Raw genomic sequence first — 144,179 nt, forward strand, 5'->3', positions numbered from 1 at the left:
TGCCCCATAGCCGAGGCTCTCTAGGTGGTTTACATAGGATAAAAACATTTAAAAACAATAAACACAGATGTTAAATTACAAAAACATACAATTTAAAACCACAAAAACATACAAAAACAAACTCAGGCTAATTACATATTGCTAAATGCCTGGAAGAAGAGGAAAGTCTTGACCTGGAACCAAAAAGATAATGTCGGTGCCAGGCGGGCCTCATCAGGGAGATTGTTCCACAATTGGGGGGCCATCACAAAAAAGGCCATCTCTCTTGTTGCTGTCCTCCAATCTTCCCTTGGAGTAGGTATCTGGAGGAGGACTTTGGATGTGGAGCGCAGTGTACGGGTAGGTTCATGTTGGGAGAGGTGTTCCATCAGGTATTGTGGTCCCAAGCCGTGTAGGGCTTTATAGGTTAAAACCAGCACCTACAAGCAAAACCCATCTGTTGATTCTGCGCTATGGGACAATGACGGACTAACATCCGCTGAATGAGATACATTTCAAGATGGTCAAGCTATTAAATGAATACTGTCATGTTTCCTGTTAGCAAGCATGTGCATTCAATGGTGGCTCATTCTAAGGCAGGTGGGGACAATGTTCAACCCGTTTCATTGGCATTTATCATTTATTTTGTACGCGGGGAGCAGAGGAGAATGAATTAAACGTTGTGTTTCAAGCTTGACAGTAAAATGCTCTTGAACCTGTTTTACCCCTCCCTGTTTCTACTTGCCACTCCCTGAGAGAACCACACACACGAATGGCAAGTTGCAAATCAAGTAAAACCACATGGGATGATTTCTCATGCAAAATGTTGTGGGTATTTAAATACACACCCAAGTCAGTCATGTCATTTAAGTTGCACTGCAGTTCACTGGCTGAGAATTTTCTCATCATCCGGTCTAAACGCTGGCTATCATTCCAGTTAGATTCAGAAGCTTGGGATTCCAAGAACAATGTGAAGGTTGAGTATCTTTTTCACTCAGCCAGAATGTTCTTCAGACACTCTTCCAAGTTAGGGCTCATCTACACCAAGCAAGATATTCCACTATATAAGTGGGATGAAAGCAGTATATAAAAGGTAGGAGCCACACTACTGCTTGATTTGATGCAATGAGATATGAGCACCTTTGTATCAATACGCAATGTGCATTCATTGCAGTAGGAGCTTGTCCAAGACAACGTGGTCATGGTCCTGCCCACACAAAACATGCCTCTTAAAGACAATTCTGCTTCCCTAAGCTCTCCAACACAGGCAGCCATCTTGTGCTTTCTTCTTGGCACAAAGGTACTAGAGTTGCTTGGGAAGATCGTTGGCTTAAAGACTGTTGAGAGCTAGTGTGGTATAGTGGTTGGACTGTCAAACTAATCCTAGGTGTTGTTGTTGATTTTTTAAAAAAACAACCATTCAGTCTTAAAGTCACTGGATGGCCTTAGACCAGTTACTATACCTCAGTCTAATTTGTCTCACAGGATTGTTGTGAGGATAAAATGTGACAAGGACCATGCCTATTGCCTTGAACTCTTTGGAGGAAAGGTGGAATATAAATGGAACAACTATATTAAATCGAGCATTGGGATCTGTCAGATGTTATTTAAAAAGCACCATGTACATAGATGACACTTAGCTCGTCCACTTATGAATTGCACACACCCCTCAAAACAACAAAAACAAAAACAGGACATGCATCATCAAAAAAAGAAAACAAAAGGGAAATAAATTTGCATAAAACCTGTATATGCTGATTTATATGGATAGATGCAAAATTAGACATAGTTATTATAATTTAGATAGAAATACAACACATCTCATCATAGTGTGGAAGACTACAACCAGCTAACCTGTGTGCCTGCCTGTTCACCCTGCTGTCCAGGTGCTGTAGAAGGACAGCTTGAAGGCCCAGGCCTTCCTTCCGATCATAGTTCTTTCTCTTTATGCTGGACTTTGACTGAGCAGCAGCCCTTCAAACAGAAGACTGTCCTCTGTAAAAGAGGGCAGATGGCCAGCCTAAAATTTGCACCATCAATACAAAGAAATAGCTTGACTTGCTTTCCACAGGTTTTATTCCTTTTCGTAAGGGAGCACATTCATTCATTCACTGCATTTTTATACCACCCAATAGCCGAAGCTCTCTGGGCAGTTTACAAAAATTAAAACTACAACAATATTTAGCAATATCCTAATCAAGAACATCACAATAATATTCAAAAATATACTAAATATGAGTGTACAGCAAAACAAACCAGATAAGGGGAAGGGGAAAAAAAGCTTGGTTAGAACAGCATTTCACTTCCAGAAGCAACACCTCCCAACCTTCAGCTCCAGCCTTGCTTTTAAAGTCTCCAGGTGGCGGGGTGGGTGGGGAGCAGGTGGAATAGCTCACCTTTGATGGTATAGCATTTCACCCCCTGAAGCAGCACCTCCCAACCTTCAGCGCCAGCTTTGCTTTTAAAGTCTCCAGGTGGTGGGGAGCAGGTGGAATAGCTCACTCTTGATGTTATAGCATTTCACCCCCAGAAGCAGCACCTCCCAACCTTCAGCTCCAGCCTTGCTTTTAAAGTCTCCAGGTGGCGGGGAGCAGGTGGAATAGCTCACTCTTGATGTTATAGCATTTCACCCCCTGAAGCAGCACCTCCCAACCTTCAGCTCCAGCCTTGCTTTTAAAGTCTCCAGGTGGCGGGGAGCAGGTGGAATAGCTCACCCTTGATGGTATAGCATTTCACCCCCTGAAGCAGCACCTCCCAACCTTCAGCGCCAGCCTTGCTTTTAAAGTCTCCAGGTGGCGGGGAGCAGGTGGAATAGCTCACTCTTGATGTTATAGCATTTCACCCCCTGAAGCAGCACGCATAGCCTCAGCTTTTCTCCAGATTATTGCCTCGGCCTCTTCCTATGATTTCGGTTGTCTTTCCTTTCCCGATTGCTGCCCTTTAACCAGAAGGAGGCTCCTTTCTCACACCTAGAAAAGAAATCCCATTCTCTACTGAAGAAGATAAGTAGATACCATAGCGTGGAGGGTAGACGATCCCATCTCATCAATCATTACAAGATGCCACTTAAATGCAGCCAAATATGGTGTGTTTGGAGTGTCATGCAGGGGTCGACAACTCGTAGCCCATCAGATGTTTTGGCCTACAATTCCCATCAGCCAGAATAGCCAATAGGGGGATGATGGGAGTTGTAGACCAAAAATCTAGAGGGGTCACAAGTGCCTACTCCTGGTTTAATGAAAGAAAATGTGACTAGAGGGCCTGCTCCACCCATAAGTTATGGGGAGAGGAAGCTAGGATGTTATTAATATTAATTGTCTGTGTTCTAAGAAAGTAGCAATCAAGGTGACACCAGCTGGTTGTCATTGTGTATGCACTTTGGCATATCCTGTTAATCTAAGCTACTAATTGTCTGTGGCAATAGTGAACACTATAAAATATTTAAACACATGTTTGGGAAAGTACAATCACCCTTACTCACTTAACGTTTATGTTCTCCAGTAAAGACACAAATGTCACCAAATACGTAATCATCTGGTTTGTCCTTTATTTATTTATTTTAAACTCTTTGAAATGCTGAGGTGATGGTTGGCATTTTGAGGCACTAACTTTGCTAATGAACCCATTGGGGACAGACCCTTCGAATTAACGTAAGCTGCACCTGCATATGGATCCAAAGATCCCTGCTGCCTTTCACCAAATATGCCCCACAGAGTTTTGAAACATCCGCTGCTCTATAACTTCTCTGAATAGGCCGATGTTTGAGGTGCGGTTGGCTTTCACAGCATCTCCAGCAGCAAACCTAATTAGCTCTCCTTCTGCCCTTGGTATGTGAACTTTGCTAAAACTTGTGGGAATAAAATGTATTGCCAAAAGCCTTTTCATTGACACTGAAGGCTCTCTCGGCATCTAAAGTATGTGTTTGCCAACCCGTGACCACTCTTGCAGTGTTCTCGCTTGTATGTATTAAGGTGTGGCTGAGATCAGTCTTTTGCTGCGTACCTGAAACTTAAAAGGCTAGCATAACTCTCTCAAGAAATGAAAGATGTGGATTCCTGGAGCTAAGCACAAAGCCCTGGAACAAGCTACACACACTCTAATTCACTCTTGCCTTTTGCAATTCTATTAATAGTCTGCAGCCTCTTAAAATTGCATAGCCATTCCAAGAATAGGTTCAGAGAGTATATATTAATCATGTCTGTATCCTACCATTCCTTCAAAGAATTCAGCGAACACACAATGGCTGAGATTCAGGCTACCAGTGAACAGAACTCTGCTCATAGGACGTACCCACTAGAGGAAGGGAAAAAGGCAGGGTTTGCCAATACCTCCCTCCTATAGCCCTCCCCCCCCCCATGTGTCCTGCCAAAGCTGCCTTGGAAGGTCCAGGATCTTCTGGAACCATGTGGAAGATGTTACTCAGGAGGGGGGCTGCAGAGGGAAGGGAGAATTGGTGAAAATTGCCTCCCCACTTCCCCCATAGGGAGCCTCTGCTTGATCTCAGTTCCTTCCTTGAACAGAAAGACCCTTCTGTGGCACAAGGCCATGTCTGCATCCAACTCATTGCCCCTCCCAATTTTACCTCATAACCATCCTGTGAAGCAGATTTGGCCAAGTATGTGATTTGACCACCATCACCTGATGAGTTTCATGGCTGAACAATCATCTCCCTGATCCAAGTCCATCAGCCTACCACAGTGGCTCTCATATGGGAACCCTTGACTTGTCCTGCCTCTGGATAACATCTGTAGTTCTATGGCAATGGACAAGCCCTGACCTTGCCACACCCAGCTGATGCCCCTGAAAAAAAGTTAAAAGGAGAGAAACACACAAAGCTGAAGAAACCACTTATAAAATATATACCTCCTCCCCCCCTCCCCACAAAAGTAAATGTTCCATGGCAAAGGACTCTGTCAGAAATATTATGTATAGTTGTTGACCAAACATGACAGCAACAGAGATGAAAAGACTTCCACATCTTTAAGGAAAATGATAAATGAAATATCTTCTGGTTTATCTTCCTAAGATAAAAAAAGATAAAGGAAGTCCCCATTGTCTATATTAATAACTCATCTTATTCTCTTGCCCTTGCCTTTGACCCCATGCCATTTTGCCTTTGACCCCACCCACCTGAGAGCTTCCCCCAAAACTGAATTCGGTCCTCAGACTCAAAGAGGTTCAACACTTTTGAGGAATTTGAACATGATTCCTGGAATGCTGAAAGGAACCAACTATTCTATGAGTCAATCAGATGACTGAATATTGGCACCACAACCAACACCTCTGAAGAACCTCCCAAGAATTTCTGCCTGAAGGAGCTGCCTGCTGACTGTTTTTTCGCCCAAGTCATTGTAGTCCAGTATCTAAATACATTGGATTTATGAGTAACTATCCAAACACAAAACATGTTGGGTTTTGTATTTTGTGAATACTTCGATTTATTCCTCATTCTTCCTGTACTAGTGTGAAGCCCGTGTCACCATGGGCGCTAGTATTCTGAAAATGATTGGATGAAAATATGTTTGGCCATTTTCCTTGCAACTGGTACAACTTTGCACTGCATCCACTGATATAGCTTTTTTAAAAAAAAACAAATCTACTGTAATACTGGAAAGGTACTGTTAGGGGTTAATGTGAAGCCTTGGTGTTCGGTATCAATAACTTGAATCTTGGTGTCAGACAGGTGAAAAACTCTCGAGAAAGCAACATTTATTTATTTATTTATTTATTGCATTTCTATACCGCCCAATAGCCAAAGCTCTCTGGGCGATTTACAAAATTAAGACAATTCAAGTATAAAACAACAGTATAAAACCATAATATAAAATACAATATAAAAGCTCAACCAGATAAAAACAGCAGCAATGCAAAAATACAAATTTATAACACCAAGTTAAAATTAATTTATAGACTGTTAAAATACTGAGAAAATAAAAAGGTCTTCACCTGGGGTCTAAAAGAAAATAGTGTAGGTGCCAAGCAAACCTCCTTAGGGAGCTCATTCCACAGCCGGGGTGCCCCAGCAGAGAAGGCCCTCCTCCTGGTAGCCACCTGCCTCACTTCCTTTGGCAGGGGCTCTCGGAGAAGGACCCCTGAGGATGACCTTAGGGTCCGGGCAGGTACATATGGGAGGAGGCGTTCCTTCAGATAGCCTGGCCCCAAGCTGTTTAGGGCTTTAAATGTTAATACCAGCACTTTGAATCGGGCCCGGACCTGGACTGGCAGCCAATGAAGCTGGAAAAGGACTGGCGTGATGTGATCTCGTTGGCCAGTCCTTGTTAGTAACCGTGCATGGTCCATGACTGAAAACAGGAGCTGATAGGTAAAGGCCAATTCCTTTTTCAAAGGTGAAAACAAAAGAAAAATGATCAAAATCTGTCTGGTATAGTAATAAACTGGCAAGGTTGAAAAAAAGGTGTTATTTTAAAAAAGATCATTTAGCATTTCTTTAAGTCTCAGGTGGAAAACACATGATGTCAGGTATATTTGCAGAGCAAATATACCAGCACTGAACCGTAGAGCAGGAGAAGACTGGTACAGAGTAAAAAAACATACTGTTTTGCTATTAAAGCTCAAGCTTCAGTTTAAAAAAGTGAGCAGAAATGGTCTGGTAGATCTCTAGAAATACATATCACACTAACATATTCTTATGCTCCACGGAGTATGGTCTCCTTACAGCATATTTGGTGGATTCTCTCCTCTTTGATCCTTATGACAATGCTGTAAAGTAAGTTATGTGTGTAAGAGAGAGACCAGTGAATAGGGTGGCCCTTGCGCACTACACAAAAAAGGACAAAAGATATACATATGCTTATTTGGAGAGGGAGGGAGAGAAAGATTTTGATATGCTTAGTATAATACAAATAGAAATACAACGTATCTCACCATAGTGGAGAAGACTGAGACCAGGTGACCTGCATGCCTGACTACTCAATCTGCTGTCCAGATGTTAACATCTGTTGATGGGCAATTTCAAGGCCCCTGCTTTCCCTTTTTAGGGTTCTTTATATTTAAACTGGACAGACCCTCAAGTAGAAGATGCCTTCAAAATTGACTATCCTCTGACATTTCTGAAAATAGAGGACAGGCCTCTGTAAAGTAGGACATGTGGCCAGCCAACCCGTGAGCTTAATGGGTGAGCAGCAGGCACAAAATTAGACATTTCTCGTTGCATTTCGACTTGTTCTCCAACATCTTCATTTACTTTCCACAGTGTTGGTTTTGACTCTCAGCCTGTGAAGTCCTGGGCCTAAGATACTGAAGAGAGAACTTCTTCCCTTTATTGTATTAGCCAAGTCTGGCTTTGTTCCTAGAAAATAAAGCCCAATTTAGATGATACTTTTTTGCACATATGAGAGCTGCATCTGAACAAATGGGAAACCTATTGAACATACTGGCAATGTAGGGGTTACATTTAGTTCTGGGTCTGTTTTGACTTTAGGAGTTGTTTCCCCATTTGTAGGCATAACAGCAACATTTACGAAAAGATAATGTCTGAAACTGATGTAAGAGATGCAAAATGTGCAATCTGATTTCTTTAAAACTTAGTGGCACAGTCCCCGTCTATATTCTATTGTGCTTGAGGTGGTGAACCTAATAAAAGCCTATTTCTCCCCCACTTCTCCTGCCTGTGTCTGCCGCAAACTATATCTGCATTACAGGAAAGAATAGAGCAGATACTGGAGTCCCAAAAATGCAAGTGGATTTCAACTGAATTGGTATGTGTACAAGGTGAACTCCCTTTTCCACACCTCCTTTCTCCTCCCCAAGTGACTCAGCCTCTGGTGGAGAAGCTTTGGAGCTGTTAAGTCTCTCAGATGGAGGACGATACTGCTCTTCTCTAAACTGCACTGCACAACAGTATTCGCCAGGTTCTTGATCTTCTCATTCATGGTATAAAGAAGAGGTAAGCATTAGTTTTAATATATGTTGCAAAGCTTTACAGGCTGAAGTGTTCAAAAGTGAGTTCTGACTGCCAGCAACCAGCTTGAGATACTGCTTGAGGGGTCTGGGCCTGGGGGGATTTTATTTTCATTCTCTCCCCACCCCATATTTCTATTTCATCTGCCGCTCTGTATTTTGACGGAATCTAAAAAAGAGTACACAAAAACTGGATTTTCAAAATTCCTTCAGAGTTTAGAAAACATGCTTGCACGAATGAATTTTTAGACTAATTCTCTATTTTGTTGTTGGTTACTTACAGTAAATGATAGTGTGCATTCAGCCTAGAAGGAGAGCTTCTTAATAATCTTTTTGTCTAATGTCATATGTGGAGAAAGATGGTAGAAGTAAACTTTTATTCAACTGTATCTGACGGGGCACGATACTACTGCTTACCTTTTACGGGTGGCGTATTAAACCGAGCAATCATATTTTTAAAGGCAGAGTATTAAATAAAGGAAGCAAAATCATTTGGGGGTGGAGGGCGGGGGTTAAGTGCCCTGCTTTCATACAAGAACAGAACACACTTTTTAGGCAAGAAGATGTTTTTGTTTTGTTCAAAACAATAAAGAAGTAGGTTTAAAATTGTACAAAAATGGTACCATATAGAAACAATTAACAAGCGGAATGTTTATTGGAAAATAAAGTTCATACAAATAAGCATTCTGACATTGTAAGTAGCTGATTCTGTATGACTTAAAATTTAAAGGATCCATTCTTTCAAGATAGAGTCTTCTCCACCCAATTCCTGAAAAACCAGTTCCTGCAGCTTGCTTTGCTATGAACAGACAAGTGATTTCAGCCTTACACTTTTGTACTCAGTCATCAAACCTTCCCTTTTGTATTTCTAATATTCTCCCATGATTGAGATAATGTTTCTTATTGTGTCTAACCAAGCAGTTCCTAAAAACAAGCTATGCCAATCTATGATGTGAAATTTATAATAGAAGACTGAAGCCTGAGGATCTGTTTTGGCTCTAAAATGTGCACATGATAACATTGATATTGCTTTGGCCAATGGCCATTTTTAAAACTCCGCAGCATTTGCATCGCCGTAGGGCCAAAAGTGACAGTGACAGATCACCCAGATACAAAATGGGAGGGGGCTGTGACATTACAACATGTGATATAACAATATGTTTAGGCCTGAGTCCCGACTGAACACAAATTATGGAGCTAAACTCCATAGCTAAACTCCACAAATTATGGAGCTAAACTGAGGAATAACAATAATAATAATAATAATAATAATAATAATAATAATAATAATAATAATAATATATTTATTTATTTCTTACCCACCTCTCCCTTTGGATCGAGGCAGGGAACAAGGAATCAACGCATTTTAAATATTCTTGATTTTATATTTAAAAATGTATCTGCCTGATACCTCAGACTGCTATCAGATGAGCATTTTGTTACACACTCATTACTGGGCACTCACGGATTTTCACGGGTCCCTCCCATGATGTTGGCTGCCTCCCACCTCTTCGCGTGACCCACTAGGTCCGACTTATTTTTAAAGATGGAAGCTGCCACTATCTCCTGCTGTGTGCCGGAGAAGCAGCGCGATCAAAACAGCCCACTGAATGGGCCACGTGCACGTTGTTTACTTCCTCTTTCAAAAGCGTGGGTGGAGAAGCGACGGTAAGCAAACACGATTACACACACACACCCCGGTGTGATGATGCTCTCAGATGCAGCGCCTGTTCAGACATAACTTGCTATTGAAAAGAAGGTGAGAAAGAGAGGGAGGCTAAGACTTGTGTGCTCCCTGCTCTTCTCTCCTCACTATGGAGAGAAGGTAACAAGCACACCAGGAGATTCCCAGGAGTATTCAAATATCATTTTTTTCTGAATCTGCTAGGAAAAAAATACTACTTTTCTTCTGCATTGAGAGGAGTGCAGTATGGTCAACGGAGAGTATACACAAGCCAGACTTCTCCTAATGTCATCCCATGTAGAATCTTGGAGGCAATGTATTTTTTTATTTATTTTATTTATTTAAGCATTTTTATCTCGCCACTCAGCCAAAAAAGGCTCTCACGGCGGCTTACAAAAATATTCCTTGACAGTCCCTGCCCACAGGCTTACAATCTAAAAGACATGACGCAAAAGGAAAGGGGATTGGCCCAAGGGTCTTCACAGAGCAGAATCCAGTTGTGAGCACCTTCTGACTGCAGGGTTGGAAAGCTCCATCCAAAGTCAGAGCACCCCTTGCATGACGATGTAATAGCTGAACTGGCCCAAACATTCAAATATTACTGACGAAACTGCATTAGAAGTAGTTATTGTGTTTGGTCACTTGGATACTAGCAGCATAGCAGTTACGTATTTCCATAATAATAGTTGAATAACCTGTTTGAAACCATTAAATAATTAGAGAAACATTTTTAATACGACAGATCTGTGTTGCAAGACAATTTCTCCTTTTTATTTATTTATTTAGTTATTACATTTTTATACCGCCCAGTAGCTGAAGCTCTCTGGGCGGTTCACAAAACCGCGGTTTCTATGATTCTTGCATCTGCAGCAAACTATGAAAATGTAATGGATAAACCAGGCGTACATATTTCCCACAGATTTGGCACCAGTGCCTCGCTGTTTTTCTTAAAAAATAAGGGCCGAGTACATGATTGCTGCAGGAAACACCAATGCCACTATGCGGGATAGTGTTTCCCCACAACAAATACACATGTAGGCATCGTGTGAGTGTGCACCTTCACCTTCAAGCATCCATGAACACACTTCTGTGAATTCTGGCCCAAAACAGTTTTCCAGATGTGTATACACCTGCATGTCACATATCATTTGCTGCAGGAATCATTAACACAATACGTTTTCCCTCAACAACCATAAGTGTGGAGATGCTTATATTAAAACATTAGTAAATATAAAGGAGGTTATTATTATGAGTTCCTCTATCCAAAAGGATGCTTGCTTAGGTGTTCCTGCCAATGACTTCTAAAGTCTGTTTTAAATCCATTTGGCAACTTTTACAGAAGCCTTGAAATTCATTATACTTTATTACTATCATTTGAATGCGATATTGTCATACATATAGATAACTTTAGAACATTCAAATGTTTTTTTTTTAGATTCATTTAGTAATTTCCAAAGCAGCGGTGCAAAGAGTGCTGCCTGTGAGGTGTAAGCAACGCCCCAAACCCTGTCTGTAGGTGAGGGGGGGGGAGCAGGAAAAAGGAAACATGTTCTAGGTATGAGTTCTATGATTCCTGCTGTAGGAGCTTCGTTCCTAGAGCAACTCTAGAGCATCCTAGAAAGCAGTCCTGGAGGGCTTCGGCCTGCTTCCTATGATGCTGTAGCAATGGGGCTTCTGTGGTAGGAAACACAGGGCCTGTTTCTAGACTATCTTTCCTTTTTTCCCTCTTTGAAAAAGTTCCAGGTAACAGACTGGGCGATGTCCCAGGGATCGTCCCTGTGCATCTACATGATGCACAGGTCAACCCGGGAGCAGGGAGGGATGATCCCTCCATTTCCCTGGGATACCCTTTTTTCTCGTTCTTTCCCGCAGTCCCGAGGACCATTGGTGGTGAGGCCAGCTGTCCCTGCTTCTTCCCCATGAGTAGGAAGAGGTCATCTGAGGGAAGGAGCCAGGATGGGAAGAGTCCAGGGCCATCAGGGTTGGGAGTGGGGTCGGGCCTTTTTTCCCCTACTTACTTTTTTGCTGGAGCGCAGGTGCACTCCAGCTCCTGTATTGTTAAAAAAAAATGGCAGGTGCGATGTCCTCCTTCCTCTCTGGACATCGCGTGCCATGTGTGAACGCAGGGGGAGGTTCTTGTGATCAGCATATCGTGAGATTCTCCCCCCTCCCTCCCAGATTTCTGGGAGATGTAGACATGCCCAGATGAGGTGTAGACCATCAAGATGCTTGATCCAGAGAGTGATTTAGAAGAGGGAGAAGGGCTACAAGCCAGATTTTCTGGATGGCTAGGTGGTTTGAGGTTTCTGGGAGGAGTGTTGATTTTATCTGATCAAAGCAGGTGCCAGGCCTCTAAAACGCTCTTGGGCAGGAGTTAGATGAGGAGTAAGTGAGTTAGGGTGTGTGTGGGTGTGTGAGAGAGAGTAACGTGGGTATCTCTGTGTGTGAATGAGTGAAATGAGTATGTGCATGTGTGAGAGTTGAGGGGGGGAATACCTGTATAAGTGAGTGAGTGGGATATTTTTCTGTGTGTGCATGAATGGTGTGTGTGTGTGTGTGTGAATGAGTGGAGGAGAGTGAGTGAGTGGAGGAGTATGTGAGTTGTATGTGAATACGCATATGAATATATGTGTATATGTTTGCACACACATATATACAGCCTCTACCATCCAAAAAGGCAATCAGTGTGGCCCTGGGGTTGTGTACCCTTGCTCTAAAGCAACCAGATGTGGTAGATCAGTATTATGATTCCCACTTTGCAGGCAGGGCTGAGGGCATAGTTGCTTGCCAAAGGTCTTCCACTCACTTCATGGCATAGGTGAGATTTGAACAGGAGAACTCCCAGCTTACAATTTGATGCCTAGCCACTATACTTCACCATTTCTCGGAGATATACATAATTGGGATGGTACATTTTCCAGGAATAGAAACCCCAGGCTCAGACTCTAAGGATAGAACTAAACTTTACATAACTCTGCCACCGTTTCATATCCATATTTCCTTTTTTTCTTATAAATCTAGTTTAATACAACACATGGCATGATGTCAGCATGCATGCATGGTTAAGGGAATGCATTAACCTTAATGCATCCCCTTAACCATTTTGTGGTTAAGCAGCATGGTTTAGAGTGTTGTCTGAACCAGGCCAATGAATAGTAAGATGTTGTAATAGAGTTCCCAACAGGCTCTGAAGTTTACTTCTCTAGGAGAGCTCTAAGAATCATTAGCAGAATAAAACTTTTCAGGGCTTAACTTAAACCAAGTCTCCATAGGGTGTCATGATTCGAAGCCCTCCTGCCGAGATGTGAGACGATAGAGGTCCACTGAAAGAAGTTAAGCATCCCTTCCCTGACCACTGAGGCGACAATAAAATTTGCAATCTTTGAGAAGTAGGCTCAAAGATTGCAAATTTTATTGTAGCCTCAGTGCTCGGGGAAGGGGTACTCCACCTCTCTCTGTGGGCACTTTTTGTGATCAACATTGCCCCCACAAGCTGGTTTGCTCTCTGCATTTGTATTCTGAGCAAGTGCAACTGAGGCAGCTGGAAACTCACACCCCGATATGGTTCAATCACATGCTGAGCCCTTGGAATGCTCCTGCCAAAGTAGAGATTGGCCCTTATTTCAGCTATATGTGGTTCCCCCCCACCCCACCAACACACACCCTTGTAATGCAGTGCCGATTTTAAAAAGCCAGGGTTGCTCTCCTCATATGTGCAGTAACTTTTATGTCCCTCGTTTATGTCAAGCTTACATTCCCCCCAAAGCCAGCATTCCTTTACTAATTGCCACACCCTATTACCACTCCTTTGTCCAAACAGGCTGGGGTTATAAAAACTAAAAGTAAGCACAGGAGGATTAAAACAACCTAAAATAGGAACACATGGTGACTCCCACTGCACTTCTGCACTTCCTTGCCATACTCAGTCTTGAAGGTTCGGCCATGTCATTCTTAGGTCTTATTCACATCACGATACGAAGATGTGAAGACAGCCAAAGCATTTGCCATTTGGGCTGATGTTGTTTTTCAGGCCAGATGCAAGACTGCCTGTGGTGGGGCTGTTATTTGAGTAGCTTGGTGTGTGCTGAAACAATGGGGCTGTTCATTCAACATGCTAAGCCACACTCAGTGGCTGAGTGTGGTTTGTTGCTGTTGAACTATGGGTTGTTTTTTGAACCGTGGGTTGTTTTTTGAACCATGGGTTAGCATGTTGTCTGAACCCAGGGCATTTTCTGCTGGGTGGCTTATTAGCCATGGAGTGTGGTTTGTTAACCACCTTGAGTAACCCAACAATAAACCACAGGTTCTCATGGTGGCTTGTTCAAGAAAAATAAGCCACACTGCATGATTCACAATCCACCCTGGGGGGAAATGTCCTGTGTTCAGACATGGTTCAACAAACAACCCACAGTTTAACAACAACCCACACTCAGCCACTGAGTCTGGGTTAGCATGTTGTGTGAACAGCCCCTATGACTCAGAACCCACAGCTTCCCCCACCCCACCTCCGAAAGGAATTCTAAAGAGCATAGAATGTAGAGGCTGTTCTCCCTGTGGCATAGAACATTCAGTCAAGACCCTGTTCAGTCATTACATTTGCGGAGGACCTCGATCTGGGATGAAGAGAAATTGATGAAATGAATTTGGGAGCTTCAGTGTTAACTTCAGTCTAAAGAGGAGTGTAGCATCTCATGCATAAAAGGTTTTCATAAGACAAATCAATGTCTATTCTGGCCAAATCAAAGCCATTCTTAAGCGATCCAGACAACTGGTATCCATATCATACAGATGTGTCAGTTTCTATAGTAATTATAGTATAGAGTAATTTAGCCACCAGATAGAAATTACTTTTCTGGCTTCATACATTAAGAGAGTTAAAAACTTTACTTTAGGGGCAAACTATACAGTACATATACACTTGTGTAAGAAGACTTTGTGAGGAGGGGGGATGCTTAACCCTTTCCATATGAACCATGTGAATACTCCAATTTGTGTTCCAAGATTCTTTTTGTGGGACTAAGGTGCATGTTTAACCTCACAAAACATCTGGAACTAGTGGCAGGAAGGCAGGCGAGGGGCAATTTGGAGTCGGAAACATGGTTAATGGGATAAATATTAAGCACTTTCTCCCCTTGCCACTTCTAGAGCCTAAATTAATTCAAATCACTGTGAAATCCAGCCTTTCTCCTCCATTGCATTTTGATACCTGATATAACAACTGCACCCTTAACTGGACAGAGAAAGCCTAGCTACAGTTATCCATGCTCTGATAACCTCTTGTCTGGATTACTGCAATGCATTATATCATGTGGAGCTGCCTTTGAAAATGATCTGGAAACTTCAACTGGTACAAAACAGGGCGGTAAGACTGTTAACAGGGACTGGCCAATGAGACCACATTATGCCAGTCGTTTTCCAGCTTCACTGACTGCCAGTCCAGGTCTGGGCCCAATTCAAAGTGCTGGTACTAGCATTCAAAGCCCTAAACAGCTTGGGATCAAGTTATCTGAAGGAATGCCTCCTCCCATATGTACCTGCCCAGACCTTAAGCTCATCTTCAGGTGTCCTTCTCTGTGAGCCCCTGCCAAAGGAAGTGAGGCAGGTGGCTACCAGGAGGAGGGCCTTCTCCACTGTGGCAACGGGGCTGTGGAATGAGCTCCCTAAAGAGGTTCACCTGGCAACTTCTTTATACTCTTTTCGACGCCAGGTGAAAACCTTTTTATTTTCCCAGTAGTTTAACAGTTTATCATCTTAGTCTTTTAACTCTGCATTGCTGCTCAGTTTTATTCTGGTTGTGCTTTTATAGTGTACTTTTATATTGTGTTTGTCTACTGTTGTTTGTTTTATACTTTGAATTGTATATGATGGTTTTTAATTTTTATACTGTATTTTGTATTTGTGCTTTTAACGTGTTGGTTGTTTTATTATGTTTTTAATTTTTGTGAACCGCCCAGAGAGCTTCGGCTATTGGGCGGTATAAAAATGTAATAAATAAATAAATAATTTTTTGTGAACTGCCCAAAGAGCTTCAGCTATTGGGTGGTATAGAAATGCAATAAATAAATAAATAAATAGAAATAAAATGTCTACACCTTTCTTTGATTCAGAGACTGAATAAAATAAAGAGCAGTAGAGATGACTATGCAATACCCTATTTGTTTTTTAAGTATCAAGCACATTTTGCTATTATTGCCTTGTTTTTGAAATGATGGTGGTTGCTGAGACAACATACATCAGAAGCCAAGATGTTTATCTGATAGTTTAAAAAGTTTTCAAAGAGTGAGTTCCTAAGAATTACTCCATGTTGGAAGAATGCCCATTAGGCATTTTGTAAAGTCGTACAAAATTCACTGTAGCCTTGAGCAAATTTTTGTGAGTATAAACCAAAGCTTGTAAGTCATAAATTCTGCCTATTATGATATGCCAATGAATAACTTTGTACCAAGAGATAAATCAAAAGGACACAAGTGACAGTACTATTTTCATGATCAACAAACTGGATTCTAAATCTTAGATAGACACATATTGAATTGGTATAGAGATCATGAATTTGAATGTAATAGTATTGCAATCACTGTTTCCAAGTGGTTTTTAACGATTAAGTTATATCCAGAGTTGCTTTTCCTCCTGTTTTTTATCACTAGCTGTTCCATGCCACAATCATGTATTGTAGCTAGAAATTTGGTCTCTTTGTCTTTACCCAAATGTACATTTACCCAGCCTGTTTGAACATAGTTGAAAACACCTATTACTATGTATTACTTCATCTGTCTCCCTGATCTCTTTTTGTATTTTAGTTTTAGTTGGGTAGTCCATAGGACAACAAGATTTCATGAGTCCATTATTGTCCACAAGTCAATGTTGAACCATCTCTTACAGCAGCTCTGTATTGGTGAAATGGAGTCTCCACTTTTAGCATTCCAAGAATTAGAGAACTCCCATCCATCCATGTGTGGAATGTTTGGACTTGACAGCTCGACTGGCTACTGGAAATAGATAATGGTTACATGCAATCTCCATGTGCCACTCAATACCAGCTGCTGGAAACAATAACATGAGGGCTCTATTGCCTTCATATCCTGCTTGCAGGCTTCCCAGAGTCATCTAGTTGGACTAGATAGACCTTTGGTCTAATCCAATTGAACTGTTCTTATGGGTTCCTTTCTTCATATCAAAGCTGGCACATGGAGAGTGAGAAACAGATGAATTCTCATTATTTTGCCCTGTTGTTTTTTGTTGTTGTTGATAGATTGGATTTCTTCCCACCTTAGACAAACACTTAACCTCCTTATTTTTACTTCCTTTCAGTGCATAATAAAGGATACATCGCTGAAGAAAATGACAACATTCACTGTAGGAAAATCATCCCCTAACAAAAGTGGTAATGCATTGCCCGTTCTGTTTTGCTTCTGTTGTGTTAATCAAAGGGGAATAATGTAGCTTTCAGTCATACTTTTTTATTTTAAATATGAAACATATGAATTGACTTGAATGACTTCTAGCTCTTTATATTTTTTTGATAAATAGGATTTCAAATTCAGCTACATGCTGATTAAACTTGTTTATTGATTAAGCCCCAAGGGTCTATTTTGGAGAGAAATGGACAGCAGCACTGATCTGAGGCCAGATCTACACCTTGTGTCAAATCACTACAAATGTGGAATAAAAAGCAGGAAATAACACTATGAAAGCGGTATATGGAATGTGAATTGTGCCCTAAAAGTGATCAGTGCACTTCAGTGCTACTGTAAAGCAATAGTGTAGATCTAGCCTAAGTTTAACTAGCAGCAGCTTCACCTTAAGGTCCAGTTGAGATGGCTGCCATTGCATCTCTGTGTGCACAAGTGAATCCAAGTAATAGGGACTGAAGTCCCAGTAAACATATTTAGAGTTACTTTGAGTAAACAAACGTGTACTTTCGCTGGCCACTTCTATTTTGAAGGGCCTCCTTGATCCAAATCAGAATGGTTTCCTGCTGAACTTATAGAGTCATAGAATAGTAGAGTTGGAAGGGGCCTATAAGGCCATCGAGTTCAACCCACTGCTCAATGCAGGGATCCACCTTAAAGCATCCCTGACAGATGGTTGTCCAGCTGCCTCTTGAATGCCTCTAGTGTGGGAGAGCTAGAGCTTGTTATATTTCCCTGAAGGTACCCTGTTTGGAGTACACAGTCCTCCTCTCACAGAACTGGGCACATTCAGAAATATTATACAGAGGCTAAAACAGAGAAAAGCTAGAGCCATTGCCCTTGATCTCTAATTTTCTGTGCATGGCTACTTTTTGTGTGAGCAGGAGCATTCCACCATCATAGCTTCCACCTGTAACCTGAAGTGCTGCAGCCCAGACACAGGTTTGCGACTTCAGTGCATATTTGGTGGGAAACTTATTACCCTTCAGAGGTTTTGGCATACAGCTCTCATCATCCCACACCATTGGCTATGCTGGCTAGCGTTGATGGGAGTTATAGGCTAAAATATCCAGAGGGCCACAATTTGAAGGGTGCTCATCAAATATGTCTGGCAAACAAATATTTTGTTATATTTCATTGACTGCCTTGAGGAAACATTTATGGTCCTAAATCCCAGGTGTCAATTACAAAAAACTTGATTGGGTGTTTTGGTCTTCCCAAGTTCTTACTCCATGATCATGGATCACTGAATTGTTCTATTACAGCATGTTTGACGAACATACTGTAACATCTGAGAAAATAAAAAGGGTTATGGTGTTGCAGAGACCAACTGGTCTATTGTGGCATGAGATTCAACAGGCAACAGTCTTGGGCTGCAATCGGGTACACACTTATTTGGGAGTAAGTCTCATCATATTCAGTGGGGCTTATTTTTAAGTAGACATGTATAGTGTTTCACTGTAAGTGGAAGTATTTCCAGCTAAATAAATAGTTATCATGTAGGCCATGTCTACCACGCCAATTTCATTTTTGAGGTTTACTTGAGGAGATAAATTAATAGCTTTCCCAATTCTACACTCCTCCTCGCTGCATGCGTGCACATGCCTGGTCCAAATATAATTGTACCTGATCAAAGGGAACACTTAATTGCTATTTTTGACTGCATTTTTATTATAAAAAATAGCACAAAGGGAGCTGAAAAGTGCATAATGCTGTAGCTCTTTGATCCTTAGCCTTTTCCAGTTAAAGAAACTGACCACAGGACATTGCTAAGATAAGCCTTTAGCTGAGATCCTGGAGCAGAGGTGGGCAACTTGTGGCCCTTGGTCTAATTTCAAAAGCCCTCTGCATGGGATAAGGTTAGGCCCTTGGCAAGAGCCATCTGACCATTCTCTGGAAGCCTATTGGGGAGTAAGAGGGAGAGAAAGCAAAGGGGACAGCAGAAAAAGAAAAGAGGCAACCCACCCAGGGCTCATCTACACCAAGCAGGATATTCCACTATGAAAGTGGTATTTAAAAGGCAGGAGACACACTACTGCTTTACAGTGATATTGAAGTGCACTGCAGGATCTACACTACTACTTTATAATGGTACTGTAGTGCACTGACAACTGTTGGGGCCCATTGACATATACCATATACCGCTTTCATAGTGCTATATCCTGCTTGGAGTAGATGTGTCATGGGCCCCAACAGTTGTCAGTGCACTTCAGTACCACTATAAAGCAATAATGACGATCCTGCAGTGCACTTCAATACCGCTATAAAGCAGTAGTGTGGCTCCTGCCTTTTATATACCTCTGTCATAATGGAATATCCTGCTTGGTGTAGATGAACTCCCAGTTTTGATTCTGGCCCTGCCCACTCCTGGCTTTGGCCTTGCCCACTGCTGACATACCACCCCAAAAGATTACTTGTGACAGAATGCAGCTCTCAGCAGAATGCTGCCCATCTATGCTGCCACGCATAAGGTTTGACTGTGCTAGGCTAGAAAGATCATTGTTCAAATTCCTCTGTTGTTTTCCATCGCAATATAGCATTGTTCACTCTCTCTTTTCATGCACTGATGACTCTTTTCAAGGTGGAAGTGGATGCCAGCTTGTAGTTAACCTATGCTGTGGTCACTCTCAAAAGATATGTGGCACTGGCTTTCTCTGAGGCCAATTTAAACATGATACCTGGTATACAAGAAAAGCATATGGCATCCCATACTGCTAATTGTATTAGCAGACAAGCTCCAAACCAAAAATCCCTTGCCTGCTAATGATGCGTGAGTAGTTGTGGGGATGGTTCAAATAAGATGCCAACTGGATGGAAATGACAAAGAAAATTTTTTCTTAGATGCCTGGTGTCATGTTTATGTTGGACCTTAGCTACAAAACTTTAGTATATATCATAAAACATATTGTGGAAGGTAACAGACATAGGTTACCCGAATCAGGACATGCATGTCTAACATTTGATGTCCGTTCACTTGATCACTTGCAGTTAAGTGTGTGGATCTGTGCCTAAAGAACAGAGGTGAGGTGAAAGTTCTAACTGTGGCGCTTAATTTGTGATGGATCATTCATACCAGCAAGCCATCACTTGATGTATCAGTCATCAAGTGGTGTCCTTGCACGTGTATGGGTGTGAACTCAACTGACTCTTTGCTGGCTCTTCCTCGAAGTGATTGGAGAGGATTTTGCAAATGTCTGAAGGCAACAAAAATAGGTCCAGCTTGTGAGTGGATCAGTTGATTCAAGGCTAGCCTTTAGAAATCTCCAAATATTCATTAAGGGAGCAATCCTATGCATGTTTAGTCTGGCTTGGGAATGCTGGGAATTGTAGTACTTTTTTTTCTGTCTAAACATGCATAGGATGTTCATTCGTTTGTTGGTTTTAAATGCATTCATGTCCCACCTTTCTGCCTCACTTAGAAGCATCCAATGTGGCTTACATCAGCAATCAATATAAAGAGCCAAACCAAAAAAAAAAGAGAGGGCAAATAATAGAATAACAACAAGGAGTCCAAACTAAACATAGAATAGTCTTTAAGGCCAGAAATGTCCTCAGCTCCGAGTGAAAAATCATGATGGGGAGAGGCAGACAGATCTCCTGAGGCAGCTACACAGTGTCTGCCCAGCAACTGAAAAGGCGTGATCACCAAGCTTCAAAAGGTCAGAGCGCTTCGTTATGTAATTTTTAAAATATCTCTGTCTGTGCACTAATAGATCAGAAGAATGCTTCGCTCGCAATGAAGAGCAGACAACAAGTTATTAATGAGGTCAACAAACGAAGGACCCTATTGCAAGATAACAGCTGGATAAAGAAAAAACCTGAGGAGGAAAAGTAAGGAAAGAACCCATTTTGGCTTAGGACAAAGAAGGCCATACATTCAATATTATTTTCTTGGTATTACTATACACGTCTGTGTGGGGTGTATTACAAAATTGCATGGATGAATCTATCAATGACCATTAGCCATGATAATTAAATTGAACCATCCTGTTCAAGGAAACAATGTTGTCTTCATGCTCTCCTTGAGGGTTTCCTGGTAGCATCTGGCCGACCGTGTTTGGAAAAGGCAACCTGACTGGCTCAACCTTCCTTTGATCTAGCATAGGGTGACCACATGAAAAGGAGGACAGGGCTCCTGTATCTTTAACAGTTGTATTGAAAAGGTGTCATTTGTATATATGGGGAACATGGTGAAATTCCCTCTTCATCACAACAGTTAAAGCTGCCCTCTTTTAAATCTGGTCACTGTAGTATAGCTCCTGCACCTTTAACTGTTGTGATGAAGAGGGAATTTCACCAGGTTCTCCATATATACAAATGACACCTGCTGGAATTCCCTTTTCTATGCAACTGTTAAAGATACAGGAGCCCTGTCCTCCTTTTCGTATGGTCACCCTAATCTAGCACAACTCTTATTTATTTATTTATTGGATTTTTTTATACCGCCCAATAGCCGAAGCTCCCTGGGCGGTTCACAAAAATTAAAACCATTCAAAGTATAAAACAAACAGTATAAACACATGTTATAAAATACAATATAAAAGCACAACCAGGATAAAATCAGCAGCAGTGCAGAAACACAGATTTAAAATACAAATTTAAAATACAAATTTAAAACCGCAAAGTTAAAATTGAATTTATAGACTGTTAAAATGCTGAGAGAATAAACTCTTCCTATAGTCTTCAACTTTTTAAAGCAGTTGTGGGGAACCTCTAGCCCATGGGCTGAAAACCTTCCTCGCGATCCTTACCCCACTGATCAGCTGATGCTAAAAATCATCTGAGGAGTGGGAAAAGGGGGATTTAGCTCCCTTTCCTCCTGCTGCTCAGCCATTTTCCCGGTGTGTGGCAGAATTACTTTGGCCATGCCCACTTTTGCCTCATTCTCCGGTCGCCCCAGGATTGTTTCCCGCGAGAGCTTCCTCACAGGGGAATATGATACTCGGGCTCAAACAGGCTCTCCATTCTCTATGGGTTTCAAACTCTTGATCCAAAGTGAGAATTGTGCCCTTAGACTAGGGGTGGGCAACTTGTGGCTCTCCCGATGTTTTGGTTTACAGATCACATCATCTATCACCACTGGCTATCCTGAGTAGGGCTGATGGGAGTTATAGGCCAAAACATCTGTGGGACCACAAGTTGCCCATCCTTGTGCTAGACAAACAAGGGCCTTAGCTAGACTGGGCGAAATCCCAGGGTGAACCCTGGGATCATCCCTGTGCGTCCACATGACGCACAGGGGATCCCGGGATCAGGGAGGAATGATCTCTCCCTTGCCCCGGGATCTCGCTCTCACCCTCCCCTTTGGGCCCGCTTTTTCCGTCGTCCTGGGCTGAGCCTGAGACCGTGGAATGTGGGGCCCGTTGCTGTGGTTTGACCTGGCTCCGCGCGAGGAGCTGCACACGGAGTGCAGTGCTCCTCAGGAGTGCTGCGCCCATCGGGGGTAGGGTGAGGGGGAGCAGGGAAATTAAGTTAATTTTTTTTTAAAAAAAAACCTCTACCTTTAGCACACGAGCATTCGTGCGCTCCGTCTTTTTTAAAAATTAAAAATAAATGGCAGGCGCGACGCCTCTCTTCCTGAGGTCGTCGCGCCTCATGTGTAAACAGAGGAAGGATCTCACGTTAATCACAACGTGAGATCTTCCCTCCTCCATCGCGGACTATGAGGTAAGTCTAGCTAAGTCCAAGGTCTCACAGCAAAGTGTTAGCTACTACTGCAGTTGGAGAGCCTTTTTACTTCTTCTGAGGGACTTGCCTCTAGTTGCGTCATTATTTATTTATTTATTGCATTTGTTTTTGTGAACCGCCCAGAGAGCTCCAGCTATTGGGCGGTATAGAAATGTAATAAATAAATAAATAAATAAATTGTGTGCTGCCCCATAGCTGAAGCTCTCTGGGCAGTTCACATTTTGGCTCAGCCACCAGGTTCAAACAGAAGAGGGATGAGAGGCATGTCACAGAGGTGTGTGTTTGTGTGTGTGGTTTTGTGTGTAATTTTAACAAAACTTCTCCCAACGGAAGGCACTGCAGATCAAAGGAAAATATCAGAGTCCCACAGAAGAGGTTTAAATCAAACACAGATGGAATGTTTAACATTGCTTCAGAGAACGCTTGCAATGTGTCGCGTCTTGCAAGGCATGTAAACTTCACAGGGTTTCACTTCAGACGGTAGGGTAGTTATATGAACAAATTAAAGAAGAAGCGATCTGGAATGCATCTGTTCGGTCTCCCTCAGCCTTACAGCATCTGTTACAACCAATCTGTTTTGCCCAATGGTTAGTTTAACTTGGTGGTTTTTCAAACTGTGTTCCAGGGAACCCTGGGGTGCCTTAATGAATATGCGCCTTATAACAATTCTCAGTTCTGCAAAAAACAGCGGTTCCATGGTAGACATCCAGGTCTCCCTCAACTAGCAAGTTCCCTGAAGGGGGAAAGCTTGAAAATGACTAGTTTAGCTTGTATAACTGAGAATGTGATCAAGTTTATAATAGCCAGAGGGAGAGAGGTTAAGGACTCAAATGGTATCATTTATAGGTTATCTGTAGATGAAGGGAAAACTTCAACAGACAAAGGGCTCATCTACACCAAGCAGGATATTCCACTATGAAAGTGGTATATAAAAGGCAGGAGCCACACTACTGCTTTATACCAGTATTGAAGTGCAATGACAACTGTTGGGGCCCTTTGACACATACCATATACCGCTTTCATACTACTTTCATAGTGGAATATCCTGCTTGGTGTAGATGTGTCCTGGGCCCCATCAGTTGTCAGTGCACTTCAGTATCACTATAAAATAGTAGTGTAGATCCTGCAGTGCACTTCAATAGTGCTATAAAGCAGTCGTGTGGCTCCTGCCTTTTTTATACCACTTTCATAGTGGAATATCCTGCTTGGTGTAGATGACCCCAAAGACTTATGGCTGAAGTATGTGAGTTTGACTATACAAGGTGGTATTGAGAGCTTCCTTATTTTGTTTCAGGGGTTGGCCACCGGTGGCCTTCTAGATATTGTTGAATTCCAACTCCCATCAGCCCCAACCAGCATGGCCAATTATCAGGGATTATCAATTGGATAATGATATCTTTATCTTAACTCCATTATCAGAATAAACCTCTTCTGCTCTGACATCCATGTATCTGTATTACATTAATAACTAAAAACTCAACAAAGTTTCATGTATTGTACATTATAGCTGCAGAGTTCTAACTCCAAGGAATCCAAATTGTCAGCTACATCTGTTGTCGGTTCAGAATATGTATATGTGCATGTGTCAAATCATTTACAGCAGGGGCACAGAATTTTTTTACAGCTGAGGTACCAGATTACCCCTCACTAGACCCCCCCATGGGCCGGATGGTCACACCCATTGATGTCATCTGCACCACACCCGTATCCATTTTAGTTTTCCTCTATCCTGAAACAGGCACGAAGAAAGAGCCTGCTGAGCTAGGAAAAGCGCAGACTCCCGGGCTTCGTGTGACGCCCGGTGTCCCTGTGGGCACAGTGGTAGAGGCACTAGTAAACCACAGGACTGGATTACTGCAGCACACTCTGTGAGGCTGCCCTTAAGGTTGTTCCAAAAGCAGCTTGTGTGTTGTCGAGGACTGCTCCTTTTCAGCATGTAACACCTTGTTGAGGGAAATACACAGGCTGCCTGTTTGCTATTGGGCCAGGTTTAAGGTTTTATTAAGATGGGACCAGGATACTTGAGAGCACCTTTCTCCCTTATCAACCTGCCCAGTCACTGAGGTCTTTGGATGAGGTTCTCCTGATGGTTCCACATGGGGCTGAGCTCTGTTTAGTTTAGAATCCATTCAGAGAAGATCTAAAAAGACTGATCTCTTCTGGCAGGCCTACCCAGTTGAATTTTAAGAAGCCTTTTAATAATGTGCTGCTTTTAATAATGTATTAGTTTTAAATGTTTTAATTATATGTATTTTATGGCATTTGCATTTATTTTGTACCCCGCCTTGATCCGGAGGGAGAGGCGGGTAACAAATAAATAAATTATTATTATTATTATTATTATTATTATTATTATTATTATTATCTTTTACTGCACTAGCTCCCACTCTGTGGAGTTTCCTGCCACCTGATGTCAGACAGACATCAATGTTGTTCCATTTTTAGTGTCTGCTGAAGACATTTATTTAAACAATCCTTTCCCGAGTAAACGAACAGCCACAGATTTATTGTTATAATTTGATTTTAAAGAATTTTATTCTTTTGTATTTCATTATGGTTTTTTTTTTCCAATTGTTTGGGTATGTATGTAGATAAAAAGGAAATAACAATATATATGAAACACTTGGTTTGTTGCAGCACTGATGAGAACTATGGCAGAGTGGTTCTTAATCAATACAAATCACAAGACGGCTTACACAGGTACAGTAACTTGTTCATCAGTGTATTTCCCACCCCAGTTATTTGAAAATGTGGTAAGACATGCAGTAGAGATGTAAAATTTCTGGAAATTTTGAAGCCATGGGGAAAAAACGGGGTGGGTGGGTTCTGAGGGGTTTTGGGGGAAAATGGGTTTATTTTATTTATTTTTGAAAAATTGAAATAATGCAATATTAGTACTTTTATAGATTGAAAGTCACTTTGTAACTTTAAGAACATAAAATGTAATTAAGTCCAAGTTGGTTTGGCATAAAATTATTACATTTGGTATATTAAAAGTACAGTGTATTCAAACAATTATTACAAATTGAATTTACTTTTTTATTTTTATTTTTGTAACAAATGGAGCTACAAGCTCCTGAACTGTTAGGAACACCTGAACGCTAAAGAACCTCTTTGGTTTTGCCAGTTTATGAGGAGCAGGCAAAAAACAATTTAAAAACAACAACAACAGAAGAAACCATCAACGTTAGTAACAAAGAAAATTATTTATGTCTCCGCCAGTCCTCCACAGTGTCAAGCAGACATAAAGCCCCCATTCCCATAAAAAGAACTGAGAAAAAGGGGGGGACCAAGGTTCAATGAATATGCATGGAATTTAATCAGACTCATTTTCTGAGCTACAGCTCTCACTATCAGTTTCAGCATCTGCTTCAATGGCAGTGCTGCCCCCTTGAGGCAGAAATGCATCTTGCGCTTGCATTTCAGAGTTGTAGTCTCAGTTTGCAATCTAGGACTTGCTTGTCCTTGGGGCACAGAAATTCTAATAATCTGATACTGTATATAGTTTTTAGAAATCATTTGGAGAAGTAAACATTTTGAACACCTTGTCTTAAACATTTTATTCATCATGCTAAAATAAAACATCCCATAATCCATTTTTTCTTCATTTTTTTTTCATTTTTTTTTTGGAAAAAACCAAAAAAGCCTTCAGGGGACACACCCTGTTTTTTTCTGAATTTTTCTGGGTTTTTTCAGGTCCTTCACATGTATATATGCAGGAAACAATTATTTGCTTTGGTTTTTAATTTGTAACAAGAGCCTACTTTATTGTGGCAACGAAAGTCAGAACTTTGGTTTAACTCAGATTTCAGTTGTTGTTGATGATGATGATTATAATGCAACTCTATTCAAGTCTCCTTTATTGTTTATAGCCAAAGGCCATTACAATATCATATGAACCATTAAAACATTAATCTGATTAATACAGTTAGACAGTTAAAACAAGTTAAAACCTTAAAACTAGACAAGACCACAGATAGTTAATGCAACTCTAATGATTCGCTCAAAGTGTGAAGGTAATTTCTCAACAATTGTTTATGCAATTCAGCCAAAGGAAAGATCTTATTTATAAATATCTTTAACTGATTCCCTTATCTGATATATTACAGTATTTTAATTTATTTCTTAATTAAAAAAACACTTATGAAATGACAGAGATTAATCAGTTGGCAGGTCTCATTTGGAGACTTTGGCGGTTGAGATTCTTCTTTAAAATCTTTTAAATCCTCAGTTAATATAATTAATTTTCCTTAATGACAGGAGCGCAGATGAAAATGATGATCAAAAAACTTTGCTTAGCCGATACAGATCTGATACTACTTTAGACAGGTAATTTTTTATATAGATTGCTTTGTTAGTTTACATGTGCTGTCTCCAGTATTTGAGGCAGTAAGTCCGTGTGCACCAGTTGCTGGGGAACATGGATGGGAGGGTGCTGTTGCACCATGTCCTGCTTGTTCATCCCTGGATGATAGCTGGTTTGTCACTGTGTGAACAGAGTACTGAACTGGGTGGACCCTTGGTCTGATCCAGCAGGGCTCTTCTTATGTTCTTATGTTCTTATATAAAGTTTGGATGAGGTTATACTTTTTGGATGGCTAAAAAAAAAACCTGGTAGGCTTATGATTTCACTCAGATTTGATGACTTGGGTGTGTGGAGATATCGGTGCCATGAAGCAAATAGTGTTACATTTAGACTGGTGAGGCCTAGGTACAAGCCTCCCCATTCGGTAAAGAAGTACACGTGCAATGCAACACCCCATGGGTCCCAGTTCAGAAGTAAGGCCCACTGATATCAATGGAACTCACTCCCAGGTAAATGTGTATAGGAGGGGGGTACAGAACCTCAAGCCTGGGGGCAACATCCAGCCCTCTTGAAGTCCCACTCTCACTTCTCCTGGGCCCATCTGATTATTTGGTGTTTTCCTAGCTTTTGTACAGCTTTCCCCACATTCTAAAATGTCAAAATGGCTCCCGTAAGGCTTGGTTCCTGCCAGTAAAACTTTTATGCTACAATATGCTGGCATTTTGGCCCCACCCCTTTGCCTCCAGCCCCACCCATCACTGGAATGCAGCCCCTGAAAGCTTCTTTGAAATGGAATTGGGCTTTTGTGGTGAAAGAGGGTGTGCACCCCGATGTATATTTATTTATTTATTTTATTTATTTATTTATTGCATTTTTATACCGCCCAATAGCCAAAGCTCTCTATAGAAATGCAGCCTTGAACAAGTTGCTATTACTCAGCCTTGGCCCTCTCACAATTCTGTTTTGAAGATCAAATGGAGTGACACTGGCTCAGTTTGGGTGACACGTTAGTTAGGGTGACCATGTGAAAAGGAGGACAGGGCTCCTGTATCTTTAACAGTTGCATAGAAAAGGGAATTTCAGCAGGTGTCATATGGAGAACCTGGTGAAATTCCCTCTTCACCACAACAGTTAAAGGTGCAGGAGCTATACTAGAGTGACCAGATTTAAAAGAGGGCAGGGCACCTGCAGCTTTAATTGTTGTGATGAAGAGGAAATTTCACCAGGTTCTCCATATATACAAATCAAACATGCAGAAATTCCCTTTTCAATACAAAGATACAGGAGCCCTGTCCTCCTTTTCATATGGTCACCCTACGTTAGTCAATGGTGGACTATTTAATCAAACAGTGTTTAAATAGTCCCCCGTTGACTAACATGCCATCTGTTGGGCAAAAACCATGTCACAGTTGGTTATTTCCAACAACAACAACAAAAAATAACCAACGGAGATAACCAATGGTGTGCAGAGTTGTTTTTCTGCACAACCGTTGGTTATCGTGTTGTGTCACAGGCTCTGATGATTATTTCCTCTGCCGATAGAGTTGCAAGGTAAGAGCAGCAGAGACCCTGGCCACTCTAGCCCATTGGGGCTCCATTGGCAGTGGAAATAATCCTGTGCCGGCAAGCTTTTGGGGAGCCCCGATTGTGACGTCCCTTGGTGGGGTGGAGTGATCCTTGGCTCCCCACATGCTCCCGGCACAAGCACATGCCATCCCTGGGTGGAGTGCTGCCAGTTGTGGCGCCCCACATCCCTTGCCACCATACCCCCACCATCCCGATCCATCTGGAGATAGCCTCAATGGGATAGAAGGAGCCCCTTCCATTCCCTCAGGCTGATCCCTAAGCACAGGAGAAACTCGTCCACCGATATCAGGGTGGGGCACGTGCAAGAATCCTACATGTTGCTGTGGCGAACAGCACAGATTCTTCCACGTCACATCCCGTCCCCATTCACAATAACAGAAGGGCAATCCTTTGCTGAGACAGGCGGATGCTTAAGCATCCAATTCCCCTGCATCCCGCCTCCCTGACCAAAGGATTGCCCTTCTGTCACAACAGCAGCTCAGATACTTGCATACCCCTCATTTCCATAGCAACGGGGCAGTGGGCGGCATTGTTACAGCCGCCCCCGTTGGTATGGGGACAAGGGCGAAGGACGGGTCGGCGAAGAGAGAAATTCTCCGCTGAGAGGGCATCATTTGTTTATCGGTTTATTGTACTTTATTTATTTATTTTAGAATATTTATATACTGCTTCCCATTTTAAAAATCCCAAAGCGGTTTACAGGAAATGATAAAACAATAATATGATGTTAGCTGCTTTCCGATTCCTTTTGGAGAGAAAAGCGAGATACAAATAAATTGTAGCAGAGCAATTGTTGTGTGAGCTGTAACCTGCCCCAAGTTTGCTGCAATGTCTATTTACAATGCAGTCCTTAGCATGTGTATTCAGAAGTACTATGCATATTATTGCATTTGCTTCCGTAAATAATTGCTTTAGCCCTGTTAGCTAGAACCTGACAATGGCACCTTTTCACTGACATGTCAGGAAAACGTTTTTCAGCAGAAACTATAAAATCCATAAAGGCCAGGAAAGGGCGTGTGCTTTTTCTGTAATGTAAATCTAATGGCTGCATGAAATCAATGTTAAGCACAGCTACCATAGCCTCTTCGGGTTGAGGTAATGGCTGTAAATCTCCCAACTGTGTTCCACCAGGAATTGTATACGATGGACATCTTCAAATTGTATTGATCTCCCAAAAACACTGTGTGTGGTGATGGTGATGGTGGGGGAACATTATATTCCATATGGAGTGGTAAGGGATTGCTTTCATTGCAGAACCATTTTAGGTCTTCATTAAAGGGCTTGTCAGAGTACTTGATGTTTTCCACTGCCATGCAAGACTCGTTTAAAAAAGAATGTACAATAATCTTGGGACATTTAATAATTCATTGCTTTTTAAAAACTTAATTAAAATAGCTCTTTCTGCAAGCTCAAAACTTTTTTCAAACAAATAAGCAATAGCATTTTAATTGAGTCAGCTAGTATACTATTCTATTCTCATTATCATTGTAAAATTGTGTGCAGCAGCTACGGCAAACTTTTTCTGCTTTGCTAGGAAATATTAGATGTTGTCATTTTAATTCAGGCACTCTTCCTTTTTAACAAAAGCTAGTTTCTACTCTTAGTGAAAACTCACTTTGCTACTTATCTTTATTTAGGATTTCTGGCAGCAGTGATGCTGACAAAGCAAATACGCTTCCTGCCTTAGATAGCAGGCCAAGTAAGAGGTACGTGTGAGCAATTCTTTAGAGTTATCCATTTAGGGGGCACAGCAAGATTGGGAGAAATCAACTGGGTACTTTATGTGTAGCCATCTCTCCTTCCTGGGAACCAGTAATGATAACATGGGAATTAACACAGGATATAGCTCACCTGCGGGATTCAGAACTTCAGAAATTGTTGATGTCGCAAGGGAACCGGTTATGGTGGAAGACCAATCATGCTGTAAACCAAAGCTTATGGGTAGGGTGACCATATGAAAAGGAGGGCAGGGCTCCTGTATCTTTAACAGTTACATAGAAAAGGGAATTTCAGCAGGTGTCATTTGTATATATGGAGAACCTGGTGAAATGCCCTCTTCATCACAACAGTTAAAGCTGCAGGAGCCGTGCCCTCTTTTAAATATGGTCACAGTATAGCTGCAGTATAGCTCCTGCAGCTTTAACTGTTGTGATGAAGAGGGCATTTCACCAGGTGCGACATGCATACAAATGACACCTGCTGAAATTCCCTTTTCTATGCAACTGTTAAAGATACAGGAGCCCTGTCCTCCTTTTCATATGGTCACCCTACTTATGGGGAAATACCAAGTCAGAGCCATGCTTCGTTAAAAACAAACAAACAATATCTTGATTCTGGCATGATCTGTCAGGGTTTTTTCACATGAGCCACAATGGCCTCATTCAGATGTAAAAATAAATTATGGTTTATCATTAAAAGTATGAACCTAGGCACTGGTGGCTCCAGTGTCAGTAGAGCTGTGAATCTGCTCTTGGTTTAAGTTGGAGCCGGTCAGAACTCTTGAAGGAACTATCCAAGGTATCCTTCCTTAGTACATTCATTCCGCATGGCTTGTCCATTTGTACTTTTTAAAAGTGCTTAGCTATTTTATTCCATGATCAATCTTTATGTGGGCATGCAGGAGGATTTGTAAAGTACTGAGCCCTTTCCCTGCAACAATCCACAGGCATGGACAGCCACCAAGGCACAATAAGTCATTACCAGAAATGGGAGGCCCACGATACCTCCTTTATCCCAATCTAGTTCTTCCTGCCTGGCATCAAGATCCTTCAGCAATTTGCATCCAGGCAAGAAGGGGGGGGTTGCTGGAGATATGGGAGGTGTACATGAGGTTCCAGTTTCGAGTAATGACCTGGCATGCTGTGGCAGAACAGAGATGCAAAAATTGCCTCCAGCGCCCATCCCATCCTGCAGGGAGAAACCCGGCAGGGCATTAGATCCGCAGAAGCCTCAAAGTTCTCAGTCAGCACAACCTCCCTCAGTCTCCGCATAACTTCCTTACGCAGAATTCCCAATGCCTTTGATGGTTTCACGATTCAGACGCATCAACTTTGATGTCAGTTTGCTGCTGCTGTTTATCGATGTTGCCCAAACCGTGTCCCTGGGTTGAGTGTTGCCCATCTGGAACAAAATCTTTAGAGGCAATGAAATGTAATTCTTAAAATGGCTGATTATTATTATTATTATTATTATTATTATTATTATTATTATTATCATCATCATTATTATTATTATTGATAATCATCACCTTGAGGCACCATCAATATGTGGAAGAAAGTGAAATTCAATCTTTTTAAGTTTCAGATTGGTACATAATGAAGATCCTTTAAAAGGAACTACGGTATTAGAAAACCCCAAGTATAGGCATTGCTAGTTTTGTATCTCCACTTCTTGTTTGAACAATTTAGTTAGCTATGATGTCATCAGATGAGGCAGATCATTAATTCCCCAAAAAACAAAGGGACAATCTGATAGTAGATATCATGTTTGAATACTTATTGACCTATGAACTTAAGTTATGTCTGAAAACACTAAATTGTGGTGTGTTTGTGTTTACAGCAAGGAGCTTGATATATCTGTCAAAACAGGCAATGTCACATCACCTGTGAAGAAGAAAAGGTATCTGTCCTGTTTATTTTTATTGCCTTGGAATGTAATCCATGTATCGGTAAATGTTTTAGTGAAAGCTACCTTCCTAATGCAGAAATTGATTCTATAATTATCCTCACCAAGTCCTTTGAAAAAGATTTTTACATGTCAGAAGGGTGAAGTATTCAATTAACTCAAAAGATAGATTTGCAAACTTACACCAAGATAAACCTGGTAGACACAAGTAGAAGTAGTCTGGAGTAATGGTTCCCTGTGCAGACTTGGCAAAGTCCTTGAGGAGCTTAAAAAACCTATGGAATAATTTTTTTTTATAAATGCTAAGAATACTACTAGGCTGATTTAGGCTAGCAGCACAGCATAACGTTCAAGCACAGGATGGTTACTTACATAATGCATTTTACTTACTAAAAGGATAGTTGCCTTTTAAGTAGGGTGACCATATGCCGTCCACTTGCCGTCTTGTTCAGTAGGTTGAACACAAATGTAAGATTTTTCTTTGCCAGAAAAAAAGGCTACTTCCTCCTTTCCCCACCCGGTTTAACCTAATAAGGTTTTAAAAACAGGTTTATTTCTAACCCTCACTGTGACATAGGGTGACCATATGAAAAGGAGGACAGGGCTCCTGTATCTTTAACAGTTGTATAGAAAAGGGAATTTCAGCAGGTGTCATTTGTATATATAGAGAACCTGGTGAAATTCCCTCTTCATCACAACAGTTAAAGCTGCAAGAGCCGTGCCCTCTTTGTATCTGGTCACTCTGGTATAGCTAAGCCCTTGGGAGTTTTTAGGGTGCTTCCTTGTGTCAGGCATGATCAGAAGGCACTCAGGGCCACACAGACTAGGTTTAAGTAATTCCTACCATTTGGGGCATAATGTAACGTTGTACTGTCCTAGTCTTGCAACCTGGAATTCTTTAACTGGTCAAAGATTATGCATCCAAAATATAGAAAAGGCATTCTGATTCTAGAAATATATGTAGACATGAACACGTGAAAGCCATTGGGTTCCCCCCACTTTTAGGGGAAATGGCAGCTTTATTCCTGGAATAGGAAATGCTAGAGATTCTGAAAAGAAATGTATTCTCAGAAATTCTCAGTAGGGAGACAAAAGCAGAGATGTATATTTTGAAAGGTTTGCTTTGTATTGATGAAAATCACAACAGGCAGGATCCAATTAAGTTCTTCCAGATCCCCATTCATTTTAATTGGGACTTAAAACAATGTGACATAAATTGGCCCATAGACAGCATGATTTGTCTTTAGGTTTTATTGGTGTTCAGATACAAGACTCTGTAAAATAAGCTGTAATATAAATTGTTCATTCATTAACATTGAATAGACAGTCATGGATGCCTCCCCCAGTCTCAAACCAGAAGACCACCACAGACAATGTGGAACAACACAAAAGGTAAGAACTAGAATTTTAGCAAAGTTTGTGTCCAACTCCCAAATCTTAGGGCTCCGTCCGACAAGTGTTTTTTGCATGCTCGTTACTGGGCACTCACGGATTTTTTGCAGGTCCTTCACATGACGTCACCTGTCTCCCATGTGCCTTCCGCCCCTTCTGGCCTTCCTTGCGCCACAAGAAAAACCACAGAAAGTCTGAAATATTTTTAAAACCGGAAGTTGCTGCTCTCTCCTGCTGTGTGCAGGAGAAGCAGCGTGATTAGAACGCCCAACTGAATGGGCCTTGTGCTCATTGTTTACTTCCTGTTTTGAAACAGGAAGTAACTGAGCAACGAAACCAGGAGTGGAAAAGTGACGGTAGGGAGCGTGCTTTCCCACGTGTGATGGAGCCCTTAGGAAAGGCTTTAGAAGAATTTGTGTGTTTCTTTGGTTTTTTACTCTAAAGTAAGTGTAGGAGCTAGAATCTGTTTTGGACTGCTGTGGTCCTAATCTGGATCGGGGTGGGGGGGACCTGCAATTTAAATTGCCAGGAATAGATACATTTAATCAAATAGGATACTTTTTGGCAATGTAAATTGTACGTATGAATCCCCCCGTCTGGATTGGGACCACACCAGAGGGTGAAGAATTATATTTAAAAAAAAACTACCTCCTATACTAGTGTCCTGATACAGATTGTATCTCCTGTGTTTACTTTAGAGTAAAAAAAAGGGTAGAAAGAGCTAGCTCCTAGTTATGTCTAAAATAATATGTGGTTTGGCCTTGAGATTCTCTGAATATAGATCTAAAAGTGTGTTAACATGCTTGTTTGAAATGTACATGTCTTTCTCTTTGTTTAAAGCAGGGATGAGTAAGATGTGGCCCATGGGCCATATTTACGGTCACCATATGGAAAAGAAGACCAGGCTCCTGTATCTTTAACAGTTGTATAGAAAAGGGACTTTCAGCAGGTGTCATTTGTATGCATGCAGCACCTGGTGAAAATTCCTCTTCATCACAACACTTAAATCTGCAGGAGCCCTGCCATCTTTTGTATCTGGTCACTCCAGTACAGCCAGAGCAGCTTTAACTGTTGGGATGAAGAGGGAATTTCACCAAGTGCTGCATGCATAACAATAACTGCCAAAATTCCAATTTTATACACAACTTTTAAAGATACAGAAGCCCTGTCCTCCTTTTCATATGGTCAGTCTATTCAAGCTAAAATATGTTGGTATTTTGTGGGTGTTTTTTGCCCCACCTATTTTGCATTCAGACCTACTCAACACTGGAATTTGCCCCTAAGAACTTCTCCAAAATGGAATTTGGCTCCCAGACAGAAAGAGGTTCTGCTACCCCTGACTTAGAAGATTTTAATGATCGTATTTCTAACTACAGAGTAATGATTCCTTCTCTGCTGACTGCTTAAAGGATTAACTTTTAACCATCTCGTGCAAACATTCTGCTGCCAAGTTGTGAACGAGAAAGCCTCCAGTTCAAATCTTGCCTCTGAGCTGATGAACTCACTATGCGACTTTAGTTAAACCACTGTCTTTCAGCCTCTACCCCTCCCCTCTGCAATATGGATGGAAATATTAATACTGAACTACTTAAAGAGTTGTTTTAAGGATTACTGAAATAATACACACCAAGTGCTTCTAGCCCTCCTAAATGTTACAAAAATGGCTCAGTTTCGCACACATTCACATCCACACATTTCATAACCTTCTACACTTCTTGTGAAGTATTTAATATGCTCAGCATGCAAATGAATTCAGTGTTTCTTTTCCTTTGTACAGGCATTCCTGGAACCCACCAAATACAGCTGCAGCAGTAACCATCAACAATAAACCGTAAGGATGAATGCAGTGCTTATTTGCATGATTCTTCTTTAGAATAACGTTTATGGCTACCTATGTTTTCAGGTGTACACTTGTTTTTAAGTGTACATCTAAAAATGTAACAGATTAAGGCAACAAACCTGGGTTTGCAGATACATACATCATAGAAGCAAGATTCAGTAGGTCGCATTTCCTCATCAAGTGTATATTTGGTGACAAAGTTGTGTTTGCTGCCATGTCATGTGTGAAATGGCTGGTGGACTTTGAATGGCTTTGAACATTGACAGTATATGCCAATTCAGAAGGTTTGAGTGAATCAAGAGGATAGTCATCACATCAAAGGGATATTCTGTTGTGTTTCTCAGAACACACCTGCTTTTGATGGGAGGCAAATGATGAGGCTTGCTAAGTAATCCACAAAACTTTTATTAAGCAACAAATGTCTCTTCTACCTGAATAGCGTCTAACCTCTTGGAAACGTCTCCCTAGGCAAATCTATGCAAACTAAGCGAGACAATTATCTGTTCAAGAAGAATAGGAAGCTACTTCTCAAATGCCTGTAACTTCAGAGCACCTGGTGCGGAGGCAGGTTCTGGCATAATCGAACTGACTTTCTCACACCTTCCTTCCACGCCGTGTGTTTGAGCTTTCGGCGAACCCTAGCATCAGCTAGCTTGTCGGGACACTCGCCTCTAGAAAAAGGTTCACTTCCCACCGAGTGTGTAGGATTTGGCCTTGAGGAGATAAGCTCTGGAGAGGGCTGACTCCCAGCTGGGGAATCGCCCATGAGATATTCCTCTCCCACTGGTACAGGTTGGCTGGTGTCTGATGCTGCGTCTTCTAGTTCTGAATCTGATTCTGATTGATTACCTGAAACACCTTCTCCCAAAACAGGGGCAGTAGGGTTAGACATGACATATTCACCTGTTCAAAGGACAGAGGTGTAGGTCCCCATCTGCAAGCCAAGTGATTCTGTGATTCTTTGTGCCTAGAACTGCCTCTGCTGCTGATTACTGTTTCCATCTCTGATCTCCCCCTTTGTAATTTGGAAATAGATTTTCATAAATATTCTCTACAGGGCTGGGAAATTTGTGGTCCTTCAGGCAATGTGAGACTTTTACTATCAGGCCCAGTCAGCATTGCCAGTGGTCATGGATGATGGGAGGTATAGTCCAGTAATCTGGTGGGCCACAGGTTTCCCACTCCTATTCTAGGATTCCTGCGCTCTCTAACTCTGGACAGGTTTGCCCTGAACTCCTCCTCCACCGGTGGAGTGGGAGAAAAGTAACAGTTACCCAGTGATAGCACCGAAATATTATGTAAATGTACTCTCCCCCCATCACCTCCATGGGAGTGTTAAAAACGTATAACGCTTGGATTTTATTTCTGATTATCTCCATTTTGTGTTAGTTATGATTTCGTTATTTCACAGGTGATCCACAGGGGCAGACAGTAGAGGTGGAATTAAAACACACTCCTGAGATGTCAGAACTATGCCTCATAATTACTGTGCGTTGCAAGTATCTGGCTACCAGTTAGTACCCTGGATTGGAAAACATAGGACTGCCCTCACTTGAATTTCCTGTGTCATGTCTGTCGATTGACAGCATAGCTGTTAGCAGTGTACCACTCAGAGAGCTTCAGCTATTGGGTGGTATAGAAATGAAATAAATAAATAGCAAGGCCAAGTCAGAATTGCCACGGCTGCTCAATTCAGCTCCAGACTTACTTCACGTTGTGATTATCCAGAGCTGATTTTGGACATTTGGCAATATCCAGAACATAATTAAAATCCAGTATTAATCATTTCTAACTGTAGCATATATATTTTTTCTTTCTGCAGAGTTCCTACCACTTCAGACAAAGCAGGAGGACCAAAGATGTATGTATTTTATTTCACAGTATTTAGACGGAATCTTACAAATTTTGTACAGCCCTGCATCTGCCATTTATGTAGTTTATTTCATAGCTAGTTATCATAGGAAAAAATATACAATTGAAGAGAAACCTTTTCTTTCAAGGGAATGACAATAACATTCTACAGCAGGAGTGAGCAACACATGGGCCACAGGAAGTCCCTGTCACCTCCAAATTATGATGTCCCTAGTTTTCAAGGTCATATTGACCCTTTGAGCTGTTATGAATGCATTAATTAATTAATTAATTACATTTCTATACCACCCAATAGCTAAGTCTCCCTAGGCAGTTTACAAAGATTAAAAATCTTAAAAAATAAATATTGTACCTAATATAAAAAACCATTCACATAAAAACATATAAACAGACATCAAACACACACACTCCTAAACAATTTTAACAATGAACAATAAGAAGTCCAGGACCCAAATAAAAAACCTTATCATGTGCTGCCAAATGCCTGAGAGAAAAGGAAGGTCTTAACCTGCCACTGAGCAGGTAACATGGGTGGCGCCAGGCTGGCCTCACTGGGGAGATTTCCAAGCCTCCTTCAGAGGAGGCATCTGGAGCAGGGCCTTAGATGTTGAGAGTAGTATGTGGGTAGGTTCATGCCAGGAGAGGCACTCTGTCAGATATTGTGGTCCTGAGCTGTGTAAAGCTTTATAGGTCAAAACGAACAACTTGAACCAGGCTTGGAAAAATACAGGCAGCCAGTGCAAGCAGTCCAAAATTGGTGTTATATGTTTGGACCATCTTGTTATTATTATTATTATTATTATTATTATTATTATTATTTATTTATATAGCACCATCAATGTACATGGTGCTGTACAGAGTAAAACAGTAAATAGCAAGGCCCTGCCTGTTATCAATCTGGCTGCCGCATTTTGCATAAGTTGCAGCTTCTGAACCATCTTCAAAAGCAGCCCTACAAAGAGCACATTACAGTAATCTAAACTGGAAATTACCAGACCATAGATGACTGAAATCAGGTTGTCTCTGTCCAGATAGGGCCACCAATTGAGGTTGGTAGAAAGCACTCTATGCCGCTGAAGCCACCTGGGCCTCAAGTGACAAAAGATTGGAACCCTCAAGCTACAAATGCATTTATTTATTTATTTATTTATTTATAAAATTAATTCTTGGCAACCTGGAAGGGTGGGGAATATGGAACCAACTGAAAAAAAAAAAAAAACCCTGGACCTCCTGAAGTTGCTCACTCCTGCTATTGAAAAGCAAGCCTACTTTGTGGTATTTGTGGCTGCTGCATGATTCTGGCTGTAGTCTTATATCCACTTGCATTAGAGGAATCATGGTTCATTTCAATGTGACTTACTTCTGAGTAAACATGTACAGGATTGCACTGTCTCTTGATTCTATCTAGCTTTACTGGTCACATCCTGAATGGCTGCTAAAGCAGGTACAGTATTTGACATTGAGACCATGATGCAGGAAGCTGGTAATGTTTAATGTGCTTCCCTAGCCCTTTCAGTGTGGGTTACTAGCTAGAAGTGTTCGACTTGGTCCGGGGAGGTTCAAAATCCCAGGCAGCTGTCAAAGTCACACTGGGCCTGTTCAGATGACATGCTAAACCATGGTTACATCACTAACCCTTTTGCAGCAAATGGTTAGTGGGTGTGTTTAAACCGTGGTTATGGAGCCACATGGTTAGGAATGGTTTATACAACACGCTAAGTCATGGTTCACATGACGTGCTATGCCATAATGTTTAGCTCAAAATGTGTAACCACTGTGGCATAGCATGTCGTCTGAACACGGCCTATGTAACCTTTCTCAATTGCACTTTATTTCTTTGCCTGACCTATCTCCCAAAGTCAGTTTGTGTTTAAAACAAGATGACTCTTGAGTAGTCATCTTGTTTTAAATGAGTAAATGCTCATCTTGAGTAAATGCTACTTCTGCGTAAAATAAAATTTCCAATTTTGTTCTGCAGGACTATCTATTCATCAGAAATAATTACATCTCCAAAGCCAAATGCTGTTGTGAATGATCAGCCCAGAATTAGGTAAGGCAAGTTGCTGGAGTTGATGATTAATGTGGGCAATATTGATTGCTATTGGGTATGAAGGCACCCCGTGACCATATGAAAAAGAGGCAGGGCTCCTGTATCTTTAGTAGTTTCATAGAAAAGGGAATTTCAGCAGGTGTCATTTGTATGCATGCGGAACCTAGTGAAATTCTCTCTTCATCACAACAGTTAAAACTGCAGGGGCTGTGCCTGCTTTTGTATCTGGTGCTGCATGCATACAAATGGAACGGTAACTCATCACAGTTTCTCAACATTATATATCTGTGTGTTTCCTTTTACCTGAGTAAGGGCTTCTCTACATGAGTGATTTATTGCATGGTCATGTTTGACCACTCACAGAAGTTTGTGAGTCCTTTACATGATGCCGTCAGTCTCCAGGACATCTCCTGCACATTCCCCTAGAAATCTCACTTAAACACACACACACACAGAGAGAGAGAGAGAGAGAGAATCTGGTATTTAAAGTAATCACGGGATTAATTCTGCCACTAGATGGAACTGTTTCATTGAACTTTATGCAACATTGCCCAGAGGGGAAGGTTTCAATTACAAATCATGTGGTCACTGTTGACTGCTGTCTGAAGGTGCTCCATATCTACTACAGGTATTCAACGCTATGGGGGAAAGGTGTGAACCATGGGTGGGGTGATAATGGCCTCCAAACCTCCCAAAGTTGCCCACCCTTGCTCTAAACTCTATACTACACTGAATCTCATAATGTACAAAAATATAACAGCAGAAACATGGTATAAAGATACAGAGTCAGTCGCCCCGTTTAGGCACTATGCCTGAACAGGGAATTCCAACTCGTTGAAGCGTTGTGGATCCATGACCATGGGCCCAACCCAACCCATGATGTCCACACATGTCCTGGCCCCACGCCCAATGGCCCCGTCCCTACTCATTCCACCCCTGCCCTTCCATATTGAAGAGGAAGGTCTGAAGGTGGCTTCTACACATGTTTTGGTGAACACACAGAGAAACCTCACCATGATCAAGAACCCTGATAAAGCAAAGTTTCTGAGGAATATATATGCATTCACCAAAATGCATGTAGAAGTCCCCTTCACCCCTTTCTACCCAGTGTGGGAAGGTCAGGGGTGGAGCAGCTTGGGATGTTGGGAACAGAGTCAGCACACATATCCCCATGTCCCCCTACAGAGGTTGAAATTCAATGTTCAGATGTAACGCCTGAAAATGTCTTTTGAATCATTATATTGCAACTTAAATTTACTTACACTGTAATCATATTTGATCAGAATGATGTGTGCCTCAAAGAAAGTATTTAACTGAAGGTTCACTCCAGCATTAAATTTAAAGTAAAGGGGGAATTTTGGGGTCCCAACCTATAGGCCCAGTCTCTGCTATCTTTATTTAGGTCACAGGTATGCAATTATTTGGGATATGGTTTCCAATAGCTTTGCAGCTGCTTATATTTTAGAATATGTCATCAGACTTCTTTAATAAACCCTGCAGCAGATATTGGTGCCCTATAGAGCAATCTAGGAGCACTCCCCTCTTGAAACACATTGAGTCATGAAATATTCCAGGAGGGAAACAATATGTTGATGAAAGATTTCTGTTGTCAAATCTAGAGATCTTAGAGAATAAAGTATCAGTGAATTAACTAGGAAAAGCTGCTGCTGCTGCCACAACCCTTGTACAAAGGCTTGTTTAAACCTTTCGTAATCCTCTTCCTCATTCATTTCATATTCACCCTCCCCAGTGGTTCTTATTAGCAATATCCAGCATTCTGTTCCAGTTCTACCATTGGTGGAGAGCTGAGGTAACAGTATTTGACTGAGCTACAAGTTGCTATGGTAACCTTGCTATATGGCTATTTTGTGTCAGTATCTAAACTATAAGCGGCTTCAAAAGCTTAATTGGAACGTTCCTTCCTGTATTCCTGGTACAGCATCCTTGAATTTGGCCCTAGGGCCAAATTTGACACCTTGTGGAATGGGAGTGAGTAGGGGTGGGGGTGGGGGACCCTCACAAATCCTGTATATGACTCCAGAATGGAAGTAACACAGAAATTAAGTGTTGTCCTTGCCAGTTGTATAACCTTAATTTTTCTAACATCAATACCAAGGGATTATTCACACAAATGGACACCTGATAGATCAATTGTCTATCTGATAAATGGCAGCACTCATGCAAATATTCTAGTTTTCAGTCAGAATCCCCCATGAAAAGGTGATGTGTTTTCTGTTGCATTCCAACCTACTTACCCTGGTTAGGCAATGAAACAACAATCTCAGCAGCATTGTAGGGAGGGAGAATATGGGGGGGGGGGGGAGAGAGAGAGAGCAAAGTAGGATCTGAAGGTGGTGCCCTTAGGAAATGGTGCTGCATGTAATTTAGAGTAGGGGGGTGGGTAAGGAGAGAGCTTTCCCCCTTGCACTGCCAACCTTTATGAAGTGTTGTACTAAAGGAGTCCATAATAATGGGTATGTGATGGTGACAAATAAGCTCATCCTATGAAAATTAGTTCTCAAATGCATTTTCAAAAGAGGGATATTTTTGTTCAGAGAGATGTTATGAAAGACACTGGAAGCCAGGCAGTATGCTAAAGTCAACAGGATACAATGAATCCTCAGCGGAGAGGGCATGGCCACAGTGTCACTGGCTACAGTCAGCAGGAGGGGAGGGTGAGCTATGGGAACAGTGAAGTGGGAGTTACCTCCCTTAGATGGCTCCTGGGCCTTGAAGAGCAGTTTCATCGGCTCCTGTCAACCAGTAATGCTTTGCTGGCATAGTCATCTGCTAAGGTCTGCCAATAAAGCTGCTCTTAAAGGCACAGGAGTGAGAGTCTTTTAAAACAAAAGTTTGGAAACCTTGGCCCGTTCTACACCTAAGGGTTATCCCAGGAAAATGGAGGGATCGTCCCTGCCTGATCCCCTGTGTGGCATTTGTATGCACAGGAACGATCCTGGGATGTTCCCGGGATATAGGGCTGGTGTAGACATGCCCCTTGTCTGCTGTAATCAGAAACATCTAGTTGTGGGTTTTGTTTCGTTTTTGAGTGAATTTCTGGTTCCTTATAGACCATATCATTAATTGAGGATTAATTAATGTAGACTATCTTTACATAAAGTCACTAGTCACCACTCCTCACTTTAACAATCTTTTTAAAGAGTAGAAAGGGGGGGTTGGTGATGATTGGTACCAGAATATTTGGAAGACAGCTGTGTATTTAAGGATCCTTCCAACTGAGCAACTGAGGGTGCTTCTGTAGTGTGCTGTAAGCAATGTGCAGAACTGTGATTGCCCTTCTACACTTGGGACATATGGTGTCTTTTGGTGTGTGGACGCCTCACTAGGTTTCATCCACACTAGCGGCTGTGACATAACTATGTAGGCAGGGAGGGGACAATTTGAGCATTTTTTAAAAAAAATAAACAATATTTTTTTTGTTAAAGCAAGGCCCCATTCAGACAACCCACTAAACCATGTTGCATAACCACAAAACGGTTAATGGAATGCATAATACATTCCATTAATCATTTTGTAGTTAAGTAGCATGGTTTAGCGTGTTTTCTGAACGGGGCCCAATTTAATAATTGTGGTAAAGCACAATTCTGTATTATTGAACTATTATTTCAATCATGTTAAAAAGTAGGGGGAAATATTTTTTTAAAAAACCCAGCAAAGATAAACATAAACAGTAATAAAACTGTGTCGATCAGAAAGGCAGTGTATTGCTGTTTTTACATAGATTTTTGAAAAATTATACTTGATTAAAAATGTGGCTAAAATTATACCAGCTAGAAAGGTAAAAGGGAATGGGCGTTGAGGTCTAGACATGAGGCGATAGCACACCTGCTAATACATCACTGCACATGTCAACACCACACCCCTTTTTTTAAAATGGAAGCATAGCACTAAGGCAAGCTGCACCTGCATAGACGACTTATTGTTTGGTACTTTAAAAAAAAGTCAAATTTTAAAAGGACAGAAGAAATATGGGGGAGGCACAAGAGGACACCTATCTAAGGATGATATTATGTAGATGCCCCATAAAGACTGTAATGTAGGACGTGGGGAGATATGATTTTATTAGCCGTTTCTAAAGCTTGGCATTTGTGGAAATATTACGAATAACAATGGAAATGCAGTTGACTTTAAGGACTGCATTTTGCAGGTTCTGGGTTGGGGGTGTCCTGCAAATGAATAATCCTTATCTTGTAAGTTGTATTTCAGCACAAGGAAAAATAACCCCAGTTTATCTGAAGTTTTTGTGGAAATTAACTTTCGAACAGAATTCCTCCTAACACTACATGTTGCCCTCTGGTTCACTTTTGCAGCCAAATACTCCATCTTTACCTCTTTTCTAAATGAACCACTTACGGCGCAATCCTACACATGTTTAGACATGCTGGCTGGGGAATAGGATTACTCTAGAGTAGTCAAATGTGCTTTCTAGTGGTGATGTCAATAGAGTGCCTTAGGAAGCCATGCTTATTCTAAAAGTCTAAGCGAACAAGTTGGTGTTACTTTCGAGCTAATTGTTTTCTCATACCGCTTCTTAAAACAACCTGAAATGCATCTCCTTCCCATCCGTTTAATTCTGAAAATGACTGTTCTTGGCAGCTCAGGTTATTTTTGGCAGAATGGAAATGTGTTTTCATGGTTGACTATGGTGCTGTTTAGTTTCCTAATCCTTTGCTACCATTTGTGGTCTAGTCTTCAGTGAGGTGAATTTAAATCAGCTTGGCACTGTCTGGTCAATGTCTTGGCAGAAATGAAAACTGTGCCCTGAATTGGAACAAATGCTATTCCTGTACCAGCTTCATTTACTGACTAGATTACAAATTGCCCCTTGAGTGTTGACCCGGACACAAATAGTCCTGGCCTGTCAAAACTAGGCAGTACTGATGTACTGATGACACAGTGTTAGAAGGTAATTCTCATTTGCTCAGATCCAAGATTTCTGATGACAGGTCGCCCTTTTCATTGCCAACTCTTGCACAGGAAAAGAGAGTTACTGCTGCTTCTTTACTGTTTGCTTACAAAACTTGCTGGTTGCCTAGCATTTTGAATGGGGTAACAGCAGCAGAAATAAGTACATAATACAGGTGACTCAGTGGAATGTGGAAATTGCCTTGCCATTGGACTGGAAGCCTTGTGTGTATGAATAAGCTCAAAGGGTGTGCTGGGACATGCCCATAAAGAATTCTACATTCAGGTCAAATATTCATTTTGGACTTAGACTTGTTGATTGACAGTAAAATATATTGGGTTGAACCCAGACTTATGAATCTAGCCATATTTAGAGTAGAATATAGGTTGAAGGATAATTATCCCTAAAAATAGAATGAAATTTTAATATCAATACTAATACTTAAAGTAATTGATTAGCACTCAGAATGCTAATGCATTTTGTTATATTTTTTGGATAGCCATCACTTCCCTTTCAACCTGTTCTTTGTTGGTGATTGTAAGTGGTTACAGGCAGAGCTGGTGTATTGGTCTTTGTTTTGAAAATAAAAACAGCCCAAAAAAGCATTTTGAATGTACTTCTTGCCGTAATGATACAAGCGCTGAAGGCTTAACACATTTGATGCATCATTTTTACAAGTTGTTTTGTTCCTGAAATCCCAATGTAATATCATAATTTTGACATTGTGCCGTTGTAGGCACTGGTATCTTCAACACAACTATAATGTCAGTTTTCTTAGGATTAAGCCATTGAAGTCTCATGAGCTGTTTTTGTGATTGAAATCTTATTTAAATGTTCTTTTGGGGAGCAGTTTTGTTGTTTTGCATTGAACCTTATTGATGGCAAATTGATTGTTGGCAACTCAATCAGCATTAACTACTAGCCATGCAAAAGAGAGATTGATTGAGTGATTGATTTAAAAAAAAACCCAGAAAGGTTGGAAAGTGACAGTATTTCATCCAGAGTGCCTGGGTTAGGCATAAAAATGCTAATGGTTCCTGGTCTTAGAAATGGTGAAAACAAAATGGTTAAAAACTGTGTTCAGTACACCCTCAAAATCTGCTCCAGAGGGCTGGGAAACCTTCAGATTTTTGGGTGGCACAGAGCGCTGCAATGGGGAGAAAAAAGCTCCATTGTGCTACTGGACTTCTGTTAGTTCAATGTTGGATTTCATACTATATATCTATCTACACACATACTTTGTCTCCCCCATCTCTGGCTGTTCTCAATATATTAAATTGCTCAAAGTGCTTTTGCAAGAAGAATTTAATTTGCGTTTTAAATGTAGACTAGTGAAGTTTTGTATCCCACATTTCCAGGACCCCATCAAATAAACCTGACTGTATCTTAATTCTATATTTAGATACTTGCTACTGATCTGATGGAATCAAGACCCAGTATAACCTTCTTCTCGCAGGCAGCCTGACCTGCCCCTCATAATGCCATTTTTAAAAATAGTCTCTTGAGACTCGGGACTCAACAACGTAACCACTTCTCTCAAAGTATTAACCTTAGGGTTAGCTCTTATGTGGAATTATATGAATAAAAATACAGTACAGCTATAAGAGAACTCATAGCCTTTTTCGTTCCTTTTTATCCATCACTAGCATTTAAGATAATTTCTTTTAAAACTGATCCATGCTTTTGTAATTTGTGAAAAATGCTGAATGGGTACCTCTTGCAAAATTATAATGAAAAACAAAAGGTGGAGATTAGGAATGGCTAGCCACACGTCCCGAGGCAGCCATTTTGTTGTGGTGCCCACAACTGTGTTAATTTAAAATACAAAGTGGGAGGGAAAGAGCACTTTGGTGGACATCAAGAAAAGTGTCCAAGGGGACATTGGTTCCTGTAGGTGCCGTGTTGCCTGTTCCTGACCTGAATTCTAACTATGCCAAGGTTTATCTTTATATCTTGTCTGGAAGATCATTACAGTTTGTCTCCCTAATCTGGGTAAACTGTATGAGTAAGAAAAGCATACAACTATTATGTGAAATAAATCTATTTTATCTGTTTTGTAGGCAGATCTGTCCAATGAAACCCAGTGCATCAGATGCAAACATTAGCAGAACTGTGACTGCAGAGAGAACTGGGAGGTAGGACCTACTACCTTTATGCTCTTCTGATGTCGTCACAGAATGAGAATTAATACAGAGTCCTAAATGTTTCACATAGGGTTGTTCTGAGGATAAAATGGGATAACCTTGTGTGTGCTGCCCGGAATAATTTTTGGTTAGAGCAGGCCTATGCAATATGACTCACCTAGCTAAATGCAACCCATTAGCCATGTATAACAGCTCAGTAGGGGCTTGATAAGTGACATTGGCTTGCTTATATATTTGTTGCTGGTCCAGAAGTACAAAAGCAGGGGGAACATGTTGTTGGGCATTTTGTAAGCTGCCATACATTTCTGGTGAGTTCTATTAATCCTGGGGGAATCCAAATTGTGCAGACCCTGGGACAGACTCCTGGACCTGATTAGGGAGACCTAAGTTTAGGAGATCCAGAATCAAATTCCCACTTGGCTATGAAGTTAAGTGGGTGGCCTTGGCAAGCCACTATTCTCTCACCCTGACCAATCTCATAGGGTTGTTGTAGATATAGAAAGAGATACACTCATATATGCTGTCCTGATGTCCATAGTGGAAGGATGAGATCCTATGAGAAAGCCCTTATTTATGCAGGACACTATGAAGCTACATGTTTCAGCTCATTACCATTTTCCTTCGTCAGAAATCAAATCTAACTTAACTATGAATTGCCATAAATACATTGGAACCCGAACTATAAAGATTTCACGTGGTTTATTTGCTCTGAATATCAAATGTATAATTCTACCTGACTGACCATTAAAATATCGCTGTCTTTCCTTCCACTGATTTTGCTTCATCTCTAAAGAAGCCAAGACCTGGATAATCTCGTTGAGGTCAGAGCCATAGGTGATAAAAGTGACCAAGGGTAGGTCTCAGAAGGCTCTTTTATATAATTTATTTCCAAATATTAAGCTGTGGTTGGGTTGTGCCTGTGGTGGGGAAAATGGGGATGGAAACAAGGATGGAAGATACACAGAACTGGGTTTAAAGTTGCTACAACTTTGCACCAAGTCAGAGAACCTGGATGATTTGGAAGCCTACTTGTTGGCAGAAGAACCTCAGCCCATCTGCTGAGAGAACTTGAGTAGTGGGAGCACCGAAGATAGCAGATGACGTGAACCATATGTGGCAACCTATGAATACTCATTGGGGGAGGGATTGTATATGTTAAGCCAGGACCAGAAGTGAGCTGGCCTGCAATCCCCATCCCTCAAGAGACCTTAAGGTGGTCCCCCAAAGGTGGTTTGCAGCAGCAGCATACCTTGATGTTTTATTTATTTATTTGCAATATGTATACAGTATACCACTCCGTACCTAAAATAGATTCTGGATCGGTGCACATAGGAATAAAATAGTAAAAAGAAAGAAGATTAAAAACAGCAAATTAAAGTTGTTCCGTTTAAAACAAAGAACCAATAAAAATGGTGGCTGGTCAGTTGAGGAATGCTTCCTGGAAGAGTTGTTTTCAGGAGGTGCTGGAAGCAACCTAGTGTTGGCGCCTGCTTCACCTCCAGAGAGTTCCAGAGAGAAGGGCCCACCACACTAAAGGCTCTTCTCTTAGTGGACTCCAATCGGGCCAAAGGTCCATGTGGAACCACCAGAAGCATGCCCTCCAATGACCTCAGTGACCCTGCAGGTTAGTAAGGGAGAAGATGCTCTCTCAGGTATCCTGGTCTCAAGCTGTTTAGGTTTGTACCCTAGTACCAAAACCTTAAACCTGGCATAGTAGCCAATAGGCAGCCAGTACAGCAAAGGAGTTACATGCTGAAAAGAGGCAGCTCCCAACATCAGCCAAACTGCTGCATTCTGCACTAGGTCCAGCTTTGGGAGCAGCCTTAAGGGCAGCCCCACGCAGAGCGCATTGCAGTAATCCAGGATTGAGGTCACTAATGCCTGTACCACTGTGGCCACGCTATCCCTGTCCAGAAGATTATGGTCAGTGCCCAACTGCCCAGTACCCAAGTGCCATAGCAGGGAGGCAGCTTGGTTAATCTAACTCCACTGCCAACCTCATGGAAGTTCAAGAAGCTCCTTCAGCCCACCTTGAATAGTCCCCAGCCAAATCCTATTGCCCTTGTCTTAAGGGTGGATGCCATCAAGCCTGTAGAGATGGATAACCTTCTTGGAAATACATGTCCTGGGTTCTGCAGAGGGAGGAAGGGAGAAATAAAGGACAGCCTGAAGTTCCCGTTCTGACTGACATTTTCTTTTTGTCAAAAATTAAATCAAACTTAATTATAAATCGTCATGAATATAATCAAACTTCAGCTATAAAGATTTCATGTCATTTATTTCCTTTGACTCATTCTAGCTGTTCACTGAAATATCTCTGTACTTCCTTCCATTGATTTTATTTCATTTCATTTCTAAAGAAGCCAAAAACTGGACAATCTCATCAAAGTCAAAGCCACCAGTGATAAACCTGACAAGGGGTAAGTCTCAGAAGACTTTTATTTTATTTACATTTTAAATTATTTATTTAATTTAATTTAAAAGAAATGGCCCTCCGGATGCAGACTAAACCTAACTTAATTAACTTTAATTTAATTAAAACATAACTTAACAACAAAAGACATTAAAAACAAAAGTCATTAAAAACAAAAGACATTAAAAAGAAAAGACATTTAACACAATTAAAAATACAACAATAAAATAAATAACCAGCACCCAACAGCCCTTTGACTTCTTTTATTTTAAAAGAAGAAGGTGTGGAGACAGCAGGGGGCCAAAATGCCAAGAACGGTTTCATTTCCGGTTTCATCAATTAGAAGGAAAACACGGGATTCCAAGCAGAGCAAGAATGGCAGAGTGATAGGACGTTCCAACAATGCTCTCCAACCTCACTGCTTTGCTCCCAGAGTCTATAGTAGGGTGAGGGTGGCTTACTAGCCTCCTTCTCTACCAGATGTCCTCACTGTACATGGAATACCACCCTTGCACTGAGAGATACCGCTGCATTCATGTAAACGTGGTATCACCCTGCTCTCGTGGGGGCAGTCCAGTCCCAGCGGAGGTTTCTTCTATGATGGATACATTTTCAAAGGTTGCAACGCAACTGGGATTGACCAGTTATTGATTCTAAAAGCAGTTCCAACCCCCTTTTGTTATGCTTTCTTACTTACGCAAAGTTGCATTGGCATTAGGAAGGTGGGAGCGAACCCATAGCCTTTAGGTCAAGGTTGGGGAATCTCAGGTAGGAGGCCAAATCCAGCCTGTCTGGGATCCCAATCTGGCCCTCCGGGGTTTCCAAGATGGCCACACACCCTTTCCTTTCCCCCAACTACCGATCATTTGGTGATTTCCTGGCTTTTGTGTAGTTTTTCTCCTGTTTTAAAAGGTTGAAATGCTCTCCTAAAGCTTAGTTACTAGCAGTAACAAAAATATGCTGGTGTTTTCTGTACCTTGGCCCCGCCCGTTTTGCCTTCAGCCCCGCCCACCACCAGAATGCGGCCCCCGAGAGCTTTTCTGAAATGGAGAATGCACCTTTGCTTTAAGATGTGGTGCTAGGGACTGGTTGGGGCTCTTCCTCTTGTGCCTCTGTATTAACTAAAAAAAGGTAAGGTGTGCTGACAATAAACTGCCTTTTTTGTTGTTCATTTAAAGACACCAAGACCTTGATGATCTCATCAAAGTGAATCGCACTTCTAATGGGCAGGACAAGGGGTGAGTCTTGCAGCCAAGGCAGTCACGCCATCTACATTACAGGTTTCACTTCCATTCCCCTACCCTCCCCACCCAAAAAGCCCTTGTGATTGTAACATTCTTAAGGCAATTCCTATTTCCTTCTTGGAACTACAATGTTATAGTTCCATAGCTAGGACCTGTAACAGTTAGATACTGTTTTAAATTTGTAATATAGACACATTACTCCCCAATGCTGTGTAGCTATACAAATTCAAAGGCAGAAGCTGGATTTTAAGTACCGTATAGTGCTCTCCTCTTATTTTGAGGAGATCTCATATTTGCAAGTATAAGAAATGGACAGTAGAAGTTGTAGCAAGGGATGCCATTGTGGGGGAAACCAGTCCTGTTTTCTTTGCTAGATGTCCCCAAGCCCCACAGTCTGTGGTTCCCCCCCCCCTAAAAAAACCCTGGGAACTTCCGGGTGTTTCCCACACACCCTGTGAAACACCTCATTTACGCAATTTCCCCCTGTAGTTTGCATAACTTGTGCATGTTGTGGCCATGAATATGCCTCACTTGCAGAAATTGCAGCTGGAGGTTCCGTGACTTCCAGCCACAGTTTGCACATATTAGACATATTTATAGCTGCAATTTGCTCAAATTACGACCAAAAATGCATAACTTAGACAAATTGCATCCGCAACTTGCATAAATTATTTTTTTTACAGACACACACACACACACCCCAGTGGCAAAGATCTGTGAGCTGGCCCAACTCGACACGGATCGATTTGGTCAGCTTGTGGAAAAGCAAGCCACAGTCCGGGGAGCTGAGTTGCTAATAGCTCAGCAGACTTGACCCTTGAGACAGATTTCTTCAACATCCCTAGTTATAGCATTGGTCTTCCTTGTCCGTTGGCAAATTGCATTTTTACTTGTGACAAGCAGCGGACTGTAGTTAAGAATGCACTGGGGAAACTTTTTGTAGGAGAATGTTGCAGACCTTTACTTCTCTAAACCCATTTCACTTGGTTAAGATCAGTTTGTGGGATCTAGAGCACTGAAATCCACTTGGTGCAAAAGAAATTAAAGGCGCAATCTTATGCATGTTTAGACAGGAAAAAGGCTGACAACTCCCAGCATGCCCCAGCCAGTGAAGATAAGGAAGGAAAGGAACCTCTCGTGCAAGCACTTGAGTCATTGCTGACTCCTAGAGGGATGCCTGCTTTCGCTGACGTTTCCTTGGCAGACGTTGTAGCGGGGTGGTTTGCCATTGCCTTCCCCAGTCGCGGTTACCTTTCCCCCAGCTAGCTGGGTACTCATTTTACTGACCCCGGAAGGATGGAAGGCTGAGTCGACCTGAGCCAGCTGCCTGAGAACCAGCTTCCGCTGGGATCGAACTCAGGCCGTGGGGAGAGTTTTGGCTGCAGTAACTGCTGCTTACCACTCTGCGCCACACGAGGCTCAGTGAAGATAACATGTTGTAATAATGCAAGAATTTTCTAAAGCTTAAAGCACACTGGATTTTTAAAACAAATGTGCTTTTGCTTCTATTATTATATGTATTTGATGTAGGAACCTTGGAACATAGAAAGCTGCCTAGTACTGAGTCAGACCCTTGGTCCATGTAGCCCAGTGTTGTCGACACTGACTGGCAGAGGCTCTCCAGGGTTCCAGGAAGGAGTTTTTCCTGCCCTATCTTGAGATGCCAGGATAACTAGAACCTTCTGAGCTACATCCCCTCCCTGATTTACTCTTTGTTTACATCGGTGGTGTGGAACATCCAGCTCATGGGCCTAATAGAGCCATGAGACTCCTCCAATTTGGCTCTCCCATGCCAAACCCTCTCCCTCTCCCAGATTTTAACCACCATTGCACTGCACTGTAGGGCAAGTTTTAAACATGGGCCCTCTCTGGTCCTTAGCTGATCTGTGCCGGTCAGCCGAGGAGTGGGGAGCGCCCAGTTTTCACTCTCGTCATCGTGCACTTGACCAAGAGCTTTAAAACTCTCTGTCCAGTGTGCCATGATGGGGATGAAGATTGGGCCCTCTTCACTCCTCACCTGACCAGCACAGATGAGCTGAAGATGTTGTAGCATGTTGAGCTGGGGAGGTTTTTTTGTGTGTGAATGTGGTATGTGTGAATTGTGTGAAGTAATAGGGATTGAATGGGATCTCTCTGGGTGAATGGTGTCTGTATATTAAGTGTGTGTGTGTGTGTGTGTGTGTGTGTGTGAGAGAGAGAGAGAGAGAGAGAGAGAGAGAGAGAGAGAGAGAGAGAGAGAGAGAGGAGTCGTCCCTCCCATTTTGGGCTCTGGCCATCTCACTGCTGACATGTGGTAATCTGGCCCTCAGCTGGAAAAGGTTACCTACTCCTGCTTTATGTGCATGGAGGTTGGCATATCTGATGAACGAGATTATTGAACTTGAAAGTTGGTATCTTGAGAAAAATTTTGTACCTCAACCCAATGTTTTGATAATGTGCACTCCAGGTGTGTAAACTCACACTATGTTTAACTGCACTCACACATATGCCAAGAAGGCCCATCCATAGAGGGATTCCATGGATGGAATGACGCAGTAGCTCTGGGTTTTCATGGAAATAGAACATATTCAGGCAAGACCCATTACTGCATACATGGTCATGGAACCACGGTATTCTTCGAAAAGACACCCCCCCCCTCAAAGCCAATTTCTCTAACCCTTTACCAGAAGGGGAGGACATCTCCCCACAAGCTTCCCACAAATCCCTTTGGGCTGGTCTATGTCTCTTTGCAGTACTCCCTGAGGATACTGTCCTGTGGTGAAAATCTCACGAACCACAGATGCTGCGGTTTCCACTCAGGGATAATTCTCATGACCCAGGCACTGAAAAATTGCTCTTTCGTAATTACAGAAATTACCAAAGAGAAGGGGTGATTGTATCTGTGGAAATCTCTGCTTACTCAAGATATTTCCCAGTGAATGCACCCCAGTACAATGCTCTCAAATAGCATAGAGACAAAGTGGACTGTGTGAACTACCTCTTTATGATGAATGTAATTGCATTTATGACATCTGTGGACATGCACCAATTTATTCATAGTTCACAATACTACTATGGGCTTCAGCAGAGGCTTCTTTTTCTAATTTTTGTGAACCGCCCAGGGAGCTTCGGCTATTGGGCGGTATAAAAATGCAATAAATAAATAAATGAGAGAATAACAACATGGGTGGAAGTCTCTGGCTTGTAGAAACCCTCACACTGTTCCTCCTCCACCCCAGCCCAGACACATATGCAGAGAATGTAATGTTTAAGCCAGACATGGCAAAAGGCACACAGTTTCCCCATGTGTACCTCAAAATTCACTCCACAGATTGAACAAGAAAACAGATAATGGAGTCAGGGAGATGCAGAGAAATGTGATACAGCCAAGCTCAAATGTTACATTCTGCACATTATAAGTAAAGGCTCCCTGACACTCAGATTCTCTCCTGCTTTTGCCGTGTTTACTTTTCCCTCGGTAAAAGAAATGGTTCACCAGGCTGATAGCTGGCCCAATGCACTATAGCTCCTGTGGCAGCAATAGGCCCTTTGACCCATTCAGCTAATCATTCAGCTAATACAGAACCAGAAAAGGAGACATTTAATAGAAAGCTTTAGGATGTGTTATAAACACACACACACACACACACACACACACACACACACACACAGAGGCCACAGCTAGACCTAAGGTTTATCCTGGGATCATCCAGGGTTCGCCCCTGCCTGAGCACTGGATCCCCTGTGTGGAACCTAGGTGAACAGGTTTGACCCCTGGACGATCCAGGGATAAACCTTAGGTCTAGCTATGGCCACAGAGAGAGAGAGAGAGATATGTCACCAAGGAATGGTCAAAACAAGGTTTAGGTGGGGATTGCTAGCAGGATTTTCCAGTTGTAAGACTATATCTACGTGTGTCCTGAAAAGCCGTAAACATGTTCAGTACAAAACGGCTGAACTCTCCCCTTAGCATCAGTGCCATTTCTTGTGCCTGTACTGCCCACAACAGCGAGTGGTGATGGGTCTTGTATTTGCTTCAGAAATTCCCAAAGGAGGGTGAGAGAATCCATCCCTTTCCTGCTTTTGTTACTATCGCTTTGGCGCTCTTTGTATTATGATTTTAAATTTGTTTGTATGTGTTTATTTTATATTATAATTTAGTACCATAGTTATATTACTTATTTTATTTACCTGCAATATTTGTATCCTGCCCTTCCTTTAAAGAGATCAGGACAGTGTACAGGGAGGGGGAATCCCATGTTACCCTTACAACAACCCTATGAAAAGAGAAGACAGCTTTAAACACATTTATCTGAATACAATATCTCTCTGGTTACCTGGAGTTGTATCCAATATGAGTCTTAACTTAATTCCCATTCATTTCAATGGGTCTACTCTAAGTAGGACCAACACTGAATACAACCCCTGATCTGTCCCCAGAAAGAATAGGCAACCAGTGGGTGATAATGTGTTCACATGACTGTGGTACAACCCATTTCAGTTGTTACTTTCCCCCCTTGAAGGCATGTATACTCCCAAGTCAGGCGGAGAGGCAGTGTGGTGTAGAGGCTAGAGTGTTGGTCTAGAACTCTGAAGGCCTGGATTCTAGTCCCCACTTGACTATGAAGTTAACTGGGTGACTTTGGGCCAGTCACTGTCTCTCAGCCTCCTACTACACAGGACTGTTGTGAGGATAAAAGCAGGGAGGAGGAGGATCATGTATGCCACCTTGGGCTCTTTGGAGGGAAGTCAGGAGATAAACGTAGCAAATAAGACTCTCACTGGGGGTTACAGATTCTTCCCAGAACATAATGACTGATCAGGCCCAGAGAGAAAAAGAAGGGGGTAAATGGACATATACAGTAAAAAAAATTAACTCAGTCCCATGATGCAAGTTGGGATCACCAAATTGAAAGTCTGAAAAGGTTGAAGACTGCTGAGCTGATTCCTAAGCATGCTTACGTAGAAACAACTAAAGAATACATTTGTTTCTAGAGAGGGTGGGATGAAACTCCTTGTGCTGCACTTAGAATATAATTGTGCCTTTAGTTTAAGATTGCTTAGGACTGCAACCTTAAGAAAAATAATAATGACCTGGTTCAAGATTCCTCTCCCCTCCTCGCACTTCTGCATCCACCAATTACCTCCTCTCTAGAGGTGCAAAGTATGTGTTATCAGCCACAATGTGACTGATAAGATTAATCTGAAACTGTGTTTGCCGTGAATTTACTACCTCACTGTATCTTAGTAGTAGATTAGGGGAACCTGCTTCAACTCAGCGTTTTATCAGTTCAGAGGTTGCATCCTACCTACTCAAGGAGAGGATGTGTGTGAGATCCTGAAGCCACACTTCCACGCCCTCTACTCGGATAGAAAAAAAAGACATGTGAATCAAGCCACAGTATTGTTTTAGATGCTGGCATTAGAGTCTTGAGAAAGCTTACTTCTGGTCATGTCACTGAATTAGGAAAACATAAGCAAACTTCATGACAGTGTTAATATATTTAAATCTTGGAAGAATAACACTTTGCTGGAATTATTAGTTACGCAACTTATAAGAATATTCCTACTAAATATAATTTATTTATTTATTTATTTATTTTTTATATTTTTATACCGCCCAATAGCCGAAGCTCTCTGGGCAGTTCACAGAAATTAAAACCATAATAAAACAACCAACAGGTTAAAAACACAAATACAAAAGACCGTGTGAAAAGCAGTATAAAAATATTTGTGAACTACAGATCACATTGTTGTAGTTGAAAAATAGTTGATACTTTAAGTTGTACCTGTCAGTATTCCCTGCATGTGGTCAGTTTTTTCTTCCTTGCAAAGATGATGGTCGCCAGCCTGATTTTTGTCTCTTTTGTTTTTCTCACAGGGGAGGAAACGTAGATGACCTCATTATTGTGAATAACACTGCACAGAAAAACAGAAGGCAATATTTTTGACTCTCTTTCTTTTGCCCATTGCAAACCTGCCTAAAGTTATGTGTTCCTTGAGCTAAAATATATACCCCCTCAAATGCGCAGGTTGTGGAAACATGGTGTTCCTGCACAAGAAGCTATCCCCGTTCACTTCCACACCTGTATCAAAAACACAGTCCCAGAGCTTCCTCCCTCCGCAGAAATAAATGGGGGCCTGGAGAGCAGGAATATTTTGTGTGCACATCATAACAGGCACGGAGCTCTAAATTGGAGTAGCCATGCTCTAATCGTTTGCCTCAGTCAAGCCTCTTTAAAATGAGTAACAAGTGTATGGAACTAACACTTTTTGAACTATTCCTGTGATTATGGGAGTGGTCGTAAGTACACTTACCTAGAAAGGAATTCCACTGAAAGTTCTGGAAGTTTCTTCCGCATAACACATTTAGGATTGGGGTATTAGTTGATTTGAGGGCTGTCTACATGCAGGAAAATCCCTGTGTTGGCTGTGGATTTGTGCCCCGTCGGTTAGATGATGCAGGTGCAGGTTCACGGCCACTGCAGGGCTTTCCCACGATGCCGCATTTTGAAAAAGTTGGGAATTTACCCCGACTTTTTCATCAGGAGCAATGTCAACATGCTGCTTCTGCTGTGTAACATTGCTCTGTAGCCAGTCCAGGACCAACCAAGGGGTGGAGCCTGGTGGAAGGCAACCAACGATTGGTCACCTTCCACTAGGAAGAGGGTGGTCTTTGGGGCCCAGATGGCTGCCCAGAAACCCCACATTCCCTCCTCAGTGGGCTGCAATCATGTGTACTCTTCAATAGGAATAAGTCCTATTGAATATGTTAGTAGTAAAGGGAATATGGATAGGCCTATTGGAATATGAAGTAGGAACGTCTTGATTTTTAATAAAGAAGCTATGATTCTTCATAGTAGGTGGTGATTTATATTAATTGTTGAGAGCTTAAATCTGACATAAAATATAAACACATGCTCTCTCTGATTAGTGTTGACTTGATCAAATTGGATATGTTTTCTCCATTAAAAAAATCCATTCCTAATATCCAATAAGGCAGTATTTTGGATTATCATCCTAGGATATTCTCTATCTTTGACAGAAGCGAAGATCTGGACGATCTCATAGAAATAAAAACATCTACTATAGATCAAAATAAAAAGCGGTGAGTCTTAAAACTAATATTTAGCTATCTATCCATCTATAATTATTTCTAGGTCTCCAGAACTTTACAAAAATTTTATTCCCCCCCCCCCCCCCCGGTCACAATACACACACTGTTACAAGAACTGAAGTGTTAGCAATATTTTCTATGACACATCTTAGCATATTCTCTATCTTTGATAGAAGCCAAGAACTGGATGATCTCATAGAAATACAATCATCTACTGTGGATCAAAATAAAAAGCGGTGAGTCTTAAAATGAATATCTATCTATCTATCTATCTATCTATCTATCTAGTATTATTTCTAGGCTTCCAGAATTTTACAAAAATTCTGTTCTTTCCCCCCCAATCACAATACACACACTGTTACAAGAACTGAAGTGTTAGCAATATTTTCTATAACACATCTTAGCATATTCTCTATCTTTGACAGAAGCCAAGAACTGGATGATCTCATAGAAATACAATCATCTACAATGGATCAAAATAAAAAACGGTGAGTCTTAAAACTAATTTATCTCTCTTTCTGTCCTTCTCAAATCATTTTAGGGCTGCCTTTAAGAGGGCCTATTGCTACTGTAGTCCTGGACTACTTGCAGTACATGCGTCCCATTGGACACCCTGCAAAAAAGTGCACAGGGTCATAGGGGAATGGCCGTAGTTCAGCGGTAGGGCACATGCGTTGTATGCAGTAGGTCCCCTGGCATCTCCAGGTAGGAGAAATCCCTGTCTGAAACCCTGCAGAAGCCACTGTGTAACTCCAGCAGTTCTGTATATTTCATCTCATTTACATTTTTTTTTTCATTTCCCCCCAATATATATGTTACAAGAATGGCAGTGTTAGCAATATTTTCTATAACACATCTTAATATATACTCTATCTTTGATAGAAGCCAAGGACTGGATGACCTCATAGAAATAAAAACATCTACAATGGATCAAAATAAAAAACGGTGAGGCTTAAAACTAATTTCTCTCTCTCTCAAATGATTTCTGTGCCGACTTTAAGAGAGCCTACAGCTACTGTAGTCTTGGACTACTTGCAGTGTGTAAGTCCTATTGGACTCCTTACAAAAAAAAGTGCACAGTATTATAGGGGAATGGTTGTAGTTCAGTGATAGGGCACATGTGTTGTTTGTGGAAGGTCCCTTGGCATCTCCAAGTAGGAGAAACCTCCAGCAGTTTTGTACATTTCATCTCATTTACAAAAATTATGTTCTTTTTTTCAGTCACAATACACACACACACACACACACACACACACACACACTATTACAAGAACTGAGGTGTTTGCAATATTTTATATAATACATGCCAGCATATGCTCTATCTTTGACAGAAGTCCAGACCTGGATGATCTCATAGTAATGCAATCAACTGCTATGGATCAAAATAAAAAATGGTGAGTCTTAAAACTAATTTCTTACAGCTTCTGTGGTCTTTGATTATTTGGAGGACTTGAGACCCATTGAGCACCCTGCAAAAAAGTGCTAAAATTTATTGTGCGTCCACTCTCTGCTCTTTGCGTGGCAATGTGCATGCACAGCTCTCCCACAGTCATAGCTCTCCACATGTGGTAGGAGCACACCTGGTGGAAGGATGTTGGTGGCAGCAGAATACCGTGGACAATACAGTGCATCTGTCAGGGAGCAGATGTTTGGAATGAGTGAGAGACCGGATTGTCCCCTAGTTTTTAAAGGTACATTTCCCTTGCTAAAGCAGTCCATTAGGAATGCGTGTACAAGCAAAACTGTCGCTCATTGAAGTTCTCCAAATTCCATCTCTAAGCTCATTCCACCTTGTGTTCTTATCAGATAGTGATCTTTGTTTTGTTCTTCTCACACGAAAATGTGTGAGTATTTTTGTCTGTATTTTTCCAAATGTACCCATCAGTTGTGCGCATCATGAAATGCATGCATTCTTCTCCCATTGGTTAAAACAGGTTTGTGCACATTTTTTACATGTCTATTTTTCAAATGTGTGTGTGTTGTTGAACTTATTTTTGGGATCTGCAAATCACATTGCAAGCTCAGAAAGGTACAGACTTAGACTGCAGATTGCCTTCAAGTCACTGTTTGGTCCGGAAGGCACAAACTTGGTAAATCCTGATCAAAAACAGACTGAAAGGAATTTTTTCATACACCTATAGTGCTCCAACAACTCATTCTTGCTTGGCTCTACTAACTGATTCTGTAGTTTGTGTTTTTAAGTTCAATGCTTCAAAGTAATAGACTAACAGGAAAAATATGCCATGTGGTGGTATCATGTTTATCTGGACATTGTGGGTCTTCTGCTCCTTTCAACAAGTGTCAGAATATTTACAAATTACTACAACCCATGCAGCCCAATCCTTTACATATTTACTCAGAAGTAAATCTCACAGCATTCAGTGGGACTAACTGTCAGATAAGACTACTTAGGGTTGGCAGTTTTAGGCAGTAGCCCTATACACAATTACCTGGGAGTAAGCTCCATTTAACTCACTGGGACTTACATCTGAGTAGACTTGCATAGAATTGTGCTGCTAGTAGTCAGAACTGCCCAGAGAGCTTCGGCTATTGGGCAGTATAAAAATGCAATAAATAAATAAATAGTAACCATTATGACAATTCCCTAATGCAGCTAATTGACAGAGGGGAACCCTTTACTCCAGTCTGCCACCATTCCACCAAACCCCAACCTCTTTCCCTCCTTGTGCTACCTCTGCTTGCTTAGGCTCAGCTAGACCTGTGAGACCACTGGTTGTTTTAAAGAACGAGGCCTTTGTGGGGACGTTTGCAGCAGTAAAACCTCTTTGACTCCAAAGTCACCTCAAGCAAGAGTGGGGTTGTAGCCAAAGCTTGTGTGTGAAGAATGGACTCCGTTCTCTGCTCTCCGAGCAGCCTCATTTCATTAGACTGATGGAACAGTGGAAAGGCCTAGTTCAGAGTACATGCTCTGCATATAAAATGGTGGCTGGCACTGAGGGCCATTCATTTAGTAGAGCTTTAAAGCTTTGGCACAAACACAACAGGCATTCAAAATAAAGGCTAACTAGCCAGTGTGAAAATTTGTGACGAACGCATTCTCATTGGGAATTTTCCCATAAGAGATGTTCCCCTTTCCCTTTTAATATTTTATTTCTCCCCCCCCCCCCTTGCCTATTTGTACAGTATAAGAAGAGAGGAGTAATTAAAATATCATGATTAGACTGCTTTTTCTTACTCCGGCTCTTTCTTCCTTAGGGCACCTGAACAAGGCTCTGAATCTGCCAATATTCCAGGCAATCAGTCAGACACAAACAATTCATACCAGGTCACAAGAGGATCCAGGTACAGTACTTGTAAATCTATAAATTCCCTATTTACTTTTTCCTCTAGCTGCAAAATGTTGTCTCTGGTATAAAGACCTACCAAACTGAGATTTCTTAATGAAATTAGGTTTTCCCAGTTCTACAACTCCTTGCGCGTACAGGAGTTCTAATGCACACATGGAACTTCCTCACCTGTAAATATTACCTGTTCAATTCAGTGAAATGAACAGGTCTGCATAAAGGAATGCTCACACAAGGCTGCCCCCTCTGTGTTGTGCAGGGGCTACATGCGTGCATTGAGCTGTGGCTTTTCTCAAAAGCTCATTTTACGACAAAGATGCAGAGTGCTGAACGAGAACAGGCCAAATTAAGGGATACTCCTTCATTACTAGGCCCACCAATGATAGGGCCCTGAAGTTGCACAGCTCAAGAACCAAAGGGCTTCATGTGTTCACTAGTTCTAACCCACAGATCCGTTGCAAATATAAGCCCTTTTCAGCCATTCAGATACTGGGTATAATTCAACAGATGAGAATGCCAGCCTTGCCCTTCTCAGTTGTTGCATTGGTCGCCCTCTACATATTGAGGCTTTGTGAAGAGAAGAATCTCTTATAGATTCCTGGAGGAGAAGTCTATCAATGGCTACTAGCCCTGATGGCTATGTGCTACCTCCAGTATCCGAGACAGTGAGCCTATATGCACCAGTTGCTGGGGAACGTGGGTGGGAGAGTGCTGTTGCAACGTGTCCTGCTTTGTTGGTCCCAGGCCAACAGCTGGTTGGCCACTGTGTGAACAGAGTGTGTGAAAAGTTCAGAGTGAAAAGTGTGAAGCAACCTGTGAAGAGCCCATATTATGGCTTGTTCCCATGCCACTGTTAACCTTCTGGAAACTGAGGTAATGCTGGTGTAGCAAGGAACCGCAATGTGGACTCCTCCATCTGGTTCTGAGCTTCTCACATTACCAAGTGGCATGGGAAGGAGAGACACTGCTACAACCCCATGGTGCCAAAATAACATAACTGCCTAGCCTTAGTATGTGGTCATCTATCGCCTGGTCTACGCATACATCAGAACAAGTTTTTAGAATCCTGAGTGGACTCTACCACTTCAGGCTGTGAGTAGGGAAGCCATTTTAAAAAAAATTCTTTGCACACCAATGAAAAAGGATCTAGCCCAGGACATTCCTTGTTGTGCTGATTTCCTACTTGCAGTGTTTTCAAAACTATGATCTGCAAGGTGAAGGCTAGGGATCACAGAATTCTACATCCTACCTTATTCTGATGCATCTGAAGACCAGGACAGTAGTCACCTATAATGATGTGTAGAATTGTGGTAAAAAAATTCTCACCAGTGGGTAAGACATAGAGTGTCATCAGTCGGGGTTCCCTACCGTCGTTTCTTTGTCCCCACTCCTGTTCCACATTACTTCCTCTTTCTTCCCGGAGAAGAAAGAGGAAGTAAACAAAGACCATGTAGCCCATTTAGGGGCCATTTTTATTGTGCCACTTTTCCTGCACACAGCAGGAAACGGCGGCACATTCCATTCCCCCCCCCAAAAAAGTCGGATTAAAGGGGGTCCATTTTGTGATGGAAAAAAGGAAAGGAGTGGAAGGCAGGAGGCGGCATCTAAAGGATGTGTGAAAAACCATGAGTGGGCAGTAGCAAGTGTGCGATAAAATGCTCATCTGATAAACCCTGTAGAGGAGGAACAGCTTTCCATGTGTAATGTGTCAAGTTACCACTTGATAAGTGTCTGTATCATCCAATGCTTCAAAAATGCAGTCAAGATTGGGGCCTAAAATGATGAGCAAAGAAACCTAGCATAGGATGCAATTGTATGTAGACATTGCCTTTTCTTTTTCTTTTTTTCTATATTTATTTTAGAGAATGAAATTCTCTACATGTTTGTGTATATTTCAGCTATAATTCCTCAAGCAGTCACTCAAGTCCAAAGGACACTATTGTGTACACCAGAACATATGAGAATAGGTACCTGAAAAATACATGTCGTATTTTTCCCACGTATTTCCTTGCATACTAATTCCAAAAATAACTGTTTAAACACAGCTTGTTTAAACAACAGCAATGTTATTTTTCAGCTACAGCATGCCTAACCTGATATTTCTGGTTTCTTGAATGCATAATAATATAAAACTATTAGAGATTAGCGAGAACTTACTGGAAAAGGAGATCAATATTCACAGGCTGAAGCCGCAGTGCTGCTATATGGCTAAGCTTAGTTAAGCTTATTGATTCCAATGGGTTTAGCATGCTTAATGCTGGACTGCATATGACCCAGGTGTATTTTAAGAGTGTGTCTGTAGGTATGAACACATGCATGTAAACACAGAAGAAGAATAAAGATTTATGAAGTGCAGATTTATAGAGTGTGACTGAGCAAGCTCAATATACACTACCAGCCAGGTATGTTTGCCTACCAACATGATCAATCTCCTGGTTTTGCTACCTGGCTGGGACTGTGAACCAAGCTGGTTTGGGGTTCAAACAACTAACAATAGACATAGTTTCGAACTGTGCAGTTTCTGGCTCAGTTTCCACTCTTCCATACTATTCTTTTTTGTTGTTTTATGATGGTTTTAATTTTTGTGAACCGCCCAGAGAGCTTCGGCTATTGGGCGGTATAAAAGTGTAATAAATAAATAAATAAATAAATAAAATATTCTATATTGCACCAGAAGAAAGAACGTTATTTATTTATTAATTGAAATGCTTATAAACTTGCCTTTCCTTAAAATGCTTAAGGCAGGTTAACAGCATCATAATTTAAAACCATTCAATTAACACAGAAATGAGATCTTTGAAACTATAAATAAATAAATGCAAAGATAGCACAGCTTCTTTTCTCTGAAGGCTGAACAAGATGTTATAAACACAGATGCAAGCATATATTGTGGTGGGCTGGGGAGGAAGCACTTGGAGGTATCATTTGGAGTAGAGGAAGGGTAATGAAAGTATGTTATTTAGGACTGCACTAATATGACAAAATTCAGTATATTCAGGGTTTTATTCTTACATGCATTCTGATATGGTACAGTCTTTTTGGGGAGACTATACAATTGGTTTCATGTAAGGAAGGAGACATTTTTCTGGGATGTTTCCTTCCCCATTGTGACTACTGCAAAACTTGATAAGTTCCAAGATCTAAGGGCATGTCTACACCATGCCTAAATCCTGGGGTAGTCCTGTTTACATGACTCACAAGGGATCCTGGGAGCAACCCGGGATGAGCAAGGTCTTACCCCAGGATATCAGGAACTGTGAAAAACCTGACTTTTCCGCAGTTCCGGGACCATCCCGTGAAGCATGGCCATGTGGCCGCTGCTCCTGGGTCATCTCGTCCTCCCCGTGAGTAGCGGGGCACTTGAAATCAGCACAGAGCTGCATGGTGGCAGTTCATGTCCATCAGGGTTGGGGGGTGGGAAGCGGGGTCAGTTTTTTAAAAAAAATTTTACCTTTTGTGGTGGAGCACAAGTGCGCTCTTCTCATTGTTGTATTTTTAAAATGGCAGCCGTGACGTCCTTCCAGGATGTTGCGCTGCCGTCAAGACACCTAGGGAGAATCGCAGAAGCCGTTAAGTCTGTAATCCTCCCCCTACACCCTTGTGGTGTAGACATGCCCTAAGTGATGTGTTTGGAGTTAGATGTGCAATGCAGTCTTAAAAATGTTTACCTGTCAGTAATTATAATTTGAAGTCAGCAAGATTCACTTCCAGGAAGAAAAAGAAAGAAAGGAACCTCTCGTGCAAGCACTTGAGTCATTGCTGACTCCTAGAGGGACGCCTGCTTTCGCTGACGTTTTCTTGGCAGACTTTGCAGCGGGGTGGTTTGCCATTGCCTTCCCCAGTCGCAGTTACCTTTCCCCTAGCTAGCTGGGTACTCATTTTACTGACCTCGGAAGGATGGAAAGCTGAGTCGACCTGAGCCAGCTGCCTGAGAACCAGCTTCGGCTGGGATCAAACTCAGGCCGTGGGGAGAGTTTTGGCTGCAGTAACTGCTGCTTACCACTCTGCGCCACACGAGACAGGAAAGCATGGTTAAAATTAAGCATTTACAATTTTACTATCAAAAAATATCAAGGTATGTTCTAACATACCTTTCTTGAAAAACAGAAGAATAATCCCAGCCAGAATATGTGACTTCATCTGCATATTGCTATCCAATTTAATATTTTCCAGAGGGACAGTTTTGTTAGCAAAAGTAACAAAGAGTGTTGTGGGGCCTCGAAGGCTAACAGATTTATTATGGTATAAGTTTTCTGCATTTCATTTCTCTTTGACTTCAGTGTTTGAAATCCCACCTCCACCATCCAGTAACTCTAATGAAGCATCTAATGAAGTAGACTCCAGCCCATGAAAGTTTATGCCATAATAAATTTGTTAAGGTAGTATCCTATTGAGCCTGTGTGCTTGCAGGATCAACTACTTGCACAACGTGCCTTTTCCGCCTCTAAAAATCACCCCAAACAAGCAGAAACACTTGTTTCCAAAAAGGGGCAGGTCAGAGGACTCTGCAGAAAGGAATTCCATTGACTTATCCTGATCTGGAAATGAACATTTATTCTCGTTTCTGGGGTTATTTGTAGAAGTGCAAAAGTCCCATTGCACAAGTGGTTGCTCCCGTGGGCGCAACAAAACCAGCGAAGACAGAAAAGTCCTGTCAGATACCCCCCTTAGCATTTAAGGGGCCACAAGACTCTTTGTAGTTTAATCTTCCATCTTTGCACAAGCATCTTTATAACCAGAGTAATATAAACAGCTACTGCAATTCTTGTGTTGACTTATTTCTGACCCTCCTCTAGATTCCCGAAGCAATAATGCACTGCATTCTAAAACATAAAATAATACATTTTATGTTTTCTTATTTCATCTTGTGTCTTATATTATACTGAATGTTTTTCATGTATGTCAACATCAGTATGTTTCTCTGTTATTTTAGAAGTCTGTTACTTCTAAAAATATAATGTGGTTAAGCATGTACTTAAGATTTTTTTTAAAAACAAAAAATCTTTAGGCACAATTCTTATTCTGCAAAAGCCCAACTTTAACTAATGGGAGCTGTGAAAAAGCGAGGTTTGTGCTCTTACTAAACTGCAAGACCTGAGTCTTCTCTGTCCACCTCCACTGTTTCTTTGATTATTGTTTTTTTAAAAAAAATTTAAAGAGCCACTTTATATGGGCTGTATATTTCTGCAGTCTGCCTTTGGGTTTGTGTGGATGGCTTTGATGTTGCTTCATGATGTGCTCCCTTTGCTGAAGTGCAAACGTGAAAGGTAAAAACTATTGTTCATCACTTAGCACATGTTCTTTGTATTACAGCCGATTTCCCCATGATGCTTATGAAGACAACATCTCTAGGAAATCTATTAAAACTGTTTACTCTACTTCTGATAGGTAGGTGTGTGTATGTGTGTGTGTGTGTGAGAGAGAGAGAGAGAGAGAGAGAGATGATCACTGCAGGTGAGGAGAGAAAGGTAAAGAAGGTAAAGTGTGGAGAAGCAGCTTGTCAATTTCCATAACCCACAAGTTATTTACACTAGTTTTTAAGGCTTCTCCCAGGTTCACATGTGCACATACTTTACTTAATTCTCTCCCCTTTTGTGTCCACTGTACTCAATGACTAACTGCTGAAGGTGTGGACTGATTTCACTGGAAAATATTGCACTTGAGCTGATATCACTTGATATGGAAGCTCTGCCTGCGATGTCAGATTTGTGTCATTCCATTCATACACTGAATTGTCACTTGATGTTCCTGTCATCACGTGATGGACATGAGTGCATGACTGGGACAGCCCTTTAGCTAGATTTGCTGCTGAGATGAAACTGACAAAGGGCTTCTTTGCTTTTGCCTGAGGCTAGTCAGTTTCAGATCATCAATTAATTCCTTTAACAAGTTCTACCCACATAGCACCTAATATATAGCCTTGTTTTTAAAGAGGAGAACTGGCATTACAGTAGGCTATTTCCTCTGCAAAAAGGCTATCTTCCCTTCTAGACTGAATATTGTGCCACTGCTTTTCAATCAGGATTTGCAGGATTATCTTACAGAGAGTAAAATGCAGTAGCAGTGTGTTTTGAATGGACTGTCTGGAAATACCTAAGTTTCCCCTTAGGACATTCACTGTTTGTCTTCAAAATAAGCAACTATTCTTCAAAATGATGTTGCCCCCAACACTATAACAAAACATTTCTCTATCCTGGCAGAAACTGATATGGTGTTTCACACTTTGACAATTTGGTGGAATGAATAGCAACTGTGCAAGATTGCTCAGTAGTGTGGCTGTGCTGCTCCCATTCATTTCAATGGGGGCTTCCACAGGAGAATTTCTGTGTGGATTGTGCCTAGTGCCTTCAGATGTCTCAGCATTGCTGCAAGCCCCCTCTTTGCAGGCTGAGCAATTGTGGGAAGGTCACAGTAAGTTGCAAGCATGGGAGTGTGAGGATAGCGGTACCATTTCTCATGGGTGAATGCCCCCATGTGTTCCTTTCCTTTTAGTATAATGCACTCAATAATTTCTGTTCTTCCACAGGGCCGTTATTGAAAAAGAAATGTGCACTTACTGCCGGAAGCCCTTGGGCACAGACACGAAGATGATCCTCGATGCTTTGCAGATTTGTTGTCATGCAACTTGTTTCAAGGTAGGAATATATTTCGTCTATGGTCATAAAGTATGCATGAATATGTATTATTCCCTCCCCCACTTCAGTTAGTCAGCATTCCGTGCCCACTGAGCATGCTCAGTCCTCATTGGCCTGGTTCAGACAACACGCTAAACCATGCTGCTTAACCACAAAATGGTTAAGGGAATGCATTAATTCCCTTAACCATTTTGTGGTTAAGCAGCATGGTTTAGCACGTTGTCTGAACCAGGCCAATGTGTGCTTGCGGGGCTCCCCTCCTTAAAGCCCCCCCTCTCCCAGTTCTAAAGATCTTTTGTACTTCTGCAGACCTTCCATGAGCCTACTGGTAGAAGCATTTTCTTATTTCTTCAACTAAATGTAGTTTGTCGTTATGTCTGAATGAGAAACTGCAGTTAACTTTAACTAGGTTTTATCTGAGCAAGTCAGAATAATAAACCATGATTTGAAGTTGATTTGTTTGGAACCATAGTTAAAATTAACCAAAGTTTGACCCAGTTTGGACATAACAACAAACTGTGATTAGTTGGCAATGAAAGCTAATGCTCCTGATCTCCTCATAATGTCTGTGCCAGAGGAGGACAAGAGGGGAGGGGGGATACATGAGTCCAGGGCTTATTCACTTATCACTAAAACACCAATATTGTCATCTTTTCAGTGCCAGGTTAAGGTTTTCCTGTCCTAGACATTTGATGGCATATGATATCGGCATTTATGCCAGTTGTTTTATCAGGTCTCAGTATCTTAGTGTACCTGTTTTTTTAACTGTTCTAAATTGTTTTTAAATTTAAGATGAGTTCTTCTCTGTGTTTTTAGAAAGAATAGCCATATCTAGCTGAGTAACTAAGGAGGACCTTGTAGTTGAATAGTAGACCTTAGAATCAAGGTGTACTGGAATGCAATATCAGAGTGCAGGAAGCAAGGGGTGGGTGGGTGAAAACCAAAATGGCATGTTCAGATCTGTCAATGACAGTCCAAAAATAAAGAAAAATATATTCACACAGGAAAAACAATGTCTCCTGATACTAAGGTTTATCTGAGATCTTAGTTCATTTATACCAAAATGCTAGTGAGTCTTCCATGTTTTGCAGACCATAAAGTAACATATTAAAAATGACTGAGCATTACGTGCTTTCTTGTTTGATTAACTTTTCATAGCTAAAGATTTGTGCTTAACTCTGTGTTTCTTTCCAGTGTGAAGTCTGCAAAGCTGCTCTGGAAAATCTGAAGGCAGGAGACAGCATTTGGCTTTACAAGAACACAGTGCATTGCACACCATGCTATTCTGAAGTTAAAGGTATTTTTTATTGGGGCTATCTTCTTGAGGATTCAGTTGTTCGCACATTCGAATAATGTGGACACATTAGAACCATTGAGACTTAAGTTAATCATGACTAAAGTAAGTCCTATTGATTTCAGTGAATCTATTCCAAGCATTACAAAATCTGGATCCAACCCATTGCATCCAAACTCTGAAACACAGTGCAGTTCCTATTTATGATTGAGTAGATCAGTGGTGGACAACATGTGTCCCCTGCTGCCTACTGTTGTAGGCCCCGACACTGCCATGCTACCCTCTTTTGCCCCCCCGTCCAAAATCCCAGGGGTGGGTGGGAAAGGCATCCCTAGATAAGGCTGCTGGCTCTGATATCAGTGGAGTTGGTGAATCCATTCTGATTTCAGTCGGTACTAGTCAGGAGCTCTCCAAGGTGCTGAACCAATTTTGTAGCTAGAGTTCAGCACCTTGGATAGATCTTTTAGAGTTCTGACTGAAACCCAGAGCAGATTCTCAGCCCCACTGACCTTGGAGCCACCAGCTTTCCCTGGCTATCGAGCGCCCAAAGGGTTGGATTTAACTTGCAGACAAGCCAAATTTAACCACTGTAATGTTTTGGAATGGTTTGCTGCTGAATTTCAGTGGCAAACTGATGATATCTGTTGTGGGGAGGATTTGATTGCCCCACAGCACAGACTGGAGCTACTGCCAGGCACCCAAGGGGTGAAAATGTCCCCCGGATCTCCACCCACCCCTGGAGAAGATACAAAATCTGGGGAATATTGACATCCATATTGAATGTCTTCAATGACTGAATTAGGAATATGCACTGGAAAGGTGTTTTTTTCTGTTTGGTTTTGGTTATCAGATGTAAAATTATTTTCATGATTGATTTTGTAAAAGTTTCTTTCATATTTAGCTCATTTGGATTTAATTCCTTCATTTTTCAGACTTCAATTTGGGTTTCAGAAACTGTGATTTCAGTGGAACTCTACCTCCATTGTTTTTCATGCCAGGAAAGAAAGGCTGGAGCCCAGAAATTGGCTGGGGGTGGTGGTGGGGGAACTTATTCCCAGCAAGGACCACGTTGCCCCAGGGGACTTAATGGCTACCAGCCAGTTTCAGGATTGCAGCCTTTCTTTCCTCCCAGACTAAAGCAAACTAATTATAAATGGCAAAAAGTACAAGAGGGAGGGAGGGAGAGAGAGAGATGTGAATGAAATCAAAAAATGGAATTTGTTAATTCAGATTAATTTTAATTCATATTTATTCAATCTGAATTGAATATGAATGGAGTTCCTTTGTATTTAGTTTTGCCTGTAACACCAGTGAATCGAAACAATATTTTTGTTGTTGTTGTTGTCTGTTAATATCTTTGAACTTCTGGAAATTCACCACCCCTGTCTGGAATGGTCAATGTTCATATTACGGACATATATTTTAGATTTTGTATAAAATACAATTCATTAAAAAATGCTTTAGAAAATTACACACTTTTTTTTTTACTGTGTTTCTAATTTAACTTTCTCTTTCTTTCTTTTTAAAGCATCGTGGGTCTACTAATCTTTACTGAAGTCAGATCAAGTGCAATTTCAGATGATCAGCTGCCTGCATTTATCTTTGAAAATCATATGCTTTTTTTGGATGAGGAAAGTATTCTAGGAATCACAAACAGTAGAAATTGAAGCGATGTGAAAATTGAAATGATACGCAGCCTCTGAAAGGAAGATAATATATGATGGCATGTGCCTAGTGATATCTGCATTATCAGCAACAAGAGAAATGTCTAATGCTGCAATCCTATGCACACTTAGCTATGAGCAAGTCCCACTGAATACAGTGCGATTTACTTCTGAGTAAACATTCGTAAGACTGCATTCAAAGAGTATAGTTCTTTGGCTTGGTAACTTTAGCTACATCTTCATAGAATTCGGTAGCCATACACAAAAATCCTGTAAGCACTTAGCCTCCTGCGTGACAGTGATAAATATTCCAAGGTGTGGGACCCTACTTTAAGTATGTGTTATATATTTTAAAACTCATGGTTTTACAATTGTCGGGTATAATTACAAACGTCTGTGCATTTTCCCTTCTACTGAGAATATGCAAACAGCACCACTAGTAAGGAGTGTAGAGAAATGACCTTGAGACGGAGAAATGTATTAAAATTATATATATAAAATATGAAATAAAAGGTAAGATTGTGACTGTGTTCAGGTAGGCCATGGTTTAGTGTGAAGCAAATGAGCTACAGTGAGCTTCATTCATACAAGTTTCACCCCCGTCCTTCAGCATGGCTATGAGGAGAAGTTTTGAAGCTTTCGCTTCCTTTTTTTAAACCTCAGCTTGTTGTTAATTGTAATAATTGTTTATTTGAAATGAGCATACTTCAAACCATTGGTTACGAAATGGCTTTTTTCAACAAACCATAGTTAAGATTAACCACAGTTTTAGGGCTCAGAAGATGTAACACCAAACTGCAGTTAATAAAAAAAATTGAAGGGAAAGCTTCAAGAGCGTTGCTCATGGTAGCTCACAAGCCCAAGGCTCGCTGCAGCTCATATCCATCACAATAAACCGTGGTTTAATATTCTGTCTGAATGCAGTCTTTATAATTACAATTTAGTATATAGTAAATCATATCTGTTAATAGATAAGCAACAATCCTAAACACAATCCACATGGAAATAGTGTTTCAGTGTCCTATTGCATGACGCTAGAAAAACAACAATGGTGCTCTTTGCTGCCTAATATTTTATTTGTTGCTTGGTCTCTTATATCCTTAATGTTGTTGTAAATGGATTTTTGCCCCTTCTGACTCTTCGCAATAAAGGACTGATCAAGTGTGACAATGGACAGATCATTTTTCAAAGGATGCAAACCATTAAAAACATGTACATCAAAGACTGCAAACCATTGTTTGAGGGGAGATTTTTTTTAGCTAGGAGGTTGCATGGGCTTGGGGTACAGTAGGTAGAGCCTCTTTTTAAAGGGAAACAAAGTTCCAAAGGAATAGGCCGAAATACTCAGAATGCTGAAAACTGCAACTTATTTGAGATACTTTGTTATATTTAAAGCAGGGATGGGGAACCTCTGATCCGTGAAGCAATTTGGCCCGCCAGGCTAAACAATCTGGCCCGTAGAGCCTCAGGTCACACCCCTCCCAGGAGCCCCTCCCTTTCTCCAGCTCCCCGCCCCATCTGACTTGAGAAGCAGGCAGGGTGAGGAATTCCTGCTGTTATCTCCCATAGAAAATCTGCGAAGGAGAAAAAGATAGAATAGCTGCATAATGCCTTCTATTTAGTAGTGCTAGGAGCCCCTCCATTTGGAAGCAGCTTTAGTCAAAAATCCCTCATCTCAGGTGGCAGCAAAGGTCAGTCTTAAATTGCCCCCTTAGACCTCCTCCCCAACTGCATGCACTGCTGAAGACATTTCACTCTCCACTGAATTTGCATGCAGACTGGCTGCACCTTTGAAGTGTGCAAAATCCAAAATCAGTAGACACTGCTTATCCTGTAAGTCCCAGGTTAGAGCATAGATTCCTGCCTTTGAAGATAACTTCCATAGTTTTCAGCCCCCTTAGCGACGGAATTCACTAACAAATGCACACTAGGGATATATTGCAATGTCGTCTTGTGGGATTCCGCTTGTTATACCTTGCCTTTCAAATGTATTATCAGGGCAGCTAACAATAAAATATTAAACACATAAAATAACGAATACATAAAAATAAGCTACCTCTCTCCATGTGCTGAAGAGGCGCTGAATCTGTGCCACTGGCTGTGTCCCATCACGCAGCTCCCCTAACACCCACACATTGAGCATTGAGGGCTGCATGCATAGGCTTCCACACAAGCTAGATCTCCAATCTGTGCAAGTTCATGTGTAAGGGTGCTTCCAAGCAAGGCTTTTATCATGCCATCACCTTGCCAGATTCATGCAATTTTATGGGGCGGGGTGGGAGGCACTGTGCAGGTATTCCGTCTTTTCTTGCTTAACAGATTTTGTGAGTTTAGAAAAAAGATGGAAGAAGTGGTGGGAAAATATAGGAGGATTCTAAGCGGATATCTGTGCCCCTAAAGTTCTGTGAATGAGTCTTTCTGCTAGGCTCCTTTGCCCGCTAACTGATCAGCAATGTTTTGAAGGGTCTCTCTACATTCAGGAAAAACTCTGCTCCCTTACGAGCTTTCTTCCTCCAGTGTCTTTTTGTGTTTACAACAGGCTCCTTTAGACCATGGAAACATGCTTTGGAATCGAAAACTTCCCCTCTCAGTAATGCTTTATTATGATCAATGAAACATTGCCATCTAGTAGTGGAATTACAGCACAACGCTGACTTTACACACTGCTGATTTCACACCATTAAGGATTATTCCATCTTTTTTCTGATTTTTTTTCAAAGTGGCATAAACAGGGAAAAATGCAAGAGACATCCTGGAGGTTAATGACGTCATGTAAAGGATCCACAAATTTCCATGAGTGGCCAATGATGAGTTTGCAGTAAATCAGTCATGTAGAAACGCTCGAAGTCTCCCAGGCTACTGTAGCCACTCCTCTATTCCATTCCATTCTATCCACCTGCAATTCCTTTTTCCAACTGACTGTCAAAACCTCAGTGATGGGCAGGCTGGTAAGGGAGAAGGCACTCTGCATCGTCTGCATTGGATGGTGTTGCTGAGATCTTCCCCATTTTACTTCTTTATTTCTTTTGCCCTAGGTAAGAGTCCAACTCACTTCTGATATCAAAGCCAGGCTGAGAGAAAAATGCCTGGGGTCACTGATTATGGAAAGGTAATGCAAGGGAGGGTTCAGCTAGGGTGACCATATGGAAAGGAGGACAGGGCTCCTGGATCTTTAACAGTTGCATTGAAAAGGAAATTTTAGCAGGTGTCATTTGTATATATGGGGAACCTGGTGAAATTCCCTCTTCATCACAACAGTTAAAGCTGCAGGTGCCCTGCCCTCTTTTAAATCTGGTGTTTTAAATTTAGTTCCTGCAGCTTTAACTGTTGTGATGAAGAGAGAATTTCACCAGGTGTGACATGCATACAAATGACACCTGCTGAAATTCCTCTTTCTATGCAACTGTTAAAGATACAGGAGCCCTGTCCTCCTTTTCATATGGTCACCCTAGTTCAGCTCCACTCGTCCACAATTAGACCCTCCTCAGCCCCCTGTTTTTTATGTGAAGGAGGCAGACCCATGCATAAACAAGTAGCTTTATCCCATCATGTGTGTAGCTCTGCCCTACTTGACCTGTGCTGATAATATTGCTATAGTGATTATGAGATCTAAAAAGTAATCACAGCCAATCCTCTTAAAATACACAGCTCCCCACCCCACTTTTCTCTTTTTGAAATCTAATCTTAAAAATATCCAAGTGGGCTTTTAAAGCATACTGAAAAACATTCCCCTTTCCCCCTCTACTGAAATCTGCAATGGCACCATGGTGATCAGTTTCTGGATTGCTGGTTTTCCTCTCCTCTTACTGGAACTTTGCAATCCCCGTCAGGTGACAGAAATGGATCTGTTGAGCCCCTGCTGGGGCACCATTCATGGCTAGTGGGTTGCATCAATTTAGTGGGCCAGAGGTTGTGTAGGCCTAATCTATTATAAGGCTCTCTACTGTAGAAACATATGAAGCTACCCTATACCATGTCAGATGGTTGGTCCATTTAGCTCAGTGCTGTGAGCCACCCCACTCACCCTGCAAATCCAAATCTCAAACATGAAACCTTATTTCAGAATCATTTCAGAATCATCAGTGAATGTATGTTACCTGGATCCAACGCTTTCACTAGGCCATCGAGAAAGAACATGAGTCCCTTCATCCGTTGTGTCATTCAAAATGTAAAGATGTTTAGGAGTATCTTACGTAGGTTTTAATTCAAGACCATCTGTACAATAAATGGGCCATGACTTTTTCCATGAGAACACAACAAGGCATGAACAGTAAGTACTACTTCATGGGTTCTCTCTGCTGAGCAGCTGCAGTAATTGCATTATGTGTTTTATTGCACTTATTATAGGTTATCCAAAGAGTGAGCCAAAAAAAGAAAGGAGGTTTTTATGGATTCTGGAAAGTATCACATAAAAAGATGGGACAGTAACCTCAATCTTAGATTCTTAAAAGAAAGATAAATCAGTACTGATATGGAAAAACACACACGAAAGAAGGGGGTGGATATATTTTTTTACACCCATTTTGCATATCGCTAAATTTGAGTGCTTTATTTCTCTTTGACAACTCCTTCAGAGAAACATCGAAAGGAAGGGATTGCTGGCAGCTGTTTTAGTGAATGGCTTGTCTTCAATAATACATTAATTTAGCCACATTGAGGAATGCTCTCATAAATTATGGGGATATTGGTGACTCATCACACCCATTTTCCCAATCACATAATGAGACCACTTGTTTATTTTACAAATCAGGCGTACAATATTAAAAGGAAAGGAATCAAGTGGAAGAGAATAAAAGCCAATTTGGCCACTCTCTCCCCTCCTTGGATCTCCCATGAAGAACTGGAGAGAGAAGGAGGCCATGATTGTAATCTTTTAGATTGTAAGCCTGTGGGCAGGGACTGTCAAGAAATACTTTTGTAAGCCGCCGTGAGAGCCTTTTTTGGCTGAATGGCGGCATAAAAATCCTTAAATAAATAAATAAATAAATGATAACACTAAATGGGCAGAACATCTTTCTGTAATGGTAAAACCTCAATTTTTAAGGCTAGTGTTGGTGATAAAGTTGTACTGTGTATTAGCGTTTGTGTTCTGCAACCCAAACACAGTTTTTTTAAAAACTTTATCAAATTTATATACTGCCCAACTAGCAGATGCTTTTGGTGCAGTTTGTGATCATAACCCCCAACAATCCAATAACAACCAAAATAACAAATACAATCATGAGAATATCAAACTATTCAAAGCATTAAAATATTAAAGAGCCAGCTGTAAATTTAATCAGAGCAGCAGGTTAAAGATTAAATGTCTGCTGTAAGTGAAAGGTCTTAACCTGGTATCTAAGGGCTCATCTACACCAAGCAGGATATTCCACTATGAAAGTGGCATGAAAGTGGTATATAAAAGGCAGGAGCCACACTGCTGCTTTATAGCAGTATTGAAGTGCACTGCAGGATCTACACTACTGCTTTATAGTGGTACTGAAGAGCACTGTCAACTGTTGGGGCCCATGACACATCTACACCAAGCAGGATATAACACTATGGAAGTGGTATGAAAGTGGTATGTGGTATGTGTCAATGGGCACCAACAGTTGTCAGTGCACTTCAATACTGCTATAAAGCAGTAGTGTGGCTCCTGCCTTTAATATACCGCTTTCATAATGGAATATTCTGCTTGGTGTAGATGAGCCTATATGTTTACAGTGAAGATGCCAGGTTGACCTCCCTGAGAAGTGCACTCCACAGATGGGGACCCACTGCAGCGAAGGCTCTTTCCCTGGTAGCCACTGGTCACACCATTGTCTGTAGCAGTAGTCAGAGAAGATTATGTTAGTCAGGCAGGAACATATGGAAGACTTGTGTTACCTAGGGTGACCATATGAAAAGGAGGACAGGGCTCCTGTATCTTTAACAGTTGCATAGAAAAGGGAATTTCAGGAGGTGCCATTTGTATATATGGAGAACCTGGTGAAATTCCCTCTTCATCACAACAGTTAAAGCTGCAGCAGCTATACTAGAGTGACCAGATTTAAAAGAGGGCAGGGCACCTGCAGCTTTATCTGTTGTGATGATGAGGAAATTTCACCAGGTTCCCCATGACACCTGCTGAAATTCCTTTTTCAATACAACTGTTAAAGATCCAGGAGCCCTGTCCTCCTTTTCATATGGTCACCCTATGTTACCCATCCTGGCTCTTATTATATTTATTATACTTGTACCTTCTGAAGAGCTGGACCAGAACTAACAAAATGAATGTCAACAGAGATAAATGTAAAGTTCTACATTTAAGTAGGAAAAATAAGATGCACAATATAGGATGGGTGACACCTGGCTTGATGGCAGTAACCTGAAAAGGGTCTAGGACAGCCTTTCCCAACCTGATCCCCTCCAGATATCTTGGACTACAATTTTCCACTATCCTCCAGCCCACACTGCCAGTAGCAGCCTTCCCCAGCACTGATCATGCTGGCTAGGAATGATGAGGTTGTCATCCAATGAATCTGGAGAGCATCAGGTTGGAGAAGGCAGATCTAAGGGTTTTAGTAAACCAGAAGTTAAGCGTGACTCATCAGTGTGCTGTGTGCTGTGATTTAGACTGCATCAATAGAAGTATGGTCTCCAGATTGTGAGACCACTCTATTCACTGCTTTAAAGCACTTTATAACAGTTTTATCAACTGTTTGTTTGTTTGTTTATTTATTTATTTTACTTATTACATTTATATACCATCCCATAGCTGAAGCCCTCTGGGCAGTTCACAAAAGTTGAAAACAGTGAACATTAAAAAGTATTCAAAATTTTAAACCATCAAAAACATAAAAACAACAGTATAAAAACAACAGTATCCATTTAAAAACAACAGTTCTGGGGGCTGTTAAAAACAAACAAACTTAGCATTGTTAAATGCTGTTAAATCCCAGGGAGAAGAGAAAAGTTTTGACCTGGCACCGAAAAGGTAAGAGTGTTGGTGCCAGGCGAGCCTCATTGGGGAGATCATTCCATAATTGGGGGGCCACCACTGAAAAGGCCCTCTCCCTTGTTGCCATCCTCTGAGCTTCCCTCGGAGTAAGCACTCAGAGGAGGACATGTAGCAATCCAATCACTATATAATTGATTGTGAAACACGTTAATGTATTTTTAATAGAAAGGCATTTTATAAATACATTTTAATCCTCATCCTAATGGTGTTTATTTTATTCATTTCCAGTGTTTGTCCTTTCCTCATCATGAGAATGCAGCCTCAGGATGAGACCCCAGGATTCTTCCAGTGTTTCTTTGCCTGCAGCGCATCTGTGGCGGAATCGTTGCATTTTTAACACATGTGAATTTAGAGGAACTCTTCCCACAAGTAATTGGGTATAGAAAGCACACGTGCAGTTTTCATTTAGGTTATCAGCCATTTAAACAATCAGCCTGTATTGATGATTTGCGTTTCTGCTATGTTAAATTTGCATAATTACAACCCTGAAATTAGCAGTTTCAGCCTCTAATTATATGGTTTATTATCTTTTTGTTCTTTTTCATTCTTTAAGGAATGTCATTCTGGTTTCTCCCTCACTCAGTATGGGATGCAGACCATCTTTTGGTGCTGCGTTTGCATCTGGAGATCCAGCCTTCAGTGTTCCTGAAGACCATCTAATCCCAGCCTGATGCCCTCCGTGTTGGCTATGGATGATGGAAATTGTAGTCCAACACACCTGGAGGATGCTGGGTTGGGGAAGGCTGAACTAGTCCAATTGTGGAGTCTGAGCCAAGGATATCCAATCTCCTAGCATTCCATCCCTAAAGTACAATGGAAAAGAACAATAATGTTCTATGGGTTTATCTTTCCATCAAATGACTATTACAAATACTTATAGCTAGGATAGCTTTGAAATCTGTTTTAACTATGATGTTGGATCCATATCAAGTTGGTCACATTAAGATCAGGAGGATAAGTGTGACATCTTTAACTTAAGTCCCACTCATTTCAATTAACATATAGTGCAATCCTATACATGTCTATTCAGAATTCAGTGGGACTTACTCCCAGCAGGGATAGGATTTCAGTCTAAGCCAGGATCCAACCGTATATAATATTCTTTTATATATACTTTTGATTTTGGCCCTGCGCATGTACTTTCAACACAGACAAATCAAGTACACAATGCTTTCTCCATCACTTTGGGTGCTTCATGATGGACAGCTCCTAGTGCTACCAACCAAAAAGCTTCGTGCATGTATCCTGTCTTTTCTTTCCTAATGGATTTTTTTTTCCTGTTAAGAAAAATAGACAGAAAAAGCCCTGGAAGAACATGAGAGGGTTCGAAGTGGGAGACACCATTGTCTGGACACTCTATAAAAAACTCCATGAGCGAGGCAGGTCCATCGCGCCATAAAAAGCCTGATTTGAAAGTACCCTTTATCTTTCCCCATCACTTCGTCTCCATGCTAGGGATGACGTCTGTTCTACTTCTGTATGCCAGACTGCTGCTAACTATGTGGAAGCAGGGCAAGACGAAAAGCTGCCAACCTTCAATGCCAGCGGCTCTGAGCATGTCAGAAGTTGATCACTGTAGGCTCTAGCCACACCCTGAGCTAAGAGCAACGGCCCCGTTTGGCGCACTGCACATGACCACAGCCAACTACCCATGTGGTTTAAAGGCCATTTCTAAACAATGACCAATGTCACGAGTGGCTCTTTTGAGAGGGGTTGTCAAGAAAATCAAAGGCCCTGCTAGGAAGCAGGATGACTCCAAGGGGGTGCAAGGGGGGGTAGCAGGCACTCCCCCCAAATATTTCCTGCCACACCGGTTGTCCCTCCAGATTCCTGTTGCAGTATATTAACCTTTTATTTGGCCAGGGACAGCCTTCCCATTAGGCAGAGTGAGGCAGCAACCTCAGCACACACAGCTCCATCCAGCAACCTCTCACTGCAACTTCCTTCCCCTGCACCCACCTGCCATAGCATGGCAGGTGGGTGCGGGGAAAGGAAGTTGCAGTGAGAGGTTGCTGGACAGAGCTGTGTGTGCCATGTGGCCTTCCCTGCACCCCCTAAGCGAGCCTGCTGCCAAGCGCAGTGGAGGGCATTGTCCCATTGGCAGCAGAGCCAGTGCCAGACTATTTTGTGCCCTAGGCAAGGTGAGCTACATTCAACCAACCCCCCCCAACCCCCGAAAAAAATGCCAACTTTGATTTTTAAGAACATGTTTCCTGGAAAAAAATAAGAATCGCAAAACTTGAAACTGCTAAATTTATTTTAAAGTGCAAGAAATACGTCATGCCGATTATAGCAAACAAATTGGAAAGGAACGTCTATGGATCTAAAATGCATTATTTAATAGGAATATCACCTCCAAATCATCCCCCCCAACTCACACGCGTGCACACACACACACTCAGCATCACACGCATGAACACATGCATTCACTCAAAGACCCCATGCACCCCATTCACCCATACATTCTCTCTCTCTCTCTCTCTTCTGGGTGCATTCCGGAAGCCCGAACGCGGAGCTGCCCCACCCCCAGCATCCCTGGCTTCACTTCGGCTGGGCAGGCGTGGGGCGCCATCTCACCCGCCCAGGCCCAGCTGAATCCTCGGGCCGGGCCGGCTCACAACCAATGCACGTGAGTGCTGCACTGGCCCCTCTTAGCTTGGCACTCTAGGCGGCCGCCTGAGTGGCCTCTATGGTAGCACCGGCCCTGATTGGCAGTGTTTAAGCTTAGATTCAGCTGCCAGCAAAATGTCTTGAGCTGCCTCGTATATAGCACTGATTAACCTTATTTCACTAGCAACGGGCTTTGCCAGCTTTTCTGAACTAACCAGGGTCAGAATGTGGTCATGATAATCTAGTGCCCCAAGTTTCATCTCCTCTTTTCTATTCCCTGCCACCGTCACCCATACCGCACGAGTATTCCGAAACAGTCTTTCTAAGCCGGTGTGGGCAACTCATGGCCCTCCAGATGTTTTGGCTTACAACTCCCATCAGCTCCAGCCAGCATAGCCAATGGTGAGGGATGATGGAAGTTGTAGGCCCAAACATTTGGAGGGCCAGCAGTTGCCGATCCCTGGTCTATGCCCTCCCTCCCTCTCTCTCTCTCACACACACATATACACACACACACACACAGTGTGTAGGGAAAGCGTTTTCCTCGCCGGGGCGGAGCCTTCGGGTTCCCCCACCCCTCGCCTGGCCGGCCTTCTCTCCCGCGCAGGCCCAACCCCGCGCGCCGCTCATTGGCGCCTCCCCGGCCCGCTTTGTTCCCATTGTGTGCCTGCCTGCCTGCCTGCCTGCCTGCCTCTCCCGGCTGGCGAGTGGGAGGGGATCGCGCGGCCGGCTGGCGCGGGGTCTTCGCCGCTGCGCGCTGGCTGGCAGGCAGGAGGCGCGAGGCGCGTCTTGGGCTGGCGGTGGCCGAGCCAAGGCGCGTTCGCAGCCCGGCGCCGGGCGAGCAGGAGGAGGCCGCGTCCCTGCGTCGCCTCGTTCCCAGGCGAGGAGCTGCTCCCGCTCGACGCCCCGCCGCCGGGGATGGAGGCTGCGCTGCTGACGCCCATCGTGGCCGAGGTGAAGCCGGGCGCGGTGAGCGCCGAGCTGGAGGTGAAGAAGCTGCAGGAGCTGGTGCGCAAGCTGGAGAAGCAGAACGAGCAGCTGCGCAGCCGGGCGGCCGCCGCCACCACCTCGCCCTCGGCGGCGCCCGGGCCGGGCCCCGCGAGTCCGCTGCAGCAGCTGCTGCTGCTCTCCCCCGCCGCCGTCCAGCAGCAGCAGCAGCCGCCGCCGCCGCCGCCGGGCTCGGGCCCCGGCAGCTCCCCGCCGGCCTGCATGCCCAGCCCGGCGCCCGCTCTCCTGTGCCAAGCCGAGCCCTTCGTCTACTTTAAGCCGTCGCCCGCCGGAGGGGCAGGCGGCGGCGGTGGCGGTGGCGGCTCCTCCGGGCGCCAGGAAGCCACGGCCACCGCCACCCCCCCGGCCACCGTCTTGGACGAGGTGGAGGTGCTGGATCTGCAGGGGGTCAGCGGCTGCGACGGAGAAGAGAAGGAGGAGGAGACGTGGTGGGTAGATTCCTCGAAGCCCCCCTCCCAATTTCCCCATTCTCGAAAGCCCCCCGCAATCCCATCTGCAGACCCGCACCCCAGCCTCCCCTCCCCTCGTTGCCTGGTCCCTTGCCCAGAGAAGCCTCCTCCCCAACTCCTGCCTGTCTCTCCCTCTCTTTCCTTATCCAGCTGGCGCTTTTCAAGGCTGCCTTATTAGCATTAACTCTGCAATCCCCCTTGATCCTGTTTTGCTGCCATTTAAATCTGCCTTTTTTTCGCCTTTTTCCTTCTTGCCTCCCTCACCTCTCATCTGTTGTCATAACTCCTTCAACTGCCAAAAGGGACCCGGCTTAGGAGACCTGCTTCCCATGTCCTGCGTTTGTCTTGATCCCGCCTGAGTAGAAAGGATCTGCTTTTGCTACATGCTTAAATGTATTTACTTTATTATTTATTTACAATATTTTATATATACCACTCAATTATCTAACACAGATTCCAGATCGGGGAACGTAGGTATAAGCAGTAAAAGAAAGAAGAAATAAATGTATAATAGCAATAATAATAAGCAATCCTTTAGAAACATTAAGATTTTAAGACAACAAAGGCCCTTTTTACACCTAAGGATTATCCCAGGCAAATGGAGGGATCGTCCCTGCCTGCTCCCGGGATCCCCTGTGTGTCATTTGCATGCACAGGGATGATCCCGGGAGGATCCCTGGAAAAAAAGCAGGTGTAGAAACGGCCAAGGAGTCTTGTGTCACCTTAAGGACTAACACATTTATTCTGGCAGAGAATAAATTTCGCGGATACTGTCCACTTCATCAGATTTAAATGTGGATTTAAAGAAATCTAACGTTATCTTCGCTACTAGAGACGCCTTTGATTGATGAGTATTTCCCATTCATAAGCAATAGGATGTACTCATTAATGCGGGATTCCAGGATTGTTTCCGAAAATGGGAAACTAGCCAGTCAGTCGTGCCGATTCAAAAAAGGAAATTAGAATGGGGTCAACAGCTTGGAACAGGACACGTTTTTCATTCTTTGCTGCTTTCTCTTGGTTGTGCGTTTGAAATACCTTGCTGAGCTTCCATGGCATTTAACACTAAAATAGGACAATCCTGAAGAGGGTGATGTGAGGAAGAAGAAAAAGCAAACAAGCCCGATATGGGACAACGTGATGATTCCAGGTCAGGAAGCTCTACTGTGAGGAGTGAGGCTTATGCCTGGGTATTTTAGGCATGTTATGAAAGAACAGTGGAAATGAATGAGCATGGCTTGAAAACACTGTGGGGAGGCGTGAAATCCCTTGCTTTCAGGACTGTGGTCAGCAGCCCTGGTCCTTAAGGGATGGCATTTGCTCCTGAATAGGCGCTTTCAGCTGTAAACTGGGTCTGGAAGGAGAATGAAAATAGAGGTAGCGCTTTTGATTTATACAGCTGCAGCAAACTGTATAAAGGCTGACAGTCAAAATAGGCTGTGGTCTTTTTTTTTTTTCATTGTTAAGAAAAGACTGCAGTCTTTTTACAGGCAGGATGCATGTTTAACCCCATCTTGTAACGGGGGATCCACTTTTATTTTATTCATTGTTGTTTTCTTTTACTATATATAGATGTTAGCCTTTCCCCTCTGTGTCTTTCATTTTCTTTCTCTCTCTGGGACAAACACACACATGTTTAGATATTTAAAACCTCGCTGGCTGCTGCTTCTAGGGACAAGCAACATTGGGAGGGGGGGTGACGTTCAGCAGAGGAAATGTGGGGGAAAGATGCTCAAGTCCTTCTTCACCACTTTCCCGCACACCTCCCCAGATACTGTCCCCCCAACCCCTCAAATTTGAGATGTATCTCCGCAAGAATAAGTCCACCGGGGATCCCATGGGGACAAAAGGCACCTGGGCCAAGCTGTAGCCAAAAAAATGATGGATAGAAAGACTACATGTTTATGCACCAGGGTTCATTTACTGAAAATTGCTCCCTCCCAAAGCCTCTTGTCCCTTGGAAGCAGCTGTCAGGGCTTAAATACAATCAGGAGTTTTTGTTGTTTCCTCTCTCCGACTCTTCCCTTCCTTCTCCCCCCCCCCCATCTTCTCTTAGGTTGCCATCCTATACGTTCTTACCTGGGGATGGGGGTAAATCCCATTGTTAAGAATCATGACTGTGACATAGTTAAAGATTGATGCATTATAGAAAGGAAAAGTGCAGATATTATGAAAGAAAGACCTGAAGGGTACTATTTTATAATTGCCCAGAGTAAGTTATGCTCCTTATGTGGCATTAAAAACAACAGCAACAATGAAAATTAGTTTTATTTACATACGCAGAAACCCATAACTTCTATGGTGAATGGGAACGATCCATATAAAGTAAAATCGTATTGATTTCAAAAGGAGACATAGGGAGACATTTTTCTCCCTCTCTTAAAATACTAGAACCCGGGGTCATCCCATGAAGCTGATCGGTGGGAGATCCAGGACAAATAAAAGGAAGTACTTCTTCACACAGCGCATAGTTAAATTATGGAACTCAATTCCACAAGATGTAGTGATGGCCACCAATTTGGATGGCTTTAAAAGGGGGTTGGATAAATTCCTGGCGGCAAAGGCTATCGATGGCTGCTAGCCCTGACGGTTGTGTGCTGTCTCCAGTATTCAAGGCAGTAAGCTTGTGTGCACCAGTTGCTGGGGAACATGGGCGGGAGGGTGCTGTTGCACCATGTCCTGCTTGTTCATCCCTGGCCGATGTGTGAACAGAGTGCTGGACTAGATGGACCCTTGGTCTGATCCAGCAAGGCACTTCTTCTGTTCTTATGAGAGAATTAAGCACTCAGTGGCATTTACATGTGCTTAATAGTGGTTGGTTCATGCCCAATGTGATTTAAAAATCATGAATTTATTCATTAACTTCATTGGATCTATTAAGGGACTATTTATAATGGTATAAATAAGCATCACTGTTAACAATAGGATTGGAAATTGACCATCTCTGAAGCAACTGTTTTGTACCTGCATCAATAAACAGAGATATGAGATAGTGCCTTTTAATTTTGCAAAAGGATCCATCTCAAAAAATGAGTGATAGATTCTTTCTGTACTGTAAAGTATTTAGATTTAAGGCTATAATTGTAAGCATACTTAATTTTAAGCGAGACTGAGTGGGGATATGACAGCATTTTTCAAATACCTGAAGGGATGTCACTCAAGAGAAGGCTGCAACCTGTTCTCTTTCATCCATGATTGTAGGACATGAAATAAAGGCTTATGTTACAGGAAGGCAGAGTTTGGTTGAACCTCAGGAAAAACCTCCTAACTGTCAGAGCAGTTAGACAATGGAACCAGCTGTCCAGGGAGGTGGTGGGCTCCCTGTTGCTGGAGGTATTCAAGCAGAGACTAGACAGCCATCTGTCAAGGATGCTTTAAACTAGATTCCTGCACTGAGCAGGGGTTTGGACTCGATGGCTTAAATGGTCCCTTCCAACACCATGACCGGGTTCGCACTATCATGGAGGGGAAATGAGCCATGTTGGCTTATTACCGCTCCCTGCGTATGCTGGTCATATGCTTGCTCTGACCCAGACAACAGTAATGGCGAGAAGGAGGGGTGGTAGGTGCTATGGTGTCCTTGCTTACTAACTCTTTGCCTGTCAAACATGCTATGGTAGAAGTGATGAGAAAGAGGATGAGGAGCAATAGCAGTTGGTGACAATGGCGGTGACAAAGTAGACCCACAGAATTAGGGGCCCCATTCAGGGTATTTTGCCCAAGGGCCCTCAAAGCTTGGAGCCAGCACTGAGTGCAGAGTCCCCAATCCAACCAATCTAGTCCCACCAACCTTCCCCTCCTCTGGGTTCCAGACTCCTAGACCAGCAGAGTCAACGGCATGTGTGGAAGCTCTCCCCTATTCTTCCAGTGTCTCCTGCCTCTGCAGTTGCAGCCCCTCTTGCCTTGTTCTTTACAAGTGAATGGAGTAAAAGTTTGGAACAGGGAAAAGGCTGCAGCTGAAAAAAGCTGGACCGGCTCATGTGGGTACAGGCTGTCCCAAGCCGCTTTGGGTTTTAAAGGCCCAAAGCAGAGCTTCATATGGGGCCTGAAAACAGAGATGGCAAATGTCCTGGTCCTGGTCTTCTTCATTTTCGCCCCTTTCCTTTGTTGATTGCTCCATTCAGTTGAACAGAATGTTGCAGCATTCTCTTGAATGACATCCCTTCAGGTATTTGAAAAATGCTGTCATACCCCCACTCAGTCTTGCTTAAAATTAAGTATGTACAGGGGTCTCTGAGAAGAAAAGCTCCTCAGGAGAAAACGTAAGCATCCCCCCACCCCACCCCTGACAGAGAGCAGGGTGGAATTAATTTTCTTCTAGGGCAGTAAAATAATAACTTAAGTCAGAACTGTGTGAATGAGAGACACATGTTGGGAAACGCATGTTCACCCCTCCGATTTCAGACTGATGGCAGCTTCCTGCCTGGCTTACATTTGGCCACTGACCTGGATTTGTTGCTGTGTACAAAGTCGCTTTGGTATCTTTTGGTGCTAGTGAATTATCCCTCGTTTTCGCTGGATTGTGCCCAAGGTATTGAAATCCTTAACAGACCACTCTTTTAACATGTGAGAAGCTGAAGTGAAGAGCTATTATTCGGTGGAGGAAATACTCCTTTACACACTGGATCTATGTCATAGGCAGACTGTTCATTAACGACAGGGATTTAGAGGCATCCTAAATAAGATAGCAGTCCCAGAGCTGGGACTAGAAGAGCTAATGCAGAACTAAGGTGAGGATCTTTGTATAGATGCCCCCTTCCCATTGTGCCCCCCCCGTGCTTTCTCCCTCCCCAGCTCCTCCTGAAAGTCAAGAGCCCCTTCAGGTTGGAATCCAACATGGTGCAAAGGATTCCATAGCCCAGAGGTCCCCAACTGTTTTTGACCATGGGCACATTTGGGAATTGGAGAAACTGTCATGAGCACCATCACAAAATGGCTGCCATGAAGGATGTGGCTAGTCATATAATGGCTGTCGTGGGGGCCCGGTTAGTCAGAAATGGCCTAAAGAGGTGGGGGAGAAAAATAGTGAGGCTACAGGCTGGGTGGGAAGGGGAAATAGCAAGGCAAAGCGATAGCGTTGAGAGAAAGAGCAAGACTAGAGGCTAGACAGGGGAGAGAAAAGACTGCCCTAACATTTTCCAAGGTTTTTCTTAAAACATTGTTTTGAGGATTCAGGTTGGGGAGAGCTTTGTGGGTGCTGTTGGGGGTTCCCGGGGTTGCCATGGTGCCTGTGGGTGTCACGTTGGGGACCCCTACTGCAGCCCCTCCTTCCCAAGAGGAAGTGCTCTCCACTGTTTAGAATCCATCCTGGACAATGTTTTTTTAGATGCACATCTAAAAATGTGTGTGAGTTGGCTATGTGTGCTTGAATCACATTTATTTAAACGGCAGACCTCACTTTATGCATTTGTAGTTTGGGTTATGAAGCACAATTCATTGGTTCCAAGAAACATAGGTATTAAGAGCCAAACCAATTGTGTTGTTGCAGTTAATATGTGAAATTGAAATTAACATGCTTAGTTGCAAACATTTAAATAGCAGCTATAGGGGATCAGTACCACAGCATGCAGGGGAGGTTAACCCTCCTCCCCAAATGCCATCCCAATTGCCTCCTGCCATGGCATCTTTTCAATTTGTGAGGGAAACTTCCCTTGATTCTCAGGGCAGGCAGCTGCTTTGGGGCGGGGGAAGATTTTTCATTGGGACTATGGCAGGGAAAAGCAGGTTTAATTCCCTCACCCTGCAAGCTGGAGTCTCAGTCCTGACCCCACCCTCCTACAACTGTTAATTAATTTTTTAAAATTAGGCTAATTGCAATCACACAGTTAACATCACACCTGCCCTTTGACCCTGAGCCTCCCACAATAACCAGCAGATAACCTTTGCAGTCTCCAAAGCCTGAGTGGGTATTATGTGCAAAGTGACAGACTTAATAAAACGGGTGATATAGAAAGGCGTAAACTGTGAATTCTAAAAGGCTTCTAAGTTGATAATAAAATATTAAGTTGAGCAATATTATAATACTGAGAGTATTGAACACACGAAAAGCAATATAGACTACAGGACTTCACTGATTTTAGGTTTCAGCCATCCACATCCTTGCTAGGAGGACGTGTGTCATTGATCACAGTGGCTCTTACTGACTTCACTGCTGAATAAACATGCATAGTTTTGTGCTGCCAACATTTAGACTAGTACGATTGAAGAGTCTGTTCTGTTCTACCCTCCTTGCCTGCAGGGTTGTCACAGCGGCTGCAATGATTGCAAACTCTGAAAGCAAAACACACACACACAAAAACACCAGTTTTAAAAATAACTTGTTCAAAGGGTAAGCAACTAGAAACCATACAGGTTGAATGATATACTGCTTGGTTGCATTTATGGCAACAACTCCCATGATCCCCCAGCAAGGGAAAGAGATGCTGCCATTTTATTATGCCGCTAGCATTGTCTTCACTTTATGAATGGTTACTGGGTGCAAGGGGGGGGGCGGAGAAAGAGATGGTCAGCAAGAGCTGTTGCTTTCAACCCTGTTCTAGCTCTTAAGGCAGGGGGGTTAAACCTCTTTCAGTCCGAGGGCTGAATTCCAGAGACGTTCTCAGGAGCTGTGTTCCAGTGGTGGGCAGGGCAAAAGGGGGAAATGGTACATAGGGTGACCATACAGAAAGGAGGACAGGGCTCCTGTATCTTTAACAGTTGTATAGAACAGAGAATTTCAGTAGGTGTCATTTGTATGCATGCAGCACCTGGTGAAAATTCCTCTTCATCACAACAGTTAAAGATGCAGGTGCTCTGTCTTCCTTTGTATCTGATCAAGAGGGCAGGGCTCCTGCAGCTTTAACTGTTGTGATGAGGGATTTTCACCAGGTGCTGCATGCATACAAATGACATCTGTTGAAATGCCCTTTTCTATACAACTGTTAAAGATACAGGAGCCCTGTCCTCCTTTCTGTATGGTCACCCTAGTCTAGGGAGTACATCCCACTTGGGAAATTCTTCTGTGATTTCATACAAAGCTATGTCACTGTGAAAGGCAATAGTGGGCAAAAGAGATATCAAGCTGAGTGGGAAATGTATGCAAGAAATCCCTGGGAATCCCATTGTTAAAACTCTGCTGGCAGTCCTAATCCCACCCCACCCTCCAATCTGTTGTCTGGGCTAGCAGGGATCAGAACGAGGAGCTGTGTGTTCCCTGGTTGTCTTTCAAATATTTGGTGGGTGGGTGAAACCCTCTTCCTAACAGTCCCTCAGATAAACCAGATGATACCAGACTGCTGAGCAATCTATGAACTCAAAATGTCTTGCAGTACCTCATTCTTACTGGCTGCAGTGAGATAAACCATGTATTTCACTCAGCACGCTTTGCAGGATATGGACCAACTACTTTGCACCTTGCTGATTTAATAAGTAGTATTGCAGATTCCTCTGAAAGTCCATTATTTTAATTACAGTTCCAGGCCTGCTTAGGTTTTACCTGTTAAGCAATTTTAGTGGAGATTATTAGCGTGGATTGTAATCTGCATCATTGGGAGGGAGGGAAAATAGGTGTTGTAAATGCCTCTTAATTTACAGTAACTCTAAAATTATTATTATTAGTCGTAGGATTTATGCCTTGGACTTTGCTGTTGTAGTTTTTTAGGCCATGCACAGTTGGAAGCTGGAGATGGAAATTCATAGCATCAGAATAATTGTTCTAAAGCCTTTCTTTGGTTCTGTTTAGGTTGTACGTTGTGCCTGCTAAGAGCATCCTAACCCAAGAAAAATCACTGAGCCCTCTGCAGTGGTGCCGACATGTCCTGGATAATCCAAGCCCTGAGATAGAAGCTGCAAAACGCTCGCTGTGCTTCAGGCTGGAACAAGGTCATTCTATGTTTTCTTTCGTTTGTTTCATTAGATATTTCAACCGCTGTTTTTCTTATTGGTTTTAGGCCAATCCATACTGGTAACATACCGGGACGGGGTTGTCCATTTGCAGGATGTTTTATACCGTATTGTCCGTCACACCTAGAACCTATATTAGGGACCTGTGTGCAACCTGTTTCTGTAGAGTTTTCCAACTTTTCTACCTCACGATCTCCAGTATCTACAGAAACTCTACAGGATGTTGGGAACATCCATGTTTTCAGGAACTGTAGCGAAAATCACCTGCACATCTAAATGTGGATGTTGTCCTTTGCTTTCAGGGTACATTTGAACGGCCATCTCTATGCTTAAACCCCCAGTTAACTTGTGCAAGAGTAGATGAGTCCACCCATCAAATGATCCCCTCCCCCAAAGTAAATGAGATAAAATCGGGTAGAAGGTGGATTCCGGGATATTTTTTTTAATTTATTATTTATTTATTTATTGCATTTTTATACTGCCCAGCAGCCGAAGCTCCTTGGGCGGTTCACAAAAACTAAAACCATTCAAAGTATAAAACAAACAGTATAAAAACAAGATATAAAATACACATTAAAAACTGATTAAAAACATACCATACATGATTAAAACATCTTTAAAACATTACCTACAATGACAAAACAACGGTATTTTTAAAAAATGTTTATTGCTGACTCCCTATGTATTTTTATCTGTTTACATTTTCTTTTTAAAAATGTACATAGTCTTGTGAGGGCTTGTTCTAAAACAGGGGTGGGGAACCCTGGATGTTACTGGACTCTGGATTCATCAGCTCCGGATGGAATGACCAATAGTCAGGGATGTTGGGTTAGAGGGCCATAGGCTCCCCACCCCTGCTCCAAAATGTGGGATTTAACTAATTCAAACTCAAAGCTGAATTTACCCCTGTATCCCTAATGTAAAACCTGCAAATTAAACCAGTGCCACAGTCCCCAGCATAGAGCTGCAATAAAACAAGACCCAGAATCTCAGCTAAGCACTAAGGACATGGAAGAGCACCACTTGTGGGTTGGAGGTGTTGCTTATAAACATTACAATATACAACATGTTCTGTGATAGTTGAATGGAGCATATGACAGCTGAAAAAATGCTAAACTTTAAGTGAATTCCTTAATTGTTGTTTCTGCGCTTACTGGAGAGCCTCCATTTGTGACTGGACAAGGGAGGGGGAGGATGTGATATCCATGGCGATGGCTAGACTGACAGGGTTGCCATCAAGCCACACTGCAGCCCAGGCCCAATCCTGGCAGCTAAATGACTGTGCTGGTCAGCTTGTATATGTGTGGGTCCTTCAGAGAGGACCAGAGGGAGAACTTATCCAATCTGGTCTGCTCCTGGTCTGTATGTTAATATTCCTAGTATATAAAATACTAGCTGATATGCCTGGCATTGCCAGGGTCTTGGAAGAGTGCTCCCATCCATTCAGTCCTTCTCCCCCACCTGTCCAACACCTCCATGCTCACTGCCACTGGGCCTGCCATCGACGCCAGGTGGGTAGGTCTCTGCACTGGACCAGGGCCACCACCGCTCTCCACAGTGACTTGCCCTTCTGCTGCTCTGCTGTCCATATCTGTGGCATTGAGATTGGGCTCTGGCAGGTGAGTGGGTGGCGCCTGCTTCTTCAACTCTATTTTCTCTCCTCAGCCTGGTTCCTGAGGTGGCGGCGGTGAGTGGCAGTCACAGCTGGGCAACCAGCTATCAGCTGGCGGCTGCCATGGGAGCCGTGCAGGGGATTGACACGTGACCACGTGAGATCCACCAAGATCTTTGAAATGCCTACACCTCCCACTGTGCTTTTGGCAGGCCAGTGCCGAATCTGGATTTAAGTTTTTTTAAAAACCACTATGTACACAAAGACCTATCAGTGTCAAAATGTTCAACCTTCTACCTCATCAGGAAGTAGGTAAACATTTCCGGACATGCAAACCCACACACATACTTTCAGCTTTATAGGTAGAGATTAGGGCTGTGCTCTGCTTCTCCTTGGACCGGAGAAGCAGAAGCGGATTGGGGTGCTTCACCTCCCCTTAAGGCGGAGGCGAAGAGGATCAGGGGAGCAGCGGAGCATCGCAGAGCGGATCGAGGTGAAGTCGGATCCTTCGCCTCGATCCGGAGCTCCGCAAAAAAGGTAAGGGGGGTTTACTTAGCCCTGCCTCCGCCGCTGCTGCCCATGCCGCGACAGCGGCAGAGCCAGGTGTGGGGGGGTCTTACCTGCGTCCATCACGGTCTGTTGCCGGCTTCACTAGAGCCTGCGGCTCAACCTGGAAGTGTAGGCCGCAAGCGGGGCCTACAGTTCCTGGTTGAGCCACAGGCTCTAGTGAAGCTGGCGGCGGGCTGGGATGGAAGCAGGTAAGGGGAGGAGGGAGGGAGGCCTTAGTCCCTGGCGCCGTCCCCCGCCGCTGTGGAGTTCTGATTTGGAGCTGGAGCTCCGCAGCAGAGCAGAGCGGACCCTAGGCGGATTAAGGCAGGGCAGAGTGGACCTGATCCGCAATTTGCGGGGTGGAGCGGGGGGTCTATGCACAGCCCTAGTAGAGATGCTCTATAATAGATGAACAGACCATATGGTGGTCCAGAAAAAGCCAGAACCTAAGTTCATGTATTCTTAACTTTGCTGTTGTGTTTGTTTTTAAAAATTAAAAAGCTACCAAATTTAGCTTGGTTGTATGTAACATAGCAAAGCTAATCAAATATATGACCACCTGTTCATAAAAACAGACATTTGTGAGCTAAAACCTGTCAGGCTTCCCAACAGAGAGAGTCATTGTAGTGAATTGGAGATCATTTTACTTTCAAATTTCCTTTGATTTTTACATTAATTGATCTCTCATTATCATTTCTTTTGTGCTTTCCAGCAATACATGAGGGGTTGTAGCCAAACCTAGTGTGTGTTCTCAGTCATGGGTTTTTCCTAGGGTTCCTGTTTCCATATGTCACTTTCATTTTTATAGTACGTATTTGACTTTCACCCCAGGATGTTGGGGTTTCAGAAGTGATTACTGAAGATGAATACATGTTACCTTCATTATGAGAATTTGACACTTGGAAAGGGGAAATACTCCCTTCAGGGTGGGGTTTTTTTTTTTGTTCTTTATTTTTGCAGGTGTGTTGACATTGTTACCAAATCATTGCTTTGTCAAGAAGATATTGTCTTAATTGAGCCACCATCCCATAAAATGTTCAACCGAGCCCAAGAAGCTTCCATGAACAGTCCAATAAGAATTGGAATATTCCAATTTTGTATGAATTCCATGTATTTATACACCCCAGGTGATTTAACCAAATGGCTTCACCACGGTCATAATCTAGAATGGTACCAACTGCTTACGTTTTCTAATTCTTGGCTCTGACATGAGATGTAGTAGAAGGGGCAGTTCTGCATCTGAAGTAGTAGATTTCTGTCATGAATTTCTTGAAAACTTCAAGGTAGAAAATCCACAACTTTTCTAGGTGCTTCTTACATTACCAGCTTGCCTTTACAGAATGCAATCTAACAATGTTTTTTTAAAAAAATCATTGGGAACTTAGCTATTGAGTTCAGTGGGTGCAGTTCAAGTCAAATGTACCTTCTTCTACATCATGGGGTTGAACCTCTTTCAGCCCAAGGGACGAAGTCCATTTTCGAGATGCTCCTTGGGGGCCACATTTCAGGGGCAAAGGGGTGGGGCCAAAAGGGGCGGGGCACAAATACTAGCGTATATTAGCTTAACACTTTTATTGCCAGTCACTGAGCCTTAGGTGAGGCATTTCATCCTTTTAGAATGACTGGGAGGACACACAAAAGCCGTGAAACCACCAAATGACCAGTGGTCAAGGGGCCATCTGGGGAATGGTGGAGGCCAGGTTGAGATCCCAGGTAGGCTTTATTTGACCTGCACACTTGAGGTTCAGCACCCATAGTCTATAATGACCTGCATTGGCTTACCTGGATTTCAGACATGCGTCTTTGCCTGGAGATGTGAGAGACTAAACTCAGGACCTTCAGCATGCAAAACATGTGCTCTACCCATGATTTGGGGCAATGGTCCTCCCTACTTTGCTACCTGAGATCATTTTATCTGGATACATTTGGACCTTACGTCCACGAAGCATGTGCTCTACTCCTGATCTATGGGCCTAATGGTTGATTAGCAAATGCTATGTACTAATTATAAAGACTTATTTCTCATTGCAACACAGGAGGAATGTATTTTGCGTGGTGGTCATAATCCGCAAGCATGTGCTACAGAGTTTAATGGAAGTTTTGGGCCATGGTTATGTTCTTAGTGAGACAGTAGATAAATGTCAGGACCATGTCGGGCCAGGATCTCTTCTCGATCCTCCCAGAGTGCAGGACACGGAATAACGGGCTGAAGTTAAAGGAAGCCAGATTCCAGCTGGACATCAGGAAAAACTTCCTGACTGTTAGAGCAGTACGACAATGGAATCAGTTACCTAGGGAGGTTGTGGGCTCTCCCACACTAGAGGCATTCAAGAGGCAGCTGGACAACCATCTGTCAGGGATGCTTTAGGGTGGATTCTTGCATTGAGCAGGGGGTTGGACTCGATGGCCTTGTAGGCCCCTTCCAACTCTACTATTCTATGATTGTATGATCATTTTCCCTGTAATATCTGTAGCATGTGGCCATTATTAGGTAATTTCTACTGCATGCCCAGCTTTTTGCATATCTATCAGCAGCCTTCCAGTAACCTGACTGTTGCCTGTCAGTGCTCTCTCCCACTCATTCCATTACCAAGTAATGGAGTGCAAGGTTCGAATCCATCATGGAATGTGGGCAGAGCACGTCTGCTTTGAGGGTAGCTTAGCTGAAGAGAACTCACACAGGGTCCTGGGCTAGGAAAGGCTGAAGCAGGGCGCAGGACGGTTTGTATACTGACTGGAAAGAGGGTCTAAGAGTAAGGGAGCGAAGGAATAAGGGCCTCATCCAGCAGGCTGGCTGAGGAACAAATGGAACTGGGACACAAGGACCTGTCACAAGAAGTACCAGAGTATCGGAGCGCTGGGAAGGAGACTCAAGGAGAAAACTCTCTCACATAAGGCCTAGGGAGAGGCAGATCTGTGTGCTATTTGTGGGACTGGGATGGAAATTCAGGGAAGCTGTGGCGGGCAGGGAAACTGATTTGAAGTAATCACCGAGACATTTGGCTGCAGGTCTCTGTTACATTTAGTTCCCACGTCAGAAATGTTTTGTGGAAAGCGCAGCACATGGTTATGTAACGAGGGCACTTTCAGTCACACCAAGCAAACAACTCGAAGACCAAGCTGCAGATGTTAGCAGATGGGAAGCGGCATGCGGAAGAAACTTTCCTGGCATGTCGGGAAACCTCTTTGGTTGCTGGCAGCCACCGCCAAAGGTTCGGTGCTGATTTTGCCAGGGTTGCTGACGTTTGGTGGCTATCTTGGCCCTTCCTTTTATACTCTTTGGCATCCTGAGAACTACTGTCTTGCAAAGACAAGGGGAAATGTTTTCCATGGAGGACCCTTCGCAGTAGCAAAGCACTTGCCTTGCATGCAGAAGTGCCAAGTTCAGTCCCTGAAAAGAGCAGGTGATAGGAGAGAGAACTCCGAGCTAGGTGGACAGATTTCCTGGGCTGAGGCAGCCTGCTCTGTTCCTCTGATCTCTTATATCAGCATAAACCAGGCCCCCAAATCTACCCCTACAATGGCAGTTGCCACTGGAGGCTGGTGGCTCCAATTTCGGTGGGCCAAGAACTCCATTCTGGGTTTCAGTCAGAACCAGCCAACCTCCAGAGGAGCTTTCCAAGGTGCTGACCCTACTGCTAAAATAAGTTCAGAACCTTGAATAGTCCCTTTAGTGTTCTGGCTGGTTCTGACTGAAACCCAGAATGGATTCACAGCCCCGCCGAAATCAGAGCCACCAGCCTCCATAGGCAGTTACAAACGGCAGATGAGCACATCCAGGAAAGAATGTCCAGAAGCAGTGACTTACATAGCTCAGTAAATGCTTTACCGAAGGTACACTTTAAAAATGTATCAACTGCCTTTTGCAAAACACACACACACACAACGTGATGTAGTAAAAAAGAACCGAGTCTTCATCTGTCTCAGGCATGCTGGCAGAGGCATGATATTTTTGGACTCAGATGGAAGGAAGTTCCAGAGATAGGCGCCACCATGCAGAAAAGTTCTAGTGGTTCATACAGGTAATGATGTTCTTATATACTGGTAAAGTGGCCTACTTTACAGAAAGTCCTCTGTTTGAAGGCCTCTCAGAGGACGGTCTTCTATTTGAAGGGATCCTCTATTTTGGCGGTGCAGAACCTCCAGCCCGTCGGCTGGAATCCGGCCCACCAGGTTCCCCCAATCCAGTCTGTGGAGCCTGTGTTCACCCAGCAAATCTGGTTCTCTGAACCCCTGCTCTGTTGGAAGGGCTGTCCAGTCCAACTGCAGTTTAAAGATAAAGAACCATCAGAAAGGAGAGCAGTGGCTTTGTGGTCATTACAAAATTTGCATCCATAGTCATCTATAGTCATATAAAAGTCATATACACAATTTCATGTACATCAGTGCTCCTTTGTCTTTTTTGGTGATGAGAAGTGGCCACCCTGTTCTCAGGCTGTGCTTGACACAAGGCCTGCTTTCCTGGGGGCGAGCCATAGCACTGTGGTAATTGATCACACAGGTTGCATGCATAAAGGTTCAACCCCTGCCATGTCTAGTTGAACATTTCAGGTAACAGGGCTGAGAAAGAGAACTGCTGTCAGCTACCAGCGTTGAATTAGATGGATCAATGGTATAGATTTGGGGTGCAGAACCTTAGACCCGAGGCTGGCCCTCTTGGGGTCTCAGTCCAGCTCTCTGGAAGTGCCCAGATGGCCACATTCTGTTTCCCTGACCACCAATCATTGGGTGCTGTCTTAGCTTTTGTGCAGTTTCCCCCCTTCTAACAGGTTAAAAACCTCCCCTAAGCCTTGCTTATTGGCAGTAAGAACTTTAAGCTAAAATATGCTGGTATTTTGGCCTCGCCTCTTTTGCCTTTGACCCTGCCCACCACCAGAATGTGACCAAAAAAACCCCACCCATGCAAGCATGTCTCCAAAATGGCATTCAGTCCTTGAATCAGATCATGGATCTCGGATGTAGTTTGGACGTAATATAGATGAAAGTGGCAGCACACTTCAGAAAGATTTGTTTCCATTTGGATTCTGTAGTATTTATCAGTTTACCTTACTGTGTTTCATTGTCTGGATTCGGATGATCGCAGGGGTAAAAGAAGCCATCATGGCTTCTTCGCCCGCGTGCCATGAGCACAGCCGGCATTTGCATAATTACAAGGGTTGCTGCATCATCTGAACCCGTCTTGCAGCTTGATGGGGCTCATATCCACCCCACAACCTGTACAGCACGTTGTGGGTTGTAGGGTGGGTACGAAACCATCCCCACCACGGGCTGGGTTTGGAATGACCTGGCAAACTCCTGCTGCATTATTACAGGTACTTATGCAAATACCGATCGCGTGGGGATGGAAGGAGAAGCTACAATGGGTTCTTTAACACCCCCGTGATCATGTGAACCCAGCCATTGGGTAATACAGAGGTTTCATAACTATGGTGATAGTTTCCTTTGCCGTCTCACTAGCAAGGGGAAAAAATTGCCCTCAGCACAAATCCAAGTTTCAACTGCTTCACACACTTTTACAGTCGCTTTGTATCCATCATTGTCTGTAATTGCTCTTGTGTCTGGCAGGCTGTTTCTCTTCTGTCTCATTCAGAAGATGCATTCAGGAAAATGCGGGTAAGGAATGTGGAACCCACATGCCCCTGACAAGTCTGTTCCAATATCATCAGAGAAGCATGGTGGAGAGGCAGAATAAAATAGCTATTCATCAGGTTTCGTTACCTCAGGTGCCACTTGTTCCACACCTCTTTCACTTCCTAGATAGAAGGGAGAAGCAGCACTGAAAAAGCCAGATTTCATCTCACATCAGCCAGTTGCTGACCCCTAACTTAAAATGCATGATATGATTATGTTTTTCACTTGATCTTAGCCAAAAGGCCGAGAAGCCTTCTAGGGTAATGGAGGGCAGATTTGGGAAAGTCCCACTATCAGATAGATGCTGCCCCTGTAACAACGAGGAGGTGGAATCTATCTCCCATGTATTATTCAACTGCATCTTCTATCAGGAGGCAAGAAAAGCCCTTATCCATCCTTTCACGCAACGATTACCTGGACGATCGTCCGTGACCCTTATGTCGGTCCTTTTACAGGCTCAAGATAAGCATAACACCGAACAAGTTGCTAAATTTCTTAATCACGCAATCCTTACCAGATCAGTTATGGTGGCAGGACTTTCCTTTGCTTCTAGCACAGAACTTTAAGGAGGCTCATGAAATCATACTCTGTTTTAATTTCATGTATTTTAAATATTTATTAGGTGTTTTTATATATTTTATTGGTCTGTTGACTGTAATAAAAGGAATTGATTATGTTTTTCTATATGTTAAAAAGCATCTATTGCGAGGTTAGTTATTTGAGTGTGAAGCTATTGCCAAATTTGCATCTTGCTCTAATTTTATTTGTATAGCCCCTCTGCATGGTGGCAGTTGCGGAGAGATTTGCGGGTGGGAAGGAGCTGAGTAGGAAGGTTTAAATCTCCCCAACCTATGCATGCTTGTCCTGATCCAGGCCAGGACCCCATACACTTAGTTGATGGTAAAAAAATAAACTTAGGATCATCTGCACACTGTTTACCCCACAGTCCAGATGTAGCTCAAGACATTTTGGTGCCTGAATCTGAACTTCCAAATGGTGCCTTCTCCCAATGATGGTATTATATTAAACTAAATAATTGACAAATTACTACCCTTTAATGATATTGCAAAATGTGCCACCGAAGCCTCTCCCTGCCAAATGGTAGGGCCAGCCTTAATTTGCTCTAACACTAGATGCAGGTTATTATAGTTTTAACATCAATTTATTGCTCCTTGATCAATGTATTTGCAGTACCTTTTTGTCTGCATTAAAATAATTAATTCAAAGGTTAATTTTGAGGTTCATTCTCAAGTTAATCACAGGAATGGTGATTAACGTTAACTATGGTTAATTTCAGCAAGCCAGCTTCAGAAACCATGATTTGAACTTGGAAACTAACCATAGTTTATGTTAACCACAGTGTATTGCATCAGACAATGCAGCTCCTGGCGTAGCTTGCATAGCGGGAAGCCCCAAATGCGCCCAGACTTCAGTTCCCACAGTGACTAGAATATCTCCTTAAGCTACTCAGGAGCTAATATAACCACTCTGCACTGTAACACTACCAGGGTACCATTCTGCATTTTATACTCAGTTCCCTTCCATATGGGGTACCTGTTCGATAGGAGTCTCTTCCCAGAGTTCCTCAGTTCCTTCTGCTCCCACTCTTTTTCTGCGTTGCTGAGCCTACCCTGTAGTCTTGGTACAAGTTGTTTGGGTGACACACATGCCTACAGCCTACATAGGGAATAATGCCCATAGGCAGCATATACAGATGTCTCAACAGGATTGGGTTTCCAGTGAGAAATGACTTTTTTGTTAGTGCTACATCATCCTGGACACATTACTACAGCCTCTTGGACTTTTTTTCTCTTGTTTCTGTCTGGGCCAAGTGTCTCTGTAAGTTATATATTTGTTTTTAAGCTTCCACGCTTGAGCTGTCCCATCAGTTCAAATCAAATGTTGACTTAGACGAAGTCGATATGGCAAGGGGTGTGTGTGTGTTTTGAACTGCTCTTATGCTTTGAGGGGAATGATTTTTTATTTATTTGCCCTCTTCTGTGTGAGAAAAGTCATTTGAAGCTTTGTGGAAATATTTTTTTCCCCTTTTAACTCTTTCTTGCAAAGAATAATGGATTCACAATTTTAAAGGCGTAGGGAACAGGCAGTGTGGTGGTGCAGTGGCTAAGGTGTTAGACTGGAAGTCAGGAGATCTGGGTTCTAGTCCCCACTCGGCCATGGAAACCCACTGGGTGACTTTGGGCCAGTCACAGACTCTCAGGCCAACCCACCTCACAATGATGTTGTTGTGAGGGTAAAACAGAGAGGAGGGGGATTATGAACTCTGCCTTGGGTTCCTTGGAGGGAAAAAGGTGGGATGTAAATGGAATAAATAAATAAATCCCTTGATACTGAAGTAGAGGGATTTGTGCCTTTGGCACAGATATGTAGTACACAGGCTCATTGGATTGTTTATGACAGTAGTTCTTTTGATTATATAAAACTCATGAACTGGCCAGGGAGGGAGGTGCTCCTGAGCTGGAAGAGCATCCGCCAACTTGTCCAAGTTGCATTTATAAAGGAGAAGAGTGGGAGAGCCCCCCCCCACGCTCCTGTTCAAAAGGCTTGTACCAAAACTGTGCCTAGGATGGGTTTTCCACCTCTCCCAAGAACATCTGATGGCTCTAGAATATATTCTCACCTCTCTCTTCCCTTTCCTCTGCCACAGATCCAGAGGTCTTATTATTAGTGTGGTTCTTACAGTCACAGCTGCCGGCAAGAACAGGAGCTTTGTTCACGATGGGTCCTGTGACAGTAGTTGTTGTGGCAAAATAATGAATGCTGCTTAAACTTGTGTTGTTGATCGCATCTGTGGGTGAGAGCATCCAGGCCCATAATTGGCCTTGGCAAATGATCAGACTGTTTCAAAGCTGCATCTTGGCTAAAAGTAGAATCACAAAGGCCTTTTCAAAGCCATCTTTTGTGTTTTGCTGTCCAGTGGCGACTTTTAAGGAGAAGTAGAAAATGTTGGTAGTCATTTTTGAATTACAGGTATAGCTTGTGCTTTCCTTGACTTTTCTTCTAAGACAGGAGTTGCCCGTTTGCTCTTAAAGAAGATTTTCTTTTGTAATTCATTCAGTCGTTCATTGAAGCTGGTGACGTGATTTTGGTAAGCAGCAGGCCCAACACAACTTGTGCAGGGCTAGTGGGCTGCATTCAGTTTGAGAGGCCACAAATCATTTCAATTAGAGCTAGTGTCACCCACTACCATCATGATCATGTACGTCATTGATGGGTTTGCCATATCAAAACTTCAAAAACAAGGAACACCATAAGAGTTACATTTTATAGCCTGTTGAGTGAAATAGACATTATCCAATATCACCTGCGAGCTAGCGGGGTCTACCACTAGTGCAATGGGAACCTAGTATTTCGTGAAACAATTGGAAATGAGTGGAACATAACATAGGAAGCTGCCTTTTGCCGAGTCAGACCATTGGTCCATCTGGCCTAGTATTGTCGGCACTGACTGGCAGCAGTTCCCCAGGGTTTTAAACAGGATTCTTTTCCTTGCCCTAACTGGATAAGCCGGGGATCGAACCTGTGACCTTCTGTATGCAAAGCATGTGCTCTATCACACTGAGCTTCGTTTCCAGAATGGTGTATGTCATTTTAGCTTGCAGAGGGGAGCACTGCTGACCTCTTTTAAGATGTTTAAAGTTGTAAGACTATCATATATCCCCACCCTTGGGATGTTACATTTCTCTTTGGGGTTCATATGAACTGGTGTCCTATAACAGTGACACCATTAATGGCTGGTTTCTTATAGACAGCACATGTGAAGGTGTGGGGGTGATATGTGTGACAAAAGACACTTCTGGCTTCTGGACTACTGCCTGGAGAATTTTATTTATTTATTTATTTATTTATTACACTTCTATACCAGGGCTCTCTGGGCGGTTTACAGAAATTCTAAAATTAAGATAAAAACGAGTATACAAAATTTAAAATTCTAAAACACAGAACATACACACATAAAGCATTAAAAGCCGTTAAAAAACTAAACATGTGGGTAATTAAGATGTGCCACTGTATGCCTGGGCAAAGAGGAAAGTCTTAACCTCGCGCCGGAATGGAGTGGGCTATGTGAACAGTGACGTTGCCTGTTCGTGCTTTATTTTATCCATTTATTTTCTTTCATTAAATTTTAATCTCATCCTTTTCCCACAGAGCTTAGGGCGGTATATATGCTTCTCTTCCCCCCCCCCCCCCATTTTATACTCACAACAATCCTGTTAGGTAGGTTAGGTCTAGATATATGATTAGCCTGAGGTTATCCAGTGAGCTTCTTGGCTGAATGGGAATTAGATTATTTATTTATTTATTTATTTATTTATTTATTTATTTATTTTATTACATTTATATACCGCCCCACAGCCGAAGCTCTCTGGGCGGTTGACAACAATTAAAAATAGTAAACATTAAAAGTATACAAAATTTAAAAACCATCAAAAACATAAAAAACAGTACAAAAACAACAGTATCCATTTAAAAACAACAATTCTGGGGTCCATTAAAAACAAACTTAACGTTGTTAAATGCTGTTAAAATGCCAGGGAGAAGAGAAAAGTCTTGACCTGGCGCCGAAAAGATAACAATGTTGGCACCAGGCGAGCCTCACCGGGAAGATCATTCCACAGTCGGGGGGCCACCACTGAAAAGGCCCTCTCCCTTGTTGCCATCCTCCGAGCTTCCGTTGGAGTAGGCACTCGGAGGAGGACCTTAGATGTTGAATGCAGTGTACGGGTAGGTTCATGTCGGGAGAGGCATTCCATCAGGTATTGCGGTCCCAAGCCATGTAGGGCTTTATAGGTTAAAACCAGCACCTTGAATTGGGCTCGGAAACATATAGGCATGCCTCCCTGGTCCTAGTCCAACAGTGTAACCACTACACTGCCCTGTTTCCCTTTGCTTTCTAAAGTATATTTAAGCGCTTGTTTTTGATGCATAAAGTTTAAGAAACATGTTTTGAAGGACATTTCTATGTATGTGAAAATACCACAATGCATGTGAGGCTGATGTTGTCACTGGGATGTAAATATCAAGTTGCCTGTTCCGGAGTGTGCAGATATGCCATAAAAAATGTTCATGCTTATGTAACTTGGAATTTCATGTTGGTAAAAGGAATAAATATTTGTGTCTGGTGGCTTAAAAGCTTATGAAGGGGATTAAGTTTGTTTTTAGCACTTGATGAGTGAGTCTGTACTTTACTGTCCTGTAGCTTATGTCTCAGCTCAGTTATGTCCAATTAGCCAAGCCTACTAATAGTTGTTTTAAAAATATTAGCTGTAACCATTTAGTAAGTAGAAGAGTTCCTCTACTGGTTGCAGTCACACCAGTTATCTCATATATTTACATTGCCTTATTCAAAAGGAATTAAAATATTACAAGTAAAAAGATAACAGCCAGAATAATACATACTATGATATGACTTATCTCTTACCATATCATATAGGGAAAAAATCAAGAAGATAATTCAGAATATCAGCCAGTGTGGTGTAGTGGCTAAAGTGTCAGACTGGGAGTCTGGAGATCCGGGTTCTAGTCCCCACTCGGCCATGGAAACCCACTGGGTGGCTTTGGGCCAGCCACAGACTCTCCGCCCAACCCATCTCACAGGGTTGTTGTTGTGAGGATAAAATGGACAGAAGGAGGAGGATTATATACGCTGCCTTGGGTTCCTTGGAGGAAACCCATTTATTTATTATTATTATAAATAATAAAATAAAATATTGTCAAAATAAAGAAAATAGGTACATTGCAGTGTAAGAAACTAATTATTACAATAAGCTCAGCGCCAGTGCTCTATTTTTAATGTTTATATTTATTGTTCCAGTATAGAATAAACTGTTTCCTATTCATATTGAATCTATTAATTGCTTGTACATTTCCAGCTCTACTATGTAGAATGAGTGGTGTTGTCCATAATCCAAAATGTTTTCTTAATCTAAAATGTTCTTGTGCATATTAATTTACATTTCCAGTTTTATATTTAAATATTTGTATCCTGCCTCTCCAGCCTTGAAGCGGCTAACCTGATCAATAGCAGAATGTATTGGATGAGAAAGATGAAAATCTAAATCATGGTCCTCTAAACCTGTCCCATTTCTCCAGCGTCAGATCACATCTTTCCTCTTCTTTTATTTATTTTTGTTTCTAAACACCATCTATTTCTCTCCCTTGCCTGCCGCCTCTGGCAGCACATTCCTATACAAGCACCTCAGGCTGCAACTTCATATCCACTTACCTGGGAGTAAACCCTGCTGAACGCAATAGGATTTACTTCTGAATAGAATCGTTTAGAATTGCACTGCTAGACACTTGTATTGGTTGATCCCTCCCCATCCCACAATGCTTTCTGCCTAATAGAGAAACATTCTGTTGTTAAATATAACCTGACTTCTTTCTTTTCTGTGTCCCGTTAACAGCTAGTCGATGGCGGAGTCTGTTCTCTTCATCTGTCTCCTTGGCTTTCCCCTATAGTCCTGTTGCAAGGCTCACTCCATATAGCAATGGCTTTAACACTCCTGCCTTCTCTAAAACCTTCAGTAAAGCAATATTAACACCTGAGAGAACAGGTAATGCTTTCTTTCTTACTAACATTGCACTGTAATAAGGCCCGTAGTCAGTTTCTGTTGATTATTTGACTTGTCGGCTTACTGACACCAACTTGATGAATTAGCCATGATTCTTTTTGCGTACATTTTTCTTGTTCTTGTATAAAGTGAGAGGGCTAGTACTTTTCTGTAAGTAAAGGTACATGCGGGTGAGAGGTACTAAATCTTTCCCCATTTTGTGCCTTACTTTTCTATGATTCGTTGCTGAGACAGGACTGGATTCAGCACTCAGCAGCATGATTGGGCAGTTGTCAGGGGTCTAGAACCCTGTCAAGGCCCACCAGCATTTGAGCTGGGCCCTCCTGCCCACGCCTGATCTTTGGCTGTGGTTTACGGAGCAGCCATGATGAGCAGGTAGGAAGCCAACATTTTGATGTCCTCGCTGTGCCCCAGAGTGACACCATGTTGGGGCATTGTGGGACATGCATGCAGCACCGCTGGGTGATAAGGCCACTGTGGAGGGTGGGAGGCTGGGTTGTGTGTATCTGGATGGCACTTTGCTGGTGACCTCCCCAGGGGAGCCCACCTTGGCTTGAAGCACTTCTTCACCTGGCTTTGTTCCTGGAAATGAGCGAGGCAGGAGAGAAAAGTGGTTGAAATAATGGATTCCTATGAGGTAAGGCATAAGAAGGTGAGGATTTAACACACCTCATCCATGCACTCCTTCTCATGTTGAAAAGTAGTAGACCCTCCCCTAGGTTTTACATGAGCAGGGAAGACCTGTGCATGAATATGCATGGTTGACCACATCAACATCTAGTTCGACCCTTTGGGTCTAAAGCATATGCCTTGGTGTAGATTTAAAATGCCAGGCCACCCCCCCCCTTAATTCATTTACTTTTAATCACACATCAGTTGAAGGGTGCTTGGTTATGGATGGCATGGAGAATTTTATTCCCCTGGAGAACAAGAACAACTCCTCTATGTTACATTGAATAATGGGGTGTGCACTCCCATTGTTGCCTTGGGGCAAATTACAGTGATCTGTCCTAGACATGGCCTCTGCAAAGATCAGGCTGTGACAGTAGGCCAGGGGATACTGTAGGAAGAGCCTGTGCGTTTAATGGTCTACCAAGCTAAGTACTAGAGCAGTGAGGTTGTGGAAGATAGGGGTAAGTTAGGGGTAGGAGGGATTTAAGAGTAGCTGAACCTGTCTGGACAATGTGAAAAAAGAACTGAGAGCTATGCAAAGCACAGGGACACTTACAGTCCCCCTACCCCATGCTGTCTGCATGTTTTGAATAGGGATGTATGAGAAATTAGTTTCAGTTCACTTTTGACCAGATTTACCCAGTTCCTACCTCCCTGAACCAAATGTGGATCCAAACACAATCTGCAGTTGAAGTCCGTTCATTTTCGGACTTGCAGTGCGATTTGTGGAACGAAGAAAAATTGCCTTTGAAAAATGTGTACACGAAAGAATGTGCACTTCTGAAAAATGTGCACAGACACACATTAATGGGAGAGCAATGTGTACATTCCAAAAATATGCACAGTTGATGTGTACATTTGGGGAAATGCACATGAAAGTATTTATGCATTTTTGTATGAAAAGAAAAAAAGCTCCCAATCTGACACAAGTTGGAATGAGCACCCAAGTTGAATTCGGAGAACCTGAACGAACTTCAGTTTTGTTGATTTGCACATCCCCACTTTTGATTATCTAGAGCCTCGTGTGGCTCTGCAGCTGAAACTCTCCCCATGGCCTGAGTTCGATCCCAGCAGAAGCTGGTTTCAGGCAGCCGGCTCGGGTCGACTCAGCCTTCCATCCTCCCGAGGTTGGTAAAATGAGTACCCAGTTAGCTGGGGGAAAGGTAATCACGGCCGGGGAAGGCAATGGCAAACCACCCCGCTATAAGGCCTGCCAAGAAAACGTCAGCGAAAGCTGACGTCCCTCCAAGAGTCAGTAATGACTCAGTGCTTGCACGAGAGGTTCCTTTCCTTTCCTTTTCCTGTCCAACATGTGGGCTAAAAATGTCATTGATTTTTTTTTAAAAAAAATCCACGATTTAAAAGAATTCTAAATCCACACCAGCATCTATATTGAGGCTTTTCTTTTTCTTTTGTTCTGTAATGTATGGATTTACATATTCAGGCCTGCTACTCTTCTGTCTCATCCATACCGAATGAACTAACCAAAGAACCAAAAGGCCGCTTTTAAATAGGCTTCAGTCATGCGCATAATTTCCTGGGAGTAAATCCCAACGAATTCAGTTGGGCTTCTTTCTGAGGAGACAGTCCCAGGGTTGCGCTTTGAGTCTTAAAGAGCATAACGACATAAAAGGTGTCAACGAAATGTAAAGTCATGTTGGTGACGGGGCTCTTGAAGTGCAGCTACGAACCGTATGAACTTGCAATGTTGCTTTGGAAACAGAAGCGCTCACTCCTTGCTTTAATGCCTAAGGGATTTTATTGTGTTCCTGTTCCACAGGTTGTATATCTAGAAGCTCCCCTCTCAGCCCCCAGTCATCCATAGACAGTGAACTGAGCACCTCAGAACTAGAAGATGATTCCATCTCCATGGGATATAAACTGCAAGACCTCACTGATGTCCAGATCATGGCTCGGCTGCAAGAAGAGAGTAGGCTGTTGCTGCCATTTCCTGTCTTCGCCCCGCTCCCCTGCCCCCCACCTTTCTTAAAAAGCTGCTTGCCACTACTTTCACTTTGGGGGTGGAGGAAAAACACTTGCATGCTGCTGTAGGAGAGGATTTTTTTAAAAAAAGAGTATTATTAACTCAGTATTCAAATCAGATTTGGAGCTATTATACTTGGATGTTTCTTCCTAAAACTCCCAGGATGAATTATCCTCACATGTAGCTGAGTAGCATGCCATGTTTGCCATTAGATGTACTGTGAAGAGAAGGAACCTAATTTATAGAGGAAGTGGGGGCAGGGCGGAGTGGGTTGTGGGCTAATTGCATACATACACAGAAGATGCCATCTGTCTATTTTCATTGAAAAATTCTTCAACGGCTCATCTGATCTGCACCAAGGGGGGGTGTCATTCAAAAGCCCAGGCCATATGGAGACACATGAAGGGGTTTAATTTAACCAAAGCTTTTTCAAAGGGCTTTGAATTCCAGTTCTAAGCTTTCCAATTTCCCCTTAGCGTTTGGCTACTAGGCCCAAGGTTGCCCAGTAGCTGGCGTTAGCTTAGAGCAGCTAAGCTAAGGCCAGCTACTGGGAGATGGAGTGTCTTCCATACCTTGGTTTCTAAAAGCTCATCGTGACTTCACAGGAAATCATCTAAGGGCATCAAGCAGGAGGTAGGTAGAGCAGTAAGAAGCTGTGGAGGAGATTTCAGGAGTGAAGAGGGTGGAAGATAGAAAGGGGTATGTTAGATTATTGAAGGGACTTCAAAAACGACTTGAACACGTACTTTCTATCATTATGTCATTGTGACATACTTTGCACATGATCTGTTTACATAAAATAAGCCCTGTTCGGCATTCTATATTTGTTGAAAGTAAATGCATGAGGAGAGGGAGTGCTCTAGCCCTGCCCTGTCCTTTTGAGTTTCCATCATCCTGTGCTCATGGAGGGTGACTTTCTGAAGAGGACAGCCTCCTGTATCTGCGGAGGCACTCCACACAACTCAGAAGCCTGATTTTCCAGGGTTCTCAGTTGCGAAGAGAGTCTCCACAACGAGGCTAGCACACTCACACATTTACTTTCTTCAGATATAGAATGTCTGACTAGGACTATATAGACATGGATGGCACTTACAAACCGTACTCTGTAAATCTCATCTTAAATAATAAAGTAAGTAGCGGCCATAGAGGGTGCCAATTGGATCTTCATGAGCAGGGAGTTCCATGCTCTGGATTTCACAGCAGAGAAGGCCAGCCACTGGGAATATAACATGCATGAACCATCCCTCATACTACGGATGTTGGAAAAATGAGTTTGGATTTCTATGAATCTGACCTGTGGATTCTGCAGTGATCCCGCTTTTTCCCAGTCGTGCAGATTCGGACCAGTTGTTGTTTTTTACTTTGGGGAGGGGGTTGCGCAAATGCTCATCAGCGTTAGCGCAAGTGTGCATTTGCAAACAGGAACAAAAATCTTGTTCACCCCTTAAAAAATATCCGACTCCAAAAGAATGAAAGATGACTGGCAATAAATGAAGCTTAGATGGAACGGACATAACAAAATCCATGCATTCCTGCCTCATACTAATTTACTTCACAGGGTCGTGTTGATTAAATTATAAATTGACACAGAGCTAACTTCTTGCTTAATCATCCTACCTAAGTACCCCCTGTTATATTACGCTTCAGATATACTGGTGCGCCCTCATTCGTCATTTCGTATTTGGAAGATTCCAAACATAATGTGAACATGACTAGACATGCAATTGGAAGTTTCATGACTTTCCTTCGCCCCCACCCCAGTTGCACCTATCATCCTTTTAGCACAATGTTTTCATGTGTCTTACAGATGTGAGAGCAATCCACAGAACTGCTCGTGTCTTCATAATGCATTTTGAAAGGCAGGATATAATTACAGGCATTGCCCATTTGGTATGTTGAACCCCTCTCTTCTTTCCCTTTCACAGGTCTGAGACAAGACTATGCTTCTACTTCAGCATCTGTGTCGAGAAACAGCTCCACTGTGTCTCTTCATTCCGGCAAGAAAGGGACCAGCAGCGATCAGGAATTTGATCGCTACAGCCTTGAGGATGAGGAGGAAGAATTTGACCACCTGCCCCCTCCACAACCTCGGCTCACGCGTTGCTCCCCATTCCAAAGAGGGATTCCCCATTCACAGACTTTCTCCAGCATACGGGACTGCAGAAGAAGCCCAACGTCCCCCTATTTCCCCTCAAATAATTATCAGCAACAGTGTTATTCTCCTCAAGCTCAAAGTCCCGTTGAGCCACAATCAAACAGGATTAATGGAGGTTAGTCTGGCTGGTTCTTCTGACTTGTGGATTTCTTTTGCCCTCCCTTCAGTATGGAATCTGCTGCCGCTTCACTCAGGGATGGAAAACTTCTGTATTTTAGGGGCCACTCAGTTCTCCAAAAAGTGGTCTGGAGTCAAAAATCTATATTCTATACCAGCCTTCCTCAACCTGGGGCGCTCCAGATGTGTTGGACTACAACTCCCAGAATGCCCCAGCCAGCTGGGGCATTCTGGGAGATGCAGTCCAACACATCTGGAGCGCTCCAGGTTGAGGAAGGCTGTTCTATACGAACCTGACCTCTGCTGCATGGTCAGGATCTGTAATAGAAATGGACAGATCATCCTCTTCTCAGTCCACGGTCCTTTTGTGTATATTCATCCATAAACCTATTCTGTCCTTTTCTCGCGTTAATCTGTGGTTTTAAAAAGAATCTGCCTGGAAATTCATATTTAGTATTTACATACTTACCTTTGAACCTATTTTTGCGCAAAATACACATTTCCAAATACGTGGTGTCTCAAAGTACACGTTTCTAAATTTAGTTTTTCCTCAAATACAGATTTAGCTGACGTTTTTGAGCTAAGAACTGTGTGGCAAAATTTGGAGAAATGTAAAAATCTGAAGGATAACTATGTTCTGATTTGTACATTAGTCTGGGAAGTGCACATCAGAATCTGCGGAGATCAAATTCCTCAAGCATCCCTAGTCTGAAACAATAAAGGCTCCACCAAATAGGAGATACAACTCAGAGGTTATATCTCAGAGGTTGTGCTTGGAGATGCAACATGACACAATGGGCCTGTTCAGAAGACACCTTAAACCATGGCTTTAACCACTGTGGTTAAGCCAGAAAGCCAGGCTGTGTTCAGAAGACACCTTAAACCATGGCTTTGTCCACTGTGAATAAGGCTTTTTGCTTTATTCACTATGGTTAAAGCCATGGTTTAAGGTGTCTTCTGAACACAGCCTGGCTTTCTGGCTTAACCACAAATTAAAGCCATGGTTTAAGGTGTCTTCTGAACACAGCCTGGCTTTCTGGCTTAACCACAAATTAAAGCCATGGTTTAAGGTGTCTTCTGAACACAGCCTGGCTTTCTGGCTTAACCACCTTGGTTAAAGCCATGGTTTAAGGTGTCTTCTGAACAGGGCCTATGGAATCACTCACTCACCCACAAGATGCATCACACTTTTTTCCTTTTAAACAAACAATACGTTATAACCTTTGTAATTACATGTACTTTTCTTACCAGAAACCTTTTACTTTATCAGCAGTCCTTTTATATTCATCAACATAAAATATAGTAGGGTTGGTAGGACCTAGCTTCAATCCACACTGCTCATCAGCCATCTTGGTTTAGCTTGTGGTTGCAGTATTAATTCACTTGTGCTTGTGGTATTTATAAATCTATACATAGACTTATGAATTAGTCTTTGACAAGATAGTATTTGAGACAATGTACAAGGGAATGTTGAATGTACAGTAGGCTACGCATGCTCAGCTTTGCGTCTCTTCTAAATGGGTTATTGGAATAAGTGAAATCCTGCAGTGTCTCCCTGAGAGCACATATCAGACATCAGTCTTGTAAGTCTGTGCTAGTGCAACATAGCATTCATGAAACTGAGTTGTGAACCAGTTTCAATTCATATTTCACTTCTGCCATTAATTGAAGAGTGGCCTCAGGCCAGCCGCTATGTCTCAACTTCAGACCCCCATTTGCAATATTGGGGTAACAGCTGTTATACCCTCTATGCCCCAATCCTCCAAGTGTTAAGAATTCCAGGAGTATAGCATTTTACTGGAGCCCCTTCAGACGGTGAGAAACCACGTTTCCTTACTGTGGCTCTGCTTCCTGCGCTTTTGATGCACTCAGCAGGAGATCATGGCACATTCTATTTATTTATTTATTTATTAAAAAATACGGATTTTGGGGGGGTCTGTTTTGCGATGGAAAAATGAGCATAAGGAGCGGACGACATCATATAAAGCAGCCTTCCCCAACCTTCTGCCCTCCAGAGGATGTGGACTTTAACTCCCATGAATCCCAGCCATCATAGACAATGGTCAGGAATTCTGGGAGTTGTAGTCCAAGCCATCTAGAAGGCAAAAGGTTGGGGAAGCCTGATATAAAGAACGCATGCACATCCGTAAGTGGGCAGTAGCAAGCTTAGGATAAAACGTTTGTCTGATGAATCTCTGAGTCATTTCCTCCCTTTTCTGGCCCATTCACAAAAGCAGCAGCTGACCTGATAACTATTTGCTGACATAGGTAATGTCCAGGCAAGGCCTCTCCAGCAGGCTTGACCAAATGCAATGATGTAAATCTTTCCCTGTTAAAGCTAAAGAATCGCAAAGTTGGGTGGGATACTTGAAAGGCAATCTGGACCAACTCCAAATCTTAGTTTGCTTTTAGTTATTATGCAGATTTCTGTGGTCATGTACGCAAAGTTTTTTTCAAAACTCTGAAGTGCTGCATAGATGTTAAACATCATGATGATGATGATGATGATGACGACGACGATAATGATAAAAATAAATAAGAAGAATGATAAGGAAGAAGAAGAAGAAGAAGAAGAAGAAGAAGAAGAAGTTGTTTACAAGCTTAATATCTTAGTGAATAGGCAGATCCCTGGAATTGTGTTATTAATTATACATTAATTACAGTGCAGAATAACGAATATTATATAATAACTGATTGTGATAATCAGTGCTCAGAAAGTTTTTAAATGATACAAATATAGATATAAGAAAATGAACAGGGCTTCTCTCCTTTATCCACTTAGGGCGTTCCTAGACGAGGCCTTAGCGCGCCTTGAGAGCCAGTTTCCCTGCTGTGCTTCCACATGATGCACAGGGGAATCCAGCTCCAGGCCGCACTGAAGCCTCCTCTAACGCGCCATAAGCGAAGTCGCTTATGGCGCGCCTTTTCCGCAGCTCCGGCCTGAGGCCGGAGCTGCGGAACGTCTAGAGACTTCCGTGGCTTTTTGCGGCTACTCGCTTACTCACGAGTAGCCGCAAAAAGCCGCGGACTGGCCACAGCGCTGAGCGCTGTGCCCATCGGGCCAGGAGGGAGGATCCCGGGGGAGACGACGGGGGCTGGCACAGGGCGACGACGGAGGAGGGTGGAGGGCAGCATGGGAGACGACGGGGGCTGGCACAGGGCGACAATGGAGGAGGGTGGAGGGCAGCATGGGAGACGACGGGGGCTGGCACAGGGCAACGACGGGGGCTGGCACAGGGGCGAGGGGAGGCCACACATCGGGCATGGGGGGGAGGGGGTCATCAGGCATTGGGAGGGGGGAGATGGGGCGGGCAGGGGGCCTTAATTTTTTGTAAAAAAAACCCTTACCTTGCCTTCGGCTTCGGGCCGCACGTGGTCCCTTTAACCAAAAAAAAACCACATGGCCGACGCTGCAGGGCTTGCGTCGTCCCTACGCGTCGGCCATCTAGGAGGCTGGGCAGCGCGCTTTAAAGTTAGCGCGCCGTCGCCCCGCCTCCCTGCCGGCTTATCCCGGCAGGTCTAGCAAAGCCCCAACTCTCTGTTCCATGTTATTCTCCTGACATAAAACTCTTGCTGTTCTTTTTGTCATTATGTTGTATTTGGTACAGCATTTTATTCCCAGCAGCCAATGCTGGCCCAAGACATTTTGTTACCAAGTGGTGTCCTTCCCCTTGCCAGGAACAGACCTGCGTCATTCAGGCATCATTCAGGAATTCAGGCATCAATTTCCTGCTTTCATCTATTCCACCCACCCACCCATCATGCCGCCTAAAGCAGGTTACTTCACTTGGCTGTTTGGCAGGGCTGGACCTGCCGGCAGTAGCCAGTCAGATGCTTCTAGAAGTGTTCAAGTGAGGCATGAAAGCAATACTGCTGTACTCTTGCTTGTCCCCATCATCTAGTGCTCAGAGGTTTACTGCCTCTAAACATGGAGGCTTCATTTCACTATCATGGCTTCCCTTCCCCTCCTAATCTCATTCTCAACCCATCTGCTCTGCAGATATATACCATTCCTTGTTTGTTTTCTAGAATAGATTTATTTACACACAAGATCAAAACCTGCAGAATCTTCTAGAAACCATATCTCTTTTGATGGGACTGCTGCCTGGCACTGAAGTTCTTAATTGTAGAGACAAAGGTTGTCTGTCAACATCCCTTGGAAAAGAAAATGTGCTGTGTTTTAAAATAGCATGCATATTTATAGTGTGCAGTTTTACAGTTATGGATGCTGGGCAAATAGCTTATGCTAGGCCCTAAGACAAGCCTGTGTGGAGTTAAAGCTAACTACAATATGACAAATGGAGGGCTAGGTAACAGAGTGACAGGGTTCATATAATACTCTGAGAGAGCTGATTTGTGTGCAATACACATGGTTGACATTTGGCAGGCACCCCACCAAACCGCACAGCCCGCCAGCTGTTTATGATGGCTCAGTAAACCTTATGTTGGTATTGCCTGCTTGGGGCTTCAAAAACAGACATCTGGCAAGCCCCAACCAGGGCTGACATCAAGGGTAGGCATGGTCAGGCACCTGCAGAGGGCCCACAGGAGTGGCCTGTCGATAGCAGCTCCTTGGACTTGCTTCGCCTCACCATTGCAACCTGCTTGTTCTCCTACCTCTGACTCTGGTCCAGACAACATTGGTAGTGATAAGGGGAAACAGTAGGTGTCACGGCCTACTTGCTCCCTGCCTGCCAAGCAAGTAAGTGGGAGCAGTGATAAAAAAAAGGAGGAGGAGCGCAGCTGGTGACAATGGTGCTGAGAACGTAGAGCCACTGAGGGAGGGGGCCATGGAGGGTGTCCTGCCCAGGAGTGACGCCAGTGCTGGCTCCAATATGTGGCTGGTGGACTACTTCTGGCTCGGTAGGTCACATGTTATGCAGGCCGTACTTTGCTGTCTTCTTTGCCAAAGTGTTAGGGAGGTGCAAGATTGGGTGTCAACATGAAAACATTTTTCCTTTGACATTTCCCCCTGCCCCTCACAAAGTAAGTTTGAAGAAGGGCAGGAAGAGGAAGCAAGAAAGGCTGAGGACTGCTGGTACTGAGTGAGCCAACCATGAGCTGAACTGAACAACACTGTCTAACTGGCCCAGATTTTCTCAACTGGAAGAATCAGTTTCTAATGCTAGTGTGGAACCATGTAACGGTGTGGAACCAAATAACTCACCTTGCCTATGTTACTGGCATGGTAATGGAAGAAACATAGGTGCCCACCCTTAAAAAAAAGAAAAGAAAAACAAATAGGAAAGGGGTTTATGTGTGGCTACAGTAACATATGCATTGGCTCTTCTCTGGAGTAAACCTATTTTGAAATGTATTTTCTAGCCTATATCTTGGGAATCTGCCAACAAATATTACTTCCGCAGCTGTGGTGCTTTGGACTCCTTCTTTGATGTTGAAATAATTTTGCCCTCACTTAATTTCTTAGACATCTTAATTCAGATGGTAGACCTTCTGAATATCAGATACTGGGGACAAACAGCTGTTGCCTTTGTTCCTTGCTTGGCCATCCAGAGCCTCTGGGAAGCTCCCATACTGAAAACCGAATGCTCCATTCAATGGTCCTTTGCCCTAATTCAGAAGGTCTCTCAGGTTTGCAGACATTCACAAGAGGTTACTTGATCACAAGCATTTCCTAACAATGACACTTGTTCTTGCTACAGACAAACTCCGAAGGAGCATGCCGAATTTAGCTCGAATGCCAAGCACCCCCACCGTCAGTACCAATGTCAGCTCTGCAATCACAGTGAGGAACAGCCTAAGCTTTGATTCTAATCTACATGGAGCTGGTAATGGGATTTCAAGAATACAGTCTTGCAGTAAGTGTGAAATCTTTGTCATTCGTTGTGGGATAGAAAGCTATTGGAAGACTTCAGATTACAGCCTTTCTCAGCCTTGGGTCTCTAGATGATGTTTGACTACCACCTTCATCATCCCTGGCCAGCATGGGCAGTGACTGGGGATGATGGGAGTTGTGGTTCAACAACATCTGGGGACCCAAGGTTGGGAAAATGGTAACGCTTTAGATGGGTGGCAGTGATGGGATGTCATTCAAACATGATTCTGCTCAATGCATGGGTAAACTGGCTCAGGGTTTGTTCAGATGTGCTCACAACATTCTTCTCATGGGATTGAGGGAGAGACAGTGAGTTAGATGCAGATTGTAGTTCTCTGAGAGAAGCTAGGAAGAAGTCTTACCAAATGACAGTTCCCAGGATTCTTTGGGGGTTGACCATGATGGATCAGTCTGTCATACAAAAATATAACTTTGCGGTGTAGATTTTATTCCAGAATCCCTGAGGCAAGAGTTCTGAGCCAGTCATATTGGAGCACTCGCCTAGCCTTCTGGCTCACATCTGTTAGTGACCTGATCATTGGTCAGGAGGGACAAATCTTTCCATTTAGGTTTACCTCAGGGCCAAACTAAAGATTCGTTAAAGCATACATAATGGAGCATGCTAGCTTTCTCTACGCACCTGCAAGTTCATGGGCCCTCTTTCGGATCTTACAGGAGAGGAGAGAAAGCTAACAAATGTTTAGTTTGGACTCAGTTTCTCATTTTAATAATCTCATTTTGTCCCTTCCCCACATCAATTTGAAATTTTTAAAAACATAATTTCACATGAAAATTTGTAGGCATTTGTATGCACATTTTTCTCAATACATGCACATTTGTATGCAATTTTGCCAAATGTACACATTTTTGAAAGCAATTTCCCCTAATATAATGCGTTTTAAAACATTATTTTCTGTATTATATGCATTTTTTTTTGCACACTTTCCTCAAAATCTGTATACTTTTTTATTATTATTGGAGAACTCCATTGCAAAATTCAGAGAACAAATCTTAAAGGATAACTGAGCTTCGGTTCATATACGGTTTGAAAGTGCAAAATTAGGTAAGTTCATATTAAAATGCAAACTGAATGGATTTCCCCCCTCCCCCATTCCTACTCTCAGACTATCCTGATCCATAGGGATTTAGGGGAAGGAGTGCCATAGAAGAAAGGCTAAGTGTGAAACATAGCATAGAAACATCAACGGTATATTCGAACTAGTTCCAGTGCTCAAGCCAATATTTCCGGTTGTCTTTATTGTGCGCTTGTGTGCTCAATTTATGGAGTTGCCTTCAGGAAGATGTGAATCTCTGTGGCGTCACAGACCTGTGTAACCCTATTTGTTTCTTACACTCTCCCTCTCCAGTTCCTTCTCCAGGGCAACTTCAACACCGAGTTCACAGTGTGGGACACTTTCCAGTATCTGTCAGGCAACCTCTCAAAGCCACAGCCTACGTGAGTCCGACTGTTCAAGGGAGCAGCAGTAACAGCAGCAACATTCCGTTGTCCAGCAACACCTTACAGCTACACTCTAACACAGGCATCCCAATGCCAAACAAGACTGCAAACGCAGGCATTGTAATTCGCAGTGGTCTTCCGAGGCCTTCCCTGGCTATAAGCGGGAGCAGCATACCCAGGAGCAAAATTGCACAGCCAATTCGAAGGTAAGAGTTCTTTTGCTCAAGGAGAAACTGAGAGTGTATCTACACAGCAAGCTTTGACGCTGGTTAATTTTATTTATTTATTTATTGCATTTATATCACTCCTTTTTTCCTCCAAGGAACCCAAGGCAGTGTATATAATCCTCCTCTCCATTTTATTCTCACAACAACAACAGTCCTGTGAGGTGGGTTGGACTGAGAGTCTGTGACTGGCCCAAAGTCGCCCAATGAACTTCCATGACTGAATGGGGACTACAACCCTGATCTCCCAAATCCCAGTCCAGCACTCTAGCCACTACACTCACCTTTGTTGAAGAGTGGTTCCCTCCCCCAGTGAACCCTGGGAACTGTGGTTCTACTTAGAGGGCTAGGGATCTCCAAAAGGACCCTTCCCAAACTATAATTCCCAGGATTCTTTGGCGGAAGCCACAACTATCAAAATTGGTATAAAATCAATCTATGTTTGCAGTGTAAATATTATATTTAGTGCAGGGGTAGGAAATCTGGTGTTGCTGGACTACAGTTTCCATCAGCCCCAGCCAGCATGGCCAGCGGTCAAGAGTGAAGTACAACTAATTTAATCCACTATACATCAATGCCTTTCATTGCAGTCCCAGAAGGCCATAATATTCATTCTACTCTGTTATGGATGGTGGAGGTTATTCTGGAATCCAAAGACCTCTCGGGACTATTCTGTTGGCAGCTCCTTTGTTTTAATGTCAGAGTCTGCCTTTATGGACTACTATATATGGTTGGTGGTCTGTTTAGCTCAGTGGGTCTCAAATAGTGACCCATCATGCCAAACAGACCTCATCAACTAAGAATAGCAACTCAAGAGGGGCGCTTGATAAATCATTGGCAAACCATCTGCATCTCAGCCTCAGTCTGAGCCCACAATAGAAGCCTCCTATGACCACTTCATCCTGGGCAGAATGTAGCATTTAGAGTATTCCCTCCTCTCCAAAAATAAGTGTCCGTCACAGTCCTTCATGATGTATGAGAAGACCCTTGCGTATAATACTTCATAATATGTTTATGTTTGCTGGGGGTGGGGGAATCACTCCTTATATATGCTGGTCTGCCAGGGACCTAATCATCTCCTGTTTTGCTGCCTGGCTGCAGGTGCATAAGCTGGGGATAAGGGGGTTACTGAGGATCTGGCAGGCCACCATACAAAGTTGGTTGGCTGTATTTGGCTTGGTGGGTTCACAAATTGTGCAGGCCTGTGCATGTGCGCTCTCTGTGTTTTGCGGGGTTGGATAACTGGCTACATTGCTCTTCCATCTCTAGCCTATCAAGAAGGGAAGATATTGAATAAGTGGCCTTCCACCTTCTACTTTTACATTGGGTTGGATTCAGATTTATGCTGGATCCACTGATGGAAGGGGCCTTCCACACCCCCTCTTTCCTGTGGCAGCCCTGTCTGAATGAGGTGAGCTGTGGGAGGGGGATCCCTCAAAATCAGGCTACCTCCCATGAACAGAACCCTATCATGGAAGGCAGATCCTGGATCTGTCCATATTTGTTTTCAACGTTAGAGCTTTTGAATGACCTTCCAAGCAGAATGCAGCATCCAGTCATTGACTGCGGCCTGCTAGGCACTTAATCACTCCCAGCAGCAAATATTGTTTGATTAGATTCCTGCCAGATCCCCATAGATGGCCATCATATGGGGCCCTACTGTTGGAGAGAGGCCCTGGCTGAGTAGTAGAGCACATGCTTTGCATGCCAAAGGTCCCAAGTTCAATTCCTGGCATCTCCAGTTGAAAAGGATCGAGGAGCGGGTGATGGGAAAGCCCTCTGCCCAAGACCCGGAGAAGGCAACGCTGAGCTCAGTAGACAATGTTCTGCCTTGGCGTAAGGCAGCATCCTATGGCTGACGAGAAGTGTGTCTAGTTTTGTAGGTCACAATTCATGCAGACCAGCTCTGGATCCATTTAAATGAGCAGCTGGTGCACTGTCAGCTCCTGCAGTGCGATTTTTTTCCCCTTGGAGAGAACCTTGATTAAGTGATCACTTTCATTAAGCCAAGAGCCATCTAATAATTCGACAGCCATTTTAATTGTGTTGATAGTTTTGTAATGAAGTGTGGCTAGAAGTTAGATTCCTGTAATTAAAGGTTAAACACGAAGGCTACACTCCTGCACACCCTTGGGCTGCTTAAAAAGTACCATTGCTTTCAGTAGGATTTGAACAGCTTGACTGTGTGCCCAGATTACAGTCAAAATGGTTTAGCTCTTGATCAGGGAAATTAACTAAATCTTTTTTTCAATAGTAGCCTAAAGGACAAAGGAAAATGCTCAGTTTTCTGGGGCACAGCACACTCACTTCTATCCTAGAGTGCTGTCTTGAAATCTGCAAAATCATTGGAACACACTCCTTGGACCTTTTAACTAGAGATGCCAGGAATTAAACCTGGGAACTTCTGTATACGAAGCATGTGTTCTACCACTGAGCTATAGTCCAGCGCTCCATTCACACAGTGGCTACCCAGCTGTTGACCAGGAACCCACAAGCAGGACACATGTGCAACAGCACCTTCTCACCAGCAATTCGTGTACATAGGTTTGCTGCCACTGCTATTGGAGGTAGCAAATAGCTATCAGGACTAGTAGCCAGTGATAGCCTTCTCCTCCAGGCATTTATCTAATCCCCTTTTAGAGCCATCCAAATTGGTGGCCATCACTACATCTTGTGGCAGCGAATTCCATAGTGCTGTGTGAAGAAGTATTTCCTTTTATCTGTCCTCAAGTTTCCACTAAGCAGCTTCATGGAATGTGACCCCATTGGATTCTGGTATTCTGAGAGAGGGAGAAAAATGACTCTCCAGAATCACCATATGAAGCTGATTCTCCACACAACGCATAATTTTTTAGACCTCTATCATGTCTTCCCTTACCCTTCTTTTTTCCAAACTAAACAATCCCAACTGTTTTAACCTTCCCTCATAGGGGAGATGCTCCACCCCCTTCTTCATTTAATTGTCCTTTTCTGCACCTTTTCCAACTCTACAATATCTTTTTTAAAGCATGGTACTAGAACTGTGCACAGTATTCCAAGTGTGGTCACGCCATAGATTTGTATAAAGGCAGTTTTATACTGGCACTTTTATTCTCAATTCCCTTTCTAATTGTGCCTAACATGGATATTGCCTTTTTTTACACACTGGATTGACTTTTTCATAAAACTGTCCACTACAACACCAAGATCTTTCTTGGTCGGTCATTGCTAGCTCAGATCCCATCAGGTTATATTTGAAGTTGGGATTGTTTTTCCCCAACGTGCATCACTTTACACTTTCTTACAATGAACTGCATTTGCCATTTAGATGCCTATTCTCCCAGTTTGCAGAGATCCTTTTGGAGCTCCTCACAATTCTTTTTTTGTTTTTGTTTTAACTACCCTAAATAATGTGGTGTCATCTGCAAACTTGGCTACTTCACTGCTCACTCCTGATTCCAGATCACTCCCTGATTCCAGAACAGCCTACAGTCCCTCTAAAACTATTGTCCCCCTAAAACAGGCTGGTGTCCTCCAAATGTTTTGGACTGAAATTCCCAAGATTCCTGACATTTGGACATCCTGGGTTTAGGGCTGATGGGAGTTGAAGTCCATAAAATCTGGAGGAAAAGCGGCTCCTGGAATGTGAATTTGAAACTCCTTGATGTTCAGGAAAGAATTTTGCTTGCTCACAGCTGTTAAGGAAAGAAAGCCTTTCTGGTCTTGGCAGCACTTCACACATTTTGTCTTGAGCATGTAAATGCTAAAAACTTCTGTGAAGGAGACTTATTATGTATTCTGAAATATGTGTCCATTTACCAGAGAAAGCTGCTGATTGATCCAATCTCCCTGTGTGTGTGCCATTTTAAAAAACATATTTACTTTTATTTAGGGCTTGCCCTTGGCCAAATGACCCTCCAGGTGAGAAGAATCTTTGGTGCCCCTTCCCCACTTGATGATGATGATGATGATTAATCTGTAGCCCATTCCATAACTTCTGATGCCCGGGTTGCATGCATGATTTGTCCCTATAATACCAGATGATAAATTTGCACATACAGATCTGATGTTGGCCACTTGCTTCATTTGAACACACGCTTGTGTGATCAGTTTACACAACATTTTAAAAAAGCAAATGTTAACACAGCAATGATCATGCCTCTTAGCATTATCAATGAAGACGAAAGGTTTGTACTAGTTGTTTCAGCTATTGAATGGACTGTTGAATAGATAGCCTATGATAATGCCTGTCACCGCAACCCAGTTCCCAGCCAGTGAATTGGATGCCCTGTCTTAAATCTGGCTCTGCTCCTCTTTCCCATCGTGTGTGAAGCAGCTCTTAAATGCCCAGTGGACAGGGCTGGGCCATGGGTAGCAATCTACGGTGAGGGTGGAATCAGGAGCCATGGGACCAGCAAGCCTGAACTTGGATTCTTGTGAACCACCCAGAGGGCTTGGGCTATTGGGTGGTATAGAAATGAAATAAATAATAATAAAAATAATAACTTGAACAGGAACCCTTCTTATACTTCTTCCTGTCCAACAGGATCCAGTCTGCATGGGTGGAGTCAGTCCAGGGCCTGAAGGGACTTCACTGAGAAGCTGCCACCTGCAGTTCAGTGGTTTGCACACAGATCCGGCAGCTCCTGAGTCCTGACCCAGCATGGGAAATGGAATGCAGCGTGTCCTAGGGCAGAGGTGGGCAGAAGGGAGAAATCCAAGTGTTTTGGACTTCAACTCCCAGAAGCCCCTGCCAACATGGCCAATAGTCAGGAATCCTAGGAGTTAGTCCCAAACATCTGGAGATCAACTTTTGTCCACCCCTGTCCTGGGGTAGAGGCTTTCAAACATCTTACCCGTGGAGGCATCACCACATTCATTTTGTCTTCCAAAGTAGGTCAGTGTTTTAGCCGGAATCCCTGGAGTGCATTCTAGGGTGTGCGCTTACACTCGCCAGACCTGTGGAGCTTTCAGCACGTAGCAACAGAAACTGTGTCCTTGAGCATGTCCAGCTCCACTCTGCAGCCACATGCCATGTGTTTAGCTATCCTGGGCCTTTCAGTTTGAAACAGAAAGTGGCGATAGAAAACGTTTTCATAAGCAAACGAAAGATCTGCAGTGGAAGGCAAACTTTCTGCAAGAATTCTGCTGTTCTGTTATCCCCAGGGTTTCTAGGAATGCAGTTTAGAAAACCTTGTCCTGGGGGATTGGAAATGAGGAGAAATCAGGCAAGGTTTCCAAAAGGTGTTACTGTAGAATGAAATGGAAGAGAAAATAGCAGCAGAGGCAGCTCGGGACACAAATGCCCCACATAAGACAACTTGGATGAAGGAGCTGAGCAGTTGTTATTTATAAAATAGCCCTGAATAGAAGAATCATAGAGTTTTAGTATTGGTAGGGACCTTTTTTATTTATTTACAATGTTTATATACTGCTCCCTATCCAAGAATTTCAGTGTGGCAAACAATCGTGATAAAAGAATAAAAACAGAATAAAAACATCATTCAAAATTACATTTTAAAAGAGCAGGTACAGATCGAACCACAGCTGGTCATTCTGCAAAGCTTCTTGGAACAATAACATTTTCAGGAGGTGCTGAAAACAATAAAACGTTGGCCTGACCCTCAGCAGCAGGGATTTCCATAAGAAGGGGCCCTTGTAGTTCTTCTAGACCAACTCCTTGCTCAATGCAGGATTTACAATGCAATCTGCAGTGACCGGCCTCTGCTTAAATCAGCCTTCCCCATCCTGATATTTTGGACCTCAATTCCCATCAGCTCCAGACAGCATGGCTAATAGTCATGGATTATGGGAATTGCAGTCCAAAACATCTGGAAGGCAACAGGTTGCAGAAGGCTGGCTTAGATAACTATTTGGGACCTATTCCAGATCCGAACAAGGGATAGTCAGAAGACTTATTCATTTATTTATTTATTTATTACATTTATATACCGCTCCACAGCTGAAGCTCTCTGGGTGGTTTACAACAATTAAAAATAGTAAACATTAAAAGTATACAAAACCATCAAAAACATAAACAAAAGTATTAAAAAACCATCAAAAACATAAAAAACAGTATAAAAACAACAGTATCCATTTAAAAACAACAATTCTGGGGTCCATTAAAAACAAACTTAACATTGTTAAATGCTGTTAAAATGCCTGGGAGAAGTTGTCCAATGTTTGAGGAAGCATCAGAAGAGGACATTTAAACATTTGCCTTCAACACAGATGAATGTGTATCCTCCTTTTTATATATAGTATTAAATAGCTAGAGCTTCTTTTGGAGCTTTGCAGAGATAGCGGAGGAAGTTCCAGATGAATGCTGCTTACGTTTTCATTCCTCTGAAGACAAGGAGAAAAGTTGCCACATGCAAAGGAAATGAATTTTTCAACAAAGTGTAAACCAGTGGTCTTTCCTAAATTCGCATTTTGCCATTTTGTTGGTGTTTTGCATGTGTAGCCTATGGAATTTAGAAGGGACGTTGTGGATTCTGTTCTTTATTAGGATGGACTTTATTACCAGCTCAGGGGCTCAGTCCAGCTCCCAGGGGCTTCCTAGCTGGTTCTCAGCAAAGCCTTTCGGCCCCAGTGAAATCCTTCCTGGCTCTCCAGAGACAATCAGCTGCTTTCTCCCATGGAAGCTGCGACACAACCAAAGCGCTCTTTTAACTACCATCTCCCCCTTCCCAGTGTGAATGCCAGAGTTGCTTGTGGAGAGCCTTCCTTCATATTAGGGATGTGCTCCGCTTCTAATCTGACCGGCGAATTAGAAGCGGAGCGGGGGGCTTCGCCTGCTCTTAAGGCAGAGGCGAAGAGGATTGGGGGGCCGGTGGAGCATGGCGAAGAGGATCGAGGTGAAGGCGGATCCTTCGCCTCGATCCGGAGCTCCGCTGGAAAGGTAAGTGGGGTTTACTGGGCCCTGCCGCTGTCGCTGTCGCCCATACGGCGACAGCGGCAGGGCCCGGTAACCCCCCCACCCTCCTCTCCCTTACCTGCCTCCATCTGCGGTCCGTCGGCGTCTTCAATTGAACCGCGGGCTCAATTGAAGACGCCGACGGACCGCGGACGGAGGCAGGTAAGGCCCCCCTCCCCCTTGGTCCCTTACCGGGCTCTGCCGCCATCGCCGCACGGGCGGCGATGGCGGCAGGGCCCGGTAAACCTCCCGCCCTCCTCTCCCGGCCTTACCTGGCGCCACTCCCCTCCACTGCGGAGCTCCGATTCGGAGCCGGAGCTCCACGGCGAAGAGGAGCGGAGTATGGGCGGAGCGGCGCGGAGAGGGCCGACCTGAAATTTTCGGATCGGCCCGCGGGGCGGGGCGGCCGGTCCATGCACACCGCTACTTCATATGTACCTCAACTACTCATCCAGAGACCTAAACTAGACAAAAACCATAGTTGAATTGTACCATTTCAGACTGCGGGATGGGGTAGTACATGTTTGTATTTTATCCCATGAAAAAGAATATATCCCTGTGCCCAGGAAACCAGCAGGGCTAGAAACCTTCTTTCTGACATCTCATTTTTCTATTTGCAGATATATATATATATATTTCAGTCATGCACTTCTGCATTACCTGAAATGGTATAGTCCAGGAAAAGGGGCTTTGAAATGCAGGCTCTTCAATTCACCCAACCCAGCGCTGTCAAAGCTGAGGTGCAGAATGAGAAAGGGGCAGAACAGATAGCTGTTCTTACAGAGAGGAGAGAGTTCGACAACCTTTACCTACGTTTCAGCTTGCATGGAAGGGAGTCAGTGGGCAGAATGTTGCTGCCCCCTCAGCCCATGCTCACTTTGTAATGTGGAATGCCAATAGAAACATTATTCCCAAAAGCCTTGGTCACCCATTTGCTGGTTGCAGCCAGGTGGGAAATTGCCCAATTTTCGAAAAGCGACAGACCTTTTGACCATCAACGCTGGTTTGATAAGATTTGGAAACTAGCTTTAAATGATAAGTTGACACAACATAGCTGGCTAGCAAGAGGAAAAATAACATCAGACACATTTGTGGAAAACTGGTTGGACTTTTTCACATTTATTAATATGAATCCTGGCGAACCTAGACCCCCAATGACTCAGGAACCCTTTTGGTCAGAGGTTCTAACTTAACCTGCATCTTTTTCTGTACCAAGTGCTTATTGAAGGAATGAACACCCATGCTTTTTTATAGTGGTGCTGTGGGAACATTTATATTGTTGTTGAGTGTTTTCTTTTACTCTGTGTGTTTATTGTATTTGTCTTTACTTGAAAATCAATAAAAATAGCATATATAAAAAAAGGTCACTCAGGAAGGGGAAGGGCCACGATTCAGTCCCCAACATCTCTAACTACACCTGGAGAAATCCCCTGTATGAAACCTGGTGAGCTGCTGCGCGTCAGCGGAAACAATACTAAACGAGATGGAACGATGCTTTGAATTGGAATAAGGGCGCTTTTAACATTTCCTACATGTGAATATGTTCAGACCTAACCTTGGCAAAGGCTTCTTTTCAATCTCAGGGTGTTTCCAATTTTATCCGGAATCTGACAGGAGGCCGATAGGTCTGTCTACCACTTGTACCTTTTGGTGTTTTCCCAATACTTCTTCTGTCTTTTTCTCTCCCCCCTCCCCCCAAAAAAACCCACTAAGGAGGGAAAGATGGAATTAAAGCACAGTGTCTTTTGATCGGTAACACTAGGAGTTGTTGTTGTTGTTGAGTGCAATAATACCTTCCGTACTCATCATGTGTCTACAGAGTATTTATTTATTTATTTATTTATTTATTACATTTATATATTGCCCCACAGCCAAAGCTCTCTGGGCGGTTTACAACAGTTAAAAATGGTAAACATTAAAAAAAAGTATACAAAATTTAAAAACATAAAAACAGTATAAAAACAACAATATCCATTTAAAAACAACAGTTCTGGGGTCCATTAAAAACAAACAACATTGTTAAATGCTGTAGAATGTATTCTGCATTCTTCTCAGTATCTTCTTCTATGCTTCCCTGACATCTGGCTTGTTTCTTGACACAGTTTTCTCCAGCCACCAAAGCCTCTTTCCTCGCTTAGTACTCTACGGGATGGCAACTGGAGAGACGGCTGTTACTGATGCTGGATGTTGACCAGAACTACGTACAAGAAATAATGCAGATCCACCTACCCAGCTGGCTGGGTAACTATAACTGTGGAAGGGTGGATGGGTAATATGGCACTGTTTCTTACTCTTCTGTCATTACCATTGGTCACTAAACATATTGCACTTAGTTGTTTTCCGGGGGAGGGGGGGGAACGGCAGTATTGTTAATGTGGCAGCGGTCTTATTTAGAGTTTTTAAATACATGCACAAAGAACCCAAATTATCCCGCTCGGGGGAGCCAAAATGTGACTTCTGAATACTTTGTCATAATCAAATGTTCAGAACTTTTAAAGTTTCTCTCTCTCTCTCATTTTAATGTGTTCTCTTGCAAATTTACAAAATAGATTCTCATACTACCTGCTTCCATTTTTCTTTTGTAGACTTTCCAAGGGGGGCATATTTTTGCACTTAATGCATTTTTACATTTGCTTGAATCACAGGCCTGGTTCAGACAATGCGCTAAACCATGCTGCTTAACCACAAAATGGTTAATGGAAATGCATAATGCATTCCATTAACCATTTTGTGGTTAAGCAGCATGGTTTAGCGTGTTGTCTGAACCAGGCCATAGAGTATTACAATATTTTGTATGTGTGCCATAATTCTTTATTCTCTTCCCCCTCCTTTTAATGGTAAGGTAATTTTTTCGGCACCTGATGGGAATACATCTTAAGCATATCTGCCCCCAAACCAGTTAGGGCTATCTACTCATGGAAGCAGACATCTACATGCATTTCTCTAGAGGCATGAGGAAATATGGGTGGTTTCTGTTTCTGTTCCAACCCATTTCCAGCTCCAGTAAGAATATGAGTGATATTACCAAACACCTGTTTTTTGGGGGAGGACATGGAGGAGAAGCAGAGTTCTGGATTCAGTCAAGTTCTGAACCTACTCCTAGGTATCTCAGGACTATGGTCAGTAATATGACAGCTGCATTGTATGCTTACGTTGCGATATCACACACTAAAAAAAGTATTCCCTAAACTGCCAGGCCTTTGGGTCAACGTGAATCTTGTTCTCTCATGTCCTTGTTCCAGTATTAATTTATTACCATGGTGGTATTGTATTTATAAAGAGGGCATAAATTACATTGCACTTAAAAGTTGCAGTGATCTCTTAAACAGTCGGGTTTCGTACTTTATAACAAAGAATAAAATTGCATTGTTTTATGAACAATTGTGTATGGTGAAAATGAATGAGTTTTCATGGAAGCAAAACTTTTTTGATAGACCTTTTACAAAAACAAAATGCCTCCAATTGCACTAATCAATGCTTTCTTACTATGGAATATGATTTTAATACTTGATCACAACTTGTATTCTGCTGATATGGAAAGTTTCAGAAATAAAGAAATCTATTTCAGCAATATCATGCTCTTCTTGGCTGTGCGATAGAAGTAGAGAATCTGTGTTCTTTCTTGTCTTCACACAGCTTTTATTTCCTTAGTAGAATCCTGTTGGTGGAGTAAACAAACGTTGATCAGGATAATTTGACACTATGTTAAGAGGCAGCAGCCCTCTTAAGTTCATCAGCTGACCTCCTGTGTTATCTGTACTAATAGCAGTCATTCTTTGAACGTTGATCCTAATGTAATTGAAATGGCACTATTTATGCAAAAGGGGGGGGTATCAGAAACCCAGGACTGCGGAAGTACAAAAATAGTCCAATGAGAAATGAGTATGCTGAGCAGCCACAAAATGCTGAGATTCTGTGTCATGTGGGGACCTGAAAAATGGGCTGGGGGAAAAGAATGCAGTCTTCTGAATTAAGGCATGGCTGGCCTGCTTCCTGAAAAGAAGCACATCACGCTGCAACCTTTTCTTTCAGGACCCACATCTAGTGCCTCATCTCCAGGAGTCCATTTTATTATGTACCTCTTGCGCATTTTACTCTGTTACAAGTTGGAGGCTCTTTACTTCCCCTCTCCTCACACCATTTTTAAAGCGGCTGAGACTCTTGAGACCTGGGCAGGATTTACACTACTGCTTTAAGACGGTTTATAACAGTGGTGACAACTGTTCGGGCCCAGGACACACTACATGTACCGTTTTCAAACCATTTTCAAAGCGTCATATCCTGCTTGGTGTAGATCTGGCCCATGTTTAAGCACAGCATCAGATATATGGAATTTGGGGGGTGGGGGATTCTTATCCATGTCCAGCTTCTCATTTTAAACTGGGTCAGTGGTACCTGCATTACTACCCCTGGGTTAAATCTACACTACTGCTTTATAGTGGTATTAAAGTGCACTGTTGGAGCACATTACACATTCCTAGGGTGACCATATGGAAAGGAGGACAGGGATCCTGTATCTTTAACAGTTGTATAGAAAAGGGAATTTCAGTGGGTGTCATTTCTCTGCATGCAGCACCTGGTGAAAATGCCTCTTCATCACAACATTTAAAGCTGCAGGAGCCCTGCCCACTTTTGTATCTGGTCACTAGCTATATTAGCTATGGATTTTATTGGTATTTTATTGGTACAGTTTTAAAAGGACAATTTTAATAAGGTGTTTTAATCTTTTTATCTTTTATCTTTTTTAATGTTTTACCCTTATGCTCACCACTCTGAAATCTGTCTTAGATGTGGAGCGGTATAGAAATGTTGTAAATCAATTAAATAAATAAATAATAATAAATGCCACAAATAAGGCGCCACCGTTGAGAAAGCCCTGCTCTAGCTCCAAGACAATCTTTAAAAAAGACTAAAACCAATAATGAAAATAGAGAGCTCCGGCTATTGGGCGGTATAGAAATGTAATAAGTAAATAAATAAATAAATAAATATAACAAATTGCTACCTTTGACTTCCATTTTTTGGTAGAAAAGCAGGATGCAAATTAATTAGTTAATTAAATCACAAAAAGACATTGGGAATGGGCCAAAGGTGCAGAACAAAATTATCATCTGCACATGGTTAAGTGTGTGTACAGAGAAGACAGCACGTTCAAAATCAAATTACAGAACCATAAAAATGTAAGAAGCAAATACAAAAAAAGACCATAAAAGAAAATACACCCGTTCTCATTTATATTCTGCTTTTCCACAAAATTGTGCCCCAAACAGCTCACAACCAATGAATAGCAGTAAATACAACAATATTTTGAAACTACAATAGAAATAATTACAGATAAACATAATGCTGGCAGATAATTGTAATAGAAATATCAATACGTATAATGTCCCCACAAAAAACAGTTCAAATAAATTAACCTAATCTAACAACTGAGCACTAAACAGGAGAACGAATAATGCGTAAGACAGAAATATAAAAAACACTCTTTACAAGGATAAATAACGCTCCATGATGGTTCTCCACAATTAACTTACAAACACTGGCCGGCAACCATATCTCTCACCTGTGGCATCCTTCCTCCAAGCTCTCACCTGGAGAGATAAAGATTGCTAGTCCTCCTTCAAGCCTCAAAGTGTTGGCATTTCACAGTCTCTCTCCATTAAGGGCCCCTTTCAGGGGGTGAGGCAGCTGGAAATGTTCAACTTCTTGATGTTAGTCCCTTTCCACCAAACACTCTTTGGGACTGTTCAAACAAAAAGGAAACCCACTGTGAAATGCTCAAAACTCTGATCCATGGTGGGTTAGTGGGTCATGTAGTGGGAGAATTCCTTCCCTGCAATGGGCAGAGTGCCCACGCCCACTACCCATCTTCTGCAAGATGGTTAGCAGGCTCCCATGGTAGTCCTCGTGTCTTGTGATGGGAACCCCGTGGGTATTTCTGCTCATTTCGCCAGAAAAGAAACCAGCAGCAACCATAGAGTCCACTGGCAAGAGCAACCCCCGCTGCTGGTGGCATTCTTGCTGCCACAGACATTTTCTATGGTCAGTGGCCATTTCCACCCCCACCCCCATTTTCCCAATGGAACAGCTGCTGGTCATCTATTCAGTGCACAGAGGATGGCGGGATGCATGGTTAAACCATGTGGAGGTAATGACCTAATCACAAAGTGGGGAGGTAGCGAAACCACAGGGCATTACATGGTTCCATGATCATGTGGCGGGCCCGCTTGTCATGTCTCCATTACCCCTCCCCTCTCTGTGGTTACCCTATCTACCACCACCACCCTTTGTGCGTGTCTGAACAGGCCCTCAATATAGAGCAATGCATTCATATCATTTGGGACTCTTACTTTGCTTTTGGTGGCTCTGTGTAACCCAGGAATGAAAACCAAGTGGTAAGGAACATTTCTGGTCCATGTAGATCTTTGACTGCACATAATAATAATAATTAATAATAATATTATTAATAATAGTTTTATTGGTTACCCGCCTCTCCCTCTGGATCGAGGCAGGGTACAACACAAATGCAAAACACCATAAAATACATATAATTGATTAAAACATAAAACAAATACATTATAAAAAGCAGCACATTGTTAAAAGGCATCTTAATTGAACTGACGCATGATCATTTAAATTTAAAGCTAAGCATTTATTTTTACATGGCATTTAAACTAATAGCTTTGTGACAAAGTCAGTGCAAATGGTAACGCTTCTACTGCACACATGAGGGCACTATACACTCCTGTAGAAGTTCACGATTTTACATCGTGATGGATGATAGGAAGTGCTGCTCATAGAATTTATTGATTAACAAATATCTACAAGGAGATGTGGTGCTACTAGTAATGCAAAGTTTTGGGGATTATTTTATTTATTTATTTATTATATTTTTATACTGCCCAATAGCCGAAGCTCTCTGGGCGGTTCACAAAAATTAAAACCATGAAGAGCATAATAAAACAACCAACAATCTAAATATGGAATTAAAGCAGCAAAGTTTAAATTTAAGTTAAATTAGGTGTTAAAATGCTGAGAAAATAAAAAGGTCTTCAGCTGGCGACGGAGTACAGTGTAGGCACCAGGCGGACCTCTCTGGGGAGCTCGTTCCACATCCAGGGTGCCACAGCAGAGAAAGCCCTCCTCCTAGTAGCCACCTGCCTCACTTCCTTTGGCAGGGGCTCACGGAGAATGACCCCTAAGCAAAGAAATATCTAATATTTTTCTTTGAAGCAAAGCAGGTTAGTTTTAGACTGTTCAGTACTTTTAGCTTATAACAACTACCTGCTCTCTTACTTTGCCTTATTGTCTAATATTGCCAACTTTCACAAGAAAATTGGGTTCTGTGAGGAAGTAGAAAACATGTTGTCCATTTACATTTTTTCCAGTCCAGGGCAAAAAGATGATGCATGGCCTGTGTGTGTGAGTGAGAGTGAGAGTGTGTGTGTGTGTGTGTGAGAGAGAGAGAGAGAGAGAGCGAGGAAGGGAGGGAGATTCTGTATCCAGCTTTCTAGCCAATGTTCAGGCTGGTTCACACATTTATTTTCATCACTTCATAACTGCAATATACCAGCATGGCTTGAATGTTGACCTAGGCAGGGGCAGCCCTACCATTAGGCAAAGCGAGGCAAGCTGCGAATCCTAGGGTGGATGGAGCACTCTCTCCCCACTTCCTTCTGAGCATCTCATCCCAGACTTTTCCCACTGTGAGAGGACAGAGCTACGGTTTTTTAAAAAGCAAATTTTCCAGCTGCACAAATTCCCTGTCAGACCCCCTTCCCCAGGCAAACACATTATTTCTCTTTCATGACTGGACAGATTATTGCCCACACTAGTGGCACCTTAAACTTAAGGACAGATTGACCTGGCCATACAGAAGGACAACAGACCAAGAGAAGTCCACCAATGGTTGTCAGCTACAGCCCCCAATTGAAACTACTGCAACGGACCATCAGTGAACTCCAACCCATCATCAGCACAGACACTTCTCACAAGCCTTGGGATGCAGACCAGACCTGGCCTACAGACAACCTCTCAACCTGAAGCGAATGCTAACCAGCAACAGTACATAGGACAGAGGGACCAGACCATGCAATAGACCCAAGTGCCAATTCTGCCCCCACATCTATTCAGGCAACACTGTCACAGGACCCAACAACATCAGTCACGCCATCAAAGGCTCTTTCACCTGCATTTGTGTTACATGCCATCCCTGACATTGTCTATTGTTAAGATCTTAATAAACACATACACATAACACATGTCTTATTTTCAGCACCACTTTTTTGAACTGTACATTATCAGATTTTCAACTGCACATTTTCTCCCAACTGCACATTTTGTATCCGACTGCACACTAAAAAAAACCTGGACAGAGCTGTGTGTTCTCCACGGCCTGGCCTGCATACTCGAAGCTAGTTTGTTACCCTCAGGTGCCGTGGAGAATGCTGTCCTGTCACCAGCGATGAAGTAAGATTCAACTGCCACGCCAGTCAGCTTCCATCTTGTCATTCATTTCAGGCAGCAGAACATCTTGAGCTGGCCCTGGTCATAGGACTGGGGACCAGCCAAGCTCACTGGATAACCTTGGACCGTCATCTCTCAGCCTGGCCTGCCTCCCAGGTTTGTTGTGAGGATTCCCTCGAGTAGGGTGACCATATGAAAAGAAGGATAGGGCTCCTGTATCTTTAACAGTTGCATAGAAAAGAGAATTCCAGCAGGTGTCATTTGTATATATGGAGAACCTGGTGAAATTCCCTCTTCATCACAGCAGTTAAAGCTGCAGGAGCTATACTAGCGTGACCAGATTTAAAAGAGGGCAGGGCACCTGCAGCTTTAACTGTTGTGATGGAGAGGAAATTTCACCAGGTTCCCCATATATACAAATGACACCTGCTGAAATTTCCTTTTCAATGCAACTGTTAAAGATACAGGAGCCCTGTCCTCCTTTTCATATGGTCACCCTACCCTCGAGGGAGGGAAGGACATCATAGATCTCACACCACAGATAGAATTATGTTACCTGCTGAAATGCAATGTTTTTTTGAGCCACTTTACACCAGCCTTCTTGAACCTGGTGCACTCCAGGTGCTTTCAGCTCCCACCCACCCCAGCCAACATGGCTAATGGTCATGAACACTTGGAACTGTAATCCAAAACAACTAAAGGGCAACAAGTGGGAAAGACCGCTTTACACACTTAGTTGTGAGTCTTCAAGTGTTCCAATAGGTAATGCCACCACATAACTACTTGGTAAGAGTTTTAATCCAATAACAAACCATGGGTTAAAAAACTCTGGGTTGTTTCCTTTTCAACAACCCAGCATTCCATGTTTACATATCTTGATAACCAACCCAGGAATGGTTCTTTAGCAAAGTGGAAGCAGTGAGTGGGTCATTGAGTTATTCATAGCAGAGAGATCCACACATGAGGAATCCACCGGATCCCTCCAGTCTTTTCCAGTTACTGGAGAGAAAATCACTTCACAGTAGGGATTTTGTTTTAAAATTTAAAGTCTGTGCCTCCCACCCCCAACGCTACCCTCTGCCACTAGAAGATAATCAGAATCTTCAAATCACACTCCCTGAGTTTTCCAATGCTGAGTACTATGTGGATGCAAAACGCTAGATGGCGCCCTTTGTGTGTTTTCAGGACAGCTTCATCCAAATTCTAGTGGGAGAGGAGGGCAATGATTTTGCAAGCAACCCATATACCCATCTGTATATGTGTTGATAAAGCAGACAAAAATATCACATCAGTACCAAGACCTAAAATATCCAGAGCAAAGCTATTTCTTCTCATTCCTGGGTTGGTGTTTTTTTTTGGGGGGGGGGTTTGGTTAGATTAAAAGTATCTCATTCTCCCAAGACAATCTGACAGAAAACTAAGCAAATGTTTGAAAATAAAATAACACTGTCATTCTAGAACAGGGCGGGCAACCTATGGCCCTTGGCCTAATTTCATGAGGTAGTCAGACTAATTTCAAAGCCCCCCTGCAAGCAAGCAGTTTGGACTTCTGGCAAGAGTAATCGGTACACACACACCCATGTCAGCCTGCAGGGAGGCAGGGGGAGAAAATGAGTGTGGCTGTGTTCAGAAGACACCTTCAACCATGGCTTTAACCACAGTGAATAAGGCTTTTTGTCACCGTGGTTAAAGCCATGGTTTAACTTTAAGGTGTCTTCTGAACACAGCCCGGGAGAAAGAAGGGGTTGGCAAAGAGAGAGAGGGAGAGAGAGAGGAGGGGGTGGTAGAGAAAGAGAGATAAAGAGACAGAGGCCTCGTCTACACTAAGCAGGATATTCCACTATGAAAGCGGTATATAAAAGGCAGGAGCCACACTACTGCTTTATAGCGGCATTGAAGTACACTGCAGAATCTACACAACTGCTTTATAGTGGTACTGAAGTGCACTGACAACTGTTGGGGCCCAGGACACATCTACACCAAGCAGGATATAACACTATGAAAGTGGTATGAAAGCAGTATACAGTATGTGTCAACGGGCCCCAACAGTTGTCAGTGCATTTCAATACCGCTATAAAGCAGTAGTGTGGCTCCTGCCTTTTATATACCGCTTTCACAGTGGAATATCCTGCTTGGTGTAGATGAGCCCTGAGAGAGAAAGGATGGCAGAGAGAGACAGAGGGGGCGGGAGAGAGCGGGAAGGGGACAATAGAGAAACAGAGGAGACAGTATAGATAAAGGGAAGGAGGGAGAAGAGGGGGCAGAGAGAGAAGGGAAGGCCCTGCTCTCTTCGCTTGTTTGCTCTTCCACCCTGCCCCTTCTCTTTCTCCAGTTCATTGGTTGCTCCCCCCTTTTTTATAACAAGACATATGCAAGCAGTTCCTGTCAGATGAGTACTTCAACCAGACCGCTTTTCTGCCCAGCAAAAATGGAACGACCCTTTAGTCTGGCTCTTTGGGGACATCAAGGGAGTACAATCCTGTCTCTGTAGAGATTTGGGTGTTGTATGACTTTATTTTATTTTATTTAAAAAAAAAACACTTTCGAGCCTGGGATGCAAGGTTTGGGTTTTATATTGAGGCTTCGAGCCGGCTGCTGGGAGAGATCGCTTTTTCCAGCCAGGACCTGATGCAATCCATTCAAGCCAACAGTAAAGCTCCCATCACAGCACATGCCCCCAACAAAAGAAAACATGAGAGTACAGCACAACACAGAGGCTTAAGGGCGCATTAAAAGTGCTTAGGGAAAATAATCCAGAGTGTAGGTGTTCTAGGAAAAGATGGAAAATGCTGGGGAAGAGGCAGGGTGTCAGCAGGAGAGGCACGGCGTTATGTGAGTACCGTGCTGCAAATCTGCACACCAGGCATGGCAGGAGTGCACTAAATCGCTGGATGTGATGGAGCTCCAAGTTTAATTTGCAGTACATGTTCACACTGCTTGTTTACTCAGAAGAAAGTCTCAGGAGTTCAATGACTTTTGCTTCCAGGTCAGTGGGTATAATATTGCAGCCTTGGGTGCTCTTTTGCCACACATATTGGGCACAATCCAGCAAAGATTAAGTCATTTTAAGTCCTATTATAGGAGAGTAAAGCATATGTTTAGCTCTCCCACACTAAGATCAGTGTGGATTTAACAATGCTCAACTCTGGCTTGATTGTGCCGATCGTTAGAAATACTTTATAGATTGAAAAGAAATAGACCCATGATCTGTGATAAACTGGTTTCAGTCCCAAGAACTAGCCAGATTAGAGCTTGTCAAAGCAAATCAAGTTCAAAGACATAGAGGATCTACACTACTGCTTTAAAATGGTTTATAACAGTAGTGACAACTGTTGGGGCCCAGGACACACTCCAGATACAGTTTTCAAAGTGCCATATCCTGCTTGGTGTAGGTCTGGCCCAAAAATTATCTCCCCTCAACTTAGAGACACTGCTTTTCAGTGCATGAAGGAAAAACAAAAGCTTGTGTTAGGCAAAGAGTGTCTCTACACCAAGGGAAATCACATCATTTACCCAGAGCTGTTGTGCTTCCTGATTCTTGGGGCTCATCAACACCAAGCAGGATATTCCACTATGAAAGCGGCATACAAAAGGCAGGAGCCACACTACTGCTTTACAGCAGTTTTGAAATGCACTGCAGGATCTACACTACTGCTAGGGTGACCATATGAAAAGGAGGACAGGGCTCCTGTATCTTTAACAGTTGTATTGAAAAGGGAATTTCAGCAGGTGTCATTTGTATATATGGAGAACCTGGTGAAATCCCCTCTTCATCACAACAGTTAAAGCTGCAGGAGCTATACTAGAGTGACCAGATTTGAGAGAGGACAGGGCACCTGCAGCTTAACCATTGCGATGAAGAGGAAATTTCACCAGGTTCTCCATATATACAAATGACACCTGCTGAAATTCCCTTTTCAATACAACTGTTAAAGATACAAGAGCCCTGTCCTCCTTTTCATATGGTCACCCTACTAGTACTGCTTTATAGTGGTACTGAAGTGCACTGACAACTGTTGGGGCCCATGACACTTCTTCACCAAGCAGAATATAACACTATGAAAGTGGTATATGGTATGTGTCATGGGCCCCAACAGTTGTCACTGCACTTCAATACCATTATAAAGCAGTAGTGTGGCTCCTGCCTTTTACATTCAGCTTCCATAGTGGAATATCCTGCTTGGTGTAGATGAGCCCTTGGTGCGATTGTTATGAGCTGATTACACCGGAGGAGAGGGGTGACAAGGTCGAAGATCCTACTGTTTCTCAGGGCTCCCTTAAAGAGTTGAATCCAGGGAGCGCCTCCCTCGCTTCCTGGCATTTGTGCAAAGGAGGGGAGAAAAAGTCTGCTATGCTGTTTCCTCGCATCTCCTAGAAAAGCCAGGGCTTACTTCTGGGTAGACATAAGACCTTCAGGACACTTACTTGGGAGTAAGCCCCATTGAACTTAAAGGGCTGCTCTTGAAAGGGAAATCAGATTTGCCTCCCTTTGTTGTGCGGGAGGCATTTTGCCTTCTTATCCCGATCTCAGACATGGGAAAGTCCTTCCTCGGCAACTTCATAGCGCAAGCCCAGCTTTACACGCTGCTGATTTCACACCATCAAGGTTTATTCTAGCTTTTCTTTGATCTATTTTATAACAGAATAAGGGGAAAGTCCTGGGATATGTCCTGGCTAATGCCGACAGCGTCAAAAGGACTTCCAGGAGTGGCCAGCCTCAAGTGTGTTTTATTTCTCTCTGAAGCCCAAAGGAACTTTTGTTTAACTTACATATAACAGTTGATGGCAACAGAGGGAACCCTTGGTTGATAGCATATCTTACACTATCCTTTGATTTTACAAATAGTTAGCAAACACTATGTAGGCCCTATGGGAGAGATGGAAGCCAGCATTTTAATAAAGTTGATTCATTTATCTTGCTACCAAACCACAATGCCGAATATCCTACTGTTGTCTGTACACAGCTGTTTAACAGGAGAACGTATGGAGCCCTAATTTGCAGTCAGGAATTGCTTAATTGATGCAAAGAGGCATTAGGGGATAGGCTTGAAAACTCAAAATGATATTAATAAACTAAAGAGACAGATGGTAACAACATGAAATTTACAGAAAATGTATAGGAATAACTGACTAGGCAGCAGAACTGGAAAAGGTTTAAGATAACAGGTTAAACATGATTGTGTGTGAACATGGATCAGCAGTGACAGGGCACAAAATGTCAGTGCTAGTTTTGGTAGGGTGACCATATGGAAAGGAGGACAGGGCTCCTGTATCTTTAACAGTTGTATCCAAAGGGAATTTCAGCAGGTGTTATTTGTATGGATGCAGCACCTGGTGAAATGCCTTCTTCATCACAACAATTAAAGCTGCAGGAGCCCTGCCCTCTTTTGTATCTGGTCACTCTAGCTCAGTGGTTCTCAACCTTCCTAATGCCGCGACCCTTTAACACAGTTCCTCTTGTTGTGGTGACCCCCAACCATAAAATCATTTTCGTTCTTCTCTACACGATCCATTGTCATGGGATGGTTTGCTAATGAAAATAATACATAACAATAGCTTTAATAATACAAAAGATGATACATGACATAGTTCAGTCAATACAGTTTCCTAAGACCATCGGAAATATGTGTTTTCCGATGGTCTTAGGCGACCCCTGTGAAAGGGTCATTTGACCCCCAAAAGGGTCCCGACCCACAGGTTGAGAACCGCTGCTCTAGCTGTACTAAGCTCTACCCCACTGGTGTCAATAGCTAAATTCCCATCGGTTTTTAATACTGTTGGGTTACATCCTGAGAGACCAAGCTGGGAATGTAAGTTGTGGGTTTTCTACCTTGAAGTTTTCAAGAAATTTATGTCAGAAATCTACTTTAGATGCAGAATCACCACCACTACCACATCCCATGTTGGGGGCCAAGGATTACATGAGCTACTGGTTCTATTCTAGATTATGACTGTGGTGAAGACACTTGGTTAAATCACATGGTGTGTATAAGTATATGTAACTCATACAAAATAGAAGTATTCCTATTTTTTATTAAGGTGGGTACCTGGCAGTGCAATGTTCTGCATGCTTACTTGGAAGTAAATCCCACTATGTCCAATGGGGCTTACTCTGATAGGTATATACAGCATGGCAGCTTGAGCTATTTTGTTTCATGCAATGATGCACTTCTCTATTTTAGCCAACTTTTTATGTATCATTATCACTTCAACAAGAACAAAAACAAAACCAGGAATTATTTTAATAGTTGAGAAATGTAGGGTATGATCCATCATCTCTTGCATCTGCTGCTCCATGAGCTGTGCGCACGCGAATGAATCACACCCGTCGTTTTTCTATTCTTTCTCAACCCTTGTGATTTTAAAACATTCCTTTGCACCAACATTCAAATAATGCAAACTGCTGCCGCTGCAGATGCAACCTGAACATTTACCTTATGTGGCAATTTCAATGGGAGTCATTCAAATCTGCTTTGACGGGCAATCTCTCTTCATTAAATAAATGAGTCCATGGACAGAGCCACCTGAATAAATTATTGAGCAAGTGTTGTTCTTTTCCTTTTCATAACCTCTCTAACCTGCCAGAACCCTGAACATATTGCAGAAATTATGTTACATCTTTTGAAGCTACAGGAAGTGGACAATGTATTAACTGCTGCGGTTAACCAGCCATCACAGTCACTCCAACAAAATTACCTTGGACCAGAAACTCAAGAGAAATGTAGGCTGAAATCCTGTACTCACTTAGTTGGGAGTAAGTCAATGGGGCTGACTTCTGAGTAAACATGTGTAGCATTGCGCTGTAAATGAATGGACATTTGGGGTGTATAAGATTGTCGCATGAACTCTTGAGGAACAAATAATACATTCAATAAGCAGCCGCCACCTTCTTCTCTGAAATATCGACAACACCTACCCATGTTGTCACATCATGGTGCTGTACTTCTCCCTACCACAGCCTTCCCCAACCTGGTATCCCCCAGTTCTTTCGTACTACAACTCCCAGCTTGCCTCTGTGTGTGGGGGGGGCATGCTGGGAATTGTAGTACAGGTTGGGAAAGGCTGCTCTACTGTGACAAAACCACTAGATTAGAAGCTCTAGGTGAGGTGGCTGTAGAACCAGGCAAAAAAAGAAGAGGGGAAGGAAGAGCAGAGGCTCAGATACATCTGGCAGTTCTGGCTCCATGTTTTGGAGGGCTCTTGGGCAAGACGCCCTCAATGAGTATTTTCCCTCAGCGAGTCTTCCTTCTCACCACCATTGCCACCGGCTGCTCTTGCTCCTCCTATTTCTCAGTATTGCTCCCACTTGCTTGCCTGACAGGCAGAGAGCCAGTGACCAAGGAGGCACTCCTTCACCCCACTGTTGTCTGGGTCAAAACAAGAGGCAGGTGAATAAGCAGGTTGCAACGACCGTGAAGAGGAGGAGCAATTTTAAGGGGCTTTTGTCAGTGGGCCCCTGCTGGGCTGTGGGCCCTCAGCAGGTACCCTGATATTCCTACCCTTGACACTGGCCCTTAGAGTTGGAAGTCAGAAGCAGCTTATACTGCCAAAGGTACCAAGGACAAGCCAATTAAGGCATTCAGAACCACATTGTGAAGGAGGCCAGCTAGTCATGGCCCATTTAATTTCCCATTGTGTACATTCACCCATTAGCCAATTGTTATTTATTTATTTATTGCATTTATATCCCACCATTTTTCCTCCAAAGAACCCAAGGCGGCGTACATAATCATCATCCCATTTTATCCTCACAACAACCCTGTGAGGTAGGTTGGACTGAGAGTCTGAGACTGGCCCAAAGTCGGGTTTCCATGGCTGAGTGTGGACTAGAACCCGGATCTCCCAACTCCCAGTCCAACACCTCAGCCACTACACCACACTGGCTGTTGTCACCACTGTGTAGGATTTCAGATAGGATGGCTCTCAGTTCCTGAGGTGAGTAATTCCAATAAGTTACATCAGCGTTGCTAGATCCTGAGAACACTCCTCTGTCTTTAAGAGTTGCATAGAATTTTTCACAAAATACAGCCCTTTCTGTAACAGTGTTGTAGCAGTGTTGTCTGAAGAAGCCACACTTAGAATTTTCCTTTGTTTGCAACTCTTAAATATTGATGAGCCCTTGTGGGCTTTGAACCTGGCAATTCTATGTGATAAATGTTACATACTAAAATCAATAGTTGGCTGGAGCATGCTGGGGGCTGTAGTCCAACACAGAGGGCACCAGGTTGGGAATGGCTGCAATAAGTGATGGCGAAGAATACTCTCAACTGGGTAAAGTATCCAGGATTTTAAGAATTGCAGAAACTGTTGAGTGATCAGGCTGCATTGGAGGACTTACAAGGAATTATGTCTTACCCCAATATTCACAGTCTTTTTTTTTTAAAAAAAAAGTGTGGTTGCTCTGTCTTTTTCATGATTATTCAAAAATTCCTGCCACACTGGAGGACCTGATTCAGTGACCAAGTTGTCGCAAGAGAACTGGATGATTGGTGAAGAGAAACTACTCACCAATCAGGGACTAGTGTATGATTCTCCCTTGAGATACATGATTGTCCTACGAGAGACACGATTCTCCCCAAGAGACTCATACAAATGTGAGCCTAGTGCATTCCTCTCCTAAGCTCAGAGCAACATATGATCATGGGAGGGAAAGCAGCATTGAGGTGATGAAAACAAAAGAAAGTTGTGCATAGCTATGAATAAACAGCCGTGCTGGAAAACCTCATCTACACGGATTTAGGCATATGCCATTTATCTGCCAGTGACATGATCATCACTTCTAAGGAAGAGAAAACTGAAAAGAAAATTTGGGCAGGTTGAGAAGGCTCCAGAGTGAGATTCTCTTCATTAATGCATACTATGAATTCAATTTACACCTACGTTTAGAATTAAAGCATGCAGAGCTATTTTTGAAACTGAAATCTAAGGCAGAAAAAAAAGGTCTGCCGCACAGTTGTCCAGCATTTTGATGTGTTGCAGATTTGATTGCTAGATATGCAAGCTTTACTATAAATAAAACTCTTAAAATCTAAAAAGAAGAAGAAGGTCTTTATAGGCTAAGAGTATGATTGTTCAAAACCCAGAAGCTGATCTTGTCGTTCTTCTGGAGTGCTGGCTTTGAGTCTTGAGCGAGTATGTGTGTCAGCCACTTGAAAGGACTGATTTCCATTAGGGGTGTGCATGGACCTCCCAATCCGCTTCGTGGCCCGATCCAGAAAATCCGGATCGGGCCCGAGCCTCTTCGCGCCGCTTTGCCCGTCTCCCGCTCTGCTCCGCAGAGCGAGATCCGGCTTCGCTGCCGTCGCTAAATGGGCAGCGGCAGCGGCGCAAAATAAGTCAAACCCCTCCCCCGCCCCCTTACCTGCATCCATCACGGGCTTCAATTGAGGCCCCAATTTTTCTTTTTTAAAAGAAAAGCTCAAATTCTCAGTTGGCTGAACTGTGTTTCTAGCTATTACAGAAACAGGTCAGATCACCAGTCCAATTGCTAATCCCCAGCACAGCAGACACACGGAAGCAAATGCACAGGCAAATTGCTTTTAAGTGCAATCTCAAACACTTCGCTTATTTCAGATTTATTGTGAGTTTCATCACCTAGTTCTTTACCATTAATCTAAGAGAAGATCAATTATATTGAAGAGGCTAACAAGACTGCCAGGACACAGAACTGCATTAGTGTAGGGATTTTAATCATGATTGTTTCAGAAGCAGATTAGATTCAACACTCAAGAACATTTTGCATGACAACTGCATCACATCAAAGGAAACTGACCCATAATTATTCTCTTGTCTGAAAAGCCCAGTAGCTTAAAGTAGTGTGATCCTATGAAAAGGAGGACAGGGCTCCTGTATCTTTAACAGTTGTATAGAAAAGGGAATTTCTGCATGTGTCATTTGTAGGCATACAGCACCAGGTGAAATTCCCTCTTCATCACAACAGTTAAAGCTATACTAGCTATAGTAGAGTGGCCAGATACAACAGAGGGCAGGGCTTCTGCAGCTTTAACTGTGTTGATGAAGAGAGAATTTCACCCTCTTCAATTGACACCTGCTGCAATTCCCTTTCCTACATTACAGTTAAAGATACAGGAGCCCTGTCCTCCTTTTCATATGGTTACCCTAACTTACAGATTGGTTGTGCTTCTTTAATTTGTTCTGACTCTATACTGTTAGCTTCACCCTTCCCGGTGCCTGTTTACACTTCCCTGTGCCTGTTTGCATTCTCTTTCCCTCCTTATTGTTTACTACAACTTTATTAGATTGTAAGCCTATGCGGCAGGGTCTTGCTATTTACTGTGTTATCTGTACAGCACCATGTACATCGATGGTGCTATATAAATAAATAATAATAATAATAATACATGTAAGAGGAAGCTCTTGGCATTTGGTTTCAATGTAAATTAGATCTACTTTCATTTGGTGTTCACTCTGTTCCTGTGCTGGGCTTCTTAAGACCAGTGATAACCGCCCACAGATTATCAGGAACTGCATGAAGCAGGGACAAATACAGGTCATGCTCTGTAGATTCCAGAGTTACAGGCCTAGGAAAAGTGGCACCCTGCTTGCATAGTTCATGAAAAGCTAGGTTGACCATATGGAAAGGAGGCCAGGGCTCCTCAACAGGTGTAATTTGTATGTATGCAGCACCTGGTGAAATTCCCTCTTCATCACAACAGTTAAAGCTGCAGGAGTCCTTCTTGAACAGAAACCCTTTTTCATCACTATGACGTCAACGTCATAGGAGAGACCCGGATGGATGAGGTGGGCGGGTCTTAAGCCGGGTGTTTCAGTGTTTGGGAAACACGTGGCTCTCCCGGCTTCTATTGGGGCCTCTCCTTGTTAGGCATGGCTTAAGCCGGGTGTTTCCAGGGAGGGCAAGGAAGGAGGCAACACGCTGCAGGTGCTCCCAGTACCCCTATGCCTATGTATTTCAGCATGTATTTCAGATTAATATGCCAGCTATTTAGTGAATGGAAGACAATCCCTGTATATGTCTTATCACACATTTTTGAGGGGGAAAGAAAGTAATTTCCAAATGATACCAAAATTAATAAAGGAAGCTTTTTGCTGAAAAGCACCCAGATGACACTAACAGGCATCTCCCTCAAAATAAGATTGACTGAGCTGGATCTGGCTGAGCTGGAACAAATTTATTAATTTAAGGTATTTTTTTTTTTATCACAGTCAAAAAGGCTCTCTGAGCAGCTTATGTACCATCAGTAAAGCAAGACAGTCTATAAAGTTAGTTCTTGTATACCAGTTATAAGGTGTGCAACAAACCATGGATTGCTTAATAAATTGCCATTGAAAACTGTTGAGGGCAACAACCGTATCAAGAACTTTACTGCAAAACATTCATGTCTTAGGCAAGTTAGCTCTGATGAAACTGGTAGGCAGAGCAGAACGTTTTTTGTTTTAAAAACAAAACAAAACACAGAGACATTCACTGGCTGTTCTGTCCATGCAAAGCCTCACCTATGCCTGTGCTCAGTGGTTTTCCCAGCAGCTGCCAGATACGTAGTTAAAATAGCAGCTATACCTAAACCTCTGATCCATTACCATTATCAATTTAAAATGAGAGGAAAGCTTTAATTGTTTTCAGACTTGGCTCAAGCTTTAAGTTCATATTTACTCATTAAAGAAGATGGATAATTTTGAATTTCATCATGTTTGACGACCAAGCTGTAAATCCCAAACACATTTACTAAGAAGGAAGTCCCACTGCTGGGGCTGTTTACTCACAAGTAAGTCCCATTGGTGGGGCTTACTTGTGAGCAAATATGGTTAGGATCTAGCTGTAGCAACAAACTATGACACTGCTTACATCCAGGCAAGCTTTCAGAAAGTGCTGTGTGCAATAAAACCAGTACTCAAAGGGCTCTCAAGCTATACAATGCTAAAATCTAAGCAGATTCAGTATTGTGTATACATATATATGCATAATGACATGTGTTTGCTTATACTACCATACAGCTGTCCTAATTAATTGTTGATAATATTTATTTATTTATTATTTATTTATTGCATTTCTATACCGCCCAATAGCTGAAGCTCTCTGGGCGGTTCACAAAAAGGCTTAGCACAGGCACAACAGCCACTTAAAACCAGAACTGCACATCAAGTCTCACCATAAATTTGACCTTCTTGGTGCTTTCCAGGTGTTTTGGACTACAACTCCCAGCAGCTTGAGCCAGCATGGCCAATGGTTAGGGATTCTGGGAGCTGTAAATCCAAAGCATCCGGAGGGCAGCACTTTGGGAAAGACAAGCCTATGAAAATGTCTTGTGGTTTTTCTCGCCCTGTTATTAACTCACAACTTGTTAGGTTATTAATCCCAGGATGTACCCCTCTAGAAGGAAACAGGGCATTGGGGCTATTTTTACCATCCCTAACCACAAAACATGAAGGATGGGAAGGGGCACCTGCACTCCACCCAAGGATTTCTCACATTTGTTGTGGCCCCTCATGCATCTTCTCATCAGAGAAAAACCCTCCACATAGACACACACACACCTCCCCCCTCTCTCTCTCTCTCTCTGTGTGTGTATAGAGGTGGGAACCACACCCTTGTATATCACGGGCGGGGTGGGTGGGGGAAGAGTGCAAGGGCTGAGTCGTAGTTTGTCAGGAATATTTGAAATAGGAATAAGTGCCTCTGAACACGTGCAGAGTTCCTTCCTTTCACCACAAAGTAACCACAGCCTGACCCGCCACACAGAGTCCTCTCTTTGAAGCATCAGGCATGGAGCCCTCAGTCACCCCACCAGCTGCTCTCCAGCCCAGCAGCGGCTAGGAAGCCCCACTCACTCGCTCGCTCCTCTCCCCCTTGCCCCGCTGCCCCCCAGGGCAGGAGGGCACAATTCCTGCCCCGCGCAACGCCCGCTCCTCCGAAGCGCGCTTCGCCCCTCATCCACCTCCATGGCTGCCAGACCGCATCCGTCCCTCTTCACACTGCCTCAGATGCCGCTCTTGCTCAGCCACAA

General features: G+C 42.9%; 2 protein-coding genes across 15 annotated transcripts; both read left to right on the forward strand.

Moving 5' to 3' along the window:
* Positions 1-7,830: 7,830 nt before the first annotated feature.
* Positions 7,831-70,206, forward strand: SCEL (sciellin). 12 transcript variants are annotated; one of them, XM_063126030.1, is made up of 26 exons: positions 7,831-7,885; positions 16,892-16,964; positions 20,706-20,823; positions 25,318-25,380; positions 26,941-27,009; positions 30,211-30,279; positions 32,132-32,191; positions 33,521-33,589; positions 35,367-35,420; positions 37,252-37,290; positions 39,280-39,351; positions 46,339-46,413; positions 47,216-47,275; positions 48,783-48,842; positions 50,014-50,073; positions 57,104-57,166; positions 57,349-57,411; positions 57,601-57,663; positions 58,058-58,120; positions 58,507-58,569; positions 60,392-60,478; positions 62,379-62,447; positions 65,794-65,868; positions 67,007-67,115; positions 68,310-68,412; positions 69,938-70,206. In XM_063126030.1, exons 2-26 carry the CDS (start codon positions 16,922-16,924, stop codon positions 69,952-69,954), a joined length of 1,686 nt encoding a protein of 561 aa, XP_062982100.1. In that variant the 5' UTR covers positions 7,831-7,885; positions 16,892-16,921; the 3' UTR covers positions 69,955-70,206. The 12 variants fall into 12 exon arrangements, with proteins under 12 accessions (XP_062982100.1, XP_062982107.1, XP_062982102.1 ...); XM_063126037.1 differs by lacking the exon at positions 62,379-62,447; XM_063126032.1 differs by lacking the exon at positions 58,507-58,569.
* A 10,374-nt stretch (positions 70,207-80,580) lies between these two features.
* SLAIN1 (SLAIN motif family member 1) lies at positions 80,581-125,369 on the forward strand. 3 transcript variants are annotated; one of them, XM_063127437.1, is made up of 8 exons: positions 80,581-81,098; positions 88,840-88,979; positions 103,221-103,370; positions 105,841-105,990; positions 107,970-108,314; positions 113,980-114,135; positions 115,520-115,817; positions 124,833-125,369. In XM_063127437.1, the coding sequence occupies exons 1-8, from the start codon at positions 80,581-80,583 to the stop codon at positions 124,906-124,908; spliced, it is 1,833 nt and encodes a 610-aa protein (XP_062983507.1). In that variant the 3' UTR covers positions 124,909-125,369. The 3 variants fall into 3 exon arrangements, with proteins under 3 accessions (XP_062983507.1, XP_062983508.1, XP_062983509.1); XM_063127438.1 differs by lacking the exon at positions 103,221-103,370; XM_063127439.1 differs by lacking the exons at positions 80,581-81,098; positions 88,840-88,979; positions 103,221-103,370 and adding an exon at positions 103,626-103,763.
* The last annotated feature ends 18,810 nt before the right edge of the window (positions 125,370-144,179 follow it).

This window comes from Elgaria multicarinata, chromosome 5 (genome assembly GCF_023053635.1).
Source record: "Elgaria multicarinata webbii isolate HBS135686 ecotype San Diego chromosome 5, rElgMul1.1.pri, whole genome shotgun sequence".
NCBI lineage: Eukaryota > Metazoa > Chordata > Lepidosauria > Squamata > Anguidae > Elgaria > Elgaria multicarinata.

Excerpts from the sequence above, each read along its gene's own strand:
- SLAIN1 (XM_063127437.1), top strand. The coding sequence starts at position 80,581 with ATGGAGGCTGCGCTGCTGACGCCCATCGTGGCCGAGGTGAAGCCGGGC. Across the intron at positions 81,099-88,839 it reads GAGAAGGAGGAGGAGACGTG|GTTGTACGTTGTGCCTGCTA; the intron begins GTGGGTAGATTC and ends GGTTCTGTTTAG. Across the intron at positions 103,371-105,840 it reads ATTAACACCTGAGAGAACAG|GTTGTATATCTAGAAGCTCC; the intron begins GTAATGCTTTCT and ends CCTGTTCCACAG.
- SCEL (XM_063126030.1), top strand. The coding sequence starts at position 16,922 with ATGACAACATTCACTGTAGGAAAATCATCCCCTAACAAAAGTG. Across the intron at positions 48,843-50,013 it reads AGTGATAAACCTGACAAGGG|ACACCAAGACCTTGATGATC; the intron begins GTAAGTCTCAGA and ends GTTCATTTAAAG. Across the intron at positions 62,448-65,793 it reads ACCAGAACATATGAGAATAG|CCGATTTCCCCATGATGCTT; the intron begins GTACCTGAAAAA and ends TTTGTATTACAG.